The 132,068-nt window shown below is 42.8% G+C and overlaps 4 protein-coding genes across 6 annotated transcripts in view; 3 read left to right on the top strand and 1 right to left on the bottom strand.

Annotated features, from left to right (window-relative positions):
* Positions 1-14,654: 14,654 nt before the first annotated feature.
* SPTLC2 (serine palmitoyltransferase long chain base subunit 2) lies at positions 14,655-89,776 on the top strand. Of its 2 annotated transcripts, none has more exons than XM_057379923.1 (13): positions 14,655-14,775; positions 25,900-26,094; positions 33,288-33,442; positions 34,453-34,601; positions 34,928-35,052; positions 39,672-39,765; positions 42,379-42,484; positions 43,314-43,533; positions 45,411-45,537; positions 76,423-76,558; positions 78,567-78,696; positions 83,701-84,558; positions 86,900-89,776. In XM_057379923.1, exons 1-12 carry the CDS (start codon positions 14,686-14,688, stop codon positions 83,818-83,820), a joined length of 1,647 nt encoding a protein of 548 aa, XP_057235906.1. In that variant the 5' UTR covers positions 14,655-14,685; the 3' UTR covers positions 83,821-84,558; positions 86,900-89,776. The 2 variants fall into 2 exon arrangements, with proteins under 2 accessions (XP_057235906.1, XP_057235826.1); XM_057379843.1 differs by having other exon boundaries at positions 86,897-89,776.
* A 1,574-nt stretch (positions 89,777-91,350) lies between these two features.
* On the top strand, positions 91,351-112,125 carry ISM2 (isthmin 2). 2 transcript variants are annotated; one of them, XM_057379725.1, is made up of 6 exons: positions 91,351-92,157; positions 105,869-106,129; positions 106,609-106,978; positions 107,748-107,888; positions 108,305-108,376; positions 108,770-112,125. In XM_057379725.1, the coding sequence occupies exons 1-6, from the start codon at positions 92,017-92,019 to the stop codon at positions 109,285-109,287; spliced, it is 1,503 nt and encodes a 500-aa protein (XP_057235708.1). In that variant the 5' UTR covers positions 91,351-92,016; the 3' UTR covers positions 109,288-112,125. The 2 variants fall into 2 exon arrangements, with proteins under 2 accessions (XP_057235708.1, XP_057235621.1); XM_057379638.1 differs by having other exon boundaries at positions 108,299-108,376.
* Positions 112,126-116,543: 4,418 nt separating this feature from the next.
* On the bottom strand, positions 116,544-122,839 carry AHSA1 (activator of HSP90 ATPase activity 1). The gene is made up of 9 exons (XM_057379519.1): positions 122,681-122,839; positions 122,096-122,286; positions 121,850-121,932; positions 121,091-121,208; positions 119,336-119,424; positions 118,860-118,994; positions 117,994-118,095; positions 117,405-117,456; positions 116,544-116,962 (listed from the first exon to the last, which is right to left on the bottom strand). The coding sequence occupies exons 1-9, from the start codon at positions 122,758-122,760 to the stop codon at positions 116,790-116,792; spliced, it is 1,023 nt and encodes a 340-aa protein (XP_057235502.1). The 5' UTR covers positions 122,761-122,839; the 3' UTR covers positions 116,544-116,789.
* A 164-nt stretch (positions 122,840-123,003) lies between these two features.
* VIPAS39 (VPS33B interacting protein, apical-basolateral polarity regulator, spe-39 homolog) overlaps positions 123,004-132,068 on the top strand; it is a 13,427-nt gene continuing 4,362 nt past the window's right edge. Inside the window, exons 1-12 of the mRNA XM_057379393.1 lie at positions 123,004-123,250; positions 123,372-123,464; positions 123,915-124,017; positions 125,265-125,408; positions 126,389-126,427; positions 126,788-126,852; positions 128,859-128,915; positions 129,826-129,918; positions 130,579-130,612; positions 131,068-131,170; positions 131,264-131,291; positions 131,451-131,524. Coding sequence (XP_057235376.1) covers positions 123,372-123,464; positions 123,915-124,017; positions 125,265-125,408; positions 126,389-126,427; positions 126,788-126,852; positions 128,859-128,915; positions 129,826-129,918; positions 130,579-130,612; positions 131,068-131,170; positions 131,264-131,291; positions 131,451-131,524 — 833 coding nt within the window. The 5' untranslated portion in view covers positions 123,004-123,250. The remainder of the gene's footprint in view (positions 123,251-123,371; positions 123,465-123,914; positions 124,018-125,264; positions 125,409-126,388; positions 126,428-126,787; positions 126,853-128,858; positions 128,916-129,825; positions 129,919-130,578; positions 130,613-131,067; positions 131,171-131,263; positions 131,292-131,450; positions 131,525-132,068) is intronic.

The following is a 132,068-nucleotide window of genomic DNA, read 5'->3' as shown; positions in this document are numbered from 1 at the left end:
TTGTTGGAGTGGAATGCACTATCCCCGGGGTATTTTGTTGCACTCTTTCAATGAATAAACTTACTCGGTTTTTAAATTAAAGATCTCTATCAGTTTTCGGCTGGCTATTTTCTTCTTTTCTTTTTCTCCGTGTTAGTTGTTTCGGTGTATTGTTAATGCTGCTGTATCCCTTGTGCAGTTCCCTCCAGGCTTCTTTTGGATCTACTGCCTCTGCAATCTGCCAGCTCCGGTGGAGGAGCCCTGTGTATRTCTACAGGGCTGCTTTGCTTGTGGGCAGTTCACGGTTTGTTGGCCAGTTGCAGAAGGGTGTTGCCTGCAGTATCAAAGTCCAATTTAATACATATGTGGCAGCTTCTCCTCATGGGTAAAGTGTCTGTTCTGCTTATCTCATAGCAGGTGAATGTGTTTGTGTGCACTTAATTCTTTATACAATACTGCAAAGAGCACCAGTAGCTTTAATTCTAAARTAATCAGATATGAGTTTTAATATCTTATTCTATGGTAGTTGTGTACTCTTTCTGTAGCTTAGGCCTGGTATATTTACAGATGAGCTCTTGGAGAGTGACTATATTATGCAGAGGTTACAACATAGGAAAGTTGACTAAGTCTGGCTCAGAAAACACCAAAGCTCCCTTAGTGGCACCTGAAGGTGGAAAAGGAGGGAGAGGAATATCTTTTCCTGACTGTGAAGGCAGATTGACTGTTCTTCACTTTTGAGAGGGAAGCAAAGATTGTCCAACTCACTCATCTCATGAGGGGACAAGACAGTCATGGAACTAGAAGGTGGTGAACTGCAGCTSGTTTCTTCATGTCACAGGCTGAATTGCAAGTCCATGGTTCTCATGTAAACTGTTCCCTATATTTGGCAAGCATTCCTTTATTCTAGGATTCAATTGTTCCTGTGATTCAAGGACAACAAACCATACTGTTTATCATCTGCAATTTAAAAGTATACAATATGCTGCAAACTACTGATAGCAATTGGTCATGAGAAGTACCTGGTCCATTGAAGCGTTATGTTTAGATGTGACTGAGATGAGAATTTGCTGAGTTACTGACTTGCAGTCAAGCTTTTTTTCTAATGCCATTGCGAGTGAGACAGCCCTGGTCTAATTCTGTATTAGACACCCAGAAAAATAAAAGTGTGACCCAGAAATGGATGTACAGGAGGTGACCCTGGGAAAAAAAAAAAAGCAAACATGTACCAAGAGAAACAACATAAAGAAGAGAGAATTTCCTGAACTGTGAGCCTAGCCASATCATTGATTCTGGGACCACAGCAGAGTGGAGTACAAGTGAGTAAACCACAGAACTTCTGCAGGCTCTGCACACTGTGCTTCCAGAATGTAATTTGAATGAGGCAGTAGGTCCTCCTGGGAAGAAGGCAGGGAATGGGGCTGCATCTAGTGATACACTCAGGAAGCACTKACCTACTCCACACAGCTTTCAGAGTGTGAGTATGACATTGCACTGCATTTGGATTTGTGATGGCATAACAGGATTTTTTCATAGCAATGATCAAATTTTTGTATCTATAGATGCCACAAATAATTGCTTGTGTTCATATAGGTGCATGCTGAGATAATCTCTGTAGYTTTTAATTTCTCTGATGGAGAGGAAGGAAAGAAGAGGACATCTGGACCAATTCTGCAAGAAAATCTATGTAATGTGTTGATTACCARGAAGATAATCATGTGTTTATTTCAAAGCCACCTGGAAGTGAAGCACATTGCTTACAACATGTACACTGTTCATTATGTGATCTGTAAAGTTAGCTGTCCAACAATTACTGCTTTTTTTTAATAGATAAAGTTAGCTGTCTAACAATTACTGCCTTTTTAATCAAGAATAAAGGGAAAATAAATCTCCAGTTAAATGAGAACAAAAGTGCAATGGGATGAATACTGGAAGCAGAAGAGGAAGCTGCCTGCACAAACTAAACATTTTCAGTCCTCTTGAGAGTACTGTGCTGGAAAAGTTCGGTGGTATAAACTGGAATGCTGGTTAGTGCCCAAGGCTGATTTACTGCATGGCCTCTCCATWCCAGCCAAGCAGCAACTTACGGACAAGGTAGTCCCTAAAGTAGTGCCTGCTGCTGGAATGATTCTGATCTTAGGTATTTTTCCTTTCTTTGAGAGTTTGTTGACATTTTTCCTCGCTGTTCCACAGCAGATATTTCTACAGATTGTACTAAGGTGCACTTAAGCTCCTCTATTATGCTGTGTGCTCGGCTGAGCTAGTAGGTAGAAGCAAGTGGCTGTACAGAGAAGCTGGGTAGGAACTGCTGAGATAGGGCAGCATTGCACTGCCATGGCTACAGGTCCAGGGTGAAGCTGGCCAGTATCTCATGCAGTGCACACAGCATCTCAAATTTGTCTTCTAGTCATATAAGTTATTCTCTGCTTCATACCTGAAACTGGATAGATTTAACACAGAAAAGACTTGTCAGTGATAKGATAGTCTTCCATTTAATTAGGATGGAAAATTAATTGAACTATAATTCAGTGTGCTCTAAGCATACTTTAATTCTGATGAAATTGTWAAACTTGCCTGAATCTGAACACATTACCTCAAAAAGTTAACAGAAGTATATGGCCTGCAGACATTAACGATCCAGAAAAGTAAGTTGCAAGAGGCCTCAAAAGACCCATATATAAAAGGCTTTTTTATATTTTTTTAATAATCTATGCAAGAAGAGACTTAGAGAAACCAGTGACAGTCATCCATGGTCTGCTRATACCTCCATAAATTCTTATGATCKGGGCTGGTTGAAAACAATCTATAGCATAATGCTATAGGTCTGGTACAGCGAGGCATAAGATGTGTCTGACACAAGTTTAACACAGTACAAAATAAGTTGTATTATTTATACTCAGCAAATAATAATCACAAATACCTTAATAAAACCATTTTTCTATACAAGGAATTGAACAAAGAATATGCTCATATGTCCTCTGGTAAAGTTGAGATAAAAGTTGCCACTGTATAACTGACAGCTTTACATACAAACTGTTTCCTTSCATCATCATCTGGACACAAGTCAAAGGATCACAGAAGTGGTGGTTGAAGGGACCTCTGGAAGTCTCGAGTCCAACCTCCTGCTAGGAATTAGTGCTGTTGCCTACATGAGAGTCAGAAACCTTCCACGATGGAGACTCTACCATTTCTTTCAGTTATTTGTGCCCAGTGCTGTCATATGCACATTATGAAGAAATTTCACCATATGTCCTGCCTGGGTTTCCCTGAACACAGCTTCTATCCATTCTCTGCCTTTTTCTTACCATCTGTTACTACCAAGAGTTTGCTTCCACTCTCTTTGGAACTCTCCCAGAAATAATTGAAGTCTACAGTTAGACCCGTCTACTCTGAGCCACATGGAAGGACCCTGGGAACCCCAATATTTCCCCACAGATAATGTGCCCTGCACCTCCACATTTCCTCTCTTTAGCCCTCTTCAGAACCGTGTCTGATTTCAGGAGCTGCAATCTCCTGTCTGCTTGGGCTGGTTTCTGTTACAATCAGGATGCCAACAACAAATTGACTGCTGAATCCTAGTTCCTAAATCTGCTAGATCCACTAGATGCACTGAATCTTAGGTTGTAGTGTTTCCTTATAATGTTTCCTAAATTTAAATAATTTTTCCTCCCATATACATCACAAGATAAAAGTAGTTTGTGAGGTGCAGAATGAATGAACCATATGCCCCTATAGATTTCTGTTTCTGAAAAATTGAGTTCTCACAGAAGCTTTTCATTCAGATGAATACTTTTATGTATTTTTTTCCCATGTGATCTCCCCAGAGTTTAATATGTGCACAGTGCACCCTTTTCCTGAAGCAGAATATTTACAAGGTCCCTTTCCTCTGGCTGCCTACTACCTCAGGAACTTAATTAGCTGTGAAATTTATCAAATTTAATTGAAATAGACGAACAGGTTTCAGCATTGCYGGACAGCAATGTGAGGGCACACCAAGTTTAACACATGCACAACCCATGAGAACATAGACCTTATTCCCTTAGGAAACCAATCTCAAAAGGCTGCTTTCATGCTCTTAATSCAAGTTGGTTGCTTCCATAGCAGGTCCTACTCTGAAGGATGCTGCCTTTGMGTTCCCAGAGAGGAGGGAAGCAATCTGGAATATCAGTCATTTTAGTCCAGCAGGCACAATCCCCATCTGGTTCCTGCTATTTTATCACCCGCCTTAGAAGGAACTGACTATGCACGGAGACTGAACTTAATCAGCTACATGCTTATCTCTTCAAGGTGGTAAATAAGTCTCTGGAGTACAGCAGGGAGTCAGACCTGATTTTTATTCCAAGCTAGGGCTTGTGTTCAGATAGGGATCATAGAAAGTACCACTTCCACTAGATCAGGGGTGAAGGAGAGAGGCTATAARGTCTGGAAAAGCCTGTAGTAGCTTTCCCTCTCCTCAGAGGGGACAACAAAAGCTTTAACCTTATGGAGACACTTCCTATCTTGTTTTTTCCCAAGCTGGTAGAGATTATTGTCTCTGACCTTTTCCTATAGGGCTGTTGAATGTCCTTTTCCACAAAATCCCCATGTGTAGTGAATTCTCCCTGAGCTTCTCTATGTAGCCTGTCCCTTTTTGTCCATGTAATCACACATCTCAGCACTGAGGTTGTGCCCTCATCATCACTCAGTGCTTATTTCCTTAACTCAAGAGCTCAGTGCTGCTGCCACCTGCCCACAATATAGCAATTCTAATCTGTTTCATGATCTCAAAGCTCTTCCAAAACATAGGTCAGAACAATTAGCCCCTGRAAGTTCAAAAGCAAGTCCAGTTTATACCAAAATGTGGGAAAASTGAAGTAGAGGTAATGTGAGGTGGCACTCACACTTACATATACAAGTGGTGCTTAAGGACATGGTTTAGTGGTGGACTTGGCTGTCCACCACAGCCAAGGTTTAGGTTTAGATGTTGGGTTTATGCTTGGACTCWGYGATCTTGGAGGTATTTTCCAATCTAAATGATTTTATGAATCTATGAGGCACAATGAAACACTCTCCAAATATTCTTGTTGAGCTGTGTATAGAGAATAAAGTGAGTCAGCCTAGAAGACMTAGTCTTCTTCTTCTCTGATGCTGAGAAGTCAGTATTTTATATTAACTTTTAGCTTCCTTCTAGGTGAATTTAAAACTCATTTTGTATTTACTGAGGAAGGCCAGAAGAATCAATAAAGGCCTTGGCTTTCTAGAGGTGATCATCTCACCAATCATTCCACCTCTGTTCTGTGCTAAGGGCTTAGATAAGAAGGTTTTGTTTGTTTTCTTTTTCCTTAATGGATAGGTTTCTTAATTAGGATGGGGGAAAAATGACTGCAATTTTGCTGTGGCAAATTAAAACCAAAATGAGGTAGCAAAGAGCAGGGTCCGGGTGGGAGGGGAGGCAATCAGAGGCAGCTATTGATTTGGAAATGATGGAGTAGCCAAAAGAGAGCACATAGCCTGGAAAAGAGACTCATCTTTCAAAGCACTGTTCTTCCTTAAAACAATCAGTCCAGGCAGAGGTGTTGGTTGATGCTAAAGCTTTRGAGTTAGATTTGTTTCCAGACAGAATTTAAATTTTTGAAAGAATCACTGGTTCATAATAGGGTAACTTCTTAGACAAATTTTGGAAATCATGGAATGGAGCAAAAAAAGTAAACCTGACTGGAGCATCAAGGCATTTTGAGCAGCAGTGGTAACAAAAAGATGTTTGAAAATAGTTACTTCCAAGGAGAAAGAARTAGTGTCACTGCTCATTATGGCCTAGGAATGCAAAGAAATGGAAAAAAACATACATTGAATAGGAGACACGCACCAAAATCTAACACASTCTTATTACCAGGTATTGATAGCATGTCCCATCTTTTCTAGAACAGAGASAATTGATTTGGTCCCAGGAGCTGAGATCAAGCTTTGGTACAGCTTTCTGCCACTCCAGTCAGCATACTTTCATTCTCACTGGCTTTTTTCCCCTTGGCTTTTCAGACAACATTCCTCTAAGATTAGAGTCAGGTGTTAGCCTGACCTTTCATCAAATATAACCAGCACCTGGAAAGGCTATCAGAGAACTGCACCAATCTTGTGATGACTGGTTTGAGTTTGGCAGCTTGTTCTCATTGTATGATGAAGGCTGACTTTGCAGAATTGCTGACTGTCAGGTGTCTATGACAGGTCAGGAAGATTTTAGCCACACTACTGCAAGTAATCTACCACCATTCTAAACCCTGCTGAATGCTGCATGCAAATAAGCCTCTTTTCAGTCCAGATAGCTGAAAACACACCTCGGGCCCTTTAAAAGCAAAGCTTTTGTTCCACCTTGTAAAAGAACTGTCTTCTGTTCTTCACAGTAACATTGCTGCATCAAATACTCATCACAAGTCTGGTGAAAAATTGGCATCTCTTTTGCTTTTGGCATAGTTTGTACCTTAGCATACCTTCTAGGAGGATCTGGGCCATGACCTTCCCACGGACAAAGATGAGGCTCACCAGTTCTCTAGCCCCCTGACCTGACCAGTTCAATAAGAGTGTAGGGATATGACTGCCTCCAAATCCTTCCTGGCCCAACACTATAATTATGCTCCAGGAGAGATCTGAGTTTAGCAAGTTGTTTTGATAGTTCAGCATTTACCTGAGCTGAAAGTGCAAAAAGTCTGCAGACAGGTCTTGGCTTGCACAGGAGTCTTAAGCACCAAAGCAAGTCTTGCATAGTGTTATTACCACTGCTGTCWATTTTACTAGCGTTTCTTCCCTTCTCCCAGATCAAAATGATAAGGAAGAAATTAAAGGAAAGAAGGATCCCAGGTGAGCAAGCATAAAGAAGATTTGGTATGCTCTTTCTGTYCCTGTGGCATATGCAACCCTGCCTGTAGCTATAAGCATCACTGCACACCATCCGGGAGCAGCAGAGGGGCTCAGTGCTGAAAGCTGCAATCTTTGGCTCCACAGATCTTTAATATTTCCTTTCCCTGAATTTCACACTAGAAATAATTTTTTTCATGTGGCATAAAACCTACTCAGAAACCCTGGGTCCCATCTGGAGAGTGACTGTGCAAATACTCTGTGTTTGATTCCATGAATATTATTTTCTGCAGCAGAAAAGTGTAAGAGAAAGAAACATTAGTCACACACATGCTTAATTGAGATCTAATAGCCAAGGTCAGTGCTTAGCCCAGAATAGATAGCAAAAGCCTCCTGTGATATATTTTTGTGATGAGAGGTTCACAGCACACAGACTGATCTATTACTGGGTTTCACTATGAAAAATTTAGCTATCTCCTGGAATATGCTCAAATCTATTTTGCATCATTTCCTTGTTTTTTTTTTCATTTAAAAATATCTTTCCAATGAGACCTCATGACCATGCAAATTAGCAAGCCTGTGCTGTGTGGAAAGATTGCTGCATCTCCACTAAAGTGCAGCTATTTGTTCTTTTGCCAGCCCTCTCCAAGATGACAATACCTGTTTTTCAGTGTCTAGAATGCTTTTCTGTGATTTAAACAAAACCCTTACAGGGAAAAGATGAGTACTCAAGGGAAGATGCTGCAATGGGCACAGCAGCCAGGAGAAGCACTGGGCCTTTGCCTTGAGCTGTGTTCTGCATGTCTGGAACATACCAGTGCAGCAGAAGTGACATGATGACCTACTTGCTGGTCTACAGCACCTCCCTGGTTTGCTGTGGTACTTCAGCCTACAAGGACCAGTGTGACCATCTACTTGGTTTCCTCTTTCAAGCTTTTGCATATGAGTCTGTGCAGGATACATTAGTGTTCCTCCCCAAACCAAGCATCTCCRAACATTTTTAGTTCACAAAGCCTTTCCTCCTTTAAGTTTTTTCCCACAGACCACAAAGAACCATCCCCCCAAACCTCTGAACACAGGAGAGATACGATTTATAATAGCCCCACAGATCACTGAGAACTAGAGAATTGATGAAAGAAATAAGGCTTCTGAAGATAAAAGGARTAAGGTCTCTGAAGATGAAATACAGAAGTCTCTGAGGAACACATTTTAGTACCTGTGGTACCTGAAAGATGCAGCTGCACTCTCCTTGCCAGGAAAACCGCATAGGAATGATTTGATCCAACTGATTAATAACAGAGAACATATTCCATGTGGGCACTAACAGCAAGTGTGAATACTCTGGTGCAAGAAGGCTTTATGTTCTGGTGCACRTTGTCTTCTGTATGTCCTTGGAGTCTTGCAGTACCAACTGCTGGCGAGCCCCAAGCACCGGGATTGGGGTTGTTCACTGTGAGCACCTCTTGCAGCATGAGTGCATTGTCCTCCAGCACAGAGCTCTCTGCACACATGCAGTTTGTACCTAAGGGCTGTCAACTAAAGGCTGGCACCACTTTGTGGTGTAAGAACCACACTGTGTCATAGTAATTTGAACCACAGCCCTTCCACCTTTGCCCTGCAGCAGACACCAGAGGCYGTGTCCCCCTTCTACTGAAAGATGGAGTGTGCAGAAACCACCCCATATCCCAGTCTCTACCACTCTCCCAGTCTGGAGACAAGACARCAATGAGGGAAAAGAGGAAGAGTTTGGAGGTCTTAAATCTACATGCAAACATTATTTCCTGGAGGCCTGGCATCTATCAGGGAGAGTAGTGTGGTCGCCATGGTAATTCTTCGCTTCATTTAACTGCAAAATGACCTCGTGTGGTTATTTGCAGCCATTCCCAGCACAGCAACCCCCCCTGCCCGCGGTCCACACCTACACAACACATCCCCTGCTGGGCAGAGCTGCTGCCCGTGGATGATGCACAACATGTATGTGCTGAGCAATTCACACTCCTTCAGCTTTCTCCGCCTGGTATCACCTATGCTTCTAGATAGCCAGCCAGTCCCCGCTCCTSCATCTACAGGTCTCTCTATTGCACAGGCATAAGATGCCTTGGGAGCACAAGATCAATACATGCTCAGCTGGGAACCAAAAGATGCCTCCAGCCTGTCTCCCCCAGCCTTGCCTCCGCACTTGCATATAGCTCTTGTACAGTTTACTTAGACAAATTTTGGTTTTATGCTGTGGTATGAACAATAAATAAATTCAGCTCCTGTCCCTTTCATTTTCCTCTGTGTCTGCCACAGACACACCAAAAAAAAAAAAAAAAAAAAAAAAAAAAAAAAAAAAAAAAAAAAAAAAAAAAAAAAAAAAAAAAGTCCCTGAGAAGCAGATCTAGAAGGAGAAGTCTGGGTGCCTCCATGCAGAGCCAACTCACGGGAAGCTGGTGATCAGGTCATTTGATGCTCCTGACTGGACCCTGGTGCTCACATTTCTTAGCAGGTAACTACAGGAAATCAATCTCAGTATTGTTTCTCCTTAAAGCACCCTGTGGGTCCCTGCAGGATCTCCAGCAGAGAATGCTGTAATCTAAGTTTGATCCAGCTAACCCAACCAGACATCTAAAGTGCAGGTGTGAGGAGAAAACTGAAATGAGATTTCCTCACTGACTGCTCACCCATCATCTCTGGACAAGACATCYCCAGTTCTCTCAGGACTGGTCAGGGTTGCATGTCTCATCCTCCCCTAACTCCCGGAAGTGATAATTCACTTTTCCACCCYTGCTGCCCACTCACCCCATCCCCATCATCTCTATCTGCACACTTGGCTGTGGCTGAGCTCATGTCCCTCTGAAGGCACTGGCCCCGTTTTTAGCCCCGCAGAGGAGGCGGGACCCAGGCGGACTCACAGTGCTTGCAAAGCCCGCAGCCAAGACAGATGGGGCTGCTCCAGCCCAGAGAAAGCACCAAATGCCTGAGCACACACTTCCCTCTTATGGCCGTGCCCGATACAGCAACCACTCAAGCCTGCAGCATCTTCACTAGAGATGTGATTTTCCTACGAATATTGACATTTCTCATAGTTTCCTCTTATACTTGCTGGATACAGACGTGTCTCCCGTGCACTCGAGGCTCAAGCACAGAGTGAGCCTTGCAGCCCTGTCTGGCTGCTGCTGAATAGCACACGCACTGTGAGTGTGTGAGTGCTCAGTCCTGCCTGCAGCATCACAGTCTCTCATTGAAGCCCAAGTAATAGTCCCTGGTCCTGGGGTAGATTTCCCRTCTTGGTAGTGTACAGCTGCTAACAATTTTCATTTCCTCAAGTTAAGTRTGGCTTTTACATCCTTTACTTTGTTAGTTATGGATTGTTAAGGACTCTGTTCATTTCTCCCTCGCCCCATTTCACAATATGGCAAAGTCTCTCTCTCTTCTATCCTTGCCAAAGAAGAGGGAGTAGCCCTCTCTTTTCCTGTACTGACCTTTTTCTCTGGACTGAACTGGAAGACATTTTCAAGGGAACCCTATTTTTGGTTTTGTTCTTCTCATGGGAASAGGTGAATAAGGAAGAACCCGTCCAGTCTCCTGCAGTACTAACAGCACTGTCAGAAGCAGCAGCAGCAGTTATGTTGCCCTTGAAGTCAGCCATAGCAGCTTGATCATGCTCTGCTGAGCTCTGGGCCCTTTACCAGAGTTTCTCAGAGCGCTCTGCAGTCACTGGCGAAAGTGAGACCGCATCTGCTCTGAACCTGTTTGCCAGGGTTCTGATAGGAAGACRGTAAGTTCCATAATGCCAATAGGTAGGTTCAGATCCTCAAAAGTATTTAAGCATCTAGCAAGAAATTAGAAATTAGAATACCATGGGCCTCGAGGTCCTAATGAGGATGTAGTTATATTGGTATTCAATGTTTTTGCTGATATAGCTGATGRTGCTCGGTAAAGTTCTGCTCGAAAAAGAGCCTCATTCTGCTGACATAAGCTGCCTGCACACAAGGAGAGCTTCACTGCTACAACTCTGCTGCTACAGCGATATCACATGCATTTACATGTAAATTAGGGTTTTGTTTGTACCGAACAGATGCAGCCTTTCACTTCATCCTGGATTGGGGCTGGGGAGGGTGGGGGATGAGGGCTGGGTGGGTACAGTGATGGTCTCTTTTTATGGACTTAGAAAGCAAGGCACAAACGAAATGAACTCAGTAGTTCAAAAGCCCCCTACATGGGTGTCAAAAAAGACAGAGMTCCTGATCATAGGATCAGCCACTGGACTGATYTTATTATAGAGAGGGGGAGACAAGTGAGTAATGAAATAAGAGCCTCATCTTTATGTGAGGTCCAATTCCCGGTATGTTTGAGTTTGAAATTCTTCCCCTCAGTCACATCTCTGATGAGTTAGATGGTATCTGTGCAGAAGGCCCTTTTTTACTCTTTTTGGGACACTGCAGCAGAATAATTTTCTGCTACTTTGTCCCAGTGGCTACCCCAATTGCTCCTTCCTGAACTTGCCTCTCTGCCATCTCCACAGTTTGCAACTCTGTTCTCTGATCCCCAAACCTACAGATGGTTAGGACAGTACTCATAGACTCACATCAGTGATGTAAGCTTTCTGTCAATATGAGCCTGGTGTGCAGCAATCCCTGCCTGTTTTGACTTGTTATTTATGGTCTACTCTTCCTTTTGACTCATTAATTTTTTATACAGTTCTTTGCTTTGTTCAGTTGGCAGAGTAAGGCAGTTTGCTCTGCCAGTTCACTGGAATAGTATCCTTGAGACTTAAAATGTAATTTGAAACTGGAATTTGCTCTTCAGATTTTGTTTGGCCTCTCTATTTTGCAACTGCTTAGTCCAGAGGCACAAGCTGCACCACCTGTATACACAGGTGCCTTGTATAACACAAACCATATCTGAGTTGCCCACAGGTGTGATTCCAGGTGCTCTGTGGGATGTGGYTGGTGCTTCCTGTGCCAGTAGCTGTGCCCTGGGATGGCATCCCCATGCTGCTGKGACTTGTCTCCATGGATATCCCAGTCTTTTCTGTCACTGCAGTCCCAGTGTGAGCAAGGCCTTCTGTGTCCCCAKCACTGTGCTGGAAGGGACCAGATATCCCGAAAACACCCAAGTTATGCTGGCCCCATGCTCAGGGAAGGGTGAGGTCCCTCTGTGCAGGGGAGCACTGCAGCTGCTGTGTGAGGCTGTATAGTCCTGCACGAGCTAACCAGTAGGTCCCTTAATGTTATTTACATTTCCTAAACCAAAACCATCAAATTCTAAGGGTTCATGTTAGTTGGTTTCAAGGACAGATGAAGTGACCAGTCTGCAGGTACCTACAGGTGAAAAGGGTTTGTGCTTTAATAGGTAACACAGCAGTGAGATCCAGTGCCTGACAGGTGAAGCAGCTTATTCTCTCTAGCAGTAAGGCATTAGCAGGTGAAACTCTTTCCTGTGCAGGCAGGCAGGGAGTAGAGGGTGCTGCCCTACATATGCCTTGTGAGTGTAGACTGGTGGGCTATCTGCACAAACTAGTCAGTATAATTCAATCTGTTCTGTTCAAAGAGAGAGGAGAAAGGAGGAAAATGCTTATAGCCAACTATGGCAATGGGGGAAAGACTCCTTCAAAAAGTTCTACAGTATGTGGTCCCGTACTACACTTCTTTCTTGCTCTTTTTTTTTTTTTCCATTATATTTATTAGTTTCCTCCTGGATTACTTCAACTCTGCAAAAGCCCTCCCCTGCTCATCCAGAAACAAATCACTTGTGCCCCTTCCCCACCAGCGCTCCTCACTGCACCTACACCGAAGCCAGTCCACCTGTGCAAGCACTCAAGTGCTAAATGGGGGTGTTTGCTGCTTTGATCCCAAGGTCCTTCCTAGTAACACCACTSTTCCCCATGCTCCCAACCTGCAACACAAGAGATGGGGCATGGCCCAGCCCATCTTAGCTGGTGGGTCTCTCTCACTGTGTATGGAAACCAGGTGAAGAAAGCTTACTGCTGAGGCAAGTCCATACCTGCTTCAGTGGCAGTCCAGATATGGGAGTGGCCACAGTAAGAAAAGGAACAAGCTTGTTTGCACTTGTTACCCCTGAGGCTTGTTTGCACCCCTTATTACAGAAAGCCTGTCCAAAGATGACATGGCAACACGAAGCAAACTGGACACACACTGCTGCCTGCAAATAGGCTGAAACCAAGCTATGAAGCTTTCCTGTGCTCCTGGGGCAAGAAAAATGACTGTCTTTTACAGAAGCTAATTCACTTGTTAGCRGCTGCATGTTCCTACTGAATTTGCAATAAGATCCATGACAAAGGCTCCAAGATGTGACTATAATACAGGAAAATAACTATCAATAGTAGCAAATCAGAGAGAAAYGGATGAGACCATTCTTTTGAATTTATCTGCTTGAACTGGTTATCGCTTTGTTTTTTCCCCAATGCTAAGTGCTAAGAAACACCACAGCCCTTCCCTCTAAATTACACTGGAGAAGTCAAAGGTCACACTCTTCCATTTTTCAGTGTGGGATTAAACATGTCAGACTGTTTCCTTTCTGCCAATTAACACTCCTGCAGCTCAGGAACTGCTCCCCACTCCCTCATCAGGATGCATGCAGGTGTTTAATAGGACACAGCTATGGATGCTTTGTGGTTTGCTTCTGGCGTTGTCTGGGTCAGCCAGGTACAGCCAAACTGTACTGAGGTTGGTAGGGCGTTACCAACTGCCTAACTAAATACAGCCTTTAGTTTGCCTGGTCTTTGAAAGAAATACGTATTCCCAAACCCCGTCAGAAAACACATTGTCCATAAATCCAATATGGTTTTTAAACAGCCGTGGGCAGAGCGAACAGCCGGGCAGCTTCAGCTGTCGGGGCGRTACAACTCAGCAGGGCTGTCAGGCTCACTCCAGTCTTCAAACCAAATATAAATCGTACTGAATTAAGCTTTGCCCGAGGCTGGTCTGCAGGGTTCCCTGCAAGAGCCTTCGATGTCCTGCCGGACTCCGGCCAGGATACGTCTCTCCCGAGCTGCTGGCAAGGGCATTACAGTAACTATGTCTGATTTCCTAAACGCTTTGCGGAGCTCACCGGGGCTGCCCGCGGGTCGGACGGCAGATTTCACCAGGACACAGCCCGAAGCGTCCCGGGACAGCCCTCCAGGTCTCGGAGGAACCGCTTCGTGCATCAGCTCCCTCACACGAAGCAGCGAGGGGCTCCCCACGGCCTCACCCCACCCCGACCCTCTCTCCGCTCCAGCCACCAGCGTGCCCGAAGCAGCACTGCCGTTTTGCCGGCGAGGATGGTGACAGCAGCAGCATCAAGACGCGCTGCCCTCTCCCCCCGCCTGAGGGAGCCCGCCTACGGACCGTCCCGGTCGCTCCCGGAGCGGGCCGAGGAGGGGCGGGGGCGGGGCAGTTCCACGCGGCCACGGCCGTGACCCGGCCCGGGAGCGCTGCTGCCACGGCGCCATGCGGCCCCARCCCGCGCTCACCCATTGGCTGCTGCCTGAGCTCCGCCCCGCTCTTCCCTTCGCCATTGGACGGATCCTGCTGCCCGCTCGCGCCCCTCTCTCGGCCTCGCGCTGTGATTGGCTCGCTCGTCCCGTTCCCTTCGTTCCTCCTCCCATCTCTGCCAAGTGATTGGACAGTATTCACCTTTTGGCTCCGCCTCCCCCGAGCTTTCCGCTTTTGCGATTGGGCGAGCCCCTCCCTTCGCCTCACTCTCCTCCCAGCCGGTTGCCSCGCGGGCTCTCATTGGGCGCCCTCGGCCCGCCCCTCACGCTGGCCGGCGCGTCCCGGTGAGGCCCGTCCCCCCGCGTGACGCGCGCGCCGGCGATTGGGGGAGCGCGGGTCGCGCTTCCGGTGCGGCGCGGCCGGGCGGGGGCGGCGAAGCGGGCGCGGCGGGGCCGGCGCGATGGAGCGGCCCGAGCGGCCCCGCGCCAACGGCTGCGGCGCCCACGGCGCGCTCCGCAACGGCTTCGTGCGCGGCCCGCCGGGAACCCAGGTGTGCGCGGGGGAGGGGGCGGGCGGCGGGCGCGGGGCTCGGCGGCGCGGGCCGGGAAGGAACCGAGGTGTGGCTGTGAGGGACGTCGGCAGAACCCAGGTGGTTTGTGCCGCCGGCCCTCGCCTGGGGAGGGAGGGCGAGTAGCGCCCGGCGGGTGCTCGCTCACCGCACTGGTGGCGGCGTGTAAAATGACTGGCCCTCGAGTCACCGCTGTAACTTYACTGGAAGGCTTTTGGTGGTGGCAGAGCTTTGAACTTAAACTTGTTATACCACAGCAGTGTTTTGGAGGAAAGGTTTTAGCAGTTCTTCACCACTGTTTTGTTGTTACAAGTGCGATGCACGGGGCTGTGGGTACAAGTAGCCTTGAGCAGGGACTTCTCTCTAGAGCAGAGTTRGAGGTTGATGCAGCACTTCTCATCTGGCTGTATTAAAACCCTGTGATGACTATCTGTAATTGTGCTTGCAGGCTTCCAATTGGTTCTCTGCAGAACGCTCAAGTGTAAGGAGCAGTGTTACAGTGTAAGGAGCTTAATGATTGTTAACAAGTGGGTCCCAGYAGAAGGCAATAGGTTGTGTTTCCTTGGACACCTCAAGYTGCTTGAGAAGAGCATTCCTCTGTCATCATCTATCCTGTTCCTTCTGTTATTCAGTCCTCTGCTGTCCCTTCTGTTTTTTCAGTGTAGGCTTATGCACTCGGTGTATAGATTGAGACCTGATGCAGGGTAAAGCTAAACTTTTTTTTTCCTGAATTATCTTTAACTTAGTATACTTACTGTATTTCTTTGACTCGATGGATGCTCATAGTCTTGCCGTGTCCCTTGGGAGGGATAGCACAGTACTGGGAGATAACAAATAGAGGAGGGCGTAATACTTTAATTTGGCAACCATGCCAGCTTGTACTGGTAGGGGAACTCATGGCATTGGTAGTCTTGCCTTTCAAACGCCAAGTACTGCTGGTTATAGAACCTTAGATGTAAATCTTTGAAATAAGACAAAACATGATGATGGTGAATGCTCTTCTCTGAGTGTTTTTCTCCACCCTGTGCTTTCTAAAAAAGAAAATCCGAATACAGTTATATTCTACTTCTGGAGAACAGAACAGTGGGGTACGGAAGCAATTTCCTCAAGGATTTTGTTCAGCTGYGTGYCTGGAAAACATGGGTGATGCAGCATGTGGATGGGAAAAAACATTGGTGTCAAACTGAGGAAGCTTAAAAAACTTGCTGGTTTGTAAGACGTTCTATTCACTTAATAGCTTGCATGTGATATTATGCTCAGATATGTTTTGGAGACCTGTGGCATTTGAGATAACTATTTCTAAAGTGGGTRCGAGTTGGCTAGAGAAGTGGTCATGAGAAATCTTACCAAAACCGAAAGTGTGGCAGCATTGTTAGAGGATATGAGAAGAGTGTAGTAAAGTTTGATGGCTTTCCTGCAGCTGCTTGTAGGTCAGAGATTTATGACCAGGAGTGTTACATTCTTTTCTCCATAATTTTATGTGGGCTAACTTCATGCCGACTTTCAAAGTGAGGGTCTGAATGTTAGAACTGGACTGGAAGAAGCAACTGTTTAGAGGAACCAACCATATCCAGCTTTCTCAAATAGCATCACTGGTTCTAAACTGCCAAAAGATGTGTTTGCTGACTTACCACAGATTTGGCTACTTGATTGGTCTTTTGCCTTTTCAGTTTTGGTTTTTGGGCCTTTATGCAGAAAAAAGGAAACACGTTAATRCTTACTTTGTGTTGAATATATATGTCTGTGTATGTATATGCTAAGTGCATACCACACACAGCACTTGAGAATCTGCAGCAGCAAGCAAGCACCAAAAAGGAGGCAGTTTACGTGAAAGAATTCAACTGTAACTTAGTAGAAAAGAAAAAAAAAAMCAGAAAAGTAAGGATGAGGAAAAGAACTTTTTCAAGAAAGCCTTTCATTGAGTTTGTGTGAGAAATAAGAGGCAAAAGAGATCTACCTAAATAATGGGAAYAGGAGGGCAAGGAAAACCATTGGTTTAAAGAAGYGTTGCAGTCATTGACAATTTATCTGGAAAACTGTGKAGCTTCTGAGGGGAGAGCTTAGAGACAGGATAATACATTACCATGCCCTCCAGTAGGGCTTGTAAATGCAGGAAAGCTTTACCCATTTTTAACAATGTGAAAAAAGAGAAATTCTCTTCTACCTAGGGTGTTTCTGTTCAGGTTACCTGTGTAAGTTTTTTGGTTTGGTTTTTTTTTTTCCTTTCTTTTTTTCTTTTTAGTATGTCTGTTTATGTTGTTTTGGGGGATTTTAATCCTAAAAATAATAAAGCTTAGTTCCAAAGGTTTCCTTGTGATAATCCCTCCACTGAGAGTGGTATTGACGTAGAGTTCTTTTCTCTTACTCCAGCATGAGTAGAAGAGGGTGAAATTGTTTGCTTTAATTTTAGAAGAGGTTGTATTTGTCTCCTGAACTGCTAAACCTCTTTGAGGGAAACTTGCTGCCTACTAAAACGGTGCRGTAACTGACTTTGGCTACCTTGGAGATTAATGAAATATCATCAGTGACTAGAAAAGTGACCATTTGAAGTTAGGGTTCCAGCATATTAAAAACATTTGCTGAAATACTAAGGTAAATAGCAAGAGTTTCTTGAGAACTCTCGTGTCAAATTGCTTGGGTCCTGCTTGAGGTTAATCTGTTTAGAGACTGTTGGATTCACTGAATTTCAATCTCACTATGAACACCTTAATTAAGAGAGGTTGAAGAGCCATGCAATTAAAAATTGTGGAATGTTGGAGAAAAGTGATTTTTTTTTCTAACTGTACAGTTAAGGGAGTTCATGGTTAGGAAGAATAGTAATGGATGGACTTAAAATTAATTTAGAGCTCTGATGTAATACTGCACTATATAATATGAAAGCCTGACATCTTAAAGGGTGATGTCATGATATAAGCAATTTAAGATAGATAGGAGAAAGAGAGCAAATCTAGTRAAAGGGATGTGAAGTTGCCACTTCAAGTTGTGCATTATTCTGCTTCTTATGCTTTTCTGTTCTTTTGGGGACAGTGTTGCATTCAATAGAACAATGGTGTTTAGGTGTTATCAAGACACTTGTGAGAATAGTAAGTACGGGGAAAATGCTTTTCCKTTCTGCAATGTGATTTTAAACTGGAATGTATTTCTCTATAGGAGTGTTTTGCAAGTGGTTTTTGCTAATGTTTTGCTRATGGTTTTCCAGTGCTGCATCTGAAAAGAATTTTCTTGCTTAAAATAGGGAGATTGGTAGTCTTTGATGGGAGAAGATGCCCTTATTTTCCAAGATTGGAATCTACCTATTATTGTGAACAAATTCTTAGTAATGTGATTTTTTTTTACTCCTTAATTGAGCTTCTCACATTAGAATGGGTCTACTATGCTTCTAGAAGTTAAAGAAGAAATAGTCTCAAACTAAAAAAAAAATGGGAATATAGGTTTTAGGTATCAGGTTCTTAGTTTCTGCTGTGTTAAGTATCTCCAAGTCAGTTAGATAGCTGGAATTATATAAGCAAATTTTCATTTCCCTGATGTTTCTAGAAGGTTTTCAAATTATTCTGTAGCAACTTCCAGATAGCTTATTGTATACTTGTCTTTGTAAACAAGGTCTCATACTACTTCCTAAGGAAGGCGAGGGCCAGTTTGGTTGGGAAGAGTGGGAGGACTGTGGGATTTGCATCCCTTTAAAACTGTCTCAAGTCCTGAATTCTAACAGTGATTAAAATGGCCAGCATAGATATTTCTTTCCTGGAAGCTTTGGTGTGTAATGTAGAAAACAGCTTGTGTAGTCCTGTGATTTGTGCTTGCTCTTCTTAAATAGAGCAATCAAACTGCATGTCAATTCACCTTGTGGGATGCTTGAGGTGCAGTGGAACAATAGTTTAATCTTGATTTTGTAGGTGCTTTTGCTTGAATTCAAGTTAGTGTAACTTCTTTCGGGGAGCACACTTAAGATGACTGCAGCATATACTGCAAGTTTTTCATGCTGCAGTGAGTTAGTGGTAGCAGTGATGTGAACCTTGTTTCAGATGAAAGCTAGGATAAGATACACATGTTAAATAACTACCTTAGCCACTGGTGTAAAAAGGAATTGAAGTATAGAATTGTGAGCTTTTCTCACATCTGTGTCAAATTTGAAAATAGAATACTTTCTGATGGAAAAAAAAAAGATCCTGAGAAACCTAATCTCATTAATTCGTTTATGAAGAAGTGGTTATTCCCCCTTAGTCAGCATTTGTGAGACTGYATCTTGCAAATGGTGTCCAGTTTTGAGCTTCCCAGAAGGATGCTGACATAACCACATCAATGGGTGAATCCACAGTAGAGGGTCCCCAGGAAATGAAGAGGCTGCAAGATCTGGGCTAGCTCAATGTTAGAAGGAAAGAAGGCTTAACTAGCTGATGGCAGGATAGGGAGCATATAGAGAAAATGGGACCAGACTCTTGGAAGCCTGTGGCAATAGTATGAGAGGCARCACAGTCATTTGGAAGAATGGGAAATTTTGATTGCACATAAGGAAAATAATTTCTCCCATGAAGGTGGTAAAATACGGAAGAAGTTGCCCCGAGAGRTTGTGGAATTTCCATCTGTGGAGGAGTTCAAGAAGTTCAAGACTGTTGGATGTGGCCCTTGGCAACCTGTTGTAATTAGCTCTGCTTTAATTTGGGGCTTGGACATGATGACCACTGGTGATCCTTTCCGACCTTGGTTATTCCATGGTTACAGAGATGAACTCATGGATTGTAGGACAGTTAGTCCAGGCTTAGACATTAGCATTGAATCCTTGAACCCCTGGACAAATGTGTGCCTTAAGGCTCATAGCAGGTACTCTGCAGCTTACATCAGACCTGAGRAAAGAAATTACTGGTTTCTGAGTGTTGCTTGGTTTTATGATTTACTGTATTTATGGTGTCAGTAACGTAAAACTGAAGTGAGAAGAAAGTTATCTAATCTAGAAAAGACTGCAACCTTGTTCAATTGTTTTAGTTGACAAAAATTTATTTTTGAAAAAGTGTACCTGTACACAACAATCTTTTTCTAATACCAAATTAAATTATAAAAGACTAAGCCTTTGTGGAAGAAATAGCTACTCARCATTTTCTCTGGCTAAATGAGTATTTGAGGCCATCATATTGAATTAGTAGGTGTAGTGCCGATGTTGTACTTGTTGAGAATTTGTATGTCTGTGCTGGTATGAAAACAAGCGCCCATGGTATCTGCTGATATGATGGGCTTCTCTTAGATTTGAGTATGTGCTACTGAGAAATTAAACACTTGGGTAACGTGTTAAAACATATCAATTATATTTGGAATAGCCATTTCAAATTTAGCTGGTGAAATGCCTTRAATGCTCTAGGAAATTGTTGAGATAGTTAAAAATGTATACAAGTTAATTTTCTTCTGTATCTGCTTGAGGGATACATCATGTAGTCTTTTTCAGTCTTAACTGTAGAGCAAAAAACATGTTTTTCTAAATTTCAACAAATTTTCAATTTGTTGGGGGTGAAAAAGTTTTATCTGAATTATCTATTGACTTCAGTTTCTCTAAGTGGAATATAAAACATTGGCCCATCTTCAGTGAGGTTTCCATTCTTTTTTGTTTTGCCATCATAAATAAATGAATCAAAGAAAAAGAACTGTTTTTAATTCCAAACTATGGTTTTGAAGAATACTTAGAGAAAGCAGGAGTTGAAAAGTTTAGGAAGTAATGGGATTTAATGTCTATAAAAATGAGAGCAGATCGTAAAGTATGTCAGGAAATKCTTTCAGAGGTATCTGAGAGCCTTGAGATTGACTTGCTAGGGAAGCACCGCAGACCTGTTCTGTCTTTAGAAACCTTTGTTGTAAATCGTATTTAGTAATTAAGCATGCATTTAGGAAATCCTCTGTCAAAATCCTGTACACCTAAAATCTGCTGAACTTAGTAGATAAAGTTACATATAAGGTTTAAGGTAATTTAAGGTAAACTGTTCAGAAAAAAGTATATTCTCAGTAGGATCAAATTGTCACCTATATGTAGCAAGCAAAAACCCTCAAGTTTAATTGCATCCTTTACTTGCTAACGGGAAAAAAAAACCCCAAACCCAAACAACTTTTAAACATTATGAAGATTTACACTGTTTTTGTAGATGTGGTAAGTGCATCTTAAACAAGGACTGTCAAATTTATTGTGAGTAACTAGTTGCAAATAAAAATATTTGATGCTACCTATCAAGAACAAATCTTTAATTAGAAATATATTCTTAAAGTCTATTTTATAGAACAGTTTATCTCCTGTGGGTTTTTTTTTAAAGCTTAAAATGTGATTCAAAATAGTTAATTCTAATTTTGGTAGTAAATAATTGGTCTTTCTACCCATGCAACAGTCTGAGATTTGAAGTCTAAGCAAAGCAGTGCAAGAAGAAGGGCTAGAGATGATAATAAAATTACCACAGAATACCTAACAGTGTAGAGCAGCTCACTTTGTGGAATTCTCACTGCTGTGGTTTTGTAGTGCTGATTTCCTCAATCCTTTGTAATAAATGTAGCCACTTTTGCATATGGAGGCATGCTCATGGATGCGGTCTTCCACRCCGTGTTTCTAAAAATAGAACCTGCAAAGCTGTTAGTTCAGTGAACTGTTAGTGAAATTTCTGCACTGTGTGCTATGTGGCAGTGGGAACTACTACTACTACTACTACATTTTAATAAAAATTTGGCAAAGTTATGTTTCAGCATAAATGATCTTTTTAAGGTCTTTACATAAAGTCTGCCAGGTTCATCTGAATTCGTCCTTCCTGTCGGTGTGTAATGAAATGGCCTCTTTAATACAAAGTGCTGGACCTTTCCCGGGATAGCAGCTGTAAGCAGTTGCCGTGTACGTCTCTCATACTGTGTGTGATGTGTATTCCACTTGTGGCTCTTCTCTCCCTAAAGCACATGCCTGCCATGCAATTTATGTACCAAGAGTCCTGTGGTGAATCCTGTGTGTTGTCAACRGTAGCATCTGCAAATGTTCTGTTTTTGCGCATGGCTTTTGTCTTCTCGAAAAGGATATGGAGGGCATCGAAAGGAGGGCTACAAAGGTGGTGAAAGATTTAGAAGGGAAGACTTAGGAARAGCAACTGAGGTCAGTCACTTAGTCTATTCTGACTGGAGAAGAGGAGATTGAGGGGAGACCTCATTGCAGTTACAACTTCYTCATGAGGGGAAGAGGAGGGGCAGGCACTGATCTCTTCAATCTTGTGACGGGTGACAGGACTTGAGGAAATGGCCTGAAGCTGCTCTGGGGCAGGTTTAGGTTGGCTGTTAGGAAAAGGTTTTTTACCCAGTGAGTGATCAGCACTGAAACAGGCTTCCTGGGGAAGTGGTCACAGCACCAAGCCTGACAGAGTTCAAGAAGCTCTTGGATGACTTTCTCAAATACAGGGTGTGACTCTTGGGTTGTGCTGTGCAGGGCCAGGAGTTGGACTCAGTGATCTTTGTGGGTCCCATCCAGCTCAGTCCATTCTGTGATTAGCATCACACTCTGATGTGTTCTGCTTAGACCAGTGGAGTTCTTTCTAGCAGTAACTGTGTGCTGCTGCTCAGTAACCGCTACAATACTRTTTCATATGATTTGTTTCCCCAAAAGTTTGGCCCGACACAGGCATTACCTGTCTGATTCTTTGCTGCCTTCTGTAACCAGCTGAGTCATGCCCTCTGATGTTTCTCCTGCAGCTGAGTTCTTTAATATGATGGTGCTCTTTTGTGTACATGTAGTCTGCACAGTACAGGAAGGAGAATGTACGTGAGCATACACGTGCTTTTTTAACCACATGWTTAAGTGAACTCTGACTTTTCTTTGTACTTGAGTATGCTGTATATATTACTTAAAAGGTCATGGCTCRCTTTATTATCATAAGGCTTGTTCAAACCATAAAAGTCTTAATCTTCCACTTCTTTTTTTTTCCTCCTGAGAAAAGGAAATTAATAACTAAACTGTAGCCACCTTCTTTCTTGGTCTCTATAACTAAAATGGCTGCAGCAATGTTACAGCAGCTTTGGAGCTTGCAGCATGTGAGCCTTCATTTGAAGGCTATCATGTGGATTTATAAGGTATTCTTCGAAAAACAAATAGGCTTGTATTTGATGTTACTACAAATGTCTCTTCTGTAGTCAATTCTAAATTTTTTATGGTCATATGCTTCATGAAGAGTTTGTGGAATTACATTCACTCTTTCTTTAATTCTTTGATTCAGCCAGGATAACATAGAAGCTCTCAGCTAATGTGGTAGCTGACACGCGAGTATAAGGGTTTGTAAGCACATTGGTGGAAGARCACTGAGAGGTAAAATTGATTGGAGTATGGATTGAATCAATATAGGTATTCCTAAAACAGCCTTTCTTAGTGAAATGTTTGGTTTAGCCAGATGGAATAACTCAGCATTTGCTGGAAGCACAGGCACTTCCACAGATGTGGAAAAAATTAGTATGTTTTTATTATGATAAAATTTGCATATAGATATGGGTATCTTTGTTGGGTTTTTTTTCAGTAGCTACTTTTTGGTATTTGGTAACCTCAGATCCATTATCCTAGGATGTAGCCTTTTATCTCTTCCAGATGAACTTCAAGTTACCTGGGAAAGACATTAGAAGCTTTGATGTGATCTCTAGTTATTCAATACTAGGTAATTTGCGAAGTASTTACTCCCAGTTTTCTGTCTGCTTATCCAGAAATCAGCTGCTAATAAACAGGCACAGGTGGCAGGTATGTAGTGTGCCTGCTCCTGAACAACTGCTGTACACAGCCTGGTCTGATAATGTGAGGATGCAAACTTCATCAAGCTTTGAAACTGTGGTAGTTGGAGCTGTGGTGCATGGTCTTTCTTGTATCTGGATGCAATAAAATTCTATAGTTTTGTGTGCTGGAGCCATAGTGATACAGTTAAGCAATCCTGAGAGTAACAGAAAAGAGGCAGCTTTCATGGTTTTTTCCTTTGCAGTGTTGGCTCACTGAATCTGGGATTGTCATGGTGCTGCTGCCCCTTCTCTCTCTCTAAAAGCTGCTGGTTCTTGTTTGCTGAGCTCTGTCAAATGATTTTRTGGAGTAGTGTTGTAAAGACTATTATGGTCTAATGAATAACCTTCTGCAAATGATTATATTTTCAACCTGCATCGGTTCAGTGCTGGAAGGATGCAATGCTGATAATCAGATTTAGTTGCTTTACTTGTGCAAACTGGAGGCTGGTGCGAATGGCTCAAAGTGGGAGTGAGTGAGGCAGGGGCAGTTTCTTTGGCTGGCATGGTTTGTGAAGAAAACACTGTACGTACCTTTGGCCTGCATTAAAGCTTTAAATTGACAGCACCTGATCTGCAATGTGGTAAGCAAGTGTTCTTATACTTGTTCCAAAGCATGGTTATTTTCTAACTTAAGCCACCACTGTGTGTAGTATGTTTTTAAAGTAATACTTCTATATTAAACCTGGCCACAAAGCACTGCATGTTAGGTACTTGCATCTGGCTGAAAGTGAAGCTGCTGAAAGAGAAGTTCCAACTGTGTCTTTGCTATTTTGTTTCCACACTTGCACCTAATCCAAAGTCCCCACAACTATGGTGACCAAATCAAGGATTTGCTTTGCTTAAACCTGTGTCAGCGGGAGGGAAACAGTAGAAATTACTGTCAGGGGGAAAGGTGCTGTTGTGGTTTATAGATGGTGACTGCRTATCTATGGCATAATTGTATACTAAGAGCAGACCCTTGCTTCTGAAAAAATGCTTTCACGATATTAATGACGTACTTGAAGTRCAGACTTGCTCCAGCATCTGAAGTGAGCAGGTACCACTTTCCAARTAATGCAGTGTCTGGTAAGATCAGCAAATATGTATGTATGCCCTTATTGATTCATCAGCTGTTGTACAGGTTAGTATGATACTACCTTACTTTCCCATGTGATAATATGAGTGACATAGGTGAATAACTGGTTTTATTCTGTCTGCTGGACCACACCCCTCAGGACTTATTTGCAGTTGTCCTTTTTTGGTGAATTTAGGTTCAGTCTCTTTCCTAGGTGTTGAGGTTTCTTTGACTGGTGCATTTTAAGGAAAAATTTCTTATATATATATATATATACACACACACCCCTCCATATATAGGGGATTTATGTCTTGGAGACCGTTCTTTCATATGTAGCCCTTCTGTTATAGTGCAGTCATTCTGTAACTTTTAGCAATGCAGATAGCAATTTGCATCTAACGGCTAAGTTTCTGTGTTTTGGTTCATTKACTAATGAGATCTGATCTTTAACTTAACTATTTGAAAAAGTAGTCTAGTTAAAATGATTTTTTTTTGCCCCAGTGTTTAATATTGGGTGAGCTCTTGCCTTGTAGCTGTGAAGTTTTTCTGTAATAGTCACAAATATTGCATATTCCAATAATGGTACTTGAGATAGATCTGCTGTATGTATTAGGCAGCTARTAAAGCTCTTACCTTCAGATGATATGTAAGTAGAAAGATGACTTTTCACGTGGATTTTATGCAGAAAGCCTTGCTTTGTTCTGTGTGCTGACATACATGCAGTGTTGACTCTATATACAATGACTTTTTTGTCTGTGTGTCATGTCCGCCTCATGGATGAGTACAGTGTTTATGTCAGCATCTTTAGGCTTACAGCTACAGAGGCACTTAGATTATGYTTGTTGTGTTACAATAATATAGACTTCCAAATCTGAGAATACATTGTTTAGATCAATAAAACTGTTACTTTCTCTTTTGTTTTTCTCTGTAGTAATCCTGGGAAGCACCACTGTTCTGTGTACCCTCTTGGTGAAGGCAGTTTTTTCACTTTGGTTTGTTTAGATGTAAGCGATGTTCAGTGTGTAGCTTTGCAAGCTAAATAATTTTAATGAGATATTACATTAAACTGCCCTGGATTGGTAGTTGTGACGTGGATTGTATGAGCAGCTTGGCAGCCTCGTGTATGGAGGCTGGCAGTATTTATCAGTAAAGGCTGAACTTAGCTGGAAGCTCTTTTTTCTRAGTGAGGGGAATGAAGAGCCTATAACTGATCAGAGTGCTGGGGACTACTCTGAAATGTCTACTTGCCTTTTCTTGACTTAATACCTCAACTGCCTCTCTTTAAATTTTTACTATAGATAAATCATATTGTGCACAATGGAGGATTATACAAAAGACCTTTCAATGAAGCTTTTGAAGAAACACCAATGCTGGTTGCTGTGCTGACCTATGTAGGCTATGGTGTTCTCACTCTCTTTGGATATCTGCGAGATTTCATGCGGCAGTGGAAGATCGAGAAGTGTCAAAATGCAACGGAAAGAGAAGAACAGAAGGTAACCACTGCAGAATAATATTCAGTGGAAATTATGTGGCTAAGGCTTGAGTGTTTTTTTTGTGGGGGAAGTGGTGTTCAAAGTTTTCTGCTGTTTTCCTTGTTGTTTTCTAAGTGCCCCAAATACTATGCMAGTACCACTGTGTTGTTAAAAAAAGAAATGCTTCTTTTGAATTATTTTTCCTGCGAGTAGTTTCCTCATCTGTTTCACTGGAAATCTGCATCAACAGTTGTATCAACATACTGAAAGGTGCCCCAGCTGCAGAAACAGGGGTGTGGAGGAGAGAGGCTGCATTTGCCAGCATCAGCACCTAAAGAAAGATTCTGGCTTGAGTTTGACACCAGTGGGAGGCTTTCTAATGCTGCTCTGGTGGATGAGTTTTGATTTAGAAACCTTCTCTTTACCTGAAGCAGTTGCCAAGTGTCAGATCCAGGGCACAAGCTGTGTGACTTCAGATTCATTTGGAGTACAGAACATGAGCAGGTTATCTGATGGGTAAGTTGAGGTACTGATTCCTGACTCACTGATAGTAATTAGAAAGCATTCATGTTCAGACCTATTCACAAAAGCTTCTGTTACTAGGTGAAAGGTCTTGCCTGCTTCAGCAGTTTGTCCGGAATACGTAATTCTGATTTTCTGTAGCTGTAAATTATTTTTAGAGATCTTTATTCCGTATAGGAAATAATTTTTGTTAGGAAAGCTAATGTTGAAACTTGAAGTTCACAAGCTATTTTCTTGTCTTCTTAGAAGAGTGTGGCTACCAGTAAGCTTTCTCCGAAGGTCTTACTCTTTCTGATTCAGGTTCCATTTTTCTGAAGTACTTTGGGTAGCCAATCTAGCTTATAAAATGTTAAGGGAGTTCCTTTTCGAGTTTCTGGTTCTTTATGTAGCCACACAAGCAGTTGGCTAGCAGAAAATGGAGGAGACAGGAAGGACRTCTCAGTAAGGTAAGCAAATAATCAAGGGTGGCAGAGAGGAACTCAAAAGGGGAAGGCTACTTTGGAGCCTTTTTCAGAGGCAGCACTAGAATAAAGTGCATGTCTTTTTACAGAAGATTAGCTAAGGACCAGTGCCTAAAATTACTTCACAGTAGCTTCTTTCTGTAAGCATGGTGAGGTAGAATTAAGTGGATTTATGGTAGAGCACTAAATTCCAAAAAGAAGCATTCTTGCAGGAGTTAATGAGTAAAGGTATTTCATATTGGTTAAAAGTACAGAAGTTTAAGTTTACACTATTGACTGACTTCTGRAATCTGAAAGTAAAAACTTAACAGTTAAAATATCTGGTTAAAGAATGCTGCTTAAATCTCAACTTGTAACTTGAATTTTTAATGTCTTTTGAGCTACTTTGGTTTATGACACTTGAGAACATGGCACCCTTATATTTTTCTGTGCATGATGTAGAAGTTGATACAGAGGAGAACAGTCAAAACAGGTGCAGAAATCTACCACAACATTAGAATAGAAGTTTAAATATTGGTATGTATTCATGGTGCTTGAGGATTATAAATGAGTAACTGAAGTGTAGGTGCAGTTACTCTATACTGTAATTGTTACATTTCTGTTGCACATTTGTTGTGACACCCTTGTCCTGTTATCAATAAGAACTTTTCTATGGGAGCAGACATGGCTCTTACATCAGTGCGCGTGCAAAAAGGGGGCAGTAGGTCTAATTCAGTAACATTACTGAGAGCCTAATGTCAATAAAGATTGTCACAGAGGACATTCAAGCACAGAGTTTGTTAGCAACAGATTATCCTAGTCCTAAAAGAAATTTAGCTTTGAATGTTTTTATAAATTAACTCAGTGTTGCATCTTGCYCTGAAAGATACTTGCTTAACAAGTATACCTTCTGGACAGATGAATTGAAACTCTTGCAGTTTCTGTGTTGGGTATGGCTTCTATGAAGAGACACACGTATTCTGATTTTGTTTTGTGCATAGGATGTCTGTGGATGGAGCTAAAAAGAAGTGTCAGTGAATATTGCGTAAGAATGAAAAATAGGAAATCCTGTTTTAAAAAGTTTTGGTTGTTGGAGAAATCTCAGCCTAGTGTACTTCCCCAAACCACATTTCTAGCACTCAGATTGTAGTAGCTTTTTCCGATGTCAGACAAATAGAAGAGTGATCATGTGAGGTCTAGAACATACAGTACTTATCCTCACCCTTTGCTGCTTTAATCTTTGTTTGCCTGCAGATGAATTGATGAGAGCACGTTGCAGCGTGTCTGCTGTGGGATCCMGGGGTTATTCTGGTGCCGGAGGTGGAGTGGGATGTGCGTGTTCAATTACTTGTTTTGAAATTATTTTCTCATGATTTTCAAATATTTGAATTTCTCTGCTGGATGACAGCCCAATCATCTTTTGATAAGGGAATGCAGATACTAGTGTGCAGAAAAGGCTCAGAACTCACCTTTTTTGTTAYTATTAATACATGCAAATCAGAGGAGCCCTGTGATTACACTGGGKTACTTTCTGGCAGATTTGTGACTTCTGTGTGGAAAGTAACATTTTTATTATTTAAATTCTGAAGAGCCAACTAAGTTATGGTTTTCTTAAATATCAAGCAAAATTATTAACCTTACCTTTTTGAAATAGTTCATAATTGCTTAGGTGACTAATTACAAAATTACATAATATGAAGAAGTCTTTTGTAAAGGGCTGAATGAACCTGTTCTGAAAATCATCTGGAATTGAAGTATGTGGATTTTCTGTGGTGTGTTTCTGAAGGTCGTTACATTTAAAAGCATAACATAAACTTAGGACCAAAACATAGTATTAAAAACAAACACAGGTAAAAAACACTGGTTTTTGGTGCTATGGAGGGCAGTTTATTTCAGTAGAGCAACTCCTTCCTTAAACTGTCACTTAATAGTATAATCTTATTCTGCATTACAGTTAGAAAACTGCAAGTGATCAAACTAATATAAAGATCAGAGCAGGATTTCGAGCAGGTTTGAATTATGACTGTATCTGATGGCAAGTAAATTCCTTGGAACCATGTATTGATGTGAATGGTTCCAGGAAAACCTAATATTCACTCGCTGCTGAAACACAAAAGGGTGAAAAGGGACAGACTTTGCTAGTACTGATTTCCAGGAAACAGTTTCATGGGTTTGGCTTTGTTTAAAATATATTCAGTTGAGCTTTTCCTGGAAACCAGTGTTGTGTAGCACATATTCTCCGAAGCATTACCAGTCTGTTTTAGGYATGGGTAAACAGCAAGATTAAGAATTCTTAATTATACTGGAATCAATTTAGGCATAACCAATTTAAGTGTTCTCTGGTCGTATAATGTGGTTAAATCTGCAAAATACTTGTAGGATTTTATAGGCAGGATGGAAATCACTTTTACCTTTCTTCCAATCTAATTTGCCAGTTGATTATCTTGTATGTTTTGCATTTGCGAGTGACTGCAAATGGGGCTGGTAACTGTCTAATATACTGCTTCACGCTCTGTAGCTTGCCCAGTTTGAACGTGTTTCTAGCATCTGGGGTTTTCAAATACTTGCTCACAGAAGTCCAGCTGTACTGGAGTCTTGTTCAGTGTTGTCTTAGCATCTATATAGCTCGTTAAGCCTTCTSATGGTATTAAGGCTACCCACAGTTATTGTTCCATTTTTTCTTGACTCACTAGCAGTGAGATGGGACTCCTTTTAGAAGTAGGAAAAAATTTAGAAATTTGTTGCAATTGTCTGCTTGATTCCTGTTCAGAGTCAGTTATGTATTATTAGGTAGCACTTATGTGAATTGCAGATAAGCCCTGCTGGTGCTCATGGAACCATTTGTTAGCTTAGGTGCAATACTGTGAAAACCTGGCTCTAAAAGCAGCAAATCACATTGCATTTGCATCACCCTGTGCCCTGAGCTAGAGGCTACAAAGCCTTCATTATGACCTTCACTTGTTGTAATGTTAATTTACAGTATGATGAAATAATGGATTCCCAAATCACCTATGCTAAGGTATTGCACCCTAAGGGAGAATTTTATTGTTCCCTGGATGGGCTGTTTCTTGAAATCGATATGCTTTTTGGGCTCTGGGAGACCACTAGTACTTCWGTTTCTTCATCATGCATTCCCTCGTGTATGTTCTAGGCTTAAATTGACAGGAATAGAGCTGTTTAGGATTTTTTTAGCTGCATAAATGAAAGAACTTGCTGCTTTTGCTCCTTCTTTTGGAACCAGTGTAACTTTTGCAGTTGTTTGGCTTGCTCTGAAGATTGCTCAAATAATCAACTCCTGGATTATTTTTCCTCTAAATAAAAATGTTTCAATTCAGACTGATATTCCTAGGGACCTTTACAGCTAGGAAGAGTGTTGGGTCTGAAATAGGCTGAGAACTTGATGGAAAAAYAACAAGCTCTGAAGGCCATCTAAAGGTGATAGTGGTTGCTTCGAGGTCGCTACAGCAGAGCATTGTGGCTGCATGTGTTAAAAATGTGAAATCACGGAATATGCTAGGTTGGAAGGGACCCACAAGGATCATCGAAGTCCAGCTCTTAGGCATGCAAAAGACATCCCAAAGAGTCACACCATGTGCCTGAGAGCATTGTCCAAACTTCTCAATCTCTGTCAGGCTTGGTGCTGTGACCGCTTTCTTTGGAAGCCTCTTATGGTGTCAGAACACCCTCTTGAGTGTATAGTATGGATAGATAGATTTCATCCCTCCCTTCCTCCCCAGGTTTTTGTGTTTTGTTCTGCTTTGGGTTTTTTTTTTTTTTTGGTTCAAAGATGGAAAATATTAAAGTATCATGAGGAATTCAAGTGGTCTTTTTGTTGCACTGCCTTCTCTGCTCTTCATTTGGAATGCCACACTGTAGAAGGATGGAGGAGACAAACAAGAAAACAACCAGCAGACCATCTGGTCCTGTATGCCAGCTCCAAAAGAGATCTCTCAAACTCCAAAAGTCAGTATCAGTTTATAAAGGCACAATATCTTATCCCTTTCTCTTTTTATGTTCTCAGATACATGTGAGAAYCCCTCAGTGGGATTACGATTGATGAGGAAATAGACAATCCAGTTTTGCATTATGCCAGAATAACATTGCCTGCCTGTCCTATTCYAAGGAACTTTCTCATGAGATCTGTCTAAGGATGATTTGTTTGAGGGAGGGGTACATGTATAGATAACAAAGGAGTTGATACTATGGTGATACCTCAATTTAGAGCCCTTTGATATAGGGGCTAGAACTAGAACTTGGTACCCCTAAAAACTAAAGCTAGTGTCCCGTATTAGACCTTAATTTCTTTACCCATAATTTATTCCTATTTTTCCCTCTCATGATCCATTAGGTTCAGAGAAGTTCTCTGTTTGACAGTTAAATCCCTTTAAACTTAGTTCTGGTGTTGGCTTGTAAAGTCATGCTTGTGTTACATATAATGGTGGTGCCAGCCTGTTGCGGGTAATTGCCCTTATCTCACCAGTTGAGCTTGTTACTGTTCTGGCTTTGTCAGCTTGGGTTTCAGAAGAAAACTCATCTGATGAGTAATCTGAAGTGGGATTGGGCTGTACTAACCCAGGCATACCTGCCTGAGTTGATATAGTGACTCATTTCCATCCTCCCCCTCCTAGCKAGGAACCTTGGCTAAAATATCAATTGTTTCTCGGGTCACATAGTTGGTGTGCTTGGATAACTATTGCAAAGCTGAATTCTTGTGCATTGGTGGTTAAGAAGAGTTGAAAATGCCTAGAAGCATCTCAGTAGATTATAATTAGATTTAACAAGTCTCTCAAGTATTTATCTTCTAAGGTGCCAGGGTTTCTATTTGATCTCATTACCCCCACCCCTCTACAAGTAATGTAGCAGAGGGTTTGAAACAATTGTAGATGATTATGCTGATTTTGTGCCATGAATTGGGACAGGAACATGGAAAAAATAATTGCCCCTCTGTGCATTTTAGCGCATAGAAATTTTATTCCCACTGTCTGTCTTTGAGAAAGGACATACTTGTGATTCTGTGGAAGAATGATTGCTAACTAAATTGGTTTGTTTTTCCAGAGTTGAAAAGATGACAATTAATATCTTTGTGCCTTTTTGGCACAGGCAAATCAGAAATGGGTTTAGGTGCAACTGTGGCTGCTTGCAAGTTGGCACAGCCTTTCCTTTGCAGCTGCTGGTAGGAGAATGCAAAGGTGTGGACCTAAATGTTCCTTTACTCCAAACTGCAAGGACAAAGTTGTTAAATCATTAAAATGGGAGGTAATGAAAAAAGTACTCCTCCTGCAGGCAAGCATTATAAGAGCTTGTCAGTGCCTGTTTGTGTTTTTATTAAAAATCTGCCATAAATGCTTCAGTGGTACAAATGCCTGACACTGTAGTACTTGGTGAGATAGATACTCGGCCTTTCTCGTGCTCCTATCTCACCAAAAATGCAGCTCCCATCACAATGTTTACATTTTTTTGTGAAAAACAGGAAGAAATGGTCTGCTGGCTCTTACCTTTCTAATAAATTCATCTTTTTCCTTCTGTAGATGATTAAAAAGGTGCTTATTTTTCCCCAACAGAAGCAAATTAATTATGTATTCTTATCACTACTAAATGTCAAACTTTCTTTMATTGAATAGTAAAAAGGAAATCTTACGAATTTAGAGCCAGAAAAAAATGTTCTTGAGTTTTCAAATGTCCTTGCTGCCACAGTTAGTTTGACATTCTTGTGTTATCCATTCAAGGCAGTCACATACTTTTCCTGTAAAACATTGGAAGGGAAGCTAAAATTCAGGAAATGCTCATTCATAAAAATCATGTGTGACTTCAGTTTTGATAAGCTGTGCAGAAGAGAGGTGCCATAATGTAGCTTATTAGCTTCTATTTAGAAGAAAAAATTGTGGGAGGTTCTAATGGTAACATGTAAAATCATGCTAATGCTGCTGTATTAAAAGCATTCCTTATGCATGGAATAAAATATGGTAGAGCAGTTTAGTTTTCAAAGTCTTTGTGTATTCAGTAGAGCAATATGTACTGTTTGGTGCCAAAAAGCCGTTGCATGTTCCCTTGCTCTGCTTAAYTCTGAAGGCTGACTACCTCTCTTGCAAAGATTATATGCCCAAGCATTTAATGGAGGAGGTTATTTTATGTTTTGTGTTTTCTTGAGTTTTTTTTTATTACACCAGAATGACAGAAAAGAATTATTCCTCTTACTCTAATTTTGTGTCATATATCTTTACTTTTACTYTGAATGCTTTTCATGTGTTTCAGGACTTTGTCCCATTGTACCAGGACTTTGAAAATTTCTACAACAGAAACCTCTACATGCGCATTCGGGACAGCTGGAACCGTCCAATCTGCAGTGTGCCAGGGGCCAAAGTGGACATGATGGAGAGAGTTTCCCATGACTATAACTGGACATTCACGTGAGTCAAAACTGAAGAAAACACCTGCAACACCTGTCTTGAAATATAGGGTCTCTAAGAGCAAGTTGCAGACTGTGAAGTTGAAGCAGATTTCCAGCAGCTTGAGTCAATGAATTTTGCTTATTTGAAATGCATTTAGCCACCAAGCTGATGAYTTGTATACAGTCTTTTGACTACTTTATTAAGATATCCTGGGCCTGTATATATCTGTAATAAAATTAATACCTTCATGATGTGTGTGATGTTATAGAGTAGATACTTTGGATTGCACTGCTGCTTGTGATTTTGTGTTCATTTAGAAGAAGTTCTGACACTGGAAGTAAATTCTACTGCCTGAACTRAATTTATCATGATGGGTTTGAGTCAGAACTGAGGTAGTCTGTAGAAACAAAATGAGAAATACAATGAAAGGATTTTTACAAATTGTAAATTAYGTATCACAAGTTTGATGTGTAGAGGTTTGCAGCACATTAGTTGGTGAAACTAGTTTTGTCTCTTCTTGGCTCTCAAGGACAAAAGAATTAAAATAGATTTCTTTTCTGCTAAACTTCTTCCTTATTCTCCTTGTCACGTATTGTTAGCACAGAAATGGCAGATGTGTTTCCTTTCTGCGGTTAGAGGATATCCCGCTTGAGGGGCTGCCAAGTTAATTGATCTAAAGATGTTATTTTGTAATTGAAAGAAAAGTTGCATATTCTGGGATGAAGGGGAAACATGTCAGAGCAACAGATGGTTTGAGAAGCCTTAAGCAATTTTATATATAATAGCAAATTCACCTTCAAGTGTAAGGTCTTCTGGAAATTCATATGAGACTGTAAGATAGGGAGAGAATCTTTTTCACTGATTGCTGCAGTTTGATGATAGGAGGCCGTACTGAACTAATTTAATGGTTTGTTCTACTGAGTTTTAACATTTCAGTGTGTAGTCTAGGAAGGTGAAATAATATTCTTCTGGTGTGGATAACTTTTTAAATTTTGAGTTTCCTAACTTGTGCTGTTTTTAAAACACAGGTACACAGGGAGAGTGATAAAAGACATTATGAATATGGGTTCCTACAACTACCTTGGATTTGCACAGAATGCTGGGGCTTGCCAAGAAGCAGCTGCTAAAGTTCTGTCCCAGTATGGAGCTGGGGTGTGCAGCACTAGGCAGGAGATGGGTAAGTCGGATGGTATGTTCCCTGAATATGTATTTCAAAGTCTATATCTGATTGCAGGTCTTTGAAACATTAATTGTTCCAGCATTGAACTTTAGTCTAACCAATAAAGAAGCTTTTACTTCAGTTAAGACAAATTGACTTCCTGTATTTAGTTTACATTGCACAGCAGTTGTCTTATTTATATTTTCATATATAGTCTTTTTTTCAGTGTTCACTTATGGACCTTTAAAGAAAGTGTAGCTTGGTTGCTGGAAAGTCTCTTTTTAGCATTTAGCAATAGTGAAAGCTTCTCCGTGTTCTGAATTTCACGTTTGTTTTATGTGCAGGAAACTTGGACAAGCATGAGGAGCTGGAAAAGCTAGTTGCCAGGTTCCTAGGTGTGGAATCTGCAATGGCATATGGAATGGGATTTGCAACCAATTCTATGAACATTCCTGCTTTAGTTGGCAAGGTACGGTTTAAGTAATTAATAAAAGCTCACCTATCAAAGATTCTAGTGGTTAATTTTTCTAAAAGCTACTTGTTTGCTTTTGTTTTTCCTCATTGGCAACCCCTGCAGATATTCTCTTTGGAAACTGTAGGTCACAGTATGCATCTCTAACCATTTCAGAAATCTCTTTGGAAATCCATGGGACCAGTAGCAGCCCAGAACTTTCTGTCTGGGATAAAGCCTAGCATGTTAAGGCTTGCTGCCTTAGGCTACCCCTTGGTATGTGAAATGGTGGCTGATTAGCAGCCTGATTAGTGGCTGAAAGTATTTTGGTGCTTTTGAGACACTAAGAACTRACTGTCAGACACACAGATAAGCTGAATTGCATGTTGGTACATAGAGAATTTATTGTCTTTGAGTGACAATTAAAAAATCTTCCCTTTGAAGAAGCAAAATCCTAGTAGAAAAGTTGCTTGAGAGAAACAAGGTCAACTATAAGACTTACGATGTTTACTGTGTGCCCCATGAACAGTAGACAATTAGTCTGAGTGTCCAGTATCTCCAACCGTGGTTTTTTAGTTATTGGAAAATTAAATACAAGTGAAATTTTTGTTTGCATTTTCTGATGTAAAATGTATATTCTCTTAGTTTCTCCTTAGAGTAAAATATGCAAGTACTGGGAACAGTTTTTGTTTTTGAAAAAGGTTCACTGTCAGCCTAATACTACTAGTCTATTGGAATTCTTTGYCCCTGTGTAGTAGTAGGAATTATTTTCCTTTAATTTAATTTTTTTTTTCACTTACTGAGATGACTTTGTAAATCCTTCCACTTGTGATATCTACAGATTATAAATTTGCTGCCTCGTTCTTCCTGGCAACTTTTTTTCCTGATGATTTTCTTTTGGGTTAGCCGCAGTGTCTTCCTGCATGCTGTTTCTTTTTTTATAACTGGGAAGTAGCACTGTCTACATAATGTGCCTTTTCTTTTGGTCTGTTAAGTTTTAAATATCAAATGCTTTGCATTAAAAAAAACATTTTTGAGTCTGATGATAGAAATTCAGTGCTTCAGATCTAGTCCTTCTGGAGTCAAATACTTCTGCAGTGCCATGAATCTGAGCAACGTGTTACATCAGACCTATCTTTTACCTGCGTTTTTTGGCTCTTTGTCCTTCCACATCTCTCCAGTTTTTTATTCAACAGAAAAATGATTCTTGATTTCTGTGAGACCTTTTAGATTCAGTACACACTGTCAGATATATTTAAGTAGATGCTGGTTGTTTTAAGTCATTAGAAACTACTGATTCCTACAAACTTACCCAATCTTTTTTTTTGGTATATGTGGATCCCACTGTATACCTTCAATACCTTGTGATAATACCCCTGAGACACCTTACTCAGATCCTGAGTTTTCACCTTTGAACTTCAACAGGYTTAACAACCATTGAGAGAATCTGAACAGTAAATTTCCATGCTTGTAACATACCTGTTTTTATGCTGCTCACTTCTGCATTTACGAAGCCAGCTCCTGCCATAAATGAGTACAGCAGTCCGTACTGAGTTAGTCATGAGGATACTTAGCTTTTTGTACTTGAAATGAAGTAGTAAGAAGCTTCTGCCTCATAACAATACAAATGCCCTTATACTCAGGTGAATACTCCAAACAGAAAATGCATTATGGTGAAGAAGAGTTCTCATCAAATGAACAATTCTGTAGTTCAGAATGTTCACTAGATTTTTTTTTTTTGGCTGCCTGAAGTCGCTTCTCACTGCGCATTTGATTTCTTCATTGTCTGCAAATAAGGACACATAAATCTTGAATGTTGGCACCACCCAGTACACAATTAATTGTGTGTGCAACAACCTGTTTGGCAATGCTTTGATAGTCCTCAGTAAAGCTCGGAGATTCCCGTGCTTGATTAAACTCTTTGGCTATTTTTTTTTAATGACTGTCCCTTTCTGCATATCTTACTTGTGTTCCAAGCAGCTTTGCAGTTGAAAATGTAAGATATGTTTGAAGTTAATCGTATCTGGGTTCCAATATTACTGTTAATTAGCTAAAAACAAGCTACTGAGTATAGTTGCTCACATRTATGTAATAATGGACCAACTGTTCTTTTTCTGCTCTGTGGAATCCTGAAGCACTTTGTTTACATTCCTACTGAATCCTCTTTTAATAGCAAYAAATATGGTTTAACTGTCCTAGATCCATCTCTACCCTGTAATTTAATCATCATTAGTCAGCAAAAGGAATTCAAACGTTTCATCATTAACTAGTTGATCTATATATACTATGCCTTGTTAACAGCARCCTCTACTAAGCAGATGCTGAAAATAGGTGTAGTTGGTGTAAACTGTAAGTTGTATTTCAGCACTGTTACAGCATCACTAAAACAATTCTTTCTGTACCTGGTGGTTTTCAGCAGTAGAGACCTTCTGTTCACAGCCAAATTGTCATGTGCCTGGTACAGACAATTCCAAGTATGTTGAGTCTGGACCACAGTCATGTGTATTTGACAATGATGTATAGGTTGTTAGACTATTAGTCTAAGCTAGACTCTCAAACTTGCCTGTTTTGGAGTAAGTGTCATTAATGTAGTTAGTATAACTAGGTAATAATAGCATTCAGTACTGCCTTTAGCACTGAGCTTCTCATCATAGCTCTGGATTGAGAGACTAGACAATTGAGTTAGAGCAATGATGCTTGAGGGACCTTTTTGATTGTAAGAAAGCAAATTCATTTCCATATGTAGGTGGGTTTAAGTGCTCAGGACTGAATTACACAGTTCATGTACATAGCACTCTATGGCAGAATGTGGCATTCATTTCAATTTGCTTGCCTTGTAGGATGTGATGGTAAGCCTGGTCTTCACTGACCTGTTTTTCTAGAGCCCAAGTAGTGTTATCTCCAGTTACTGTTAGCCTTCTCCTTTCTCAAATGTAAATTTGCTGATAAATGCAATGGAAGTCTTATCATTGTAGTAGCAGCACTCAGTTGCTGCTATGATCATCAGTGATTGCTGTACTGTGCTGGTGGCTTCTGTGATCCATTGTGCTCTTTCTAGTGGCAGACAGTAAGAGACYCTTTACTGCTTCTTCAGTTTCAAATAAATTTGTTTCTAATTGAATGTCCTGTTAGTGGGGGGTGAAAAGATGCTGCTGCTGCTCATCAAATTGTTGAGTCTATTTTCTCCACCAAAAGCTCATCCTTGTTTTTATGGAAAAGCTTTTGCTAGGCTATTAAACTCTTCTTCCTCTTTTTTTTTTCTTCTCAATCTGTCACTTTTCCTACTTTCTCCCATTTAAGAAGGATACTAGTTCTTGATTATTATATTCATGTCTTTTGATACAGTATTGTTTAGCAGCAATGCCCTCTGATGTGTGCATACTCTGCCTTGTATAGTAGTTCAAACAGCAAACACAAGTTGGAAATTTTCATACTTCATATGCCAAAGTCTAGGAAATACRCAATGTGAATATTTGTAGCAGCACTATGAGCACTTGGCATTTATTGCAGTTTCTAGGGAAAACCAGTCTCGATTTTTCTCAGGATGTAGAACATTTCTAAGTTCATTGCAATTCTAGTGCAGTTTCCTTGACTGTGGAGAAAATACTCCGTGGCTTGTGACACTCCTTGTGTAACTATAGGCAATGCTTTTCACAGCTTTAGTCCTTTGTAACTATAGGCAATGCTTTAGTCCTTTCTAGTAATTCCCATTGTAGAGAAGAAATCCTTTTGATTCTTCTCTCCACCAATTGTTATTAGAGAATCATGGAATGAGCATGTTTCAGTGGTAGATCTTTAGCATCTTGACAYGCTTTCTGGATTTTTAACTGAGCAAAGTCACTTCTAAAGTTGTAGCATGTTTGCATAGTAAGCAGGAGTGGGCCAAGGTTATTTAGAAATATTGTTGCTCCCTTATTTATTAATTCCYCAATATATATTCCTGTAGTCAACAGTGATAACACTGTGACTGAATGTTCAGCATATCAATTATTGACCTGTAATCATCACTGCTCTCAAAACACACATACCCTGCTTTAATGTTTGTCCAAGGATTTAGCTTCTGGGGTTTTTTATGAAAAAACAAATTAATTCAATGGGATGTTCAATGGCTTCAGAAAATTTCTCCATTTTATATATAATTTTGTTTCCCACTTTCTGTCTCTTGTATATTACCTTAATCTACACAGGGGTTTAGTCAGTGGTTGCCGCCTAATGTAAGAAATAATGCAATTTTGATAAGGCCTTTAATCTAATATGTCCTATTGTCCTGTTTCTTAGCAGCACTGTAGACTTATGAGTGACCTGTGGCAAGCTGCTCTGCTCCCTGTTTTACCTCACTGCATAGGAGGATGAGTACTCATTAGCAGCATGAGATATTCAGGCAGGTTCAGCTGCAGGACTTCCAGAAAAAGTGAAACTTGAGTGGTTCTTTCAGTTAAGAGTAGTTGTGTAATTTTATTTGCCATACTAGGGCTGCAAATTGGGTCTTAGCAAGTCTTTCCTGGACTAGCTGCATTTATGTTAGAATTTTTTTTTTTCTTAAATGATCTTGAAGTGCTTCARAGCTGAAAGGTGTTATATGCTTGGCTGTGAAACATAACCTTTTCAATATCTTCCTCTTTCCTCTTCTGATTCAGGGCTGTCTGATTTTGAGTGATGAACTGAATCATGCATCACTAGTGCTTGGAGCAAGACTGTCMGGAGCAACTATCCGAATCTTTAAGCACAACAGTAAGTATCAGGTAGTGGACTCTGCTATTCTGCAGATGCTGTAGCTAAGATACAATCTTTCCTATTTTCTAATACCTGGAAATCCAATTTCATGCAAAGCAATCAATTGCTGGTTACCTGAAAGGTCAGAAGGCTGCTGMTACTGAAAGTTGAATCATCCTGAATATTTTTTTTTAATATGTTCTGTCCCAACAAATAACTTTTATCCTGAGACTGTTCTGGCTTACATCTTCTGCATATGGAGAAGAAYGTGCTACACTTCGGCAAATCCAGGGGCACTGGTGTTTTAACATGGTTTCTTGTTGCTTGGGTTGCTCAACATGGTTAGACTATTTTAACAGACTGTGTCACATAATAATGCAATCTTGTAGGGGTCTAGGTTACAATTTGGGGGATGAGAAAGTTTAATTTTAGAACTAGATGCCAACATGCTCCTACAGTAACAAAAGCTTATGACTACAGATGTCCTAGCTAAATTAGATAGTCATGAATTGTTACAATGTAGTACTAAAAGATTTTTGGGACATGAAGCATCCTGAAGTAGCTGAATTGCTTGCTTCATAAAAAATCTACACAGATTTTTTATTCTCCTAGTTTAGTCCTGCTTCAAAGGAGGTATTTATGATAACTTTTAGATAAATACTACCTAGAATTTCGTTATCTTACTCTTATARAAAGAGGTACCTGGTTGTTCTTGATTAGTAATGCCACTACCTTCATTCTTCAGGTGCTCCTAATACCCATTAAATAGCCAGTCTCTGGGATCACAGTGACTCTTGCTCTCTTTTAAGTATGTGGTGATAACAGCAAAACTTGGATGACTGCAATTATTTTTCTTTCTTTGTCCTACTTGATAGTGTGGATTCTTTCTGCTGCGCGTACTATTTCTTTGTGTTCTTTCTTGTTTTCTGTCATGTAAATAATTTGTTTTACAAAAGAGTAGAGCTTGCTGTAACATTTGGTTTTCTTTTTAACTCTTCATAAATTTTGGTTGCTGGGCAAGATCGCAAAAGCTTTACATTTTGCAAAAACTTCTATATTTGTTCAGACATACTTCTGAACATTACATCGTTACATCCAGTTGCAGAATTTCAAAGAACATTAGTGACAAACAATAGTTCTGCCTATGAGGAGAAGGACTTTGAAGCTGCTGTGGTGAAAAATAGCTTATTTGTCACAATGGCATACAAACTAGAAGTGGTGAAATTAGGGGACAGTCTAATTCTAGATGGTGGATTTCTGAGGTAGAGAATGTAATTGGCAGATTAGAATTAGAAGGCAAAATGCAAACAATGGTCTTGGTCGAGATGATGTTCGGTTTATATTTCTGTATGTGTTCTCTTGTTRTACTCTATACTGCCTTTTTAATGTCCTTTTCTTGAGATGTTTAATGGCTTCATTCATATTCATATCTTTAGTAATTAAGGGGCAGAAGTGAAAAATTCCCCTGAAATTCCATGTTCAATCTTTTTATCTTTCTCCTGCCTCATTCTGTTGTTTGTCCTTTTTATTAAGGTCAGACTAATCTTCTCCTCCTTCTTGAGAAATTAGAGCAGAAGTATATTTTCCATTGTTCTCCCTAACTGCACTAAACTTGTCTTTCTTTCACTGAGAGACTTGTTGGAGACAGGGACTACCCTGGTGATCTCTTCATCATTGACTTTCTGAGCACTAGTTGTCTTTTAACAGTCCATTAACTGACCTACTTTGCTGTGTAATTTTTAGTCTAGATCTAGTTCACAAGCTTCTTGCTTCTACAACTGCCCTAGTCTACCAGTTCTCTTCATGATTAATTGTGCTCTTTTTCATGCCCTAGTGTTTATGTCTGTCTCTTGCTCAGCACTTGGCTTTTATGCTTTGATTAATCCCAYCTTCACTCCTTTCCTCAGTGTTTTCTTTCAGGGCTGACTTCATGTKTATTTATTTGTTCACATCAGTTAGGTTTCTTAGGATCTTGTCAAGTGCTTGTAGCCAAAGCTAATAAGATTTCAGCATACATTGCTACTAACAGCTTCATCTGTGTACTTTCTGATATGCTGAACATTGTCCTCTTTCCTACACTGTGGTTCTTTTTTTAAATCTTTCTCTCTTTTTGGTTTAGAAGCTTCCTGTTCCACACTTCTAATCCCTTCAAATTTAAACAAAGGAATAAAAAAGTACACTTGTCCTGCTTCTTGTCCTGCACTTTGGTCTATCTTCTACTTATCTTTAATTGATTATCCTTGAACTTGCCTGTTCTATTCTGAATTATTTCTATCCACAAGGATGTTCTTACTACCTTCTTTTTTCATCAGAATGGTATACCTTCCTTTTTTGCCCCCCTTTTCTTTTTTCTTTTTCTTTTCCCACTTTCTTTGTTTGTGCCTAAAGCTCTAACTTGTGCTTTTAGCTTAGAATGATGAAATTCTTCCTTGGAGTTCATATAGTCTCCTATTCCCTTCAGTCTCATCCTTGGGCCTGTAGGTAGATGAAGCCTGTGCATATTGACTTGTGTATGGTCTGTCCTCCACACTGGAGCATTTTGTGCATTTCTGGAGTATTGCTGTCTTTAGTCATGTCAAAGCTCAAGCTTGTAGCTGTTTTGGTATCATTTAACAGTAATTTCTGGTGCAGATATGCAAAGCCTGGAGAAGCTGCTCAAAGATGCTATTGTGCATGGGCAACCTCGTACACGGAGGCCCTGGAAAAAAATTCTTATCTTGGTGGAAGGAATATACAGGTACAAACTATTCTTTATATTCCTAAGACCCTCCACGTGAGATCTGAATGCTTAGTGTTTAGGTTTCTTTGCCAAATCAAGCTATGAATATTGTCACTTCATGGTTATTTCATTAGTCTCATCTGTGAATTAAATTACACCATGTATGTCTCACATCCTGGGCTTTCTGTTGCTAGAACTGTAGCTGCACCTGGTGTTACCACAACGCTTCCCACATCCTGATTAGATTGTAGAAATTAATTAATCAAAACTGATTATTTAGCTCAGAGCTGAGGTCTTAAGTTGCTTGTCCATTCCATTCTTTCTGTGCTCACTAGATTATGCTAGTGTGAATGGAATTGCACAGATTTAGTATTTTTGTTAAGAAGGAGTAGGAGCAGTAGGCATAGCTGTGTTAGGCATTTAAATCATAGTGACTTTCAGCACAAAATGGGGTGTTTTGGARGGTTACTAATGAGAACCTAGTCAGTTCTTAGAAGCAACAGGTAAGTAGATGTCAAGTCAGAATACTGTCATTAGGGTGGAAGTARAATTGAGATATTTATAAGTGAATTATCACTGAACACATTCCTGTGCCCTATCTTACTGATGCATCTACTGCTTAGTCTGTGTGTCAGCATCCCAGGGATGCTGAACGGTAAGAAAGTAGAGATCTGGGCCCCAGGTGCAAGGCAGAGAGATACATCTCTGCGGACTGTGATGTGTCTACCAAATTATAAGTATTTGTAATTACTGAAAGAGTGAAGAAATGAAAGCTTAGTAATTTTAGGCTCTATAAGGTGGTCCCAGTTATCAAAAYAACTTATACTGAATTTTTGTTTTTCAACAGTATGGAGGGATCCATAGTCCGTTTGCCTGAAGTGATTGCCCTTAAGAAGAAGTACAAGTCCTATCTGTACCTTGACGAAGCTCATAGTATAGGTGCCCTGGGTCCCACTGGCCGGGGTGTAGTGGAGTATTTTGGACTCAATCCTGAAGATGTGGATGTTATGATGGGAACATTCACCAAAAGCTTTGGAGCTGCAGGAGGATACATTGGGGGCAAGAAGGTAAAAAGTTGGGAATCTCATGGCTGGTGGTAAAGTCCATTTCAGGCAGGTGATGGAATTCTTCATTAAGATTTTCAAAGTTAATCTTTATTTCTCAAGTATCCTATTGTCCATTTGTTTCATAATTTTATATACTGTCTAATACTACGAAAGTCTGCAGTGCAGAAGAGTYTAGTCTAGTAAAATAGCTCATAATTGTTTAGTTCTCACATGGTCAGTGATGATCTCAGTTTGCACATTGTACAGTTCTAGGAACTGCTAGAAGCCAGGAAGCAGGGATTTGTTAATGTTACTCTTAATGAGACTGGAAGGAGAAATGCCAAAGCTTGAGTTTTTCAACCGGTTTGAAGGAAAATCCTCTTAGATTAGGCTGACAGAATTTATTTCCCCTGGAAACAGTTTGCTTTCTGAAAAGACACTTTTCTCTTTTTCTTTCTTTTTTTTTTTTTTTTTTTTTTTTTTTTTTTTTTTTTTTTTTTTTTTTTTTTATTTTGGGTTTTGGTGCTCTTTTGGCTACTGTCCCTTTTCTATTGGAAAGTGCATCTAGAAAGTGTTGCTCTTGCCAAACCCCTAATTCTTAGAGGGATGTTCTAGACAATTCCTTGTGTCACCTTTCTCACAGCCAAAAATATCTGATGTCACAGATCAGCCTTCTAAGCTGTATTTGAAGGTAAAATTCTATCATTTTCCTACCAGGGCAATAATTTTTTTACATATTAATTGTAATAATTACTTCCACCCATTCCAGTGGAGATGGAACTTAGAGATATTCATTGTAGGGTGTTTACTACAATAAGATTAAAATTACTTTGATAATGTCCCCAGAAAAAAAAAAATCATATAAATCTTTTTCCAAAGGTAGTGAGATAGTGGAATTAACTCCATGGCATAAGGTAAAGCAGCTAAGAGCCCTTTGCAGCTGTGTTTTTTAGCTATTGATTGAGGGATTACCTCAGAGGTGAGAGGCCCTAAATCTTCTTACTAGTTTATTTCAAAGTCCCTTACCAACTTCCTTTATTTGGCTCTGACCCTAGGCAGACAGCAACAGAATACTTCCACACATTTTTATAATACATTTGCAGCTTGTGATAGTTACAGTGTTGCCATTATTCATTTTATGGTAGCGAAAGACTGAATCTATCCTGGCATTCTTACTGATGTTTATAATAACTTGCTAGGGTGGTATTTTAGCATGGTTTTGTAACAGTTAACAAGCAGCCTAGATGTAAGGTGTTTTGATTCTTTATTCCTATATGGTCTGGTTTTGCCCTCTAACAAAAATAGCATATATGCTTAACTGGGAAATGCAGAGAGGTTAGGCTGAGGTTTTTGCACTCTTGAATTACACCTTCTGCTTTATTTATATTGTGATGATGAACAAGAGAGATGATTTTCTGACCTGTTCCCTTGTTTGGTGGTTTTTGTGGGGAAAAAGTGTATTGAGCATGTTACATAAGCACCTATGGATCCTGCTTCCCATTACTTAGTTTTCTTTAAATTCCCACTGTTAWAATACACACTTTGGAAACTCACCCTGAGCACAGTTTAAAGCAGTTTAAACACAATGCAAACCCTTGTTGCAACCCACTGCTGATGGTGTTAGCTGAACAAGTCTGTCATAGACATTTGTCTCTGATCAACACACATTTTTGCCCTGTGACATTATGAGTTATCATGTCCTTGCTGTTCACATTTTAACTGTTTATTTCTTGTACTGTAAGATCAGTCCTTGAGATACTTGTTCTCTTATGGAGCATTCTGAAAGAGGTGGTGCCCAGCTTTTTGCGGTGCCCTGTTTAATTGTGATTAAAGATATGACAGAAGCATTTCTCTGAGTGCTGGGAAGGCTATGTCTGATGCCTCTTGTGTTTTGCTAGGAACTGATTGATTACCTCAGGACATACTCTCACAGTGCTGCATATGCAACATCAATGTCACCTCCTGTTGTGGAGCAAATCATCACCTCCATGAAGTGCATTATGGGTGAAGATGGTACAACTATTGGTGAGTCTTTCTAGCACTAAGCACATAGAAAGGGGAAGCCAAAAAGTCTCTGTCACTTCGACAGATAACACATTCAGTGGACACCTCGGGAAATATCAATTAGTATATGTAGGGTTGGAATTTCAGGAACAGTAAACCAGTTTACAATCCTACTTGGCAGATTAGCTTAATAACAGCATATAAAGGGTTTTCAGATAGTGGTAAGTCATCTTACTCTTATATAAGACATACTGTTTTCTTGTATTGATTTTTGTTCTCTATCAAGCTGCTCTAGCTACCTTTTCTTCCCCTTGTCTGCCCTTTATGATTTGCCCCACTTTAAACATTGCTTTCAGAGTATTTTGCTGTGTATCTTTTACAGTTGTGTGCTGCTTTACTGCAGGAGCAGTGCTTTCAGTTTTCATCTCTAGTATAATTTGATATTTGCATCTCAGTTAAAATTATTATGGAAATGTTTCTGAAATCCCTTTTTACTTGGGGAGCTAGAGGCATTCTTCAAAATCAATGAACTTAATGGACTAGAAGAAATTCAGCATATTTGTCTTTATTATCTTAGTTTTCCTGTTTCATTATAGAAGTAATGAAGGGGAAGTTTCACTACTCTTTGGGCATTCAAAGTCRTAATGACAAATTCTCGTGTTCATTTGCCTATGGGTAGCAGCTTCCTTCAGTTACAGCATGAGGTAAATAACTCTTTAGGCTGCCTTGAAACTGAAATGGTGTAGTTTTCATGTAGGATACATTTCCCTCTTCACAGGAAATTAAAACGTTGTGAGCAGCTCACACAGGATGACAGTGTAGTTTGCTTGAGGACCTGTTGGTGGCATTCAGTTTGGAGGCTCTAGAATTCCAACTGCAGTATATTCTGGAACTTGAGGCATCTGGCCACAAGGTGGTGGTGGTGGTGTATGCAGAAGAAATGAATTGGCTATTGAACATGCATCATCTGACCGACCAACCAACCTGTAGGATAACTTATGGTGGAAAAGCTCACTGCACAGTTGAGAATTTCTCTATTATAACAGGATTCATTTGGTTTGCTTACGTTATCTGAGAACAGAGTTCAGTGCCAGCAGTTGGTGTTGGTGGTTGCTCTGTGGAGATACCATCAGTGAGGCAAATACCAGACAGCAGCCTGTCTGTGCTAGCTTTGGGTGCTTCCAAATGGTCCATGTGAGAGACCTGTACCAAGAGCCAAGGCTTGACTCCCTGCTCTCAAGTACAGATGTTAAGCAAACTTCAAACTGCACAAAAATTTGTATTGCCATAATCTTAAAAGTAATTGTTTGAGCTTTTTATAGCTGATGATTTGCCACCAATCTGTGGTCTGCTTAGGCGTTGCTTGTTCTGGGTTTCTTCCAGTATCTGTTTTGCTTAATGAAGTGGGAAGCAAGGAATGTGTAACTGATTTCTGTTTGCAGTATTTAAACTCAGGAATTTTTGTCTCTTTCTGAGGCTACAGTRTGGTATTTGTTCAAGCCAGGAGAATGGAAGTAACTTCCATTCCAGACTGTTCTCCTGCCATTATGCCAGCAAGATCCATCTGAGCTGAAAGGCAAACCAGATCAGGAATCAATTTGGCAAAAAAATAAAAGATCTTTTTTTTTTGTTCTCATGTTGCTTAAAATGCATGTTGAACTACATTCTGCTAATTTGGTGCCAAGAAGTACCAGAATTCCTTGGCACTCCAACAAAAAAATGAGTGGTTGTGGTGTTTGATAGGTGTCTCATTTCCAAGAAGTGTCTGTATGCACACTTTCTATATGCGTTGTTGCACTTTTCATAAGTGATGGATTTAACAGCTGGATAGCCAGAACCTCRTCAAATCTTGAATGATTTCTCAGCTATAGGTCTTGTGAAAGTGTTACTGGCTTTTTACACRTCTAAGTCAACTTTTAGCTAAAATAAGCATCTCATAGGATGATTTGTGCATGAGAGTGCTTTTTTGTTTATTTTCTGCAGAGTGGTTTCCCAGTCATGCATTTTTTTTAATTGCCTTAAGGCTTTAGAGATAATATTACTTGGTAGACATTTTCTGTGGATGAAGTTGGCCAAAGTTCAGTTGCGTGAACTGAGCAGCTGATTAATGATAGCATGACATTTTTTCTTTGTTTAAGGGCTTTGGCTGAAAAACTTCTGTTTGGATTCTGTGGAATTACAACTGGGGCTCTGGAGTACCACTGCCTCGCATTTGTTTTGACTATGAATAAATTAGGAGTAGATGGGTGCTGGTAATAGTTTTTAACTGGGGAAGACAAGTGGAGAAATAGTGTTAAACTGGGTTGCTGGTAAGCACCTTTGAATTGACTGTGCACTACAAAAATTTCATTGCTTTTMAGTTATTCAAGCTGAATGAATGGATGAAGGAAACTGAGATAGGGCAATGGTTTTACAAGAACATAGGAGTTGRAGCTGGAATCAGAACAGTAGATGGCTAGCTCCCAACCTCATGTTTTGGACCACAGCTAGCTAAATCTCTTAATGGCTTCAAGAATGCTTTCTTGTAAAGGACCTTTGCAGCTTTTTTGTCTGCCTCCTTCTGTTYACCACATGCTATTTGTAAAACCTGCTGTCTTCCACGGCATCAAATCTTTGTGGAAATTGTCATGTCAGATTGAGATAATCTGTAGCTGAGGAATAAGTAATAGGAACCGAGTAGTTTTTGAGGATGAAAGGGTTTTTGTATATAATTTTTCTAGAWTATGTTAATTCTCTTCAGGTTATTTCTAAATCTAAAGAAGCGTCGGAAGGCTCTAAACTTGCAATGTGAGGTGTTGTAGTTACTAAAACCATAACTAAAAGAAGTCTATGTCTCCCTTCAGATTTTTCCAGCAAGTTGCCAGCAACTAAATAGGATATTAATAGGAGGCAACACAGACAAAATACTGATGCCATGAAAAGCTTCTCTGCAGAGAATGTAAGACATGCAGATGTGCTGCCTGAGTTGGGACAGTAGTTTCTTGTGTTTTGATTTCTATTTAAATGAATCTGTTAATTCTTTGTAATACGTATGCATAGAAGTGACTAGCAAACCTCAGTCATCCTGAAGACAGTTAGAGCAATATAATTATATATGGATGTATTACTATTTTGATTATCCAGACTGCAAAAACCATGCCAACAGCTAAAGCAATCGCAGAGCCATGTTTCAGGTTTTTGGTAGTTGTGCTTCCAGTGCTGCAATTCCTCTACATTATCAGATCAATACTCTGTCTGTCCAATTTTACTTTGCATTACTTGTCTTGCATTGTAATTGGCTAGAACACTGTCATGTGTCTTAAACAAAACATGTTTGATCTGTGATTCCTTTGAGAATTTCTTTAAAGGAGCAGTCATCCTCAAGAATATTAAACATGTTCAGCATACAAACTCTCTTCAGAGAACTTGGGTGACAGTGTACACGGATATCTTGTGTATCATCACATTTAGCTTTGGTGTAGTAGAGCAAGGTGAGCAGGAGAGATTCTTTCTGCAAAAATAAATYTTTGGAACTGTTTTCCAATTCAAAGTTACTATGGTTGAAAACTTTAATGAGAAAGTGTTGCAGATGCTTGTCAGCAGATTGGTGGATGTTGCTTTTGGTCTGTTCAGACACAAAATGAGATAATTTTGTAGATAAAGGAACTTTTTAAACAATGATAATAAAAAGACACAATAAGCTGAGTTTTCAGGGTCATAGTAAGCATACACAAAGATGACAAATTAATTATAGGAATGCAGTTCTGGAAAGCTGTAGCATAGAGCCACTTGATTCTTGCTGTTATTTAAATTGACTGTAGAGAAAATGAGACAGCTTGGTGCTTGTCATGGTAAATGAGACATTGTTGTGATTTATGATGGTAAGTACTTGACCTGTCTTGGTGAGTTTTTCAGCATCAGTGGTTTGGTTTGAGTTGAAAGCTGGATTTTTTGCCCCTACAATCTCACTWAGACTGGGAATCCAGCTGGCTCCTTTCTGTTATTTACACAAGAGCCAGGGATGCATCCTGTAGACCTGGAGTTCTGTTAGCACTGTAGCTGTTCAGGATCCAGCCTCTGTGTTGCCCTGGTAACATTGCTGGGAGCAAGTGGAAGAAGATCATAAGTAATCCAAGTGAGATGCAGGCAAATCAAAACATGCAAAGTAAAACCAGTCCAGGGACTGGTTAACCACCTTCAGAGGTGAAATGTCGTTTGCTCTCCTGTATGTTGAAAACTGAAGATGARCCTTAAATCCAGGTGTGTTTTGAGTTTGGCAGTGCTAATGGCTTATAAAAGAGGTGAASTATTTCTTTCCACAGACCTCAATTCAGCAATAGTAATTATACATGTTGACATTTGTAAGGAGTTTCTTACTTCCATATCAGTTTTAGGAACCAAATATCCCACATGTAATCACAGTTCCATATAGAGCATGTATAGAATAAGTTGTGGTTAGACCTTGCCCAAGATGGCTCTTAAATGTTGAGTGAATGTTGTCTTGAGCGCTGTATAAAAATGAAGAATTATCCASCATAGTTCAATGGGGCTAGCAGTTGCATAGGCCATTCCAGCTGCTAAACTATTGGAAAGGAATAACTGCTCTTTGAAGGCGGATCTGTCAGTTGGCAGCACACAGTCTGATTGGTATTTGTCTCACCACCTCAGTTGTAAAGATTCATAATTAATTCAATCTCAAAACATTAAAAAAAATTTGAAAAAAATTCTACTGTTGCCATTGCTATGTGCAGCATTATTGAGTGAGTGACAGAAGGTAGCTAAACCAATTATAACCAGAAGTAATAAGAATGTACATCTGTCCTGGCAGAGAATTGAGCATAACTGAGCTGTTCAGAATTTAGGACCATTGTTATACAGTTAAAATATGCCCAGGGAGAAGCATGCTGGGGRAAAAAAAATTAAACGAACTAAGCTTAAATGGTCTGCTTTAGTTCTGGAGGAGAAAAGACTGCAATTAGTATTTTAACTTCCATGTGGTTAATCAGGCCCTGAAGTGAATATACAGCCTCAGCAGTTCAATCATCTGCCTAATCAGTGGGTTTCTTGAAGTTGGACATTTTGTGACATTACCTTTTTCTTTCCAAAGACAAACCAGAATCATATGCAAATAGAAACATAAGCAGTAATGAAGGAATAGCCCATGTTTCAGCACCTGGAATTGAATTTTAAGTATCTTATGGTATATTTATAAATGAAGTCTATACTTCGCCATTCATTGCTAGCAGTAGATCCCCAAATGGAAGCAGTGATTGCTGTTTTACTCCAAGAGGGAAATACTCATTCTTCAGGCTGAGGTTGAAGTTTATCATTAAAATCGGTTCATTTGAATTTCCTCCAATAATGCACTTGTTAATGAGGTGTTAAATTATCACCTTGGGAACCTGGGGACCAGTCAAAACTAATTTGAGCAAAGTAAAATTGTTTTTTGTTGCTGCCCTTGAGAATCTCAAGCTGAGCTGGGAAACTGTTGGAAAAACAAATACTCTGGGGGTCATAAAGAGAGTTTCCTGCTTCTCTCCAGGGGTCTAACAGTTTTAAACATCATTCTCTGTATTTGTCCTTSCAGCTGAGGATCTTTTAAATCCAGCTCGTTGCTGCACCCCTATCTCCCTCCCACAGATCATGGCAAGCCTCCAGAAATACTGCTTTAACCTGGCTGGGCAGAAGAAATCTTTTGGTCTTTGATGCTTTGAAGTGTGTTTACAGACATTAACAGAGTTGTACCCTTTGTGTTGTACACTAGAATGTGAGAATTCTTCAATGCCTCTTCTTTTGGACTTTGTTCACATTGTGGTGTTCGTACAGAGCTTATAAACCTTTATAAGTGTATACCTGCTTTGTTCTCATAGCATTCTAGTTCTTGCTATTTCTATTATGGTATGAGCTGTCATCCTGTGTCTTCATAGACTAAACACTGTTCTATCATAGCAGAAATATGACTAGAAATGTTGCTTCATTTAGGTATTTTAATTTTGCTTCATTTCTTACACTACATTTGATTTAAAATATGYGCCTCACTTTTTAGTCTCAGTTGCATATGAGGTGCTAGGTTTCTACAGAATGCTGGTGTGCTGCTCATACAGAGAAAAGAGAAAATACTGGTAGCAGGTTACTAATATACATAATATATGTTGTGTATATTGTTAGAAACAAGGCAACTAAAAAGCTTCTAAATCAGTAACATTAAGATAAAGTATTTCAGTAGGAGGAGTCACACATGAGGTGATGTTCACTCTTTCTTTGGGTTAGTGTAAAGTAGAATTCATGGTTCCTGGTGTGGTCCATGATTTGCTGGAGCAGAGTTTTTAGAAAATACCTGAATGACCTATACAAGCGCTACTACCTGTCATCAGTCCTGGCAACAGCATCAACTTTCTACATAGAAAAATTAATACTAGTACTGCAATAGTGTCTGCAGTGTATAGACTTCTGTGAAGACTTTGTAGTATAATTGTTTCTGTCTTTGGAAACAAGCTATATTTAGTAATGAAGCCCTTTCTGTGGGCTCTGTTAAGCTGCATGAGGCTTGCAGACCARCTGAGGTACTATCCATGACTGCTTTGGGGGGTTCTGATGGAAAATATGGTTGGCACAAGGTCAACTCCATGCCATTTCGCATCAGTGCAGTTGATCTACCACAAATTCCCAAATACAGATGATCTTGACAATCTACAGTGTGTACTTTTKTCCTACTAGAGTGCTGATGTTTGCTAATGTTCCAGAATTAATAAACTTTCTTAGAGAGTACAGATGTAATCTTTGAASGAAGAAGCTGTCTGAAAAACCTGCATGCCAGTTAATGTGTTTTAAAATATATGGCTATAAGAGAGATTTTAGATTGTTTTAAATAAGATTGTGCAGATTCTGTTGCAGTCTAATTTCAGTATTGGTGTTTAGTTCAAGACAAATTAACTTGTCAAAGACAGAATGAACCAACCTGTAGGGCTTCCTTCTGCCACAAGTAAGCTTCTGTTAATGCTCAGGTTATTGCCTAATTATTGCATAGTGGAAAAGTTGTGGTTACAATATTGCCTGCATGGGGGAAAATGTATTACAGAGTATGCGTGCTTCTCAAGTTCATGTTGGTTAGTAGCTCCTAAGATTTCTTAACTGTTTGTCCATGGACACTGGGATTGCAAAAAAAAGAAAAAAAAAAGGCGCCAGTAGAATACTTCTGAAGCTTTCTAAGACTTTCAAGCTTGCCTTCCAGCTGGTCAGCTTAATATTGTATGATGGAGTGTGTTGGCAAACTCAGGGTTTAAATGGGCAGTGGAACTCATTTGTCCTGCAGTTAGCATCTCTGGAACWAAGTACTCTGTGCAAACAGATTGTTACTCTTACAGAATAACTGTACCAAGAGCTGGAACCAAAATGTTTAGTACCTCCAATCTTTACTGAAAATAGCTTTTCTTTTCTAGGATTACAGCTATGTTCCTGACAAATATCTTTCTGTTCAGGACTTGGCATTGTAGAGGTAATTGTGGGTTTTACAYGGACAGCTTTGATCTTTCCAGGATCCTTGGAAAACAGAGCTGTGAGGGAAAAGCAAGTCTGTAAATGTCAAAGGAGAAAAGGAGAGACAAGGTCTCCAGAGTTTGGGCCTTTTCAGGCACAAAGCCTACTCTTCCACCTCATTGTAGTTCCAGGTGGCAGGATACCAGGAGCTTCTTGCTAAATGCAACTTACTAATATGGGAAAGCTCAACACTCTTCCTGTTGAAATTATTGCAGAGMTTTAGGGTAAATCTGAGAGCACACTGTTGAAGGACAAGTATGGCTACTACARCAGACATACAGACAGATGTGCACAGCTCTGACTTGGTGGGAAATTTGCAGGCTATAGTTTTTATCATGAGATGAACTTGGCTATAAGCATCTTTGATGTCAAAGGAGAGACTTGAAACGTTGTACAGAATGCCTTATTGAATGGATCAAAGTCTTCACGGAAAGATGCATGAAGATGGGTTCTGTGAAAGATTCCGGTGCTGCCTTCTCAATACCTTATATATAAGCTTTGAAATGACAATATATAAGTATTGAAAATAAAAAAAAAAAAAACAAACCAGCTTGTTCAGAGTGGAAGTTCTTAATTTTAGGACACATTAGCAAAGAGCACATACACACTTGGAGCATCCTGTCTCTCCCATTGTGCCTTGTGTTAGACGGAATCTGTAGCAATATTAATATGTCCTGGACAGAAAGAACTTTGGAACTTAATGTGTTCCATTCCATAAGGTCTCACTTAGTACCACTGATGAAAAGTAGGTATTGAGGACTATTCTGTTCACTTTAGCTATTAAGGGATTCTTCTACCAATAGACACAGTAGAAGGTAATCTGTCTGCCAGGCTGCTTTTCTGGATTTTCAGACTCACACAGAGGTAAATACTTCTCATAGTACCTTACAGTGTCAGTTACTGGACAAAGCTTACCTCTGTGTAGGAATTCATTATTATCTCAAGCTGATGGAGACTTTTTCATAGCACTCTGGGCATCCTTTCTTTATAGAGCTGGTTTCTGTTCAATTTGGCCTGAAGATGGTACTTCAGTGTTTATGGTTGCTATTTCCCAAAGGAGTTTGCCAAAAGAGAATGGTAGTCAAACACATCCCACCCCTCACGTGGTATCCCCTCAGGGGTACCTCACTACCCAGGTAAGAGATTGGATGCCCTAGTTCTATTTGTTGCTTTCTAGATGAAACTTATTATTTGCTGTTTCTAACCAAAGRTGGATACTTTATCACTGGCTGGTGTGTCTTTTCCAGTGAATGACAAGGCTTGCTGTGCTAGAACTTGAGCATTAGCTCAGCTGCTTCAGGAGCAATGCTGTTAGAAGCTTTTAAGATGTTGACATGGAGTGTGACCAATCAGCTGACTTTTGCTGAATACTGTTTCTGGCACTTAGGGCATTCCTATCTGATTTTATATTTAAGAGCAGCACTTCAGTGTGTGGCTAATGCAGCTGTAGGGAATGAGGGAGAAGATTGCTGCTAGTCATCTGCAGTTAATTTGCACTGTTTCTTAGTCTACCTTATTGCCTGTGATTTATGTGACATACATTTGGCTGAACTGGCTTTGAGTTTTAGAATAATAGATTAAGGCCTGTGGATGCTGTGAAACTTCGTGCTTTTAAACAGGTTCAATGYAAAATTCAAAAGAAATGCAATTTAAAAAACTATAATTCTTATGACCAGCTAGCAAGAGTGCCATAGGGAATGTAGTGTATTAAAGATCAGTCAGAAGAGCTACTGAATTACTGCTCTAAAGTTGAGTACTTGGCTATCTGTCCAGTCTCTGGATTCCATTGTGAACTTCTCAGAGATGTTCCTAATGGCAGGATAAATATACTGACAAACTAAATGTTAGTGCTGTTAATAAATAATTTTTTGATAAACCTCCACAGACTATACATCACTTTATTTCCCTGAAGGCTATTCTTATATTTAAGAATTTTAGGGAAAAATTGTTTTGCTTTTTTTCTGAACACAACAGAGCTAATTCTTCTCTTCTGAGTTGGGTTTTGGGAGGTGTTTCCTGTTAACACAGGGCATTCAGTGACATTGGGTATGGTTGTAGTCATCTTTCCTATCCCTATAGCTTTAGCTCTAACCTGTGTTGTATGCAATAATTTTTATAGGATTTTAATCCTTTTCATTTTTATACTACTTCATACCKGTATCTTCTTTCTTCATTCTGTTTTGAGAGAAATGAGCACAATTTAGAGTAGAAGAAGGCTACATGRCCATTTTGTTGGGTTTTTTTGGTTGGTTTTGTTGCTGGGTGTTTTTGGTTTGGTTTTTTTTTTTGTGGAATTGTTACCATTAGGAAGAAGGCATTAATTGCTTGTAGCTTGTTGACTCTGTATGTTGTGCCCTAATATCCTGGTTGAATGCATAGCGTTTGGTACCTAATTAACTTGGAAATTGTAGTACCAAGAGAAGCCTGTGGAAAGGGTTATGAAGATAAAAAAATATTCTGTTAYGAGTGTTTGTCTTTGGGTTCATTGTTTTGACAATTCATCATGAAGTGAAGGATTTGCRTAACAGTTTCTTCATGGAAGCTCTGTAGGTACCTGGTAAACAAGGGGAATTGCACTGTTTTCTGGGAAGTGAATGTGTAGGATCTGGGAGGTTTTGATAGTTCTGTTGTAATGGCATTTATTGGAATGCTGGGACAAACTGCTACTTCTCAGGCATGGTCTTAGACCATGCGGTGGTCTCATAAGATAGCTTAGTTTTTGGGTTTGATGTATTCAGTGGGATTGAAGGATTATATGAGTGACTTCAGGAATATTTTTCATAGCAGGATTTTTCCTAATATAGGGCGTAAATGTTCAATGACTTCCCTTTAGATTGGAGAGTAGTCTAACATGTGGCCATGAGGGCTATATAATGCATATGAATTTTTCTGTAGTAGTAATGTATAGTGGAGTGTTTCAAGTGCCTTTTCAAGTTTTGTCTGTATAGATCACACCTATTAAACTTAATTGTGCTTTTCTTGGAAAAGCTGATGTGCATCCAGCTTCTTTGTGTTCTGGGAAAAGAAATACTGTTTTCTGCACTTTTTCTTGTGGTCTATGCATGTAGAGAACAGCTGTGCCTTATAGCAAAGGGTGAACTCCAGCTTAATAGTGGTAGAATGGCAGAACTTGTGCTAATACTATCAGTGCAGTAGATGCTTTTTGTTGCTTGTTTTATCTGTTTTAAGGTGGATTGCTTCAGGGGAGATTTTATGCTACCACTGTAAATGAACTTTGGAGATGGAAGGACTATTTCCAATGCTGGTATTTTTGTTATCCTCTGGAAGAAGTACTTACAAAGCTGTCATTTTTGTTGTCCTTGTGCTTGACCTAAAGCTGATTTCATGTTTTATACTGACCATATTTTTCCAGTTTTGATTATAGCTGTCTTAAAATGTGGAAAGGGGCTGCTTTGCTGTTCTAATCACACACGTTCAGCTGGAGGTGATATTCTTTCTTCTTCTGTAASGTTTTTTACATCTGTATGATATTTTACCATTAATAATACTGGCTGAACATAGGTGACTGCTACATCATGTGTAGCACTTCCTTCTTGAAACAAGAGGTCTTCATCACATTTTTTGTATATATTTTTAATAGCCATTCATATCTTCCATCTTCTCTGCTGCAAAGAAAAAGAGCATTTCTTTACCCTGTTGTATTGCTGCTTAAAATCCCAAGGAATGGTTAGCTTTGATACTGACTTCCCTTGTAAAAAAACAGTCTGCACAAAACAGATGGAAAATACAGTTCACACTCTTTGTTGCTATGTTGTAAAGCTACTGAACTGTCTCTATGGAAGTAGATTATAAACATCCTTAATATTATATGCTTTGTCAAAGCTTGCACATTCCTTTGCTTCTAAAGAAATGTGGTGTTTGTATGTGTTCCTGATGTTTTTGCTCTCTGTGGCTTCAGTCTGCCATAAAGGCCTGCCAACCTATTAGTACTGTACAAAGGTTTGAGTCCTTTTTTGTTCTGTCTTTTCTTCACTGATGTTTTTCTTGAGATTTTTAAGAGCAAAGATGTGCTTTTTGAATTTCAGTGTCCATGATATCGTAATAAAAAAAAAGTAGAAGGTTTTAAATGCTTCCTTTTTTTCAACAATTCAATTAACTTGGCAAGGTAAGTGTTATTGAAACTATATAAAGGTAATTTTTTTCATGGTTCTGACTTTATGGTTAAGGTGCCATAACTAGTTCAGAAGAATAGTCTGATGAGTGCACATTTCTTTTCTTTCTTCTCAGCAGGACTTAAGACTAACTGTCAAACAGGATATGTACAGCTGTCTTTTTAATGATTATGAGTGCTATTATCATGACTKCATTTGTGAAAGTACAAAATCTGTATGAGCCAATGTGTTAATGCAATCCCACAAATTCTCGAGGTGATTAATATGTAGAGTTAAATAATACATGCACCCRGGCAACACAAACTTTATTTCTTTGTTCTGGAGATATAGCCCTAATCAAATTCTTTAAAATTACCCGTTGATCTGAGCCAATGTTTTATATGTTCTTCTTAAAAATAAAGATAACTAAATCCTAATTGTTAGGATGCAGGGAATTTTAGTCATGTGACAGCAGTGCAACCAGATCCAGTGACCAAGKTATAAACAAACATGAACAATTATCATGAATTACATTTCAGAAATGGCTTTCTGGATTGACTAGAGGGGTGATGGAAAGGGAATTCTTGCAGGCAATACCGCTGTTCTTCAGCAGGTCCTTCAGCTAGTGTTACRGTAAAATTGGCTGGTAGTGTGCTTTTGTTCTCACTTTTTATCACAGTGGATTTTCTTTGTATAGCTAATCTATTCAGGTATGTTAACTCTAGAGAGAACTTAAGCTGCTTTCAGTAGAAATTTGGCCTCTGGAAAAGTTCTTTGCGGAAAAATATGGTGGTGGCTTGTGGGGTTGGAGTTAGGGAGCCCTTCTGSATCTCATGAGCCCAAGTCTCTCACCTCAATAGGGCTTGGAACAGTATCAGTGGAGATGAGTGTAACGTGACCCTGAAATGTAACTGTTGTTCCTGTGCAATTCTTTGCATATGAAGTGATCTTATGTTCAGCCAGTCTTACTGATTTTTTGATATACAGATACATGTTATTGCTTTCTTGTTTGTTTTTTTTTTTTAATGGTAAAATAGAATTAATGGATAATTTTATTGACTTAATCGACCAGGCATTATCTTGAATTCTACTTTAAATAGAAAGGGCTTGTGTGTTTCTGACAGCCTTCTGACAGAAGGCAGTGTTTTGATTTGGTTTTGTTTGTTGTTGTTGTTGCTGCCTTCGACAAGATCCATTCTTCATCAAAGACATCAAATCCTGCTTCTGTCTATATGGACTTCCTATGAAAAGAAACACAAATGGAGAGCATGGGATCTGTTGYTCTGAGTTGTTTCTGCAGTGTCTGTTATACCACTGAGTTAGTGCTGGGGGGAAAAAAAWTAAAAGCAAATTAGCAGGTACATGTGATTCTAGTAGCCGTTAAGGAATCTGATAGTACCAGCAGCCAGTGGTGTTTTTAGATTTCCGTAAGTGTTAAAAAAGGCAGGTTTCTGTAATTCAAAGTGTATTTTGACTATGGAGAGAAGTGGCAAGAGATGGTATTATGACTTCCCATCTCTTGAAATTGTGTTACTGCAATAAATTGCAATTTGGCATTATGCTTGAGGTTGTGGTTCTCATGTACATGGATAACTCCAGTAGTTTGTTTATGCATTGTGGATCTGCTTTTTTATAATTTCTGTATCTTTAAAATCAAGGGACCACTGACATTAAACAATGGGAGCAATTCCATTTTACTTTGCATGCCATCTTGCATAAGTTAAAAGTCATGTAAATGTGAATRGGAATTGTGGTTGGATTTGGGACCTGTTTTTAGAGGGATTGGATTTTTTGTGGTTGGTTTGTTTTGTTTTTCTCTGATGCTAACTTATTAGTAATTCAGACCTAAAGAAAATAAATCAATGCTTGCTGCATGACAGCTTTTGCATGTTAGACTTAAATGAAATGCTGATTTACAAAGTCTGTTTCACAGCAGTCCTTGAACATTGTCTATAACCACAAGTTTTCTGGCAGTCCAGGTGTTTTYAAGGTTTTGAGAGAGCCACCAGTCCAGCAGAGCTTTTGCAGAGGCAGGCCCRAATAGTCCTTCCCTCTTCCTTAGGTAATGTTTGTGTAGACTTCAAAGACTGCTTCAGGTCAGCAGATCCTTTCCTCTGATTGTCATATAGGGGGTCTGARATAATAATGGCTTTCTATCCCTGTTGTGTGTCATTTTCTTATCTATAGAGAGGGGAAGGGCAGTTTTTAAAATTGGGGTAAAAAGCACTGCAGCTCAAGTGCTAAACCTTGTGAAGATTACTGCTACTGCTACAAGCCCAGGGGTTACTAAGATCTCATTTGAAGGCTGACAAATGTAAACACATGCATTTTGTTGAACAACAGCCAGATTAGGCTACTGGTATCCCTTTAGTTGTGAACTSCTGAGGAACTTGGATGTACCTCTTGAACAAATAAATGGTCTGATGAAAAAGGTCCGGGTTCAGAGGGCTGATCTCTTCAGCAACCTGAGAGTGAAAGTGGGAGGAGCTACTGTTATAGCCAAGGCATCAGCTGATGARCCTCACATAACAGCACAAAAATTCATGCGCTTCAGTGACAAATATGTGGCATGTGTCAAATGCCAGACTTGTGTAGGAATTATCCTGGTATTAAGACAGCTGAAATGTTTCCATATTAAATTACAARTAATCCTGTCTTTTGGATGTACCAAAGAGTTGTGTGTTGATCCTGTTGTGGAGCAGTATTTTAAACAGGAGAGATTTGAAGGTTCATCCATTGAAATAGTTGGTGTGTTCTATTGGCTGTATTTTAATCAGAATGATGAAAATACCTGTTACTTTTAAAAATGCTAGTCAGTATGCAACCCATGATATTGCATACCAACGGAACCTTTAAAAATCTGTATTCCCCAGAACTTTACTGGAAGTCACTTCGTTACAGCTCATACAAAGCTCAGCAAAAATGATCATTGGTGCCTTGTGGTTTTTGTTAGTTGTGGGCTTTTCTGGGGGGTGTCTTCCTGTTGCATTTAATTACATCTCAGCGCAGATGCCAGTTCATTTTGTGTTTCAAGAGGGGCTAAAGTGTTTCAGTTAATAAAATAGGTTAATTCAGTTGCTGGCTCTAGAAAGTTCAGATCAATTAGGAAATCTAAATTGCAAACGAGAAGGAAGAGTCATAATAAAACCTACATGAAAACTGTTCAGATGTGTTTGTCCTTAGAGTTGTATTGCATGATTTTAATATGGTGTTAATTAGAAGCTGATATCACTTCTTCAGTCACTTACTGGTGTAGATTGATCAAGAAGAAGCATAACCTATGTTCTTTGGCTTTTTTTTCCAAGTACTGTGCATTAGTTGATATTGGTGGTTCTGAATGTATTTTCTTCATGTAAAGATGAATGCCTCCAGTTGCCTTTAGCTTGACTGGAGATTGTCTGATTTCTCTGCTTTTTCATTAGGTGGTTTTAATAATAGTGGCAACACTAATGCTTTACAGCTGTCAGGGAAACTCAAAAAAGATGATTCTGTAGTGTACTCTCTGTGTAATATGGCAGAGTTGGAGATAACAATATTGTACAAAACAACAACAGTAGAAATATTTTCTTGTCAAGGTGAGAACTAATTGTCATGTGTTGGAAAACAAACAAAAGCCTCTAACTTTTAAAGGGCATTTTCCTGTCTACCTCTTTGTACACTGAGTGTGAGTTGTTGCACACCAGTGTCTGGGCTTTGGAAAAGCTTGCAAAATCTCCATTGAAGGCTACTGCATAGRTGCAAGAAATGCTTAAAATCTGAGAAGAGTTTTAAGTGTTAGTAAAAATAGATCTGCATCTATGTGTCTCTGGAAGTTTTTCAGTTGCTGTCTCCAGTGTTATATCCCCACTGCATGTACTCGTTAAGAGTGAGCAACAAAGATTTGCCAGTGCCATTTGAAAATCTGGTGGGGCTGGACCCTGCTATCCTAAGGTAAGACCCTTCCTCATTCAGACAAAGACCACTTATTATTTCCCTGTGAAGCTTTTTGTTCATGCACATAACTGTGCTTCTTGGAGAACTATCCAAAGGATTGTGTTTTATCTTTTACCCTTTTTTAATGAGTTGTGGTCTTCTGGATGGTAAGTCATAAGCTACTTTCTRCTGCTTCTGGAGATGATAAGCAGAAATTTGTCAGCTAAAACTTTGCACAAGTCTTAAATGCTGTTCAGTTATGGTTGTTTGTTTTTTTGTTTTCTATCATGTTTTCCCTGAATATATTTTTCTTCTTCTAAGTCTGTAAATCATATGTAAAATATAATAGAATCTATAGTAGCATCCTTTAGGCAACTGCTACATGAAGAAAAGACTATACTGATTTCATCTTAGAGAGAAGGTCAGTCAAAAGTAAACTGAACTAAGCCTTCTTTTAATATGTTTGTTACCACAGTGGAACTGAAACTACATGAACATTTCTGTTCTATTCTGTTAGATGTAATTCCTGGAAATGGTCACACTTTGGCTTCCAGCTCGTGTTTAATTTCCCAAGCTAGAGAGTTATTCTACTTTTTCGAGATGAACAAAATGTTCTAGTGTTATGTAAAAAGGATGTGTTTCTTAACCACTTCATTAAATATGTACTGTTGAAAGAAGGGCAAGTTGAAAGTCAATTCTTGGCTTGGAAGTAGGCTCAGAAAATGCTTTGAGTGTTCAAATAATTACTGCTTTTTATTTAGGAGGRTTTGGAACTCAAGGGGAAATTTAGTATATAGTGAAATTCTTCCAGTTTCTTGTATTGGTCAAGGTGTAGGTACCATTTGGTTGTATTGTAACTTGTTTAATTACACTGCAAGGTCCAGTCCTCTGAATTACTCCACTATGATTACCATGTGTTTCCAGATGTGAGAGGAATGTCAGCCTAGTAGTGTTTTGGTGTGTGAGAGACAGCTTCCTGTTCTTCTTTAGCTTTGCATACTAGCTAGCTTTTAGTTCTCTATGCTGTACAAACTTCACCTGTTAGTTCTCCTCCCAGAATAAATGTTGCAGCTCTGGCTTTTGACATGCAGAAATGCAAAGCTGAAGAGGTGCATAGCAGAGCAATTATTTTTTTTTTTTTTAATTCCATGGTTTACTTGAAAGGCCTGGGACATAGGTGGCATTTTGGYGCAGTAGAGCTTCTTTTCCTGTAAAATTTGTGATGCAAAAAGTCTACGCTAAAAGCTTTTAGAGAAGATTCAAAATGTCTCCACTGTTCGAGGTTTGTTTTAATTGTGTGTCTTCAATGTCCTCTGAGGTACTTGTGCTATATTTTTAACAAATGGTCTCCTTCACTTCTGTGAGTCTAATGAATCCTGGAGCTGCACAGTGGGAGTCTTGACAGACTGGAAGTTGCATTAAACAGCTTTGGGTTTTTATTGAAAACATTGTCCTTGGTTCAAAGGAAAGGTAATTATTCTACCCTGGAATGATAGCAGCCCCTCCTTTATTGACAGCACACCATCTGGTTGTGATAAATTACATGGCCYTGGTAAGGCTGCGGCTCTTTGGTAGCAATGGGTGACGTAAAACTTCATGTCCAGATGATAGAAAATAAGAAATAGAGATTGTTTAAATAAATGACACACTTCCCTGTGTTGGTGTCATGGTTTAACCCCAAACCCAGTCTCAAAGTTATTGCTTTTTTTACTGTCTTTTAGATGTATCTCTAAAGGAAGATTTCAGTAAAGCAAGGTACTGTATAGGACTTCTTAGGGACTAATTTTTGCTGCAAGGTAGGTTCCACTAATCTCTTGAAGGAGAACTTGAAAAAATGACGATGGAAATTTTGAGTATTTCAGGTGTAATTGGCACCAGTTTTTTTACTTTATCACCCAATGACTGTTAGTGTAGTTCTCATCTAGCAGTAAGAATAGTGTAAATTATTAAAGGTTTTTTCTTAAGAACTCGTTCTACTTACTTGCTTGTTGATGTAGCTTCATGGAGGTAGTTTCTTTTTCTGAAAGCTTACCAAGTAGTCAGTTTACATCCATAAGTAAAAGTTCCGAGTGCTCTTAGGTAGTTCACTAGCTAATYTGTCCTTCTGGCAGCTACTTCATTTTCTTGTTGTCCTAGCCAAAGTACTATTTCTTCTTCTAACCTGTATAATTTTATGATACTGTTTAATTGTATGATACATTCAGGCTCAGTTCTTGTGCCCTGACAGAAAGAACATCTGAGCCAATGTTGATTATTAAACAGAAATGTCCACAAGAGTCTTGGAGAGGAAAGGCAGTTTTGGTTCTCATAATGTCTAAATTAGAAATGTAAGATTGGTTTAAATGTTTGCAAGTAGAACGTACTACATGTGACTTCCTATGGTGTCTGATTTGTTGAGAATGTTGGCTGGTCACTACTTCCAGATTTTATTTCAGAACACAATTTTAAATTCTCTTGTCATACATTACTGTTTTTCRTTTAGAAATTTCTTCCATTTGTTGTTTATATTTGCTTTAAAAATGTAATCACAGCAACACTGTGATGAAGCTCATTCCTGACAAATTCTTCTGATAACTTTTTAGGGGCTAGTTGCTGCAGAGGAAAGTGTCATCAATTAACTCTGCAAAACATTTCAGTCTTTTTTTTTGGGCTGAGGTAGCAGTAATACCAGTCATTACTAGCTCTTACTTTTCTACCACTTCTGTTTTTAGAGTTGGATTCTTGCAGTTATATTTGCACAATGTGGCATGAATAACATTTATCTTAGATTTAGACGTAAAGAGAAAACACTTTGAACCTGGCCTTGCTATGCTTGTTATTTCTGTGGCTCTGCAGTTTGGACATGCATGTGGGGATTGGCCACAGGTTAAAATAACTCTGAAGCCATGTTGAGTTGTTACTAAAATTCAGTCAAGAATTCTTTGTATAATGAGCAAAGTGCCCTGGCAAGTTTGACTCACTGTTTGACTGCCAGGATACATAAGAAGCGGATGTGTATTATTCTGGGGTTTGGCAGCTTAGACCTTCACCTTTTGTGGTCAAAATGCCTTGGCAGCTTCAAGTCWTTTAGGCTAATGCCTCATATCTAACACACACGGTTTGCTGATGAGCAGAAGTTAGAGTACTCATTATTATCAGACTCTCAAACCAATAGACTTGAAATTTTATTATATATTATCTCTTGTGGAAGACAGCTTTATGTACAAGGTAGAAGTGAATTTGTGTGATTTTAGTGAGTATTAATTAATGTGTATAATGTTTTCTGYGCCTAGTAAAATGTAAGTCTTTGATAATTTTAGGATTTACTAAAGAGGGAAAGAGTTTCTGAACACTGAAACTGTGAGGGTTCTCAAACATTGGAACAACTGCTCATGGAGATTGTAGAGTTTCTATCTGTGGAGACAGTCAAACACCTAGCTAGACAGTTCTGGGCAACCTGCTCTAGCTGATCCTGCTTGAGATTGGACTGACTAATTTCAAGACATCTATTCCAAATTAAAGGGTTTGTGAAAAGTGGAAGTGGTACCTTCTGTGTCAGTAATAGCTGTTTTCACCACTTGGGACATTTTATAGTTTTACACAGAGAATAATAAACCTGCAGAGCTTCTTTTACATTCCACAAAAGCCTTTTTCAGTGCCATAAGAAAGATGCAGAGTGTAGGTTTCCAGAGTCATTATCTGTGCAAGATGCATCCTAAAATGACCTCACTGTATTGACACCTGTGATGATACCAGTTCCTGATGGTCCATAGGTGATTTATGTTTGTTTGCTTATGGACAGTTCCAGCCTATGATCAGAAAGCTGACTTGTCCTCTGATGAGATTCCTTTTGATGGTTTTTGAAAAGCCAATACAATGTGTCAGTGAGCCCATTCTTCTAGACCTGGCCAAGTGAAGATAAGTCTAGCATCTCATTTCTTGGACAGACCGTAGACATATTACACTCTCAGACCTGATTGTGCAGAATCACATCAGGAGATCCATCAAAGCATTTGGAGCTTCTGTCTAGAGTTGAATGATGCTCGTGTGTAGAACATTGTCACACTTAAAAAAGAGGTGCTGATTGGTAAGCAGGCAAGATCCAAAGGGACAATCTTACATTGCCAAGCAGGCTGTTTTGTGCCACGTACAAGCTATTGCATGTCCCTTGCTCAGCAGCTCTGGAGTAGCTGTTTGATTACTGTCTTTCAAATTTACCCATTGTTTAGATAGGTTTCTTGCATCTGCCTTGGCCACCTGTGTCTTTGAGATGTCATTTTCTATGTTCAGTTACCCTCTAGTACTGAAGTACCAAARCAGTCCAATAAAGGTGTTCCCTTCAATAAAAAAACTTCTCAAATTACAGTTTTCATTCCTACTATACTTACCTGCCTCAGCAGGGCCACACACAGTTTTTCCTTCCTTCTGTGAGGATTACTTTTTTGTTGATCTTGCTGCAGAGGAACGACTAACAGCTTTTAGTAATAGTTTTTCTTCCTGATTATGTTTGACTTTCATCCAAGTCAGAATGTTACCTGCTTGCATTTTAGATTTATTTAAGTTTTGTACTTCGGGACTGAAACTTCATTAATTGCCCATTGGAGGGCAATTAAGCCTTGTTAAAGGCTTCTGTCACTCYGTGAACTATTAGGACTGGTTACAGAAATCTTCTCTAGTAGAGGAAGCATTCTCTGCTACACTATTCTACAACAGCCCGAGATATCTTTAAAACGTCTTTCAGACACCTKCAGGTCAATCAATCTTACATGTCAGTTGTGGCCTCATCAGAATCTTTGCCACTGGTGCAGTATAGGATAGTGATGCTACATTTGATAAAGTAGCTCTCTATTCATACATGTTTTAAAGACTTGGACCCACTGTTGGCTAATCGTAATGATAGGGAATGCTTGGAGTCTTCTGTGGATTTTTAGATTTACCTTTTTAACATTTGGTTTGCTATTTTCATGCATACTAACTTCCTKTGAGTCCTTAGTAGGTTACTGAATTCTGTAGTTGAGAGACTGTAAAGGACACATGGAAGGCTAACCATTAGCCTTGTTTCAGTCACATGGGGGAAGATGCAGGTTGCTATACAATTGTGCCAACTACAAAGGCAAAAATTATAGAAGCTAATTACTAATGATGTATGTGCACCCAGAAGATTAAACCTACTTGTACACAAGATAATTAAAAAATCAGGTTATCARGAAAAAATCTTCCTTCCACTTTAATGACTATGGATTAATAATTTTGAAGTTTCATCAGCTATCAACATCTCTAATGGAATTAATTCATTTAATGTATTTGAAACTGTTACTAAATGTTTGGTTTATGCTCATTTTAGGAGCTAATATTGGCCAGATTGGAGGTAGGATGAACTGTAAACACATTTTTTTTTTCTGTAGGATCAGTAGAATTCTACTGGTTTAATCTTTTTCTCTTCAAAGCTTGAACTTTCAGGATTTTATAATAACTTTTTTTTGCTGTAGAAAAGCTGACTCCTGTAGTTTGATAAACATTGGCTCTGTTTGAATCAACTGGTTTTAATACTGCTTTTACTAACTCCTTAATGTTTGTTCATGCTGGTCTCCTTAGCATATGTATCTTATTTCAAAGTCTGTCTGCTCACTTGAGGAAGCCTGCTGTTTGAGGCAAAAGATGACTAATCAAATAATTATAATACTGTCATGSCTGTGCAGAGACAAGCAGCCATTTTTAGCTGATTTTATTACAGTGTCATTTTGTAACATCTTTGTGTCCCCATACTGCAGAAACCCTTTGACATGAGCTGAGACTGTTGTGCTCACTGTACACATATTGTCAACGCTCTAGAGAAGTTTAAATGATACAGAAAGCAGGGAAGTATGAAGAAATCAGACTTACCCTGTTATTACAAACATTATTCTACTGGCTGCAGCAAGGTTGGACAGTGCTATTACTGCAGTATTTGAAGTGCATATGCAGCCACATCATTCAAGTTCTTTCATGGTCACCAACATAGAGTTTCTGTTAATAGAATAATAAACTGGGAAATGTGTGCTATTTTGAACAATTGTAGGATCTTCTGGCWATGTGCCCCCATTGTGGTCTTTCTGTACTTAAAGGGAGCTCACAAGAAAAATGGGGACAAACTTTTTGGTAGGACCTGTTGTGATAGGACAAGGGACAATGTTTTAAATTAAAAGAAGGTAARTATCAGACTAAATAGAAGGAAGAACTTTTTTACAACAAGGGTGGTGAAACACACCCGGTTGCCCAGAGAAGTGGTGGACGGCCCATCCCTGGAATCATTCGAGCCCAGGCTAGATGGGGCTCCGGGCAACCTGATCTCGTGAAAGGTGTGCCTGCTTATGGCAGGGGTGTTGGACCTAGGTGATCTTTAAGGTCTCTTCCAACCCAAACCATTCTGTGATTCTGACAGATTGCATCAAACGGCATGATCTCTTCTTGTTTGGAGCTGCATCGTTTTATGATGAAGTTCATGGGGAGAGCAGGCTGCGTTTAGGAGTTCTCTAAATGCAGTTCGTATTTGCAAACAAAATCAGAAAGTGCAAATATAAAAATACTCCCCTGGGCTCTGGAAGATGCCAAAGGCGTCAAGCTCACCAGTATATATAAACTCAGTGAGTACACAGTACATGCACCCAGCTGTTTCTTGGCATGCCTTTAGACTCCACTGGAACTATTTAGTTTGAAAGCAAATGCAATGATGGATCCTTAATATTAGCATAAATTTTGTTTCTCTGAGTCATTGTAATGCCAAGAATATCAGCCATAATTTTTCTTCTCTCCTTTTTCCGTTTCTGATTCTCTTTGGCTTTACCACTGCCAGTTTTTAAAACCAGATTTAGCTGTTTTCCTCTCTCCTTTAAAGCACTGAGCTTTTTTACCATCACCTCTACAAAAGCTCCATACTGAGTACCCACATAATCCAGGCAAATCCCCTGCATACAGTGTTGTTAAAAGCCACAGTCATGGGGTTAACTCAGAATGGTCACGAGCCAAGCCCTTCACCACTTCTCCTAAAATAAATTGTTGCTAATGTTGCTGCCATATGGCCAACAAACATGAGCTTGCAGCCGTCTTTTGATTTCCTTGACCACGCTTTCAAGTGTGCTGACTCTTAAACTGGGCTTCTCCTCCCGTGTTATTTGTAGTTTCTGTCCCAAGTGATGAACTCAGGAAGTATGTGARAAGAGTAAATAACTTGACTCAGCTRTCCCTGTAGGATCTCCTGKGCAAATTCAGSACAGCCTTCCCGTGCTGTGGTGCAGCCCTTTGGTGGGGAGCACAGGCTGTGAGCAGGTAGGGCAGCTGGGGACTCCTGGGAGCAGCACTGGCCTCTGCTGGAAGGTGCCTGGGCTTGAGACACACAGCCCAAAGRCTCTTCCCATTCCCAAATTTGCATTAAACCTGGATTCCCCATCAGCCCTGTGAGAAAACACAGTGAGTTGGTTCTGWCTTCATACTGTTTTGCTGAGTACTGAAGTTTGAGCTATTAAATCGTAACGTAATAGCACTGAGTTAAGGAGTTATTCTAACTACTTTCTTTAGGTTTCTCATTGATCTGGTAGGTTCTCTTGGTATTTGCTGATGTGATCTGGTACTTTCTAATGTAAAACTTGGGAAATACAGTATCCTGACCAGTACACATAGTGTTTGCATGCGCAAACTTGGAGGAAGCAGACTGAAATATGTGGTGCTACCTTGTCCCTGAAACTTAAACAATGAGATAGAAAAAGTATTCTGAAAGATAAGAAATCTGAAGGTATTGTATAATAAAATTTTCTTTACTGTAGAGCGATCTCTCAGAAGAAATGAGCAAAACTTTGCTTTGTATCTCCATGTTGTTTATGAGCTGTTGTAAATCACTTGTTTTAAGTTGACCTAATAGGTTGCTGTAGGAGGCCTCATTTCAGTATTGTATGGGTTAATGATACCTTGTGCAGGTGAATTGCTGTTGGTCGCTCTTTCTGCCTTGGAGTATGAGTTCATGTCATGAATCTACTTTCTGGCAGATGATGTTTCAAGCGTCTTAAAATCAGCTCGAAATCAGCACATGCTAGGTCCTTAAGCATCCATTACAGCATTTTTAACAACATTGTGCTCTCCCCATCTCTCTTAGTGCAACTTTTCCTTAAAAGGTAAAAGTTTTGGCATTTATTCACTGTTGGAGTGGAGTTTTGTTTAGTGTTCCAGTGTTTTTTGGTTTAAAATCTCACTCTACTCTCTCTGGTTTTMAGTTACTCACTATAGCCCCTAATAGATACTACTTAATTTCTAATCTGACCCTTGCCTCCAGTCAGATATTTGTAAGTTGTACTTGCCCTTTCTACTGGTTGGCAAATCTAAAAACGTTTTGCTGGATTTTTTTCATCATGCAGATATTATTAGAAGTCCTGCTTGACTTGTGCTTTTCAGGAGAAGCCTTGAGGAGGGGAATTTTCTGTATCTATGAGAAACATGTTCATGGCAGTTAAAAGGGTAGTAATGCTTTTATGTCTTCTCAAAAAAAAAAAATCAGCTGTTGTGTTGGTTTTTTTAATGATGAGGTATTTACAAGTCTAGTGTCCAGAAAACAATTTGACTTATTATGTTAACATTGCAAAAAATCTTCATAAGCCCTTGGGAGGCAACTTAGCTTCTGAAAGCTTAGTGGAGAATCTGTTAAATCAGCAGAAGAATATTGAATTCCTGGTTGAGATTTGAAAAATGCTTGTTTCCAAAACAGAATATGCTGAATTATGTCTTTCACGGAAACAGCCAACCAAAAGATAGAAATGTAGGAATAATAAACAGAATGAAAGTATAAGCCTTTGGAAAAACAARGGGCTTTTAATGTGGAAAAATTTACAAGCTTGATTGTATAATGGCATCACTTTGACTTGAAGAAACAAACTTTTAGAGAATGAGATATGTAACCAAGTTTTCCTCGCCAGTTTCTTTTGAGCACTTCCCAATGTCTGAAAATACAGTCTTTTTGAAGTAGAAATTATATCTTATTTTCTTTTGTTTGGCCTCTTGATATAAGGTGTATGGAGAAAAAGCAATCACTAATATGTTCAAAACAGTGCCACACTTAATCAGCACAGCTTCTGGAAATGTAAAAAGCATGTTGCATTATACACAGACAGACTACCAACTGACACTGAACTCAGGGGCAAACCAACTTCAGATAGGCAAAACCACACACAGGCTGGATTTTATCTGCTTGTCACACTTGGGATCACTGTCTCCTGGATCTAAAACAAAGATACTTGATGCAATATGGAGGAAGCATTAATTAGTTCTTACAAAGACTTCAAAGCAAAATAGTAGGACACATCTTGAAGAATGGTTCCTAATCAGTGAAGTTGTAAACTGTATGCACAAGCTCTTGTTGGTCAACAATTACCAGTTCACATTAGGCAGCAATGATGAAGTTACTCGATACTCTTTCATTAACTGGTCTTGCAGCTGTTCAATACATCAGAGTTTTACTATTGCAGCCTTAATTTAACCTATTTATTTTGTTGTCAACGTGGACAGAGACAGAAATTGCTAAGCTAAGCTATTTCATACCTTTGCCTTACATACTGATTGAAAACTAACATATTTGTTTTTAATGATTAAATGAAAAATTTAGAATTAAAAACCCCCTCTTGATACAAATAGACTGCAATTCAGTACATGCAGAATCATTGCACTTGTGATACATATTTATTGGCCCAATTACTCAGTCTCTCAATAACAGCTTATRCTGTAATGCAATCAAACACTTTCAGGTTGAGTTTTCATTATGTGATCAAGGAAATGAAAACATATATTAGCAGAGGTTTATAAGAATTCTCTTAAGTATTTGTGAACATGTAGTCTGACAATAGCATACTGGCTCTGGTAAGACTCAGTGTGTAAGTCTAACAAGAAATAGGTTTTATTGTCTGGTGCACATTAAAGACATATTTTMAATCACTACAAGAAGTTAATAGCAAGTTAATATCAGATCCATAAGGCATCTTTAAGATGAAAACACTGTTCTTTGTGGAGAAGTTACTYTCAGTATCTGTTGTAATTCGCTTCACACTGTTTTTCAAGCTGGTCCCATCTTATGAACTCTTTCCAGTACAAAAGTGTTTTGAGGTGAGAAGCATTATATTAARTACTGATAGATGTGTCGGCCTACATTTGTGGCAGAATTATTTCTCTTAGTAGAGCTTATTTCAGTCAAGGAAGGGATTTATCTGGCAATAAGTTTACCCTGGCAAATATCACAGCTTTACTGATGTTAACATGACCTCAGTAGATACACTTTGCTAGCAGACCTATGAATTTTATAGGATTGGTTACTTCTTCAGGTTTCTCTCCTCTCCTGACATCCACAATCTAGGGAATGTAATAAAACGTTTCCCTCCCTTGTACAAATGCTTTCCCAAAACTAAACAAGTTTTGGTCTTTCTCTACAGAGTTGTTTCCAAGCAGGTCAGTCCCCAGCCTGTCCTGGTTATTCCTCCTCAGGTGCAGGACTCTGCATTTATCTTTGTTGAATTKCWGACAGTTCTCTGCTCATTTCTCCAACCTGTTGAGGTCCTTCTGAAGGGCCGCATAGCACTCTGGGTTATTGCCCATTCCTCCCAGGTTCATATCATCAGTGAACTTGCTGAGGAGGCATCTCTTCCATGAGAGTCATGGATGAACAAATTAAACAATACTGTGCTCTCTATTGGACCTTGGAGGACACCAGTAGTGACAGGTCTCCAACTAGACCTTGTGCCACTGATTACAAACCTCTGGGATCTGCCATTCAGCCAGTTCTCAATCCACCTCACTGTCCACTCATCCATTCCACAGTTCCTGAAATTGCCTGTGAGGATGTCGTGAGAGACTGTGTTCAGTTTTGCTAGAGTGTAGGCAGACAATATCCATTCTCTTCCCTCATCCATTCAGGTAGTTGTTTCGTCATAGAAGATAATCATGCTGATCAAACATGATTTACCTTTAGCGAATCYATGCTGACCACTCCTGATCACCTTCTTGTCATCCATATGGATAGAGATGGTCTCAGAATGAGGTGCTCTATCACCTTTCCTGGGGTTGAGGTGAGGCTGACTGGCTGGTAGCTCCCTGGCCCCTCCTTCTTGCCTGTTAGAAGACTGGGATGACATTTGCTTTCTTCCAGTCCTCAASCACCTCTCCTGATCACCAGGACCTTTCAAAGATGATCATGAGTTGTCTTGTTGTGGTGTCCACCTGCTCTCCCCAGTTGTGGATGTATCCCATCAGGGCCCATGGACTTGTRGATGTCAGGTCTGCCTAGGTGTTTTCTAACCCAGTCCTCATTCACCAGGGGAGTCTTCCTTACAACATTCCTTTAGCCTTTTTGGTCTTCTGGGTCAGAGAGATTCCTGAGGACTGCTCTTGCAGATGAGGACCAATGCAAAGAAGACATTCAGTAACTGTCTTCTCTGCTTCTTAATTCCATTATAACTTCTCCCCTTCTGAGCAATATGACCTCTAAAGCAGACATTCACAAGTGATGAAGTATCATTCACAGAATCACTGAATATTTGGAGTTGGAAGAGACCCACAAGGATCATGAAATCCAGCACTTACATGAATGGCCCATAGAGGTATTGAACCTACAACCAAGGCATTATTGGCACCATGMTCTAATCATGTGAGCTAATCTCAGTGTCATTCTTCTGGCCTGTGGGAACCTGTCCTGGCAGAGACACTGATTTACTCCCACTGGTTCCATGTAATATGCATCTCAYGTGCTCTTTTGATTCATAATGGAGTACTTTCTCTAGTGTGTTGGAATATTTTTTCCCAGGTACATGCTAGCTGCATTTTTTAAAGAATATTGCTTGCATTGTATATTTGTGACAGGAGAGTGTTTCTCCCCTTTAGATRGTGTGTGACCTTTACTTCTGATATGATGGCAGCTTGTTCTTTAGGAGATACATGTGCACTTTAGATTAAATGATCCCCAGGCTATTASAAGCAAGAAAGTGTTTTACTAAATTGCAAGAGCAATCTTGATATGACTACAGTAAAGTTTCAAAGGGATACAGAAGTACAGGAGAAATTATTAGTTATCCTCTAATTTCAGTGTTGCTCTGTTAGTAGCTAGTTTAAGCTATTTACAGGACCTATGAGGGATTTGAAATCAGTTGATCTGATAAACAGTTCTAGTTTTTTAAAACTTTTCAAGAACTCAGTTCCAGTAATCATCCCTTTCTTCCCCCTTTCCTTCCTTTGCTGAAGGTCATCACATTCCAGTTTCCTAGATGAAAGGATGTTACCAGAATCGTTGCACAACTCCTGTGCCAGAACAATTGGCAGGGTGGTGTCTGATCTAGCCTTTTTTTGCATGGTATTAAATTAATGAAGCTGCATACTGCCCARAAAGCCAGTTGCTGGARAATTGCTGCAGTCCTGGCAGTTTTTCTAGGYCTACAATTGAGCAGGTGTGGACAAAGCTCTGAATTTCAGGAGATGCTTGGGCTGGGAAGGGATTTAGAGGTCCTGTTTGAGTGCTCCAGCTCTGTTTGGGTTGCAAGGGGAATCAGCAATGATACCTACTCACTGCCACTTCCAGCACTGCTTGGTTTGTCTTTGTGGTCCTAGAAAGCATGGTAGAACTGCAGTAGCAGTTAACAGCCTGCTACACTGCTGTGTATCAGTGGGGTTGAACCAGCAAATGTTAGTAAAGCTGAACACTGGATATATTCTTGTTGCGTAATATTGCCAATCCTATTCAATTAGCATGTGGCATCACTCTTCCAAGTGCAGGATTTTATAGTGGAGTAGGAGACTAAATGTGTTGAATTGCAGAGAAGAGTGGTTGCACAGGATGCAGCACAAAAGGCAAGGAGAGGACAAGGACCCTGTACTCAACTTTTGTTTGATTCCTAGTGCTTTGCTTCACCACAACTATAGCTCTCCTCAGATGGTAATGACATGTGGTGGGTAGTGAGCACATGCCTCTGAGTATGTTTTCAAGTTCTTGGCAATGTTTTYGTAGCTGCAAGTTTTTAAAGGAGTAATAATTTCATTAAGTTACTTGATGGCTTGAGAGTGAAGCAAAAGCTGATAGACTTTTGAGACCCACGAACCCGAAGAGGGCCAGCATGTTCCAAATCTGTTAGTTGCTCTTAATAAGTAACTACATCTCCATAGAGAACAGAAAAACTTGTTCTTGAGACTTGTTTACATTCCAAAGCACTCTTCAATCCATAAAGATAAATCTAGAATCATAACCTGTTTTTATTGGTAGGAGTTTAGGAACGACTGTGAAGTGGTTACCAGCTACAGATTGCTCTTTAATCTTTACTCTGGAATGCTCCCAACAACATGGAAAAGGGTGTGAATGTGTCGAGGGGAAAACCATAAAGGTGATGAAGTTCCTTCTGATTAAACACTGTAAACTCTATGCTTTATGGGAACACAGAGAAATTGTATGTATGGCAAAAGCTGCATTCCTCATCACGGGAGAGGGGCTGATCACAGCAGCTGTGTACGTCCCTTACTATTCCATAGTGGTGAMATCTGATTTGTATTTGGATGCAATTGTACATCAATGACCTGACATGACAGAAACTGGCGCATTTCTGTGTAGGAGATGTACAGATGCAGCTTTCTCAGAARAGACCAAAATAGCTTTTTTCTGCATGCAGTTTGCTGTGGACACTTGTGTATTTATTGATTGCCTTAATGTTAGAAATGCAAGAAGTGGCTTTTGGCCCTCTATTTTTAGTATCTTGCAGAAAGCTGCTGCTTTTAATTTTATTGAGTTTGTTTCTTTTTTCAACTTCATTCTGCACTCTGTGGTATTTTAAATGACCAAATATTGGTCTGAAAACATAAGAGAAAGCTGGRTCTCTAGTAAAGGATCTGATCTGATGTGAACCAATTAAAAATTTAGTTTTGTAAGCACAAGAAACCTTTGTGTTTTACTGAAATCTTACTGCTTTTGTGGGAAGAGGAATTAAGCTTCTGGAGAAACTCTGGGGGAGCAAAGATTTAAGAAACAATGCAGTTAATGGAGAAGATGAGATGTCTTAAGTGGCAGTCAGTGCTATTAAAAATACCAGCTTCTACCCACTAATGATGGCCAAGTTTTGCAAACTTAACAGGTTCCATCCTTTTTGCTTATGCTATGCCTTTGATGGGATTTTGCTTTTGATTGCCTGGTTGTGGGTGGAATGTCTGATACTCTTGGCAACAAATACTATATAGGTTCTTAAAACTACATTTGTTCTGGCCTGGAGCAGAGCTATGTGGGTATTGGATGTTTCTTTGAGACCTGGCATTCCTTTTAGTTAATCCCTRTATGTTATCTACAACTTTAAAGGAAGATGATTAATGTCTAGCAGCCACCTTCACTAGGTGGCATAGATCTGCATGCAGTACATTTAATGGTTCAGTTTATGAATCCCCTGTCTGGGCAATGCAGTGTTTGAGTAATCAATTACCTAGAAATATACGTTGTGGACCAGAGACAAGTAAGTTAAGTGTTACTTATTATAGTCTCATCAATGGCCTAGTGCTTAATCTCYTAAACACATTGGAATATTAGTTGATCAGAAATGCTTTATTATCTGCTTAAGTGATGTGAACCTTTCTTGTRGGCAATACAGGAATATAGCACAGTGCGCTAGGCTAGAATTTAATTAACTGATAAATTGATTGTTCTATGCATATATTAGAACAGCTGGAATATTTCAATGATACTAGTTGTCTAATATCTTGTGTACTAATTATGACAAATGTAAAAAAATCCATACAGAAATGGCTGAATACATGATAAATTGGCTGCTGCCATTTAAGTGAAGCAAGCTGGATTATCAGAAGTAATCGGTTTAATTTAAACCCAGCTCATCTTAACTGAAAAGGGTTAGGGAGCAGCCATGTGACAGTTAAGCCAAGAGATCTAAAGAGGAAAGTAGTAATTTCCATTAATACAGAAAAGCAGCATAAAACATGGTGAACAATCCCAGCTGATTCAATAGGCTTCCATTAATTATTCAAAGTGTAAGCATGCTCTTCAAGATGCAGTTACTAATGAATTCTGAGCAAACTTTGAATCTTGTTTAAAAGCAGATAACTGCCTTTTTTTGGCCAGGTATCTCTTGATTGAAAGAAAACCTGATATGGAAAAACCAGATAGTGCTTGGACTTGGTAGTTATGCCTGTCCTGGTCTGTTCAGACTTACCAAAAAAGGCATGATTAATCACGATTACATGAAGGAGAAGAAACTGCAAAACCCAATTTGCATTTATTTGTAACACTTCCATAAGCACAAGCAATACATTAATGTTTTGTACTTTACTCTGAGGTCTTGTGTTGCAGTTATGCATGTGACTTATAACAATTAATTTCATAGTCTCACCTTCAATCCTTTTCTAGGGAGAGCACGTGTGCAGCAGCTAGCAGAGAACACAAGATATTTCAGGAGGCGACTGAAAGAGATGGGCTTTATCATCTATGGAAATGAAGATTCCCCAGTTGTGCCTCTGATGCTGTACATGCCAGCAAAAATTGGGTAGGTTTGACAGCATAACTTCTTATCTGTCCTCTTTAATTTTAAAGATAGGATGGTGTAAGAATATGAAGAGTTTTCTAAATATAAGAAAATACTAGTTTGATTTTTGCTTCTTTTGATCATTACTAAGTCTTATAAAATATGGAAACTTCCTATATGTAATATTGAGAAATCGAGGCTTGTAGCTTGGGACATCAAGAAAGTACTTTGGGGAAGCAATTTTGCCTCTTATGTGTCACATTTTAAAGGTTGGATTGTGTATTTCCGTTCTATTCATATGTAAACTGCATAAATGTACTAAAGAGGAGCTGAAATTAAATGGAAATTAACATTAAAAGTCACTGGAGAAAGTCTTTCAACTAGCTCCTGAATTGGAAGGAGCCAACATTCCATTGATGAACTTTGAAAATTAAGAAAGGAAAAGCATTAGGGCAAGACATGATGGGACACAACAACATGTATTTAATGAACCCCAAGTTTTTAAGAGGTCTGGATTTAATCAGTCAGGTATTAGTGTTGTAAATACTAATACAACTGTAGCACATAGCTTTATCAATGCTCATCGACTTATGGGGTGCTGTGTGGATAATTAAGGTTMAAATTCTGCAAGGAGGATATATAATGTATATATTAAAAATTTTTGCAACATAAATAAAAACCTGATTTCAAGGTCATCTTGGCTTTGATCACTACTTTTCAGTGGCTGTATAATGCAGTGCACAATCAACACTTTCAAATTTGGAAAGCGTAATTTCATTTTAAGCTTCATTTTCATTTAAGTACTGAACATCTGTAGTGCTTCACTAGCTCAGGCTTCAGTCTGKCACTTTTTATGAAGCTAGATACAGTCTTTCTCCACCTTTCTCAGTGTAACAACATTTAAAGGGTCTGTTACCTTTATGGGTGCTGCCTCCAGCACAGAGAGGCAGCTGGTTCCGCTGCCTAGCTTCTCTACCAGCCACTACAATCTTTTCCCTGGAAATGTTCATGGAAATATTTATTAGTTGAGCAGTTGGGCCTGTAACTTACTTAAAATGAGCAAGAACAGAGAGCTCTGACAAGAGTGGGCCCTTAGGATCTGCATCASGTTTACTTGATCTTTTCTTTGTCCCTTGTAGCCTTTTTTTAAAATAGTGTGAGAGTACTAAATGAATACAAAATGAAGTGTATCAGAATGTGTTTATAAGGAAAACAGYTGTGACAGAAAATTAAAAAACCTAATAAAAGAATGTTATTTCTATGTGTCCTTATAAGCCTCTTAAGTTCATTGCTACTTCTCACAAGGTCATTTCAAAAAGGATTAACCATTTCCTGTGGCCTGTGGAAGCACCCACAATTGTGCTGCACTTAGAGAAAGGATTAACATCTTTGYGCCTCTCATTGCATAAGTCACAACCACTACTTTCTTTAATCTCCTTAAGAATTTGTTTTGGTGAAGATAGTGTGTGACAGTTGTCATGATACTTTTCACCTTCCTTAAAAATATTTGGTATCATATCTCAATTTACTGTGGTGATTCAGTGGTTCTGGYGATACTTATAAAGTGATACATTCTGTGATACAGTAACATACGCGATTAAAGTTAGATTCATGAAAACAAAATATCTTGAAATTGCAGAAACATCCACTTTGGGGCATTGCAGCATGAGGGTTTCCTCGTGTAGTCAAACTTCTGAGCCAAAATCACTGTTTCCTATTGGAAAGATTTTCCAGCTTAAGTTACAAACCCATTTAGAAACAGCCTGCTTAAAAGACCAGTCTCTGCCACATATAATCTTTCAGCTTTGTTAGAAATTAATACAGTGAAACCTTTTGAGAAGGACCACCTTGGGACTGAATTTAAAAAGTGTTTTTGTGAGCAGGCATTTCTGCCTCTAAAAAGAAGCACTGGAAGCTCCAAACTGTGGTCTGACAGCCTTGCTTCAACAAAGGGTTATCATCTTGAGTTCATCATGCTCCTGCTTTGCTGCCTCTGGAATAATTGTGACAATCTCATTGTCTCTGGCAGTGCGTTTGGGCGTGAGATGCTGAAGCGGAACATCGGTGTTGTGGTTGTGGGCTTCCCTGCCACCCCCATCATCGAATCCAGAGCCAGATTCTGTTTGTCTGCAGCTCATACCAAAGAGATGCTTGATACAGTAAGTGTCTCGTCTATTCTTCCTTTTGCTCATGCCTGCTAATAAATAGATACAACAGTTGTCTGGGTTTTGTACATTGCTTCAATGTTTGGTAAACAAACTGGTTGGACCTAATCTTCAAAGCCCTTTGTAGTAGAGCTGGCAATGACTCCATCTCTTTCCTTACTTCAATAGTGCAGAATGGCTGCTTACAGTAAATCTCAGGAATTTCTTGTCCTCTTTTTAAGGGAGACAGTCTTATTCCTGTGAGACATGGCTTTTTCCCCCTCTTAAAAGACTATACCTTGCATTGAACTGGTTAGAAGGAAACATGCTGCTTCTTCTGACACTAGATGCTAATGGTAAGAAAAACAATATAAAGGTCTGAGAACTCCAAAACATAGTCTTCTCAAAAGGAAGCACATGATTACTTCAATTAGTCAGAATTTTTATTCCAAAGATTACTGTTCCAGTTGTTTAACGTTTCAGAGCACTCTATCGTAAATGAACCTGTTCTAATGAGTTTGTGCCATATGCAATGCCTTACTTACTCTTACCTGCACCTCCAGAGGGAAYAGAGGTCCCCTGGAAGGTGGCCTGCATCACAGTTAGGAGAGGCTGCCTTCAGAAAGTAAGGATGGTGGTTACTCTCTGGCAAATAGAGTTGAAAGAGGATTAAATGAATAAGCCTGACCATTAGTGTGTTTTGGTGTGGTATCTACATTTAATTTTGGAATAATTGTTTTTGACGGATGTGTGTACATGCCCTGTCTTGGGCACTGCCAAAGTTCTGCATTGCATTTTTTTCCCCACTTTGAGGGTCTGTAACTCAGAATTTTAGCTAGGTTGAGTAATGAATTTGGACTTCATGAGCGTAGAGTCTATCCTGCTCAGAGACCTACTTGAAAGAATCTCATAGGATACAACCTCAAAGAGCAGAAGTATCCAGGACAGGTAGTTGATTTTTCCTCCCCACTCCTTCCCTGAAGAATGACCTATCCTGACTTGCAGGAGAGTGAATGTGGTGTGAAGGCTGCATGGATGAACAAACCAACAAAAATGTTATCACCACAGTTTGTAAGAGGTGCAAGCAGGGACAGGTGACCAAGGAAGAATAGAGACGCAGTCCTGAGCATGCAGGGATGGGGTCAGGAAAAGCAAAGCCTACCTGGAACTCAGCCTATCAAAGGACATGAAATGCAGCAGGCAGAGCTTTTGTTGGGGGTATTAGTATCAAAAGACAGAGTAGAGAAAATGTGGGGGACTGTGCCTGAATGGCARCAGGGAATCAGGTGACAAATGCATGCAAGAGGCAACAGTAACTCAGTGCCTTTGTTGTCTCAGTCTACTGGTGAGACTTCAGAAATCCTGAAACCACGGGATCAGTGGAAAACTGTGGAGCAGTAAAGACTTACCTTTGGTGTGAAGAAAGCTCCAATAAGGGATCATTTAAACAAAATCAACGTGCACACATTCATGGGGCCTGATGAGGTGCATCCACAAGTGTTGAGAGAGCTGGCTGTTACTGGAAGGCTGTTCTTGATTATCATCTTGGGAGGAAGAGTTTGTGGTGGTTGAGGGAGGCTCCTGAGGACTGGAMGACAGCAAATGTCACCAGTATCTTGAAGAAGGACAAAAAAGTGTGAGGATCTGCGGGTTGAAAAGCCTCACTTTATCTTGAGAAGATGGTGGAGAAAAAAAAATCTTGAAACAATTTTTGAACATTTTGTGGACAAGAAGGTGATTGGCAGTAGTCATGGAGTTAAGAAGGAGAAATCATGCCCAATGTCCAGATATGGTCAGGTGGTAACACTACAATATGTGAAGTGCAAATAGGGCATATAACAGATATTTACTAATGTCTTGTCAAAAAACAATAGACTTAATCTTTTCGCACTTTACTGTTGCAGAACTTACATAAAAACCAACAGCTCAAAATGGCTGGACAGATAGTAAGGCAGTGAGTGGTGGGAGCAGTTTTGTAATGTATGTTTAGTGTCATTAAATAGTATTAACCTGCTGTGTRTCTGCAGTGCTATACTTGCTGCTCCTGAGTTGTTTCTGCCTTGTGATTCTCCAACAGACTGTTTAAGAAGTTCCTTCTCAGCTACTTGTCCTGCTGCTCTTCCCTTAATTATCTCAATTTCATTGTTTCTGCTCCAAATAAAAGTTTTGATCAAGTATGTTCAGAGAAGACCCTCTCCTTTTCTTCCTTTCCCCCTGTATAAAATKAGTAGCATCAGACTTGGCTCAGAGCATGGTAATAGACCTGAGTTCATTGACACAAATGAGGGAGCAGTAACTTCTGGGCAGGTGGAGATGGAGTGGGGATGAATAAGAGGTGGGAGGAAGGAAAATAAAGAAAACTGGAGTCTCTGAAATCATGTTGCTGCGAATTGAGCTAAAACTGAAACCATAGAAACTTGATGTGCGGGCACTACCTGAGCAATCATGCAATTTTACAGTCGGTTAGGTTCCTGGTCTTCTCTCTTAGTGACTAGCTTGGGCCTTTGCCATAACAAGCTGCTTTTGTAGGGTCTGTATAAGTACCAGTCTTGCTCTCTTCCAAAATCTTTCTGTAACTTTTATTATTCTGCTTTAAAAAGCTCTTTTCCTGTCAATTCTTACTACATTTTCCAAAAAATGTTTCAAATGTTGTGGATTTAACATAAGACTCATTGCTAGAGTACCTCTGTAAGTGTTAAATACACTAAATTGAGGAAATGCTTGTTCAGTATATTAGAGCTTGTCTGCCTAAGAAAATTAATCCAGAGCAAAATGAGGTGTGAATTTTGAAGTGAATGAAGAAATTTTTATTTAGCTCAGTATGTGGAGGCTTTGTTCCAAGTTAGTGTAACCCCTTTAAGGTTCAAAATAGCTGCGTGCTCAGAACACAGAACATTGGCAAGAGGAGTTAATAAGGAGCAAGTCTTTGTGTCAGTGACTTTGTACTGTGTTTTCTTGTGATGCAGTGAAAGGGGACTGATTTCAGGCAGCTAATCATTCAGGCAGCCCTCTAATCAGATCTAATCCCTCTGCTAATTGTGGAAACAATATCCAGGAGGAGGAAGAGCTAAAATGAATGGACTTGAGGGAGAGCTGGTAGACAGCTTCTGCAAGTCACAGAGAGGATAACTTGGTATCCCATCTACGTATTTCTGAATGCTAACTAGGGCTCTTATGGCATTTTTTAAACAAAACTCATCCAGGTTAGAAGCATAGGGAAGAGAAGCTTGTCTTGCAAATGGTGATATTTGTAATGCTTCCTTCTTATTATTAAATACACCCACATGATGGGAAACAGTTCTTAGTTACAATTTTAACTGTTTTATGTAAATAAAACTTCCTTGCCTAAAAATATTTGGCTTAGGATCAGAGTGAAGTCTCTCATAACCTGCATCCCTGTGGGCTGGTGCTTTCTTTTCAGTGATGAAAAATATATTACACTCTGCTAAAGTCAAAGTACACCAATGCCATTTCCTTTGTAGTCTTTGCTGGTCACATGGCCCTTTTTGTTTTAAATTAATAAAATCCTAAATCTGCATTCAAGAATAACAGTTAACATACTCTTTCAACAGAAATTCAGCTTTAAATTGCTTCCATATGGGATCTTTACTTAAAGGTCTGGCAGACTGTGCCCACACTTTTGTTTTGTTTTGTTTTTACTGAGGTCCAACTTCTGGGTTTGTCGTTCCCCCAGATTTTAGAGTGCAGAGGTTTTTGCTGCCAGATATAACAAGCATGAAGGGCCATTGTTTAAAGAAACAAAAACTTGAACTATCCATCTAGGAAGAAAAAACATGTAGAGATATTAATCCCCATCTGCCAACTGTCCTTGAGAGACAAGCATTTGACCCAGAACATATTAAAATTGGAGCATTAATGYTGAATTAGTGACACTCTGAAGGAATGCTGAATGTAATTGTCTTAATAAATATACAATTYAAGGCARGGAGAAATGCCATTCTTTGAATTCAACAAAAATCACATTGGACTTGGAAGTAATCGTCTGAATTCATTTTTTGTCACTTGCCTATATACAATAACTAGCATCACATAGTATTGCAGATTTGTCTGCAGCAACTGATTTATTTTGTACTTCGCTCTAGGAGTGTTCTGTAGAAAAATGAAGTTTAGGATTTGGCTTTTAACAGACCCTGTTGTGGACCAATGTCTTATCAGAGATTGCAACATAATGGAAGTATGATTAACTGAGCTGGGACTTGCCTCATTCCTTACGCAAGCAGATGTTTGATCTCTTCATAACATTTAGTTCAGGTCAAAATGGTGAAAGGTTGTGCTAATTCAGTAGCAGTGTTCTGGATCGTCAATTGCTTGAGTGTGGCCTTTGTGGCAGCCTCAGTGGGACTTGCTTTCTAGGGAGAAAATGCTTAGGGTCCAACCCAGAATAACTTTTTATTTTTAATTCCTTGGATTGTCTGGCAAAAGTCTCCTGTGCCATGTTGTTTATGTCACAGAGCTTTTATCTCTCATTTTATATGGATAATGCAAATTAACCAAATGTAGATATAACAAATGCATCTATAGAACTTGTTAGCTCACTACTGTAGTTTGTCTTTGCTATTTTGCAATTTAAAAATTACAGTATAGATCAGGTATGCTAACACAGGATGTTTTCATACTGAACGATACATAAAGAGAGTGAAACCTCCATGTACTTTTTTTTTCTACTTCAGCTTCATTACCTCCAGGAAGGGAGAAACATTATTCTCTGTTTTTCTATCTATGAATAATCATAGAGTTTGCTGGATACTATGTTCCTGTTTTGGAACTGGAATAGTCAGGTGGATGCATAGGTGCTCTCAGTGCTGTTGATTTGGTCTCAAAATTCCTGAATGCTAAAATAAAAAAGTAATCCTATGCACTTCTGAAAGTACTGGCTTCTAGCACGGTAAAATCTCAATTAAAATGGCTGTCAGAGTAGTCTGCCGGCATGCATAGAGGAAGATGTGCTGATAACTTGCATCTGTCTCCTCTGCTGATTTACTCTGGTCTCTTTGTCAGGCTTTAAAAGAAGTCAATGAAGTTGGGGACCTTTTGCAACTGAAATATTCTCGTCGCCGTTTGGTACCTCTCTTGGACCGGCCGTTTGACGAGACAACATATGAAGAAACAGAAGACTGAGCTCCCTCCATGTGCCTCAGTGGGAGGGACACACCCCATGGGACACTCTGTGGCACACCGGCCACAGCATCCGTGAACAACACACCTATGACTGCTTAAAGACATTTCCTCACAATACTGAAGTGGCCACATCAGCTCTAAATGGCATTTTGTAAATAGGGAGAGGAGAAAAAAAATTCTTTGATTCCTGTGTCTTCAGGGTCTGGCCCTAGAGGTGCTTGGCTTTATTTTTTTCCTGTTGCTTTTTTTTAATTTATTTGTCTCAATGCATTCATAGCAGCCCAAGCTGGCTGTGGCTGATTAGTTCAGACTTTGTATGCACCATTAGCCTCCCAAATGCTGGCTGAGATGTTGTGAGCATGTGTGATGCTGGCATGGCAGCATTTTCAGTGTCAYTGCTAGGTGTCTGATCTTCCCAATAAGGAATGAGCTGACCTGTCTGTTTTTGGCGACTTCCTAGAGAAACTGTTGATTGCTAACTTTGACATATTTAACAAGATGGATAATCAACCAAAGTTGTTTTTTTCATTTGCAGTTACTTATGTTTAAAACTTGAATTTAGCCTTTTTAAAATAAATGTGTTGTTGACATGTCACTGACAAGACCATTGCTCCTAAGCGTTACTCAGTTTTGTAAGCCACAGGCAGAAGGACTTCTGGAACTGTAGCCTCTTTTCCTTYCCAGTATGGATACCAGATTGTCTCCTGGTTTTGACATTAATTGTCCCCTTGATAGAGGGTAAGTGATGGAGAGGGGTTTTTTTTTTTGGTTTTTAATACTTCTGTTTGAAAAAAAGAAAAAATATGGGTTGTATGTGTTGCTTTCTCATCTTCAGGTTAGTTTCGCTTGCTTTAGAATTATCATAAAGTCACAAAGAAGTCACTGCTGAGTTCTAGAAGGGTGCTCTTGGGTTTAAGTAAACTAGAGCAAATCTTGTGCTTATTCTCAAGACTAAGCCCCCTCAATAAGCAGGCCTACACAGTAGGAGAACTGTTTCGTGCAGATGTGTGAAAGACTGCTGCCCTTTGCCATGCTAATTCACTGTTTCTTGTCATATATGAGGTGTTCTTCACTGGCCTTGTTGCGCATATGGACAACTTGAATCTCATCATCATACATTTTGGTCTGCAAAGTCTCCATTGGCAGCTGCCTGTCTGTGTAGGCCTTCCCTGAAGAACATTCTCACAATTATATTTCATATGACATTTTTTTCTTTTGTATTTCTGTTACTGATCAACACTGATCAAATCAGTATTCACTGAGCCAGTTGCTGTTTGGAGTCTTTATTTACAAGTTTCATACTGTCCCTCTGTTTAAAATAGATGCCTTTTTTTCTATCACACCTTAGAACTGGTCTGCTGCTTAGTCTTTACATCTTGAATTCTTTAAGTGAACAGAATGGATCAACAAAAAGGTACCAAAAATTTTTAATAGGAATCAGTTGCAGTATAGTTTTTTTCTGTATTTTATACTTAGACATTTAAGATTTCTGCAAAGGTAGTAAAAAGTTAACATTGTCTCAGTTGGGTTGGGCCAGCTCTTCAGTTTGGGTTAGCAAGATGCTTTTTGCAGGTGATTGAGGTTTTAGAAACAGACTCATCATCATAATACTAAAACAGAGGGCAGCTCAAAGCTCTTTGTGTGGTGCTGCAAAAAAACCCAACAAGTTTTTTAAAGTTCTTTTATGTTCACTCTGCAGCTAACAGGGAAGGAGTGCTTTGGCCACTAGAACCAAGCAGGTCTGCAAAAACATCTGGTGATTTAAAGCAGAATTGGCTTCTATTTTATAGAATATCTAACTTCATGCATTTATAGATCTTGTTCCATTTTAATGTAATGGAACTTCAAAACACTGGTTCATTTTTTTTACCATTGGATTTCAGAAATCTAATTATATGAGAAGAACTGAAATTGGCTGTTTGAAAAGAGGTCCAAATAACTATTTCAGTCTTAGTCTGTTAATGTTGGTGGGCTCTTGTTCTGAAGCCGAGTGCGTGCAGAGTCTGCGAAGTCTGTATGTGCAATTTGGACAGCTATGAAATAGTCTCACATGCTCAGCCACAGAATGAATAAACCACAATTAGCTGAGCTTACTTTCTCATCCATGTTCTGCCCAGGACTAGCTGTAACATTTCAGCAAATGACCTGCTTTCTGACCTCAAGAAAAGCTTTATCTCAAAGCACTACTAATTTTTTTTCTCTCTGGATTGTACTAGGGAACAAGAGGAGGTTAGTACAGGAAGCTTGATCACTGAATGGTTTAAGAGCAGACAAAACTGACCAGTTTAAAGGCTTAGGTCAGTAGGTAGCTGTTTTGAGCATTCACAAATGTACAGTATGTTTGTCTGCTGTGTAGTAAAATCAGTTTGGACACTGTGATGTATTAAGTTAGAAGTGGGTTATCATAGATTCTACAAGTCTTGAATCTCAACCTTGTCTCTGGGAATCAGTTTTAGAGGAGCTTGTCTTTGGAAGGGAGAAAAGCATCTGGAAAAATCTTCATAATATAGATAAATCCTGTGTAATACTTTGGAAATTGTCAGTGTTTAAAAATTACTTGTGTCTGTCTGGTTTCTAGTTGCACTTGTCGAGGAAATTGTGTTCAAGCTTCTGCCTTTTAGCATCTTTCTGCTGTGTCACACTGTCTGCATATAACTTTGAATTTTGAGTTTGAACTTTGAGTGCAAAGACACTTCAGAAATAATTCTGGCAGTTAGTTGCATTTGCAAACTGCTTGGTTACATTTCAGCCTTGCCATATCCTTCTTGGGAAGCAAATCCCCCCACTCCCCTCTGAGGCCTTTTGTTCAAGAGGACCTGTTTTGCCAAAGTCTGGTAAAAATAATGAAACCTGTTGAAATTGCTTCTGAAAAACTAAGAAATTACAAGTCAAAGATTTCACACTTTTAATTCAGTAATCCACTGAGCATGAAAGCCAGGAAAATATTTTTGCATCTACTAATAAAACTGTCCTGGTTTGTGCTACAGCATGTGTGCTATCACAGAATGTGTAGGATGGATTGCTGTTTTGGTATTTATGTACTGACCAGAAATCTGTCTCCTTTTTCTCCTGGCAGTAGAAATGAATGAAAGAACCAATCTTGAGAGATCACAAAGGAAGAAAAGCTGCTTAAGAAATAAGACTTCAGTCCCTGCCAACTTTTCAGAGACATTCTAATTGAAAATGACTCTTGGTATTTCTTAAGAGATGCAAAATTCAAAAGAAAATGAAGGCTGCTTTTGAACAAAGGATTTTGCCCTGTACTGTATATTGGCTAAACTTACTCATAAATATACAATAGCTACCTTCCCAGTACCTCTCTGAAGAACTTAGCAATAAAGTTTTTGCCTCTGTTGAGCACAGTGAAGAGTTTAGAACCATGACCATTTTTAAGGCTAATGGCCTTAAAATCTCTTTCACTTGTAAGAAAATTGAGAGGCTTGTATTACCAAGCATCAGCAAAGAGTGGGATATCTGCTTCTTGTTAGAAACTGGTCTTCCCAAGTAGATCTTAGTCTTAAGGAACCTGATTCTTAGTTTTGCTTCAGTTCCTTGGAAGAGAAGAAACCAAGGTTTTTTGTGGCAAAATATTCAGGGCTTTCATTTTTGTTTTTTACGCAACACAAACTTTTGTATAGTATATATATATATATACACATATATATGGTATATTTAACTCTTAAGTTGCTATATCTTTTCTAAGTAGCATCCCTAAAGAACAGTTGTGGTTCTTGAGTTACTGGTGTAGTATGCTTCTGCTTTAGGCAAAGACTCAGGAGCAAGTTGACCAAACATCCTTCTGTGATGAAGTCATTCAATGAAGGAATTGCATTATCTATCCTCCTCTTGCTGTTTCATCTAAGAGTGCAGAAGTGGTACTTGCTATTAGAGCTGCACCTTCACACAGAATAGGCAAGGGAAGTGTGCCCATTAAATCAGTGACTGTGCTGTGTGAATGAAGGACTGATACAGAAGAGATGGCGAAAAGGAGTAGTCAATCATCACTTATTTTCAGCTGTACAGGGATCTTTCATGTGTACTTGAACAGGTATCCCTAAATGAGGAATGCAGCTTTCAGTGCCTAAAGGGACACTCCTCTAAAACTTTTCCACACCAAGTAAATACTTTTTTTCCTTCTGTGCAAATTTTGATTTCTTTACCTCTGAAAAGCATTTGGCTTGCAGCTGTTTGCTTGTTCAGAAACCATGTTATCCATTCAGGGAGATCATAGGTTGGAGGAAAGCATGAGCATGACTTCATTTCATCTAAGAGAACAGCTTGCAGCACTGGATCTGGAGCATTATGCAAGAGCCCCCTTGCTGCATCACAGAGAAGGAAACTTGTGGAGATGTATGCCAATATACAATGCTCAGTCAGAATTTATGCAGTTTATACATATTATTTTTACCGTTTATATGCAGCCTATGAAAGTGTCAAGTATGCTGGGATGTGTGTGGGTGGCACCTTCTGCATGGAGATTTGAGGCACCTGCAGTCAGTTCTGTTTCAGCWCTAGTGAAGCACTGAGCTGTTCAGGAATGCTCAGTATGACCCCTCAGCAGGTGCATTGTTGTCTTTGGTGCTGGACCTGACACCCAAGTAGCATTGGACCACTGTTTGGGAAAAGCACCAGTCATTTGACCTACATAACCTAAAMATGGTTTGAAAAGAAAAAAACTATCTCAAATGTCATTCTGATGGCATTGTACTCCTGTAAACATCCCCAGACTTGTAGCTGTTCACCTATTCAAAGATTCAGACATAATACTAGAGCAMAAAGATAAAGTGTTTGTGTGAAGTATTTGTGCTTTCATTAAAAAGAGAAGCATTTGCTGCAGGCATTGGAGCTGTTGTGATTATATCACCAGAAAGGGCTAGGTGAAGCAGATAATGACTGTGGTGTGTGTCGAAGGCCTTAAACTGATTCGTGACATGTAGAATTGAAATTAAGACTGACCTTGAAGAATGCAGTGGATTTTAAMCTATGGAAGAATACTTTGTGCTCTTTGTTAAGCAGTTTGTACTGCTGTTTTCTTGGGAGGGAGAGGTTCAAAATTCAATTTGTGTGTGACCCTGGCTATCAGCTGTTTAAGGAGGTGTCTGTACGTGGGAGCCAAAGGTAGTGCAGTTCTCTGCACGATGTTCCTGTGTAGTTTACACAGTTCTTCTGTAGTTCCATCGGTAACTTGTTCCTGGGCTGCTGAAAGTGGGAGACCTATTAAAAGGATCAGGGACTTCAGAACCAGTGGCAGCTAGCAAATTCACTTCCTCAACAGCAGGTGACCAGGTCTCACATGAATATGCCAAGGGTTGGTGCCATTCCAAAAATATCCATGTTGAGGTGAAACACGCAGCAAACCATCTGCCTTTTGTAAACATTGGTGGTTTGGGGTTTTTTTTGRTTTTTTTTTGTTTTTTGCCAAAGCTCGTCCTATTCAGACAGTATTTCTGCTACCCCCTAATGGTATATTAAGCTTAATGCATCTCTAGCCTCCCAATATTAACTTCAGACCCATTTGAGAAAGAACAGAGGAATGCTGGAGCCTGAAGCTTTAGGCTAGCAGCCCCAAAGCCAATGGTGGCCCACATTTCCACAAGCCCTGGGCAGAATTACTAAGTCACGGCACTTCGTCTTAAATTGCACTGTATTCTTATGCCTCTGTGTTGCTATAATGTACATATATATTGGATTTTTTTGTAGATAAGACATTTTAGATAAAATTTTTAAATGGGCTCCCCCCAAAATATTTTATGCCAGATGTCTAATTTTTTTTACACTTGTGATTAACATGAATATGGATGTTCTGTGGGCAGGGAAAAAAAGATAAATGGATAGTATATTGGCTTTAAAAAGGTAACAATGCATGTTAAAAAAAAAAAAAAACACTGGAGAAAAAACTGCTTGGGAAAAAAAATTAATTAAAATATATTCTATGTTCTGCATAATAAAGACTTTAAAAAAATGCTATAGTGTGGCTTTGGCTTTTTTTTTTTCTTAATGCTAATGAGGCTTTTCCCTATTAAGGAGACCAAATCCTTTTCCTTCCCAGTCCCTCTCCCACCCATCCCCAAAATAAAAACCTCAAAAGAATTCAACACACAAGTTTTATACTAGAATGGATAAAACATAGCCTGTTTGAGAGCTCAGACTCTCACTGTTCCCCTCCAGCCTTGTACTCCAGAGGCAGGAAACCTTGCTTGCAAGATGGATGCTTAGCTATTTTTTGGCAGTCTCAGGTCCATGGTACAGCAACAGGCTTGATGTGCAGTCTAGAAAAGCCGCTTCTGTTGTGGAGAGATGCCTGCAGCGGTAGCTGAGGCGCAGCGCTCCTGTGATGAGTGCCCGCTGTAGTTCGGTGCTGGCCCCAAAAAGCTGCTGCGCTTGAAAGCCAGGCTGCTACCCTTGGGTGCTGTTACAGTGTCAGGCTGCTCTCAGCTGTCATGCTGCTAATGAGATGTTTGAAAGAGCTGCCTGATCCATCTCGCGTGGGATTCGTGACCTCACATCTGTCCTGCAGTCTGTGTCTTGTTTTAAACATTTCCTTCCACTCTTTTCAGCCCTAAGTCTTCATAAACCAGATGTCGGTGTTTGAAAACGAGGTGCAGGTCGTGGGTACGCCAATGAGCCCAGGTGATTTGCAGCTTTCTGCTAAGGCTGCTGTAGAATAGTTGGGTTTTCTCTTCTAGGTGTCCCTTCTGGGACTGTGCCACTACTGACACTTTTTCTTAGCGGGCTGCAAAACCTCTTTTCAGTGTCTTCCCCTAACAACTTTTTCGTAATCCTTTCCCTAATTTCCTCCATAAGCTCATGGACGCTTGTGGAAATCCTGGAAAAGATACTCTCTAGACCCCACGTAAACAGCCACTCCATGTTTCCAACAGGCTTTAAGGGCTGGATAAGATGCTGCCGCGCAAGGAGAGCAGATCATGGAATAAGGACTTTTTTTGAGTAGTAGAAACTTCCTCCGCAATTCGGGAACAGCCGGAGCTTTCACCGGGGAGCACAGAGCTCCGTTTCTGCCTGTCGCGGGCCGGCCGCAGGGCGGGGGGGGCCTGTCACCGCTCTCCCGCAGAGGAACCCCAGCCCTGGCGCTCGGAGAAAGGGGAAGGGGCGGCTTTCGCAAGCTCTCCTGCCCGGGGAGCGGCGGGAGGCTCCRAGCCCCCTGCCCGGCCGCGTCCCCGTTCCCGCCCCTCCGTCCTGGCGCCTCCATCCTCCCCGCCTCGAGCGGCCGGGCCGGAGCCGCCGAGCCCGCGGCCGCCCCGCCCCGCCCCGCCGGGAGGGCGCTGCTGCGGTGGGGCTGCCCCGGCGGGAAGCGCCCGGTGCCGCGGGGTTTGTGCGAGGCCGGCGCCGCCGCGGCGCGGAACAAAGAACCCGGGCCGGGCCGGCCCCGCCGGAGGGGCAGCGCCCCGCGGGCACCGCCGGGTGGAGGGGGCGGCGGCCGCCCCGGCCATGCAGCTGCCGGGAGGGGAGGAGCGGAGCGGAGCGGGCGGTGGCGCCCCGGAGGGGGCAGCGCCCGGAGGGAGAGGGGGGAGGTCTGGCAGTGCCGGCAGCCTCCGAGCGGGGCAGGGGCGCGGCGGGGCCGTGCCCGGGGTCGGCAGCCGCGGCGGTCGCCCGGGAGGGGCCGGAYCGCGCTTCATGCGAGCAGGAGCCTCTCCCCGCCGAGCGGCCTCCCCCTGCCCTCCGGTGCCCGGCGTTCCCTGCCGAGCCGCGGCAGCACCGGGGAGTGACTCGGCGAGGGGAGGAGAAGAGGAGGAAAAGAAATCGGATTGCCGAAGGGGTTAGGAAGTGGGGTGGGGAGACGACGCTCTCTCCCCCGCTCCCTCCCCGCACACATTTGTGAAGCTTTTCAGAGTTATCCTTCAGCATCAGTGGTACCGGCAGGCGAGCTCGGGGGAGCCGCGACAGCGGAAGGTGCTCGGCAAACTGCAAGAGCGATCAGAGGGAGCGGAGTGGCCCGGGCCGGCAGACCCTACCCCTACCCCTGCCCCGGCCTCTGCCCGCGCCCGCGGGGCACCGCACTTCCCGGCTCTGGTGGTTTATATATATATATATTAATACTTTTTTTTTTCTAATTTTTTAAAACGTTTTTGCTGCTCCTCTGGCTTTGTCGGAGGACAGATTGTGGAGCTTTGCCGGCGGGCGTGCTGCCGGACCGCCTGCCCTGGACGTGCGAGGCGGGGAGAGAGGAAGGGAGAGATGCCTCTGATTAGAGGGAAAGTCGTGCTCATCCTCGGATTCGTCTTCCTGACAACTTTCCTGGCTGCGGTGAGAGGGCTGCCCGTGAGAGGGAAACAGCGCAGCAATAGYCCGAAGGAGAGGAGCTCCAAGCTGGCGGAGGTAGGGCAATCTCTGGGGAAATACGGAAAGTCGGGAGGGTGCTAGGGCGAGCCCTTGCTCAGTTTCTGCACCCCCTCTTGTGTCCGGGAAAGCTGATGGGGWCAGCCGGCCACCTGGGCGGTCACCGGGGCTCCCAAGGAGGCAGCTGTGCATCTCGGACGGCGGCAGCATCCAACACGTGTCCCGCGGCCGGGCCGCCCAGAGCTCCGGCGAGAGAAGCAGCAGCGGGGAGAAGCCGGGTTTGGGGCCCCGCTCTTACGGGCCGTGTGCTCACTCGCTGAAGGGCAGAGCCCTTTCCCGGCCTGCGKGATTCTCAGATCTTCGCTCTGCACAGAGGCTGAAGGATTTCAGCCACCATCCCTCCTCCCCTCCCCGCCGAGGCGCCCCTGGGGCAGGTTTCAGAGCGGCCATGCTCCCTTCTCCTCCCGGCAGCCGGCGTCCCCGCCGTGTCCCCCGGGGCAGGCGGCCCTGGGAGCCCCTCGGCCGGCCGGGGGATGTCCCGGGGCTGCCCCTTTCGCTCCTCTCAGTGCCACATCCTGGCCCGCCCGGGCTGCCGAGCGCGGATTGTGGAAAGGGAAACTTCAGCAGGCAATGAGGGACTGGTCAAACGGAGCCAACTGGTGGGACCTGATGGGGATGACAGGAAGGGAATGGGAAAGAAACCATCGGGAGAACGGGAAGTAAGAAAGAGTATTGGATGGTTAAAACATGCTGTTTCCATCTTGAAACTGTTCTCTGGAGGAAAAGTCATTCAGTCAGCAGGGCTGTGTTTAAAAAGTACTCTTTCAAAAAATGCTGCCGCTAAAAGTAGGTGAAAGGAGTGATTGAGAAAAGTGGCGATAGGAGGAGTTTGTGCAGGACAGGGTAAGAGCAGCTCAGCCCTCGCTGGCGATACGCAGCAGTGTGGAAAGCAGCAGATTGGATCTTCAGTGTCAGACTAGCAGAGGAGGCGCGAAGTGACGGGAGTGTACTTTATTGCTGGTTAGTGCCCAAACAGCGTGCTGATCTATGGACGAGTCATGCTGGCAGCTCCTGTCGGATGCACTGAACTCCATTCCAGCACGAAATCCAGGGCGTAGGTGTGAGGAGGGAATCTGCCGCATGGAATGCTTGGCCAAAGGGCGAGAGAGGGCACAGCTGTATCCAGCCCAATATCACTGGTCAAGCCTGGTGATAGTTTTGAGTGGGTGCGGGCTGAGCAGATTCAAAGAGGACTGCTGGGGATGATGCGCTGTAGCGCTGGTAAAACCACGTTGGTGCTGTACTTTGCTGGTGAAACTTCAGCCATAGACATATATGCTGCTTCAATTGCCAGACAAATGCCAGGCAGTGACCTCAGGCCCCGGCTGCAGAAGGAGTAGGAATTTACATTTGAAATCCGGGAAGGTATTGCAGYCCTGTGGCAGGGACCAAGGATAGGGACAAGCTGTGAGGTGTTGTGCGTGTCCCTGCCACGGGACCCTGCAGCACAGTCTCAGGCTTTTTTTTATCTGACATCTGAAATCCATGGGAGAGCGGGTGAGCTGCGGACAGCCGCGGTTTGTGAATGGCTGTGAATGGGGAGCGTTGTGCGGCCAGCCAGAGATCACACACGGCACTTACACAGCGCGGCCTCTGTCCCCGGGACCTTTGCTTCTTGCAGAAATACAAACATACAAGAAGGTTATAGGCAAAGGTTTGAGGGTGGAGGTTAGGAGCAAGGAGGAAGTTGAAGAATGGATTCCTCTGGCAGTCTGTTGGTGCTCCTGTGCACCCTGCATCCCTCAGAGTACWGGCGGCACAGTTCTCATGGCAGGGAGGAAGCAGTAGATACTGGCACGTGTCTTCTAGCTCTGTTTTGGGATTAAATTCTCTATTTCTGGTGCGTGCAGGGGACAATTTAGAGTAGTCATGCCCAGCTGTTTGAACTGAAGCAGAGAGCACAAACGCTGCAGCATGGTGGTTAAGAAAAAATCCAGAGTGATTTTGGGTCATCTGCACAGATGGTTCCTGTTGCAGCACTGATACGTCCTGTCTCTATGGCAGCAGGGCAGCCACAGCTGGAGTATTGGTTACACTATGGGTAATGCCCTGCAGATGTGGGTAGAATGAAGGGGGCTGTGAGGAGAAAAATAGAAATGACAGAGCAGATAGACAATCAAAACCATTAAACAATTACATAACTTGGGCTTAACTTCAATTTAACAACTTTGTTTAAAGCAAACATTTATCCTTGGTKTAGAATTGAATGGGAATTTTTGTCATCTGTACTGAACCTTAGAGTTGTGCTTCTATGCTAAAATAATTTAGAAAAATTAAATAGGCTTTTCAGTAATGTTTTTGAGATGTAGGAAATATGGAGGGACCACATGCTTTATTTTTGGGTGCTAGCCTTATCGGTATGTCTAAAGTCCTGTACCTCAGTCAGGATTCTTCACTTCCAGCCATTACCAAAGGAGCAAGTACTTGCATTTACATTGTCTCAATAGTGACACTGGTCAGCAAAGCCTTGCCTGAATTATACTGTGCTCAGCATAAGCAACAGTTGTAGTGAGAATATTTTGTTCTTTCTTCACTCTGTTTGACTAGAAGTTGAAAAGGCAGAATGAAAAAGTTGAAGGGCAGTTTTCTTTCCAAACTAGGACTTAAATCTAACAAGAGAAGATACCTGCTCATTTGGAAGTTTGTTGGTGATGTTTGGGAAAGCAGGTGGGTTCAGAAACAGCAGACAAGTCTACAGCAGGATTTTTAAAAGTGCTTTTGAGGGTTGAATGTTGGTAGAAATGCGGTAGGGTGGAGCACTGACCACTAAGCGGCTCTTCAGATTYGAGTAACTTCATAGTTGGTGAAGCTCGTGTCCCTTATGGAGACAAGGTACAGCTCATCACATCACTTGGTTTATTTTTGTATGAAGTCAGAAGGTTTAAATGAAAAATATGTTTTGATAAACTGACTGGATTTCAAAATAYTGGCTCTGAACATTGTTAATAGATGTTTGGATTCTTTCCGACTTCTACCAATTGGTTCCGGTGCTCTTCTGGTAAATAGAAAACAGCCCAAGTCCTAACATGCTAGAAATGTAAACGTTAGGAGTGATTAGATCTGTGAGAACCGACACAGCAACTTCAGTACTTGTGCACAGGAATAACAGTGCCGGCAGGAATGGTGCTACGAGCGTTGGAACATCCTGGCAGCGACAGGCTGACGCAGAGCAAGGCAGCAGTGTTTTATGGAGGGTCCCAGCCCCTCAGTCCAGCTCTTGTGGGTTTGATGAGTGCTCTTTTGCAGAAGGGAACCACTCTGAGAGAGGCACCCAAGAGCAAAATCAGCAAACTCCCCAAGGCACCCAGGGTATTACTGCAGGGCTGGAACAGGGGACAAATCCTGGCTGGAACTTGCTGTTGGAGGTCTCCTGGTCTGAGGCTGTGAGCAAAGCAAATCTGGCATCTGCGGTTAGAGATAATGGAAGGCAGCAAAAGAAATATCAAACATGGGATAAAGACTGAGTTGGCTGCAAATCAGTGGTTTTGTGTAGCACCTGATACAGCTGGCTCCTGGCCCCTGAGAAATAAGGAAATAAGTAACAGCAGTACAGATTATTTACTGGTTAAAACAGGTGGTGAGAATAGCAATGGGAAACTGCATGCAAAACTGAGGGTCTACACCTGATTAAAAATCATCGGTAGCAGTCTTGATTCAAATCAGCCTGCCCTGTRCATAAGGGCATGTGAGTTCTTAAGAATTAAATGTATAGCAGTGATGTGATGTCTGGCTGGAAATACCAGCAAATAGAGTGAACGAGCTCCAAGGGGACATGGTGTGGCTGTACTAGATAAAAAAGTGTTAAAGGGAAAGAAATATCAGCTGGGCTTGTGTGGAGTTTGTCAGGAGGCTGTAAGTTGGGATAACCGTGTCATTTGGGAGCCCTGTTGTAGCCTAGATACAATGATTTGTGGAGACCACTGGGGTAATGGCCTGCAGGCACAGAGGTCTGTGGGAGCCTGCCCTGTGCCTCCCCCACCAGCTCTTGCTCCCTCCTGACTCCTCTAGGGCTCTGGCCAGGAAGAGGATCTCAGTTTCCCMAGAGCTGTCTCACCCTGCTGTGGATCCCCAGCTTGCGCTGTCACCCATGTCACCCTGCCAGGGGCACCGTGCGGAGCTGCTGCCGCCTCGGGGGAGCCCCGCTGGRGTACGAGTGGGCAGCTGGGTCGGTGCTGGCTGCCTGCACAGCCGCATCCCCGCCGCCACTGCGGGCTGTGTCAGTAGCAGAGTCATTTTGCCTGAGGATGTGCTTTTTACCTTTTCATTTCTTCAGCAATTAAGCGTTCTTGTCCCTGGCTTTGTCCTTGGCGGAGGTCGGATTTGTGGGTACAAAACGTTCACTGAAGCATCCTTCCGCTCTGAAAGGGGCTCTTTGTGCGCAGGGAGGTACTTCGCCCTTTGTAGCAAATTTCCTTTTGAGAAGTGCCAAATTATCTTAGTCAACACAGTTGAAAACCCTCCCACCCTGGGGCTGAGACAGCAGCAGAAACAAAGGAGAGCCGGGTGTAGGGAAGCTGCCCAACAAGGGGGCTTCTTCCATTTTCACTGCATAAATAGGTCTGCTGCGTTCCCATTGTTACAATCAAAGGGGTTCCTGTAAAAGGCACATGTAAGGGGAAGAGATTAGGCATGAATCGCCCCACAGGGTATTGCCCTGCACTCTCTCTGGGTTCCCGAAAGTATCCAACTCTCGAGCAGCCCTCAAAGGCAGGCAAGTGAGGGATTCATCCTGCCTCCAGCCATGGTCCCTCCCATACCAGGGGGATGATGGAGGGAGTGTGCTAGAGATGAATTCCTRCTTTCCTCTTGTCAGTGACTTAGGGGTAGGGAGTATGAACTGGGATATTCTGTTTTGTTTTCCACAGCAGCAGTATTTCTCCTCTTAGAGTAATCCTCAAAACAAAAAGCCTGACACTTCCCATAGGGAAGCCTGAGGACACTCTGAGCTGCAGATAGACCCTCAAGTGTCCCGTGCTGTCCATCTCCTTCAAAGCAAATGTTATCAGCCAGAGGTGCAGTATAATATACTGGAGCAAGCAAGAGATTGCATCATATTTCGGAGTTAAATCGCTTTTGTTTCAGACAGAAGCTTGCAAAAGTGCAGTGCAAGGTCTATTTGTTTGTTTTGGTATAATGTTTTTGCAAGGAACCTTCATTGGGCAGCCTGGTRCTTTTATGTGGCCAGCTGTCTAAGTCAGCCTGCGTGATGCTGTGTCCAGGCAATTCAGTTTCTCCATGTTCTCTCTGTGTAGGAACTCCAGGGGCTCGTCTGAGCAGCTGTTTGAGATGTACTTTCATCTCAGTATTAGGAGATAAAGACACCAAAAATACAGTGACCTACCTGCCTCTGAGTCCTAGGTGGCCCTTGGCATGAAGGGCACCAATGCCTCTTGGGCTTCAGGTTGGTTTAGTCTCCAGGGCAAGGATACAGCTTCACCAGGAATAAAATGCAGTAAATTGCTGCCTTCTGCTGTTCCCTGGCACCACCAGATTGGCACGAGGTAGAGACCTRGCTGCAGACAACCAGGAAATACCCATGCATGCAGGGAAGAGGTGGTGAGGAGTGGATTTATCTTGGGTTAGGAGCTTGGTGGTTGGCCTGGTCTGTCAGGGTCTTATCAGAACCTGGGCTACTAGGCAGGTGTGGGAACATGTCCCAAACCAAGGGAGCCACTACCACAGAGGGTGCAGCAGGAGGCTGGCCCCTGGTTTGGGTACAGTGCCCTGCAGGTGAGGCACCTCCATCGCAGCCTGGGCAGCCTGAGCCTGGGCTGGGCCAGGCAGCCCCGGCTCTTTCCCGGCAGTGAGCCCCCCGTGCCTGCTGAGGAGGCTTTGTTTGCTGCGTGGCCTGCAGGTGCTGCAGGAGGTGCCCCACCAGTGGAAAATCAATAGCTCTTTGCTTCCCTGGGATGTCCTCTCTTCCTCACCACTTCGGCACTCCCTCCTGCTGCCCTCCCTGCCCTGCCCTTCACCTGCAGCCATTCCCACAGCAGCCCAAATCACAAGCAATGCCAGCTGCGCTGTGCCRTACCATGCACACCTCCAGTGACACAAGGTGGTGTGCAGATGTCTTCATGTAYGCTATTCCCAACACCTTCCCCTCTGGAGACTGTGGTTTTATTACATGGTAAGGCTGCTGGTTCCTTAAAAATCAAAGCTGGCTGGGAGGGGAGTTGAGCTTGACCCCAGACTGGGGAGCTGCAGCCAAGCACCTGGGGCAGGGGCTGCTGGCTGAGAGTCAGCCCAGCTTTGCCCCTTCAGGAAGATGAGATGCAGCATCCCTGCCTGGATTCCCTACCTGTGCAGGGCATGGAGATGCTCCAAGTCTGGCTCAGGTGCCCGTTTTGTCTGTTGTTGAAGGGATCCTTGATGGGTTTGCATTTGTTTGGTTGGCTTCATTCTTTGCCGACTGCTTGCATGGAGGGGCAGCCTGTGCACCCTGTGTGGGACAAGGGGAGCAGGTGGCCCCTGCACTGCCTCCTGATCTTTGATTTCTCCCCCCACCTTTTCTAGCAGGCAGGGAAGGCTGGCGTTGATCTGGTCCTGTCAGTTTCTACACCTGCTCTGCAATACTTGGTTTTTTTTTTCCTTTTGCAGTTTTGTCTGGGCTGTGCCAGGTGAGGAAGCAGCAGCTGGAGCAGTCGGRGGGTTACGGTGTGCAGACTGCAAATGCGGATCATTAGCTGGAACAAGGCAGTGCATCCTGGAGCACGTGGAATTTGGAGCTGGAACAAGTTAGCAGCAACTGCCTCTGGTGCATTAGGAGCTGATGTGTGTTAGAGCTCAGCTATGTTAACAGAAACCACGTGCCCTAGCAGGAGCATTTGCCAGAGAGCACCAGAGGGTGTGGGTGTGTTCTGTTCACCTCTCTGGGGGCCCTGTCCGTGCAGGGGCCTTGCTCTGACACCCACAACTGCACAAGTCTCGGGCTCAAGCAGGGGGTGCCTGGCCACCAGCTGGTGTCCTTGCAGCAGGTACCACCCATCAAGGATTGGCCCTTGGGACCTGTGCCCTTGGACAGAGTCTCTGGTGTGAGGACAGCCCCATCTGCTGTGCTGGGACGTGTCAGTGGTGCCAACCATATGCTGCAGCTTGTTCACTACGAGGCCTGTGTGGTTAATCTGTGTAGAAAGCAGACCAGTCCCTCCTKTGGGGCAGGTGGGGAGGAGGAACTGAGCTGTGATGAACCTTCTTGAGAGTCTTCTCCAAGTATGATACGGGAGACCCACACGTGTTCCTGGCCTTGCTGCAGGCTGCCTGAAGAGCAAGTCACTTTCTTTGTCTGCAAAATGGGAGTTTTATAGAAAAATAAATTTGTCTCAGTGTTAAAGAGGGAGAAGATATGATAGAGAAGCATCTGCCAGTGAAATGACCATGACTGCCTGAGAAGGAGTGAGGTGAAAGGCCACGAGGCCTCTACTTTCCCTCCTTGTGTCACAAGTGATCTGGGGAGTGAGGATGCCATGGGCAAGTTACTCATGATGGCCATGGGAGAGTGGACTGCTGTGAGAGGATCTGGGCTGTGCCAACATGATGCACGGTGAGGAGCGTTCTCAGTAGCCTGGACAGCCTCCTCATTTTTGGCCTTGCACAAAGTCAGCTGTGCTGTGTCCTTGTTCCTCATGGTGCTGCGTGCTGCTGCTTCTCTGTGCTGTGGTGCCTTCTGCTCCAGGGCTGGCTCTGCCTCAGGGGCAACTGAGTCACCGACCTTGGAAGGAGTTTTGAGATTRCAGTTGTTGCAACTGTGAGACATGAAAATAAATGTGAAGTATGAGGAAGCCTTTGATGCTGCCTCCTACAGCTCTCTACCCAAGACAGTTGAGATGGAGCTAGTTACAAAAGAAAGTGATACCATATGATCTAAAGTATTTTGATAACTGCATGAAAATTATAATCATGAGGGCGTAATAGTTATCTGCACAGCCCACAGTTTGCTGCAGGCTCCTGCTGGTCTGTCGTAAATAGGATCTGCACACATAAGTATGATAACCAAGTGCCTTTTCTGTCCCATGAGCACTTGTAGAACTCTCCTAAAACCTAAAGGGAGTCTTAATTTTAAAAAAGAACAAACAGACCAATTATCGCCGCTCACAGCACCCGTGTAAGTTGATCCTGAGGTGGACCGGGTAGTACAGCAGTTGAGAAGTCGTGGTTCTGCTCCAGTGTAACCCAGGGCAAGAAGAGGGAGGCAACTGGAGGTGTTAACTTCTTTAAATTACCTCTGGCAGATGTTCCAGAGCTCACCGCTCAAAATCCCGAGTGATAGCTCCTGCTAAGCCACCTGCCTGTAAGTCTAAATGTGTTGCATCTGATGACTGGGATTGTGGCTCAGAAGCTCTTACAGTCAGGACTGAAGGGCATCTTGCCTTCCCTGTTATCTTGTAGGTACCCACCCAGCTCTTGACACCTCTAGAAGCTGCTGTGCTCTGTCACAGCTCTGGGAAATCCCTTAAGTGGGTGATGAGCTGATGGGTGGCAGAGGTCACTTGCCTAATGTGTGTCCCATGGATTTTCCATCTGGCTGAAAGACTGCCAGTGGACAGGATATGTGCTGGTGGATGGGTTATGAGCCAGGAGGATCAAACTACAGCCCTCGGGAGGCTGTGGTGGTTTCAGCTCGCTGGGCTAAAAAAGCCCTTTATTTGAGCAGTGCCTCATAGAGGAGAAAGCATACACTATGGGAGGGAGGCATCATGGCACTTCATTTGTTCCTGGTGATTACCCTGCTGTTCAACCTTACTTTCTTTTAAAGAGACAACAGTGTTATTTGCTAGCACTAGAAAAGCCTCCCTTTCTCCCAATCCCCCAAAATTGTCATGAGCCTTTCTGCAAACTGCAACCCCACAGCTAACCCCAGACATGCTGGGCTTCCTTCTAAAGCAACCAACTAGCCTTCTCTACTTGCATGGCTTTATAGTAAAATCCTGCTCTGGAGTTGTTCCTTCCCCATTTCAGTTCAAAGATAATTTTTAAATACTTTCTCCAGATCCTTGCAGTTCATTTAGATAAATATAAAAAGTTTCATAGTAAAGAAAATAAAATCTTTAAAAACGTACTAATTCGTAAGTGGGTGAGTTTGCAACAAGACTGCCGGACACGTTTTAAAATAATGTTGGAGAGAGCTTGGGGGAAAGAGAAGGAAMGGTCTATTCAGGAAAAGATCAATAGTTCTTCTGGTGGTTTCTTGTTTCAATACAGCGTGGTAAAACTGTTCAAAGGAAACCTAACGCAAGCAGTAATGATTAAGCAACAAAAGCCCCCATTCCTTATAATTATAGCTCAGTGTGATACCGGCCTTTAGCAAATACGTCATTTTCTTCACTGCAGTGTTAACAAGCCCAAAGCACAGCCTGAATGTTGCCTCTGATCTGTCTGCCGTGCGTACAGGTTTCTTTGGTCCAAGCTGAGCGAGCTTGTGCGCTCGATAATTGGCTTGGGATAGGTGTGGGTAGAAGCTGCATCCTCGGAGCTTGTTCTATGCTGGTGACTTGCTTACTCCACTGGCTGCTGATGCACAAGCTCCAGCAGTGCTTCACTGCCAGGAGAGTTCTCTCAAATGTTCTTGTATTGGTTGAACACCATGATGAGGGGCAGCTCTGCTCAGCACTGTAYGTAGTTACAAAGAGCACTGCAGCTSGGTGCTCTGGCAGCTTGCAGCACCTACAGAGATGCTGAGGAACGTCCTGGAGGGACAAGTACCTGTGGYTGTGTAGGTGGCAGTGTACTGGTGTCCCTGGTTGCCAAAGTGCAGGACAGCACAGGGACTACTCTGTTGATGTTTTCATTAAACTGCTCTACAGTCTGAGCTGTCATGTCTCTAGTAATTTTTATATAAGAGCTGCAGCACATGAACATCAGTCATTTGCTTTCTTAACCCAGATTTATTTCAAAGCCTTAGAGACATTTCTAGCAAAATCACAAGTTTTAAGAGCAGAAGAAATTACTAGAGCCTTGAACTTGTTCCCTAGTGCAGTTGTGGTATTCATGTGTTGAGCCTGGTTGTGGGTTTGACAGTCTCCACAAGAGAAATTGTCACTTTACTCGCTAGTTGTTGCTGTGGTTAATTACCTATGGCATAAAAAGCACAATCCTTATTCCTTAGTTAAAWTTGTGTGGCTTTGACTTGGGCACATTGCTTCCTATTATGTGTTTCTATTCTGGATTATAGTCTCTGGTGCCTGATGGATTACTGCCTTAAAGAACTGGAAAATCAAGTCATTGCTTTCTTTTTTCATCATGACAAACAAATTGAATTGTACAAATGCCGCTGGAAAAGTCTTTCCGTCCCTTGAAATGTTTTTGTGGCTGCTCTCTTCATCATCTCCAGATTTCTGAGCTACTCTATTAGAGATGTATGGACTAGAGATGGAAAAATGTCAGCCTTTAGTCTCTAGAGCAATGATATGTGGCCTTTTCCCACAGCTTTTCCACACACCTTGTTGCCCATGTTATGTACATAAGTAGGCGTGACAGCGGGGTGAATTGCTAACAAGTTACTTCCCCTTCCAAACATCTCTTCTAAGCTTGTGCCCCAAGGTGTTTAGGTGGTCAGTCCTACATGTGGGAGAGCCTGGACTGTGTGGGAAGGGCTCCTGGGCTGGTAGGTAGGTGGGTGTGATCCCGCTCATAGCCTTTAGTCAAAACACTGTCTTCACAAATGGAAAGTCCCTTCTCTTTCCTGAGTGCTGCCCCAGAGTTTCTCTTGGGCTYCTGCCCTGGGAGCCCTTATTCCCAGCCAGGAATATATGCCAAGCATATGCAGGAGAAGCTGTGGCAATTCCTTGTTCAGCTTTTTCCTTTGCTGGGTGCTGGTTGGTCGCAGGAGAAGGCTGGAGTTTGGCTACAAGACATTGATGGCTTCCCAGCACTGCACTCTGCTTCTGTGGGGTGGTGGCAAATGTTCCTCCATCGTGGTACAAGGAGAAGGCAGCTGCTGCTGACCAGCTCTGCAGTGGTTTGCAGGGTTTCTCCTGGGCTCTACAGAGAGCAGAGGAATAGTGTTCTCTTTGGGCAAATAAAATCTTCTCTTCCCTTGGCCCACTGCAGTGGCTTAGCTCCAGGCTTGATGGCTTTATCCAGCTCCTCCTTGGACAGTGCAGAGGAGAAGGTGACTGTCACACAGCAGGAGTGCAGACATAGGAGCAGCTGCTTCTGTGCCTGTCAGTGGACTCTTGTTGACTTGGAGAAGACACATCTGATGCCATCCATGGATGCTCTGACTCAGAGAGAGCACTGGACCTCCTAAGAGCTTGTTAAATCTGTGGATTGACTGGATGGGGCCAGGGCACTGAGCCTAATTTGGGGGGGACATCTGATGCAGGGACAAATTTTAACCCAGCAAGACTTCAGAGCGATGCAGACGTCAACAGGAGGGAYGTGTTGGGTGGTGCACTGCAGTGACCATTGCTGAAGGGCTCTGGGCCATCCAGGGCAAGCATCCCAGTTGTCCTTATGCCTCCAGAGTATCTGGGTTCTGAGGGAGTTCCATTTCCCCTGCGACACTCAGCCAGTTCCCCTGGAGCAGTTCTACATTTTCCCTGTGGGAACAGTACTCTGAATTTCTTGAGCTTGTTTGGGCGTAAAATCTGAATTAGGCACTGAGTGTAAATTTGGAGGCTCTGAGTCTGTTCCTGGCTTGCTTGCTCTTGTGTCCTTGGATGAGCTCAGATCGTGTTGCTAGAGGACACCTCACTTTCCATGTGTCTTCAATTTGGGTAGTGTGTGAAAGGAGCTTGCCCAACCCAAGAAGCTCTTTGCAAATGAGGCAGGGATGCCTGGCAGGGCTGTTGTCAGGCTCTGGTGCAGGGGCTGTGCTGTGCATGTGCAGCTGGCAGCAAACCCAGCACCAGCGGGCAGTGTCATGCAGCCAGCACTGGGACACGGCCAGGTTTGCCTGCTCAGCCCCCCTGTCTGTTTCTGTTCCACCTGGGCTCCTGTCTGCCTGCCAAGGAGTCCTGCGACATGACAGGAGATCTAGCAAGGGGCTGAGGCCCTGGGAGACAGGCTGAGACAGAGGCAGGCATCATTCAAAAGCATCCTTCCCAAAACCTTTGGATGGGGTCAGAGGGAGCTGGGAGGGCAAGGTGCATGCACGGGGGACTGTCTGCTCACGTTGTCTACCAGCAGTGCCACCGGAGCCCTCCAGGCCAGGGAGAGGGGCAAGCCCCTAACGCTCTCTCCAGACACCACAGGCTCCTCTCTGCAGCCCTCTCTTCTCTGGGCCCATCTGGTGAAGTCTGTCATTGGCCCTTCCTTGCGTTCAGCCTGCTCTGGGCAGCAGCCAAAGGACCAGCAGTGTCCCTGCTGCTCTTTTCCCTCCCCCGGGGATGGAGGAATTGTGGGCTTTGATGTACAGGGACAGGGCTGGGGACAGGCTGTGTGCGCTCATGAGAGTCTGGCCAGGCTCCAGCTGCCTTTGAAGTGCTCCAGTGATCAGGATGAAAGGGAGGGGAGTCCTTCCCCAAACCATCTGGCTCTAATTGCAGGTAGAAATGCCTCTCTGCGTCCCCCCCGCCCGGCGCAGTGGGGAGGGGGCACTCCACGCTCTTCGTTAATCCCACGGCTCTCGACTGGGCTGAAGCRAAGGGTGAGAGCTTGGGAACAAAAGGGGGTTTCAGCTGGGCAGCCAGAAATAGGCAGCCGCCGGYGGAGATGCTGGGAGTTCGGGCACCTCCGCTCCCAGCCTTGAGCTGCGGGGCCCTGCAGACCTTCCCAAGGACGCCCGTGCCACGGGGGRGCTTTGCCAGTTGTTCCCGTCTCCGGTTTCTCGGGCACACTGGAGCCTGCTGGCCCCTTGAGTCACGCTCTTTCGTGCCAGTGCGTGCTGAGTGCGGGACGAGGAACGTGGGAACTGGGTGCGAGCGCAGTCATTTGGCAGCGTTCGCCGGCCGCCTCCCTGGCCCCCGATGGCTGGTGCTGCCTCTCCAGCGAGGCTCCCTGACTGCTGCCCCYGCTCCCCTGGGACTGCAGGCTGCCTGCGAAATGCACTCTGCCCCTGGAGTGGCAGCAGTACTGGGAGCCACTGGCAGCACTCACAAGTGAGTTTTGTTGACTTGTTTGGCTGGACATCTTCCCTTTCCCAAAGTGCTAAAGGTAGCTGTGTTATATCTACCAACAGTTTCTTTCCGTCTTGGCGGTAGCCTTTGGGCAGCATCAGAAATCTCAATTAAACCTGTGTTGCTTGAAGTCATCTGCCCTAATACCAATACCACAGAATCATTTATTGGGTGAGGTTTTCCCCTTTGTCATAAAGCCCTTGTTGTAAAATTTTAATATAAATATATAAAATTATTAAACACTGTGGTCACTGCGGTCACTCTGTGACTAGAAGCAGCCCTTGCTGTTACGCWTCTCCAGGGACCGAGCAATAGCCAAAACAGGAGAGTGAGAAGTGGAAAGCCAGGCAAGATGGGCAATGGACAGCACAGGGGTGCAGAGAGTGGTGGTGGGGCTGGGAAGTACCAGTCTGAATAGAGCTGTAGGTTCAGGTGCAGTGGGGCTGAGTGCTGGCACAGCACTTGGTATTAACTGATTGATTAACAGGGCAATTGCTGTCCTGATGCTGCAGTAAGATGGGATGGAGGAACTGTTTGGTGCGGGAGACCAGACCTGTCTCTGCTGGGCAGCCATTGGCTCCCTGCCCTGCCCTGCCACCCTCAAGAGATGCTCTCACTGACTCTTCCCTCTCCAGGTGTCGGCCTCATCCAGCCCCCATTCGGCAGGGGACGAGGAGCTGCCACCGTCGGGCAAGGCGCGGGGGCTGCGGCGCAGCGGGCAGGCTGGCCCGCGGCGGCACCGGCGCAGAGGGGTGGCTCATCAGGCTGCCAGGAGCCCAGCGGTGCCCCAGCCCAGCGCTGCTGGCCGGGACGAGAGCTTGCCCTTCATGCTGGACCTGCAGAACTTGCCGGGGCTGGCCAATGTGGACCTGAGTGCCCAGAACCCCAACATCCAGGTGGGGACTGTATCTGGGAAGGCCATGGGTGAACACTGTGGTGAAAGTGGTGCTCTCCAGCCTCATTTGGTTCCATAACAGGAAAGATCTCGTGAGCAGGGTCTGTGTGGCCACTGTCATCTGTATTCTTGGTGACTACCAGCTGCAGATAGCTGGCATGGAGAAGCTCCTCAACTGAGGAATTTGCTCACAGCCTTTTCCCTGGTTCCCCCAGCCCCTCTCTACAGTGAAGGAGCAAACACTCCTGTGTGGGTGATCTCTCCATTTCTGAGGGTGGCATTGGTCTCTGTGGGTGACCACCAGCCACTCTGTGCTTCCTATTCTATCCCTGTGCAGTCCCTCTGGATGGGAAGAGACCATTTGCACTTCTCATATGGTGCTGCAGCCCGGGGTGTYTCTGGCCTCTCAGAGCCTGGTCTGGTAGGGATGTCCAAGGGCACTGCCCCGGCTCACTGCCTTGCCTCATATCTGCTCACCAGGTGACCATTGAAGTGGTGGACGATCCTCAGGCTGAGATGGAGATGGACTTGTTGAAGGAGACAAGCAATGACTGGTCTCTGACGTCCTCTGAGTGGTTGTCTCACAAAGACCTGTTCTGGCCTCTCTTCTGGGAATACACTGACCCTGCTGAAGGGGAGGAGGAGGAGGAGGAGGAGGAAGAGGAGGAAGAGGATGACAACCTGGATGTAGGGGACAGGGAGGAAGAAGAAGAAGATGATGATGATGAAGAGGAAGATTACACAGCAGAGTATGAGGAGGAGGAGTCCATGCTTAGTGGAGTAGGAGGTAACTGGGACCAGCGATGGCCTGGGCAGAAGAACTGGATCTTTAAGGAAAAATATAATTACGGTGAGTTCTCTTGACATCTGCGGCTGCCCTGCAGACCAGCACTGCCCTCCCCTGTCCTGCCTGGCCCGCAGCCCTGCACACTGGTGCTCAGTCCTGCTTACAAAATCAGCCAGCATGCCACGGAGCAAGGCCAGCACTCAGCTGGAACTGCCAGCAGTCAGACATGCCAGTGTCCCGGCAGGAATTGTCCTTGCTTGTAATCACACTGGAGCATGGCCTCTAGCTAAGGCATGCTCAGATGTAAAATACAGTGTAAACGTTTATTCACAAGTGCTGCTGCTATTGACTCAGGTCCCTGCAGTGGCACCAGTGCCAGAAGCCTTTTCCACAGACCTGGACACGCCYCAGAGAGGAGCTGCAGAGGGCTAGCTGGCAGATGCCAGTGGGCAGATGGGCCAGAGCACTGTAGCAGCTCCCTCCTGCCGCTTCCTGGCCACGGCCCCAAAACCTTTGTTAACATGTGATGCTTCAGCATCATGGCCAGTGTGTTGGGCAGGTTTGGTGAGGACAGGGATGGACAGTGATACCTGTTTGGGTTGGTGTGACTKGGAGCAAAGCTGTGAGAATGAGAGCCTTTGCTCAGAGCTGCTGCCCTGGGGCTGGCAGTGAGGATGAGGTTGATCCTTGGCATTGCGTGACTGGCCACCTTCGTGTGCCCAGGCAGAACTGACCCTGCTCAGGGATGGAGGCAGAGCTGAGGGTGGCTGTTTCCGCCTGCTAAAGCTTTGCTGAGATCCATGACTCTCTGCCTCTTCCCTGCTGTGCACAGACTATGAAGATGAGGAGGAGTGGAGCCCATGGTCCCCTTGCAGCATCACCTGTGGCAGCGGTAACCAGAAGAGGACCCGGTCCTGTGGCTATGCCTGCACAGCGACAGAGTCGAGGACCTGCGATCTGACACACTGCCCTGGTGAGCCCCTGGCCATGTCAGTCCTTGGCTTCTGTGTAACTGCTGCAGACTGGGCATTGCTGGTGCTTCAGGAGAAGCTGTGATGGGGCTTCATGGCTCCCCAGGCAATTGTGGAGCTGGCTTGGTGTGTGACTTCTTGCACCTCTCTCACCCTAAGAGCTTGAAATTACCTCCTGAGGTGTGTTGTGAGCCAGCTCTGTCCCCTGGGATTGACACAACTGACAGCTTCAGAGGGTCTGTTGGGCCAGTCTTGCTGCWGGCCCTTCCTTCCAAACACAGGGCCATGTTACCAAAGAAGTGGCAGGAGAGCGGCTGGGGGATGGGGGGTGTCTGGTGGGCATACAGAGGGAGAAAACCTCCATTCCTCCTGATGTTCAGCCTGGCTCTATGGGGTTTTTTTCTGTCTCAAGGAGCAGAAGGAGAAATGGTCTTCCCTACAGAGGAGACACCTTTCAAAAGCGACAACACCACAGARCTGTTCAACTCAGGTCAGCCTCTGCCTTGCACTGGGGTTCAGTGGCACACCTTGGGAGGGCTGTAGCTGGCTGGTGGGGAGGGCTCTGCCAAGGGCTCCTGTGTCTGGTGTCCAGGCCTAAGTCACCCGAACCGCACCATGTGCAGGCTGYAGTGGTCACGCTGAGAAGCCCAGCTGCTCCCACAGCCCTGCTACAGCACGGTGCTGCTTTGTGGTTCAGTGGCTGAGGCCAGCCTGCCATGGGCCCTCTCCTGTGRGGGAATGTTCCAGCCTGGCCTCAGCACAAAATCTCTTCCCTCTGTCACTGCCTCGGGGTTGGTGTTGGCACGGCTTCAGGCAAATGGCGACTGGGTGAAGTGGGGTGCAGAACGTGCGTGCCCTCACCCTTTTGGTACCCTTCCCCCAGAGGTGGACAGCTGTGAGAAGTGGCTGAACTGCAAGAGCGACTTCCTCACCAAGTACCTGAGCAAGGTGCTGACAGACCTGCCCAGCTGCCCCTGCTCCTACCCGCTGGAGGCCGTCTACAGCRCCGTCAACCTGCGGGACGAGCAGCAGGGCAAGAGCTTCCGATGGCGGGATGCCAGCGGCCCCAAGGAGCGCCTGGACATCTACAAGCCCACGGCRCGCTTCTGCCTGCGCTCCATGCTGTCCCTCGACAGCACCACCCTGGCTGCCCAGCACTGCTGCTACGAYGAGCACACCCGCCTCATCACCCGCGGAAAGGGGGCTGGTGTCCCCAACCTCATCAGCACTGAGTTCTCCCCAGAGCTGCACTACAAGGTGGACATGCTGCCCTGGATCCTCTGCAAGGGCGACTGGAGCCGGTATCACGCCGTCCGGCCGCCCAACAACGGGCAGCGGTGTGCYGACAACCCCACCGAGGAGGAGTACCTCTCCCAGCTGCAGGAGGCCAAGGAGTACTAGCCACAGCCACTCTCAAAGGTGCCACCACCACCACTGGCTTGCACCCTGCTCAGCCTGGCGAGCCCTGACCCTGGGCTCCTCAGTGGTGCCAGGCAAAACGGGGAGGATGTGCCGTATGGTCTTATCCCCTCAGAGGGATGTGTCAGCTCCCTTCTGATTTCTGGGGGTGCTGGAGGTTATTGTSGTGCAGTCCCTGCTATGCCACCCGGGGTAGTGCTGCAGTCTGGGGCTCCTGGCCTGGCATGTGGAGAGCAGCGGGGCTGGGAGGTGTGAAGGGAACAAGTGGCTRCTGTCGTCTGCTTTTATTCTGTGACCTTTCAATGCAGCCCAGAAGCTGAGCATGGATGAAGTGGGGTCAGCTCCTGCTGGCTTCACGTCTGAGGAGCTGCTGCAGGCATGGGTGCCTGCTCTTGCCTGTGTACCTGCTCCGACACACGCTGGTTTATGTCCGAAACTGGGGTAGGTCTTCCTAAAGAGTGCGGGGCTGTCCCACCATACCGAGCAGCACCTCCCCTATCCTTGAGTTTGCTCATGCACACTTGGCAAGGAGCTGGGAAAAGCTTAGCAGGGTCGGTGGGTCTGGGGGAGRGGGCTTTGAGGCAGGAAGAGACTGACTGCCTGGGCTTCCTTGGCAAGAGTGCCTTGCCACCAGGATTTTGGCTGCTGAAGCTACGTGTAGGTGGACCTCAGAGGAGGTCAGCAGGGGGAATACACCACCTGTGTGCATTTCAGCTTTGGTGCTGGGGGAGCAGAGTGGTAGTACCTGTACAAGTCACAGCACTAGTTCTCCCCTAAACCTTGGACCCCTGGCAGTCCTCAGAAGGTCTCGGGAGCACTGTGACACAGCCCAAAAGAAAGTCCTGTGTTTCCCACTCAGCCCTGCCAGGGCAGGAGGCTCCTTGGCCACTGCTCATGCAATTGAGGCAAGGAACTGAGCCAAGCTAGGCCCTGCTCCATGCTGTGTCTGCCCATGTTCCCACCTGGAGGCAGCCCAGACAAACCAAGTCATGGGTCCCTCAGGCCCATTTCTGGGCCAGACTCACGAGTGTGGCTCCAGAGGAGGAAGACACACACATGCTAATAATGTCAATACCTGGTGTCCACAGATCATGGATTGTGAAGCACTCTGTTGGCMCTTTGGTCTTGCCTGGGTTTCATTCAGCTTTTCACAGGTCTATGGCAGTATCTCCCAGCATATTTTGGAAGCTTTTCTGCAGAGAAATTAGGCTGAGCACCTTTGTCCCTGGATATTCAGTTGCTGAACTGACAAAAATATTATAGCTTTTATTTAACAAATTTTATGCATCCGGGGAAATAAAAGTCAAGCACACATAAAGAAGAATGGAGTCATTTCTACACTAGAGGTTTCACCCAAGGCTGCTAGCTATTCCTTGTACTTGTGCTGGGCACTGTTGAATCRAAAATCTGGTTGCAGAGGTCCTTGGTTGACCATCCTGTGCTGTCTGTCCTTCTTACAGGAGCTTTATGCAGCATTAGTGAATATCCTTGGTCTGAAAGCTCTTTGGGGAGTCTTTTTGGGGGTGTATTTATATGTGTTGAGTGTATGTTGATCTTTTTGCCTTGGTTACTGATAGAGAATTGCATCCTTGGTCATCTGTACCTAAGACTTCATAGTGGTTAAACAAAAGCATTAATGAAATTACCACTGAATTATTCTTATTTAACTATTACTACACCCTTGTATCCCTAGACTCTGGATATGGGTTCTGTCAGAATACAGACAGACATCCATTTCCCAACAGGCACGTGGTCTGAGATGGCCAGTGTTCTGTAAATGGTGAGAAGAAAGAGAGCCAAATAAGCATAGATGGAAACCTAGACCATGGAAAGTTTTCATGATCATTACATGTTCACTAGTCCAGATGGTCATTCACTTGCTAGTTTGTGGCRAAGAGGTGGGTCATGTAGAGATGGTCAAGAGTGGGTGACAGTGATCTGGTGGCTTGGTTCTGGGGGCCAGAGAGCCTCAGCAAGAGACATGGAAGCAAACAAATTGACAGCCATGGAAGGGTGAGTTTGTTAACTGTGGCCTATCAGCAGAGCGTATTTCCACTCCCATACCATATGCCATCATTAACATCATCAGACTCTCAGAGGAGTTTATTWACCATCAGTGCAGACTTCTTTAAAGCAACCTCCTGTTGAGCAGGCATAGTGTTCAGTGTTGGATCCATGCATGGAAGCAGGACTTATACAAACAGCCTTTCTTGAAAAAGACTTGAAAAAGCTCAGCCAATTTGTTTGTTAGATTGGCTGTTATCTAAGGAAAGTGCTCTTACAGTAARAGTGTTACCCATTGTTTGTACCCTCATCCTCCTCTTTATACTGGCTATGTCAAGCGCCAGTCTAACCCCCRGAAAGAACCTGTAATTTCTGTAATAACTGGAGTTCCTGTCCAAGGGCAAATAGAAAAATATCTTGCATTGATATCCCCCTGTTCCCCACCGCCCCCACAAAAGCTTGTTGAGAGCYAAGTCGCTGTTCTGCTTCGCTGCCTCTGGTTTGGACAATACAGGCATGAACTGGAGTATGAGAAACAAGAAACAGTGTTGTTCCTCATACAAGCACCTTACACACCGTGAGGCTTTGCGGAACATCGTGAGAAAAGTAGACATTTAAGCGTTTATTTTTGTATCCTGTCAAATATTCTGTCCAGCCCACTACTATTTAAGTGATGAATCTCTAAGCTTTCACTCCTTAAGTTTATTGTGTTTTTTTATATATAATATATATAAAATGTCTTTTATTCCTACAAAATTTCACAGAGAATTCTTTATTCTGATGCTGCAATAAAGCACTTTATATATGTATATGTCAKGCTGATGTCATTCAGTTGGGACTGAAGCATATGTTGCTATTTATTTTGGTTGGGAGGGATGATGCTGTGTTTAATGCTATATGTCTTGGGTTCCCAGCCCCAGCTGAGGTCCTCATGGCTTTGCTTCCTTCCCTTAACATTTGCATTTGAAGTTGTCYGGCTGCAAAAGTCACAAGTAAGAAGGACTGTCCGGAGCTCACCACCACAGCCACRGGACGTGTGAAGTTCTGCTTACAGGGAAGGAAGCCTCCTCCAAGAAGACCTTCAGGGTCAGTGTTGAGAAGCAAATGCATTGCCTGTGCCTCAGCCCTGACCTCAGTGTTTATTTCATGGTCAGCCTGGCCAGAGCTGCGTACTGGCTGATGGTCCAGCGCACCACTTTAAACAGGTGTTGAGCATGGAAGCAGAGGGGAAAAAGCCCAGCCTCATCCCAGCTGGAAAACTGGTTTGGCAAACCACCTCCAGAGCCAACAGCTAATTATAGCAGGGGGATTTGCAAAGCTTTCCAGGGATCACAACTTTTTGTTGCTGTTAATTTACTGCATAAATCACGACCACYTCCGAGCTCTTGCTGTTTCCAGCTGTTTTCCCTCCTTGTCTTTTGCTCCTTTTGCTTTGTGTTGGCTGCACATGTGTCAAGGATTATCTGCTGCTCCAGCATGGGAGTGCTTCACAGCTGCCTGGCAGCATTGCTGGCCTCTGCCTGGGGTGAGCAGGTGAYTCCTCTCACTGAAGGATGCTAGGAGCTTCCTGCTGGCATTCTGCGACATCAAAAACATAGTTGCATGGAGCCCAAGCCAAGGGGAGCAGGCTGAGCTCAGAGAAAATTACTCTCCCTGGAGGGGCAGTCAGGAGTTAGTGCTGTAAATATAACATGCCTAATGTGCTTTTATCCTCTGCAATAATGTCCTAGCTGTGTTGGATGCTGAGCTCTGCTGCAGAGCTCCTGGGATATAAAAATCCCACAGCCAGAGGACAGAAGCAGGAATAATTCCTGCTCTAATTCTGCAGGTGCTGAAGACCTGGAGATGTCACCTGAAATCACAGAGTGAGTCTGTGGCAGTCTTACACTGCACTTTTGCCTGCTGCTTTGAACAGGAAACTTCTTGACTGGTTGTCTTAGTCTTGCAGCTGWGTGTGGAGCTGAGCTGTACCAGTCCCCTGGCATCTGGCATGCAGTGGAGTTTGTCTGCACACAGCAGGAGCCGTGTCCAGATTTTGCTGGGACGCAGGTGGGTGAGTACAGCCCATCTGTCAGGGATGAACTTCACATTTTGTAGGAACATGTTTACAGCAACAAAGATCTGAATGCCTGTGATTTTTTTTGAGGGCTCCACCTCCAAGAATCCTTTTCTTGGAAAGCACACAAAAAGCCCAGTTGGGTCCAGAAGGATCTCCTTTGGAAGAAGACAGAATGATAATGCCACGAGAGTTTAGCTGGAGCCTGTGGAGCAGGCCTGAGCTGCAGTGCCTGGTATTAGCGTAGGAAAGAGCAAGGTGGTGTTGTGATAGTCTGTGGACCTTGAGTCAAAACTGTAGTTCTAGAGAAGAAACAAACCTTTCAGGTGCCCCTGTTCTGGTCTGTGAAGGGACACACCCTACTCTGTGGCCATATTAGTCTAAAGTGCTGGTGGCACATCTCTGGAGAAGGAGAACATTAGAAAGAAAAAAAAAGCCCCAACATGCTGCAGGTTTTTAGCTGTAGCTCTGCTGACCTTATTTTTCCACTTGGTTAAGATTATTTTCAATCCTAAACTTGTCTGTTACGGCACTTCTTTTTTTTGTCTTCTAAGGTACCAATTATCTTCTATACCAAAATGTGCTGAATTCATTACAGCTTTATTAGGCCTTCCCTTATTTACTAATAAAACAATTATATAGAGCACTGCCTATGGTCTTAAAAAAGTTCAAAAACCCCTTTAATTTGTTGTTTGACGGTTGCTCCTTACTCATCTCCATGTGCCTCATAAAGGCATAGTCAGTGAAGATCCACCTCTTTYCATCCCTGTGAAAAATTCACTTGTTTTCTGTTTTTTTAACCTTTGTTTTCTTTCATTGACAAGACTTTCCCTCTTGTCCTGTGTCAGATTCTTAAAGAGCCTTTGGGCCAGAGTATACTGAACCTTGCTTTTCTCCCTAATCTTATATATCCCCCATCCTCAAGTAGCTGAAGGACTGTAAACTCTGTCTCCCAACACTTCCAAGCAAAGCTAACGTCTGGGGTTTCTCATTAGCATGGTGTAGCTGCACCAGAGGTCAGCTATAGCTGAAGGAGTGTGTCTCTGCTGGCAGCAGGCAGATGTAGTGCAGCKACCTTCTCTAGCATGACTTAAGGCTCAGATCTCCTTCACCAAGGAAACGTTTKAAGTGGTGTAAGGCCTTAATTACCACTGCTGTGCTCTGTTAGAGCTGGCACAGCCTGGCACGCTTTGCCTGAGCACAGCCCGGCCTTTTAGCACAAGCTTTCCTTTGCCACCAGCTTGGTCCAAGAGAYTCACTTGTGAATGGCAGCCAAGGCATGGCTACATTGTACAGCCTGTTCTGCTGCTGTGGGGATGGCGATTYCCAACCCATGGCCCAGGGAGCCAGCTGGGGAAGCACCAGCATTAACTCAGGGTTGTCAGTTTTGCTGGAAGAGCCCTTGAATAGCCCCTGATTCCATGAGCCCCGTGTGTGCGGGTTGCTGGCCAAGGCCAAAGTGTGTCCTATTAGAGTAGCAGCAGGATGCCAGAAGTAAACCCTGCTTGTGATGAAAGGAAGGCAATTAAAATTCCACTTAGTTGCCTTCCTGTCCCACTTCCTAACCTTCCAGCAGCAGGTGATTAGCAGGGCCTGCCTTCTGCTGCCCTGGCCCAGCTGTGGCAGCAGAGCCTGCAGCAGGCGAGCACTGCTATCCCAGCACAGCTGCCGAAGCACAGCAAGGACATCGCAATTCAGCTGTCACTTTAGTCTCAGATTGACTTAGAATGAGCTCATTTTTTCAGTTTTTAAACAATTTTRCTCTCCTCTGACTGAATTTTTGGCWTTMAGCTCACTTGCCAGYCCTGTTTAAGATTTCTGTCCAGGATTTCCCAAACAGAAAGCCAACTGGGCGTGCTGTATGGTGACATCAGTGTGCCTACATCATATTCCCCCATCCACACCCCCAGCCTACCAGGTGCACACAGTAGTTCATCTGTGCACAAAAATCCTGGCAAAATACCTGCATCCATATCCCACCCAAACAGTGCCTTAGGGAAGACAACCCTGCATGATACAGGGAAACCCTACTGTATCTACAAGTGCCTCTTTGTATAACTTCCTTTGCTTTCACACGTCAGCTCAGGGATGAGTACACACTACAGGATTTAGTTCATCCTGCACTCTTGATGTCTGTCTGTACACACTTTGTCATAAATTTTTCATACTTCAGCACTTTGGAATATGAGAGCATACTGGAATGAGAACAGGCAAAATGCTTTTACAGTTTAAAAGGAGACTCAGCAACATTCTGGGGTTTTTTTGAACAGGCAGGCACCAAAGTTTTTTTTTCCCTGTCTCCTCTATTGAAGGGAACAATTACCACATACGATTCAGATTTTTAAAAATGAAGAAACCAAGAATCCCCAAAACACTAAATTTCATCCAGTAACATTACTCTCTTCTAGCTTATTAGAAGAGCTCTGCAGGAAACAGTAGCAGAAAACAAAGTATGCAAGAGAAGCTCATGCCTCAAAAACAAAACCAAGCACTTCTGTCACCCTTGAGGTTAAGSAGATTAACAATTCTGAGCAGATTTTCACCCCTCCTATAAACAAATTTATTGCTTTTGAAGATAGTTCCAGAAACTAACTATATTAGGAAAGAACAAACAAGTGATTTTTCTGTTCCACACCACTTAAAGCAATAGCTGAAGTGTGATGAGCAAAAAATACTGCACTTTGTAGACTCTAAATGGAGGTGGGATTTATTTCTGTAAGAGACAGCTTGCTTTGGCCTGGAGGTAGCTGACCCTGGGCCCCACAACCATTAGAACCATTATGTAGGTGGGAGTTTCCCTAGCACTGGTTTGCTGGTTGTCTTGAAAATCAAGTTACTAAATGATCATCTCTCTTGTAGAGTAGACTAGTGGAAGCAATTAGAAATTACTGTTTTGAAGAAGGGGATGTGCAAAAGAGAGGAACAGCTAGAACAGGATCACAGATCCCCTCAAAAATGGGAAGGGTTTCAAACATTTACCAGCGGCAGATCAAAAGCAGACAGAAAATGAGCAGCTGCTCAGACTAAAAACTGCATCATGCTCATGACTCTCTACTCCCCCAGAAGTGAGGAGTAAATCACATTGGCATCAGCACTCCTCATTGATCAGTGTTTTTGCAGACGGATCCCTCCCTCAGCCTATTGACCAACCCTTTGAACTCAAGCCGATTTGAGGGCACAAATTCCAGTGTTTTTTTAAGTTAGGTTTATTTAGCAATAGAAGTATGTACATGTAAGAGAATCCCCTGCAGCACAAGACATGCACAAAGCAGTGAGGGACTGAAAGTGGTGCTGCTCCATGGCCTTCCTCATCACCTGTCATCCCACTTTACTCAGCGGCAGGGCCAAGATTAGAAAGGAACAGGCGAGAAATTTATCAGTCCATGTGGCAGAGTCTTCAGGCAGAGCCTCCCAGCGATCAGTATTAAAACAAGCGGGCCCCATAACCAAATGTCTGTTTAATGCCCTCGAAGTAGTAGCGCTGCCAGCCTTGCTTTGTTCTTTCCTCCTCACTGGCAGGAATGCCCTTGCCTTCCAAGCACACCTCTGTCTCACCACCTTTGTCATTGAAATTCAAGGTAATGGTTGCAAAGTGCCCTAGAGGAACCAAAGCAAATCTGTCAGCAGTGTGTAGTACATTACATACAGCTCCAAGGGGTGCTCTGCCCCTCCTTTCACAGGGCACCACTTAAAGGACTCTTCGAGGTCCTTCCCAGAGGATCTAATTATGGCAGCTCGAGGCTTTCCCTAGAAGCACAGGTAGRAGAGGGCTCCCTCTTCCTGGGGTTTGAAGCAGTTGCAGCTACAGCTGCACAAGCAGCTACTTCATCCTTCTGAATCCCTGGTCAGTGCTGTGCACAGTGGCTGAAGATGCAGACATGACAGTGTGGGATAGGAAGCTGAGGTAACACTGGTGCAGCTCCCAGACCACTGTGTGCTCCTTGATCACAAGCCACAATTACAGTGTGGCAAATGGGGCTGGAATCCTTCAAACACAGGCAAGGGCAGTAATACCATAGTCCATTTCTGGACCACTTACCAGCTGGCCAAGATTTAAATCTCCATTTCATAACAAGTTGTTTCTCAGGAACCTTGAGAAGGGAGAGAAAGACTGAGTAGTATTTTTTTGTAAAGCCTGTAGTCTAATAGAAAACAACTAGAATTGTGTTGATAAGAATGAAGCCTTAGAGATTCCTTGAGAAACATGCACACACAGAGGGAAAGAGATTTAAAGTGTCCTTTTCAATCACCTTCTAGAAAAGTAAGCAATAGTACAGCCCTGAACACCGAGACRGAGTCCCTGTACAGAAGATTTTAGTGGCAAATGAGCCAAAGAGAAAAAGGGTCAGTTACTATCTTTAACACTCCTCCAAATCCTGGTAAGTAAAATCACACAAAGACAGGGGAGATCTATGRCTGGAAGCCACATTTTCTCCCCAGACTGAAGTCCCATGCATTAATCTATACTATTAGAAATGCTTCAATAGCCCCAGAAATTATAACTATTGGACACTAGGTAGAACCCCACAGTTAGCTAACAGAAGCACTGTTAGAGAACTGATAAAAAGTTACAGCCTGATAAAAATGCTGCCTCTGGGCAAAATATACCTKAACTAGTTAGTACTTACTAGGTCAACAAACTCTCCTGTGACACTGCCATCCAGCAACTGAAATTTGCCTCCTTTATCAGCCTCCAAGGTGGCTTGTGCGTGGGTGAAAGCTTGTACCATCTGAAAAGAAGTCAGGAGCAGACCTGTATTACTTGACATTTTCTACCTGCAAACTTGTTGCCTAATGCCTCTCACCCAGCTACAAAAGTTCTGGAAGAGGAGGTAAGTCAATAGGGTAAAGTCTTCAGCAAAAGACAAAACCCCTGCCCTGGCCAGAAAAGCAAGGTTTTAGTCACTATGGCAACATTCTCCCTGCCCAAGGAAAAGAACCCCCAGCTTTATAATGCTATGCAGTGTTCTGAGACATACTGATTTACTCTGTTAGTTTCTTAATGAAGCTTAGTTCTAAGAAAAAATATTTTTTGCTTTTTCATTTTTCTTGTCAAAATAGGAGGAACAAAAGACTAAGACCATGTTTAAATAATGATACAATGCTACTCTCTCCTCCTAAACTATATAATCGTGTGCAGGAAAGTGCAAGCTMTTATTAAAGTACATTTTAATGCCATCAAACCTTAAAAGGAAAAACCAAAAACAAACCAGAAGCACACAACTGTAAATCCCAAGTGATCTGGCCACATGCAATAAGGGATACACCTACAGACAGATGCTGACMCCAGTCTGGAACTTGCTTCTGGTTGGCATTAACCCCTCTTGTCAGCTGTGTGAAAAGATGCACACACAAGCTTTAAGCAATACCCTGCTGAACAGCTTTCTTATTCCATTCTCATGGACTGCAAGCACTCTACAGAACATCTTAAAAATCTTATTAGGAAGAGCCTCCTATATGCAAAGAACAATTCTCAGAACAAGCCAAGCATTACCTCCTGATTAACAAATACCCGGTACAGCTCGTCAGGAGATGTTAAGAAGGTGTCCTTCAAGCTAATCTTACAGGTAGGGATCTTGACTCCTATGGATTTGGACTGCGATGTGGCAGTACTGCTCCTGGCAGCCGTCTAACAAAACAAGGAAAACAAACACATCCACACTTTTCTTCCCCCCMAAAAAACCCAAATCAAAAATCAAACAGATCACATATCCAAGGGGAAAAACAAAGGCTCGTGGTAAARATGCAATTAGATACAACTATACGTAAATGTAAAAAGCAGGTTTATCACTTTGCTTGGAAGAAACATCATGTGCTGCCAACGTAAACAGTCACGCATATTCCACAGATTGCCAATTCCTGAATGTATATATCCTATACACAACATAGGTTGCTCCTGTAACCCCCAGAATCTAATAAAGTGTACCTTTCTTCACTSATCCCAAAACATATTTGCACAGTTTTGTTTACCTTGCGGTCCTCTGCTTTAGGAGCCACCTGAGGTGCTGTTTCCATATGTTCACCATTCACTGTCGGCAAAATCATGCCCTGGGTGAATTCTGGAAAGACAGGAATGTGCCCATGAAACCAATAAAAGATCCAGTAAAGCTTCTGACTGTAYTTTGAAATATACAATCAAAAAGGCTTCCTGGTTTTCCCCTTGCTCTTGCTGGTATCTATGACTCGAAACAGTTTTTAGGAAAAGTAAACAAAACTCTTTTTACAAGCAATTGATTCTTGCCCTCACTGCTCTGCACTGAAGGCCCTGTCAGTACCTGCCTATAATAACAATAAGGAACTTACCTCCTCTTTGCAGCCTAGACACAGCAACTTCCACATGCTGCTCTAAACATTAATGTTAGTCTTAGACTTATGTACATTCTTTTCCTCTCTCACTCTCTAATATAAATTGCAATCACATATCAAAAACTTTTGCCATGGTGGTCTAGAACACCAAACCAAGCTTTTCCATTCTTTTCAAACTGGCTCTTCATTTCTTGTATCACTGCAGTAGACGACAGTAACTTCTGACTCCCTCTTTGATTTATTTTTATCAACACCAGATACCAAGATGAGATTTACCATGGAAACCCAGGTAAGGCCTTGCCAGAGCCCTGTCCAGCAGCACTAACACTTTTGTAACTCCATCAGAACCTTCATCCTCTTTCAGAATTACATTTGCTTTTTCTCCATCTCAGTCACTTCTGCTTTTATCAATTCTACAATATTTTGCTCTTTTTTTTAGCTTTTCATCTGTTCAAACTGGCAAAAWTCCATTATATAGCAGAATTTTATCATATGTGTATAAACCTGTATCCTGCAATACTTGGTTCCCACCTATTCTCATAGGTTCTCACCTATTCTTTATTGCAGCCCACAAGATCATACAATTTTTCCTGATTAGCATTCTTATTTTTCCCTGGGTCACTGCATCTCCCAGCCTGAACCCTACAGTGCCTGAAAAAAACCCAAGAGTACAGAAATGTGATCCTGGAAAAACAGCAATCAGTGGTGGTTTGTATCCAGTATATCTAGAACATGCAGTGTAATATAGTGCAAATGGATATAGAAAGCAACCGTAGCGTTCCCTGCCTGTATTTGAGCAGAAAATCAAACTCAACCAAAGCGCATTAATTCTAACTGTTGGACTCAGATTTTACTTAAAAAAAAAAAAAAAAAACTGATCCAGATTCTGAGACAGCTCATTAAAAGACACCAATAAAATGTGCAGAGCAATTTCACACATCAGTTATTCCAAAATCCAAGTATTGGTAGATGTCTTTACTAGTGTGGCAAGAGGAAAAAAAAACCAAAATCAAACCCCAAACTGGAGAAGATACCACCTTCCAAGGGAGTAAGCAAACTGAAGGCCAGATCATGCCACAGGCAGTAACTGTTTCACTGGGTAACAGACACATTTTAATGTCTTTCATTTACTGTACAGCTGAACTCCAGCATTCTCTGTTTTAAAACATAAATCCCAAAATACTGTTTATTACTGATTTATCACCAAAACAAATTTCTCTGGGCTGTGCTATAGTATCTAGAGCCAGAAATGCTTCTTCCCAAATCCTAACAATTTTCAAAGATACAGAAAAGTTACTGTTATTGCTCTTGACAYCTTCCTGTTGAGAGAGGGAGAGCAACTTCTCTCTTTGCCCTMATCCCTTCTTTAGCATTAGTCCATATGGGTTCCCACAACACTTCTCCCTGTCACTTACATACCCGTTTTAAGAGTGCTGATGTAAGTCTTCATTGCATCTCTAATTTTCTTTGCACCCTCTTGCTTCATCAAGGTCTTCAAGTCAGTGTCAGGCTCATCTTTAGCAAGGCTGACAAGGATCTGAACAGCAAAGACAAGCATTGATTAACAAGGACAAATGTGCATGGTCCTTTTGTCACTCAACTCAACATCACAGACTTAAGCTAAACTTTCATAAACAGCCCTGCAGTTTTATTCATCTTTCACTTCATCTCTCTCAGCCTACAGCACCGTACATGCGTACCCTAAATACCTTCCTGTGCTATAGAGCCCTTGTCTAGAAAACAGAAATTAATTTGATGAAGATACAAAATAATGGGGGGCAACTCTCTATCAGGGAGTGTAGTGACAGAATGAAGGGTAACAGTTTTAAGTTGAAAGAGAGTCGATTAAAATCAGAAATYAAAAGGAAATTCTTTACTCTGAGGGTGGTGAGGCACTGGAGCAGGTTGCCCCATCCCTGGWGGTGTTCAAGACCAGGTTGAATGGAGTGGTGAGTAACCTGGTCTAGTGACAGATGTCCCTGCTCATGGCTGAGAGGTTGGCAGTGAATGACCTTTAAAGATCTCATCCAAACAAACCATTCTTTGATTCTATTAACATAAGYACTCTCTAGCAGTAAAAAAGTTCTACACAAATGTTTTAAGAAAAGTAACAGGGAAGGAAATATTAATGCTGTGAGTATTCCTGTTAGAATACTCCATACATCCAGCTGAGCTTACCTCAACTTCATCGATGTCATTTTCATCCGAGAGATTAGGAATCTCCACATACCCTTTGTACTTCAGTCCTGTCTTTGAGGTGCCTGCAATTACAAATTACATAGTTCAGATCAACCTTACTTACTCTGGTTGTTGTAAAATCAAAACAACATTTTTCTTTATTTTAATTTCCCAAATAAGATTAAGTACCCTTATCCTTAATATTATTAATCTGACCTTGAAACAAGAGCAGTACACATCACTCACCAGTCCACGCCAGCTTGATAGCCCACTCATAGAAGAAGATAAGTTTCCCTTTGCGGTTGTTAATGGAGGCCTCTCCATCCAGTTTGCTTACTTCTGTCACCTCACATGCCCCTTCCTCCCCCTCCACCCTGACAGGCAGGAGGAGAGCTTTCAGCCGCTCCGTGGACCAGTTGGAGGCATCCCTCTCCGTCCTGCAGGAAAACCAAGTGGGGTGAGAATCTGGGCAGGCCACGCTGCCGGCACATAGTGGGACCACAAAGCGTTCCCCCGTTCTTGTCTCCCTGCCCCGCTTGAAATACACGAGACTTCTTCCCCAGGGCACCCCCAGGCACACATCGGATCGGGCACTCTCTTGCACACGCACGGAGCCGGGGGCCGCCGCGGAGGATCAGCCCGGACACCCCCGCCTCAGCACCGGTCCGCAGGGAGGGACGGAAGGCGGCGGAGGATCAGCCCGGACACCCCCGCCTCAGCACCGGTCCGCAGGGAGGGACGGAAGGCGGCGCCTCTGCCCAGGACTCCGGCCAGGCAGCCCCCTCCAGCCCGGGGCCTCCGGGTGGGTCTGGGAGCAGCCGCCCCGCTCACCAGTGCCAGTTGTTGACGTTGGTGGCGTCCGCCCGCTGCTCCACGATCCAGCGCGGGTCTCCCTCCCCCCACTTGGCCATCGGGACCGGGATTGCCGCCTCCGCTCCGAGCGCCCGTGGAAGCTGCTAGAACCGCCGCGCCGCCTCCCGCCTTCCGCCCGCCGCGAGCCCTTCCGGCGCGCCCCCGCGGCGCGAGCCCCGGCTTATTGGTTCCGTCCGATTAATTAGTTTCGCCGGACCGCCAGCAGCTGGGGCTGGCGCTTCCGTTCCGYCCCCTTCCCGCCGGCTCCCAGCTCTCGGAATCAGTCCACGGCTTCCGCAGTCAGGCCGCGGCTCTCAGAGCCCGGTCCCGGCTGTCGGCCCAGACACCGCACCTTCGCGCGCGCGGCCCGCTGGGACTGGTAGTCCGACGGCGCGTCAATGGGGCCCGCGGGGCATGCCGGGACTCGTAGTACGTGAACGAGAGCAGTCTCACCGCACCCTGTGGGAGAACTACATGTCCCGGCGTGCCCCGCCCCGCCCCGCCCYGCCGTGAGGACGGCGGTGCTGCTGGCGCGGGAGGGGCGGCGAGGTGAGAGAGGGGCCGGGGGTGGCGGGAGCGGGATCGGGACCTGGACCGRGACCGGGCTGGTGATACCCCCGGGGCAGCCGTTCCCTCCCTCTGCTGAGGCAGCCGCGCGGTGCCATTGCAGATGAGCAGGGCGCGGGCAGACGARGAGGAGTACTGGCACAGCTCCAAGTTCCGGGCCTTCACCTTTGACGATGAGGATGATGAGCTCTCGCAGGTAGGGAGTGTCCGACCCCGGGACTGCCTGTGAGACACCCTCGCCGAGAGGGCTCCCGTGGCCATCCTAGCCCAGGCCTCGGCTCTGCCCATCGCTGAGGGTTGATGTGTAGGTGGATTGTCACCTCCTGCCCGGTGGCGAGGGTACCAAAGGCTCGCGTCTCACCCCTCACAGCTGCCGGTTCGAAATCTCATTAGGACCGTGGTTCCCCTCCCATAGACCAAACTGCATCTCCCGCTGTTTGAGCTGTCAGTGTCTGTGTAGGTGTCTTTGGGGTTCCCGGTGGTGAGGAAGGGCTCCTATGACTAAAATACCATCCTGAGAGGAAGCAATGGAAGCTGAAGAAGCTGTATTCGAAGTTTTGTTGGGAGATTGTTTGATGGTAATAGGAAACGAAGTGCACTCTGCAGTTCTGTTTTTCCTCATGCAAGCTCACTCTTTTCTGTGTAGCTAAAGGAATCCAAACGGGCAGTGAACAGCCTTCGCGATATTGTCGATGATGATGATGATGATGACCTTGAGAGGGTCAGCTGGAGCGGAGAACCTGTGGGAAGTAAGTGCAGATGTACTGCAAATTATACTTAAGACAGAGGTAGTTTAAAATTACTGCTTAAGGCAAGTCACTTAGTCAGGTCAGGAGTATTATTTGCTATCTAATCCTGCATATCTAATCTRATCCTAGTCTCCCAGGTCATGTTGTGAACTACTTGATTTATCTGAGCAGATTCACTGAAAAAAGAGTGAGCAGAAGCCCAAACTCCGTAAAGAAGAGGAGTGCAGAAAAGTGGAGGGAATTCACTGTTTTTTCTAATATATAGGCAAGCTTAGAGCAGGTATTTTGAGTTTATGGSTTTATACTTATCATACTCAGATGGCCTGCAAGATTCTAGGTGATCGTTTTCTTCGTATCGCTGCCTGAAATGGCACTTTTTTCTGCATTTTGACCCCACAGCACTTAAGCAGATGGTGTAATATGTGTTTCTAGAACGACATGGTTTAGTGTGTGTTTATAGAATGACTTTTACACTTGACATTTGAAAGGGAGCTGCAAGCATTAAGCCAATATGTTTCTAGTGATGATGGGAGCAAGCTCATGACCCACACACAATGCTGTGTTCTGTGCTTTTGAGTTCAGGACCCACAGAATATGTGGCACTTGCTAGCCAGTATAAACCAATGAAAATTTACATATGGATTTAGAAGGCGCTTAGAAGATTGATCTTGTCCTTTCTGAAGCTCCTCTCTCTGGTCCGGGCTGTTTCTTTTCCCACTCAGGGTCTCTTGGCCTATCGTGGTTTTTTTTTTGTTTGTTTGTTACCCTGGTCCTAAAATCTGTGTGTTGTACAGCTGTGTGAAAACCAGGGGAAATTGTCTTGAACAGGTAGGAGAGAGGCCTGTKCATTGTTGCTGGCAGCATATGCACACTGATAGCTGTTTTGTCTGTGTGGGAAGGAAAACTGTCTTAGTCTTCCAGTGTTCAGGAAAGCATGCTCTTAGACTTCTGCAGTTTGAAGAATGCCAGGAACTCTGTTTTGCTTTATACTTTTAGAGCAAGGACTATGCTTTTCCCAATGCAATAACATATAATTGATGGGGGGTCTATGTATTTTTTTTACACAAGACGTAAGCAGCTGTACAATGTTGCTGGAGAACAGCATGCTGCTGCTTAACAAGCATGGAGAGATGCACTGCGTCTRCTTAGTGCTGAGGATCAGACTGACCAAGATGTGCTAGTGCAGAACAGACCAGCACACATTTGGTAATGTTTCTGCCATGCCAGTGACCTCTGTCTGCACACAGGTATCTCCTGGTCAATCAAAGAGACAGCCTCTGGCAGCACTAGCTCCCTGGATGGCCGAGACTCCAGCCTACAAAAGGGCTCTTCCTCCTATGCTGCTCTTCCCAAACAAGGTTCTTCCTACTCCCTAAGCAGCCTGTTCAAAGGTGAGGTTCATTATAGACCATATTGACAAATGTATTTTTCTCCAAGAGTGTCAATGGGCAATTGTGTTATCTTATGTAAATTGTTTTATCTCAAGTGTATTGCAAAACGGGGAGGCGCCAGTCTCTCCCGAGGGTTGGAGTGTATGGGTCACCGGTCAGAAATTGAAGACTGTCCTGTGTCTTTTGTAGAGTGGGAAGGGGCTTTGCATATTATGGCTTCATAAAATCCAGGTTCCACAGAGCAGCAAGGTAGAGAACAGCACTGTGCAGCAATCCGTTTGGTTTGTGGAAGAGAGTAGGCTGCAAAGGAACTGGCTTGGCCCATGTAGCCCTCATCTGATTTTCAGTTCTGTAGAGAAGACAGATTGATTATCCTTTRTTTGGAGCTTAGCTGGCTGCTGTTGGTGTTGATTCAGCAAACACATGATAGCAGCAGTGGCAGTGTAACTGGTTGTTACACAGGGGGAACTGTGCAGGGGGCCATGGGCAAATGTACACAGCTTGCAAGAGTTCGGCTCAGTTCTCTCAGAGCCAGAACAGCTTTTACTTTGTCTCTCTTTCTCTGGGGTGGTCTTTTTTTAACTCTCAACTTTGACAATAAAGTATAGAAGAAAGGCATCCAAATCGCAGCCCTGGTGGATGGAGCTTTTCATGTTGGTATGGCCTATGCAGTGCTGTGTGCTTGGGCCTCTGCTCTGCAAGTAGATAGATGAATAAATTCAGGCTCTAACCTCTTCTGGCCTCAGCACCCAGAAAGCAGATGGGGTGAAATATGATATGGTTTGTGATGCCACAGATGACTTCAAAGCCTTAGAATGTAAGCTGGTGAGCTCCAGCTCTGCTGGTGTAGTGTGAATCACTGTAAAGTGTGGCTTGTAAAGTGTAGCTGCAGCAAACTGGCTTACAATCTAGGCTTATGTTCCCTGTGCAAGAGCTGTTGCAGGTGAGGGGACAGCCTCTCATCAGTGTTTTTATTTCAGGACGAAACAAACTTCCAAGTTTTCAGTCCCTTTCAGATGGTAAGTCTTGAATCCCTACCTCATTTTGGGGGGAGGGTGTGCAGATTCACATGAAACAAGGCATTTCCAAAAAAGGGGAAGTGTCATCTGTCTTTACAGTGCAGAAAGGGAAATTGAATCATGCTGTCTGAAAGTTCAATCATGGGTTGTTCTTTCCTCAAAGAAATTAGAGAATTGGCATTATGATTTGGGGTAATTGCTTAGGTACAACTGACAGCTGTTTGCTTTAGAACAATACTGTATTGCCACTTGGTGCTTAAGCTTGGGTCTTCTGCCGTGAGAAGCAAAAAAGGGATGGGTGTGGAAGTGGATGTGAATCAGGATTTTTATGTGCTACTCAGCTGTGCTTTTTCCTCTCAGCCCTTACTGACACAGGAGGTAAAAGCTACGCCCCAGAGCTGCGCAGACCGAAGGCTGAGTACAAGGTGAGCAGCCTGTGCTTGTTGTGTGCCAAGATCAGAGAACTTCCTACTCTGTTGGTTTCATGGGAAGTGATTAATCAGTTTCAGACAGCAGAGGGCAATGCAGGGAATAGGACAGGGAACTGCARAATGCAGCCTTGCAGTAATTTAGGCATTCTCTGCTCTTTCTCAGAAGTAGGGAGCTTTGCTGGGGGTTTTGGTTACTCCTTCTAATGAATAGCCCAGCAGTCTTTATGGAAAGGATTTCTAAATTGTGCTTTGCTGTAAGCTGCTTTCATGCTGGGTCAGATAAATTGGCATCACATGTGGTTTTTGCATTTTTTTAAATATTTGTTTTGAAAGTTTTGAAATTTCCTGTTCGTGAATCACTTGGACAACACAGAGGGAGCTGTGCAGATGTAGTGTTCTAATTGTCAGTAATGTTTGTCTACCAGATATGCAGTGATAGGTATTGGAGAATGTAGTGCAATTTGGGACTGGGTGGAGTCCTCTTACTAGATGTGAGGTTGTAGTTCCATGTCTCTAGGTCCAGCCAGTAACAGGACTGAGCACGTACTCCCTATGGATACAGACGTGCACATTACTAACACAGCTGCCTACGTGGATTAATGGARACAGAAACCAATGCCTTTATGAACAGACAAAGAACACACTCAAGCTTAATCCTGAGCTTCTTTTCTGTCCAACCAGTTCCACTAGTGGAACATAGACACTTTTTATGATTCCCTCCAGTAGCTGGTCTTAGACATCTGGTTTGTTTTGTAGCTGAATTCCAGACCTCAGTCTCCTCCAGTAGCTGGCACTTGCATCCTTGAGCTGCTAGGGTTTATGGCCCACCTGTTCTTGGCCATCTGATCTTCCCCAGGCTCGTGTGTTTATGTCGATTAGCCACTGACATAACATAACTGACAGCACTTCCTCAAAGCACAACARGAGAAACAAGTGTGCCCTGTTGTGTTCTGTCCTGGGCCTGCAGAGCCACTGAAACAGGAAGGAGATGTGCTGTACAGACCCTTAAATGTGGACAGGGGCGGTGTAAGTGGGATGGAACAAAGAAGGGAAAGTTAGTGGCGGTTTTGATGACTGTTCTGACAGTGACAAGYTAAGATGCTGCCTCTGGGAGGTGCTAGAGGGAGCCCTAGTGCTCAGGATATTTGACACTCGGCTCTACACTGATTTGAGAGACTGATGTGCAGAAGTCCCCTAATAGGTCTGGGTCAGACCATTTATCYTTAGATTTGGGCTTTCAATAAATTTTCAATGGATTTAAAATTCAATGTTCTCAGAGCTGGTTCTTGTTGCTTGCTTCCTGGGCCTTTTGAGACAGAAAGCTGAATTACAACCACTGGCTTGAATGTATGACAGAGATCTAGATGACTTTATGGAGTSTGAGCTCAGGCTACCATCACTTTTTATCCAGTGCTTCCGGACGATAGTACCTGCAGGCTGCAGAGGGAAAATTCTGGTCATTCCAGCAGTGGTAGCATATGGCTTTAAGATGGTCCTGCCACAGGCTTCAATGCCCTTGTCACATTGTACTTGTGCAACTCACCAGGTGCTTGCCTGAAGCTGTTGTCCCTGTGCTCTCCATGCAGCTGTGGAAGGCTCACCAGCAGGAGTCTGTCTGAATTGTAACAAGAAATTGACTCCCTGCCCCTCCTTTTTGCTTTTGTCTGTGTTTTGTTTGTCCTGAAAGCAACATAGTTTGCATGGAGGACAACCTAATGCAATGCACTTCTTACAAAGGATGTGGTGACAGACCTCACTGAGGCAGTAGAAAGGCTCTGTTAACATTTGAGCCTTTAGCTTCCCTCCGCACCACCATTTGCAGGGTGTGAGGGCTCAGCATCTGCACCTGAACAATGTAGGTACACATCCTACTAGCACCTTCCCTGGAGCAGCTCAATGATGAGTGTGAGTGGCTATATGTAGGCCATCATTGATGCAGCACAAGTGGGCAGCAGCYGACATGATCTGAGGATTAAGAGTGCTTTATTTTTCTTGTGCAGGATTACAGCAGTGACTGGAGCCCCAAAGACACAGTCAGACGAATGCAGAGAGGAAAGGTAAGGACTTTGCATTCCCACCTGCTTGTAAGAGATAGAGGGTGGGTGGTCCTAAACTGCTTTACACTTTCCTATGCTTCTGGCTGTTCTGGGAGCAGGGAGGGGATCTGTGTTGCTTACAACACGAAGCAGGGATGGTGCTCTGCCTGTCTGTTACTTTGCCAGGTGGCAGTGCTGGGATCACACTAGCTCAGGAGCAGCAGGAGAACTTCAGGGTTTTGTTGCTTTGTTTACCTGAGTTGTCCTCTCAGGAAGGCTCTGACAGTAGGTATCTGTACAGCTGTGTCCATTTCTACCCTTTCTGCTCCCTGGGGCTGGGTTTATTTTAAGAAACTGAGGGAGTGGGGCTTTATCTCTATTCTCAGTTGGTGGCAAATGGAGGGAGTAAGACAGAAATGGTCTTGGTCACATTGGAGCTGTAATCCTAGTCTCAGCTGCCTCAGTGTGCTGTGAGCACAAAGGGAGATTGTGGTTTTAGTCTGCATGTGTCTCCTTAAACGCTGAGGTGGGCTAAAGGCTGAGAAAGGCCACAGATGTGGGGTAAGAAGGGAAAAAAGCTACAGCTCTACTTTTCTGGTCTCCTCTGTGGAAAGGGGCCTGTACAGTTCCTTCCTTCTGTCAGGGTTAGGAAAGTTTTTTCTTGTTACAAGGGTGTTGGTGCTGAATGTATGTTGTCTGTTGTCCTAGGCTGGACAGTTACTAGGGTTGACTGCAACCCCTATGGACAGATTCCCAGGGATTATGCAGCATGTGGTTTCAGCTAAATGAGAATTTCTCCTCTCATTGGGAGGGCAGTTATTCATGGTGCTGAAGGGCTCTTGGGAGAGGAATGTATAATACCTTGGGAGCTAGTTCAGCCTGAGGATTTTCYAATGTCCCACATGCCTACTTATTCCTCTTCTGTCTCTAGGTCTGCTCTCTAGAGAGATTTCGCTCCCTGCAGGACAAGCTGGTGCTCTTGGATGAAGCTGTGGCAGGATATGATGGRAATGTCATTACAGCGGTAAGTCTTGCTGGGTTCATACAGGACTGGGACTTCTGGGTGCCACCATAGAAAATGCKTATGAGAATGCAGTCAGCTGGCCAGCCAGTCTTGCAAGACTAGGGAGTGTTCTATAGTTCAAACCAAACAGTTACTGAAAAGTSTTAAGACTGGGAAGTTCAATATTCCTGCTGTCTTTTCTGCCACTCAGCAGAATTCATGATAACTAATGTTAATAACAAGGAATCTGATCCATTAGCCTTACAGATTTTTGCAACTATTTCTTGAAGGTCAAGATTTAATCTGCTCATTGCAGCACAGAACATTTGRGACCTGGGATTTGGGATCTGAGGCCTCACCAGTTTTTCTTTCTTTTAAAGTATCAGGCAGCAAATGGGATTGTGTCAGAGCTTCCTTTTTCCGGGTCTTGCATGGGAAAGGTTTTCTTTGTAAATTTTGATCTCACTCATCTAAGCTCCAGTGTAGGAGCTTAGGCAGGTGTCTAGGCAGTTGTGGCCCAGGCTCACTGCTTGTCCTGTCTGTAGTGAGAACCAGAATTAAGTTCTGTGCCATAAGAGCRTGTTTTCTGAGGCGCTTTGCAAAAGCTTCTTTAGGCCTTGACCAGTTTGCTGTTTATTTGTCTATCTCACTYAATTCTGAGCTGTCTCTCTGTGCTCACAGGTCCTGATATTCCTGAAACGGACGCTAAGGAGAGGTGAGTGTGACTCAGAGCCAGGGTTTCTGTAGTGTGTTTCAGTTAAGGACAGAGGGGGTAATTCTTTCACTGGGTGCAAGTTGCAAAGAAAGTATCTAGGTTATTGCTGTTTTACTGAGCATGAAATATTTTTGTAGCAAGTGTAATAGGGGGGAGGTAGGGGATGGTGATACCCACAAAGGCTCCAGAGAGGAGCTTTAAGCAGTGGTAGGTGGTGATGGTGGGATGAATGAAAATGAATCTGTAGAGGTAGCACTCGGCTGTGAGTTCAACTGTCAGCCTGCCCAGTGACTGGACTCTTCTGTGCTCCAGTCTCCAACATGTGTGATTTGAGATGGGATAAGATATTTGAATTCTGCCAATGTCTTTCAACTCCATGCACTGATGCTAAGTCTCCTCTGTTTGGTAGTGCTATCTTATTTTACCCAGCTGTACATAAACTTTCTCCATTGTAGAGATCTTGTTTCGGGAGCTGGAGGTGCGGCAGGTGGCCTTGTGTCATCTCATCCATTTCCTCAGAGAGACGGGAGAGCAGAAGTTCCTTCTGGACCTGCTCAGGTTAGGCTGTTGACCTATCTTGTGGCAGGGCTGAGCACACTGCTAGGAACCTGCCTCCRGGTTAATTTAATGCTTGTTCACTCCCTTTTGTAGGTTCCTTGACAGGACCGARGAAGTTGCTGTGAGTATTCCCAGGAGCTTAAGCTCCCTTACTTCRGGGGAGGCTGGCTGCAGAGTGCCTAGCAGTCAGGCAAAAGCTTTTCATCCCCATTTCACCCTCTGGAATACTGTATCTCCCAAATCCWTGAGAGCAGACGGCTTCTTTCCTCTCTCCCTACAGCTGTCTCAGTACCGGGAGCATTTGAACATCCAAGATGTAGAGAAAAGGAGGGAATTTCTGAAAAGTTGCATTGGGTAAGAAAAAAATGCAAAAGGGGTGGGAGGGATGCGGATTCTTCACAGAAGGTGGTAGTGAAGAAGATTAGACCTCTGTCCCAGTGCCACAGCTTATGTGGTTTGAGAGCTGATAGCAGTTTTCCCTTAGTGGGAGTGGGGTGTTGTGGACACAATGTAGACCAGAGATGAAGAAGCATCACTACTCCAGCAGCTTTTGCTGCTTACTTGGGAGGAAAGATGCTTCAAGGGACTTTCTGATCACTGACCCTTCAGATTGTAATGGGTGAAAGTTTGGGTGCCTGAGCACTTGAGGAAGTTGGTAGCATCCACTAATAGGTTGTTCTGTGAGAGGTGCCACATGTTTCTATCTCTGGAGCCTTTTTAGGAGTGAGCCAGTTGGAGAGGGCAGCAGGTCAGGAATTTTAGTACCTACTAGCCATTCAAGCTGGGGAGAATGGGAGAATTGTTTGGTAGGAAGAAAATCCTTCTAAGTGTACTTAAGAAGTAAGTTAAAGATTCCGTACTTAAGAGTAGGTCACAGTGTCTCTTTCATGTCTGGCCA

The sequence above is a fragment of the Malurus melanocephalus genome, unplaced genomic scaffold (genome assembly GCF_030028575.1).
Source record: "Malurus melanocephalus ecotype Western Australia unplaced genomic scaffold, MMel_1.1 scaffold_0, whole genome shotgun sequence".
NCBI lineage: Eukaryota > Metazoa > Chordata > Aves > Passeriformes > Maluridae > Malurus > Malurus melanocephalus.
This window is presented reverse-complemented; position numbering and strand designations above follow the sequence as displayed.

Excerpts from the sequence above, each read along its gene's own strand:
- AHSA1 (XM_057379519.1), bottom strand. The coding sequence starts at position 122,760 with ATGGCCAAGTGGGGGGAGGGAGACCCGCGCTGGATCGTGGAGCAGCGG. Across the intron at positions 121,933-122,095 it reads TATCAAGCTGGCGTGGACTG|GCACCTCAAAGACAGGACTG; the intron begins GTGAGTGATGTG and ends TTGTAATTGCAG. Across the intron at positions 119,425-121,090 it reads CATCAGCACTCTTAAAACGG|AATTCACCCAGGGCATGATT; the intron begins GTATGTAAGTGA and ends CTGTCTTTCCAG.